The sequence below is a fragment of the Heptranchias perlo genome, chromosome 28 (genome assembly GCF_035084215.1).
Source record: "Heptranchias perlo isolate sHepPer1 chromosome 28, sHepPer1.hap1, whole genome shotgun sequence".
Taxonomy (NCBI): domain Eukaryota; kingdom Metazoa; phylum Chordata; class Chondrichthyes; order Hexanchiformes; family Hexanchidae; genus Heptranchias; species Heptranchias perlo.
Window position 1 is genome coordinate 7,199,071 of NC_090352.1, and position 129,923 is coordinate 7,328,993.

Sequence of the window (129,923 nt, forward strand, 5' to 3'; positions counted from 1 at the left end):
GTGACAACCAGTGTCCCACCATTCAGGGACCACCCATATCCCATCGCTTAGTGACAACCAGTGTCCCACCATTCAGGGACCACCCATATCCCATCGCTTGGTGACAACCAGTGTCCCACCATTCAGGGACCACCCATATCCCATCGCTTGGTGATAACCAGTGTCCCACCATTCAGGGACCACCCATATCCCATCGCTTAGTGACAACCAGTGCCCCACCATTCAGGGACCACCCATATCCCATCGCTTGGTGATAACCAGTGTCCCACCATTCAGGGACCACCCATATCCCATCGCTTGGTGATAACCAGCGCCCCATTATTCAGGGACCACCCATATCCCATCGCTTGGTGATAACCAAGCAACCAGCACAAGTATTTTTCTAAATAATTTTCAGTTGCAGAGTGACAGTAAGAACACATTTATTACTTGTGTGTGTGTCTGTTGAATGATGGGTCCCTAATGGCTTCTCTCTCTTCCTGTTGTTCAGGAGCAGGCTGACTGGAACTATGTGACCATGGTTCTTGAGATTATCTGACCGGCAGCCCCTGGAATATGCACGACCTCGGCCCATCTACACCGAGTGTCCTGCAACGGCATGGTGACAACTTTCAAAATAGCAATCCTCGGAGCACAAGGGGTTGGGAAATCGGCAATTGTGCACCAGTTCCTCTACAACGATTACAGCGACCGCTACCTGCCCACAAAGTCACGTCATGTCTACCTGCCCGCTGTGGTCATGAATGAACATGTGCACGACCTACAGATAATGGACTTTCCGCCCATTCCATCCTTCCCGGTCAACACTCTGCAGGTAATTGTTCTGATCTCTACGCATCATACAGGTCACAAGGGCTGATATCATTCTCTCTTTGGTGAGTGGGAGACTTCTTCTGTAATTCCTGTAGCAGACATTCTGTTTTAATTAATGGCCCATCTTGCTGAATACTGGTAAAATCTAACTAATAACTAAGAACAGCTCGTCTCCCTGTTTCTACATTTTTCATACTTTTGCTCCCTCTTTATTTCTTTCATCTTTGTTTTTCATTAACCTACTTTATCTTTCATTGTTTTTCCTTTGCTTTCTCCATTTCTGCTTTTGCATTTCTATCTGAGTGACCCATTCCTCTTTGACTGGTAACCTAGTTCGATGTTCATTTTATTATCAGCCCTTTTGTCTCTTGTTTCATAATCCAGGATGTCAAGGTCCAATTAAAGTCCAACAAAAACAAGAGAAAGGCCATTCAGCCCATCAATGCTTGTACCTAACTCTCCCATTCTGGTAATCGACTGTATATTGAATGTTCTTCATATCTTTGTCTCTATTATTCTTCCTGGTAGATTATTCCAAACATCAGCATAATGAACTTCTTCCTTTTTAAAAATTCATTCTCGGGATGTGGGCATCACTGGCAAGGCCAGCAAGTATTGTCCATCCCTAGTTGCCCTGAGAAGGTGGTGGTGGGCCTTCTTGAACTGTTGGCGGTTTGATACAACTGAGTGGCTTGCTAGGCCACATTGGTGTTGGACTGGAGTTACATATAGGCCAGACTGAGTAAGGTTTCCTTACCTAAAGTATATTAATGAACCAGTTGAGTTTTTACTGATACCAGCTTTTTATTTCTAAATCTTTTAAACTGAATTCAAATACTCAAACTGCCATAGTGGGATTTGAACTTGCATTCTCAGTCTAAATTTCTGGCTTATTAGTCCAGCAACATAACCACTACTGTGCTTGTGCCCCATTTAGACTAACAATCCAGAGAATGTGAATTCAAATCCTGATTTAAATTGACTTTTCACCAATTTAAATTGATTTCCTCATGTTTTACTGGGCTGATGTACTTTGAAGTAATATTCTGGCTTTGTTTTAGCTAGAGTGCAAATTACAGCTAGCTTCTCCCACTCAGCCTATGTTGTTCCTTTGCAAAATGTGCTACGCGTTATTATCCTCCACAAACTTAATTTATTCAAAGCATTACTCGTCTCCTGACACTTAGACCTGATCTTTCTGATATAAATTGAGCTCCAGAAATCCTTCAAAGTGTGCAGAAACCTAATGTCCAGTAAGAAACAACAGAGCCCCAGCTTTGTGTTTCGTCTTCAACTGAAAGGCGGAAATTGCGAGGGTCTTGCTGTTAGTGAGAGGCCTCATTACACATGAGCACAATTTGGAGACTGGTCTGTGTTTTAATCCACATTGTGCAATCCACAGGTCACAAGCAAGGTCTGTCAATGTCTCCCTTGGACTCAATACCTCCTGTGTAGCAGAACAATGTAATTCCTTTTCTAATTATCTTTCTTGAAAATATATTTATGAAATGACTGTACAGTTTGCCGCATGGTATGACAAGGGAATACATTGGTGTGTTGGCATAGTTGGTATGATGCGCACACATGGGTAACAGCGTGTTGCATGGGACAACAGGACACTTTGACAACATTGCCAGGAGTTTGGCTGAGTCATGGGGCAATAGGAGCCTTGCAAATAATGCTGATGGGCCTGGTAGGATTGGGGCATATTGTCCTTACAATGCGAGCAGCAGGCCCAGTGGGAGAGAAGGAAATATTTGCCCAATTCTGGGAGAGGCAGACCATTAGACCTACACCAGTCTGCAACACTGAGCTGAGGAAGCATTGCTTCATTATTTCCATCTGCAGCTTTAAAGTTGTGCCCTAGAAAGGTTGGTGTGCAAGTCACTGGGGGGGGGGGGATGATTTTGACTTTGTGCGATAGTGTAAAACAGGCAATGTCTGATCAGCTGTCCATTATACACCTCTCCCCATTGTCATTTCCATTGATGAAAATCGAGAGAGATGTAAAATGGGCTGCTGACTCGCTCAAAGTCAGAATAAACTTCCTGGAATAGCGAGTGCAACTTGTTATTTTTACCGCTATATGATTGTGCTGATGTTCAACAGTATTTGTAATATTATAGTGTTACACAGAGCTGATAATATCATGCGTCGTGCGATATAATTTCAGCTCTAGATCACCATTGCTTTATTGCCCTTTTATTAGTATTATGCAACCTCCAGTGTACCGAGCACACACATTTTATAGAAAAGCAAAATGACTTGGAACCCCAATGTTTTGAGAGCTGGGCCACAATTCAGTTGCGTCTTTGACGACTGGATACTTCCCCATTGGAAGGAATGAAAATCTGAGGAGGTGGGTGGGTTGGGGAGAAGAGTGACCCTATGCTGCTCTTGTGCGCCTCCTAGTGCCCAGTTCAGGGTGATATTGGCAGAAGCCTGGGAGCAGTGATCTGTCTCTCAGCTGTAGTCGCTGTGCAGCCTGCTTGAGTCAGCAACTCAGTCTGGCAATTCCACTGAGCTTCATAAACCAATCAAGCTTTAATTGTCCCTTTGCTCACAAGAGTACAGGCAGTTAAAAAAATTAAAAGTGATAATTTTTATGTGGATAATATAAATGTATACGCAGCATTAATCCTCTGTACATGGTAGACACTGGGACAATTTTGTTGCAGGAGCGATATTGTTTTCCCATGAGGCACTGCTGGATCTATCCACTTGTTTTATTAAACAACCTGTCAGCAGCAATTCACTGAATAATAAACCTTGCAACATTCGATAGCTGACTCCTCCATTAACAGCAACTACTTGCATTTATATAGCCCCTTTAACATAGTAAAACATCCCAAGATGCTTCACAGGAGTGATTTTCAAACAAAATTTGACACCGAGCCACACAAGGAGATATTAGGACAGGTGATCAAAAAGCTGGTCAAAGAGGTAGGTTTTAAGGGGAAGAGAGAGGTGGAGAGGTTTAGGGAGGGAATTCTAGAGCTTAAGGTCTAGGCAGCTGAAGGCACGGCCGCCAATGGTGGAACGATTAAAATGGGGGATGTGCCAGAGGCAAGAATTGGAGGAGCGCAGAAATCTCGGAGAGCTGTAGGGCTTGAAGAGGCTACAGAGATAGGGAGGCCATGAAGAGATTTGAAAACAAGCATGAGAATTTTAAAATCGAGGTGTTCCCGGACCGGAAGCCATTGTAGGTCAGTGAGCACAGGGGTGACGGGTGATCCGGACTTGGTGCGAGTTAGGATATGGGCAGCAGAGTTTTGGATGAGCTCAAGTTTACGCAGAGTGGAAGATGGGAGGCCGGCCAGGAGATCATTGGAATAGTCAAGTCTAGAGGTAACAAAGGCATGGATGCAGGGTTCAGCAGCAGATGAGCTGAGGCAATTGTGGAGATGGGCGATGTTATGGAGGTGGAAGTAGACAGCCTTAGTGATGGAGCGGATATGTGGTCAGGAGCTCGTGTCACGGTCAAATAAATACAGGAAATGAATGATCCATAACCAAGATGATGAGCTTGTTCCTCTGGCCCAACTCACCGGTTTATTTTCCCACTGTATATCTTCTTTGCACGGCAAAGGGATTGGTTGTCCAAAGGTGGAGACAATAAAATAACTTGTCATGTGCCACAATGTTACTGTCCCCCAATGTAATCCCATGGCTGATGGTGAGTTCAGAATGGAGGTGACAGTCTGGTGAACGTATGCAGCGGTAGAAAATGGCAGTCCAATTTCATCATCTAAAGTGTAACAATAACCTGCAAGGAATGGATATTGTGTCAAAGATTAAAATAATTGGATAAATTGTTGATGTGAGGGAGAGTAGCTCAAAAGGTTGCTACTCATTGTCTAACCATGTCTCTCCGTCACATGATGTCTTAGCCCAGGTTTACATTTCTAATCGACCCCCAGGAAGTCTGGAGTGAGTCAGCATCCAGTCCAATCCAATTCATCCATCGGCATCTTAGGCTAAAGACTGTTGGAAATTGCTGCTGCAGCTTTGACTTGTGGAGCACGCACTTCTTAGCCGACCACTCCCCTCATGACTGGACTGTTAGGGCTTGAACTGACAATTCCAGTGGTGACAATTCCTTGTTAAATATATAGGCCTAGAAATGCGGACGCTTCCATTTTAGGGTGCACGGGGTGGGGTGGGGGGCATAGGGATCAGTACCTAGGCCTGAATGGTGAGGCCCGAGGCGCCCCCAATATTGGGCCTCAGGCTTCAAATTCCATCGAGTTGGTGAGTTGCAGAGATCCTCAGGTAAGTGAGGAAGGTGGGCAACAGGGTCGATCGGGGTTGGGGGGGGCAAGGGAGGGTAGCAGCCAGCAGCGGCCTGTTATTTTAATGTGGGAATGGGAGGAACACTCCTGCTCCTTCCGACCCCACATTCAGGTAAGGATATTTTTAAAATCTACCTTGTTTGTTGCGGCCTGCAGCAGTCCCTTTAAGGACCTTCTATTAGGCTGCCTGTAGACTTAGTTTCCCTGACTGCAGCCAGCGCAGCAAACCAATCTTGCAGAGGGGGCCTCAAACAGGCGTTAGGCCCCTTATTTGCATATGCAAAGGGCACTGCATGCCAATTTTTTTGCCCTTTACCATTATAGCGGGTGGCACACTTCTGGCTCGTAATGTGTGTGCTTCCTGCTCGCCATATTGGAGGCTTAGGAGGCCGTATCGTGCCCAACAAAACTGGCACTGCACTGCCGAATTTCTGGGCGGTAATATTTTCTACCAATACTATTTTTGGAGCAAAAAAAACATTTATCCACGGGGTTTCCATTGGTTCAAATTAAAGTTGTTGTACATTGTTTTTCAGCCAGCCTGAGCTTCAGGTAAAAGTGTCAAATCTTAAAACTCCTCAGCTTGTCGTTCTCATGTCTGACCTTTGAATATAAGGTCCTTGTCATCTCCTGATATTGAAATAGGAAACAAAAAATTTCAAAGCTAAAAAGTCATCCTTCTTGAGTGGCAAAAGAAGCATGCGACTAGTTGTAAGCATTGTGCTGATGGAACATATTACTGTTTTGATGGACTGTGTCAACGATGGTAGAATGAGAGTTCAGACTTACAATCCCTGACACGGTAAGGTCCTGATTGCAGCCAGCAGGAGGTATCAAATGAAGATGGTTCTTCCACTAGCAGAAGGTAAATTGGAGAGTGAATCAACTAAATCACTTAAAATGTAGTTGAAGAAATGCATTGGCAGAAGACTGGCATCGGCAGAGGCCTTAATGGAGGGAGGGAGGGGATAAACATGCCAGCTAGTTTTAAAAATATTTTTCCCATGCCTTCTTGAAGTACATGAAGTACCCTAGTACTGAAGTACACAATGTTTTGTAGGGTTTGATAGCAGAGATGGTTATCCAGATCCAATTATTTTTGGTTTCTTTTATATTTGTTGAGCTTTCTGCTCTTTGCCATGGTACAGGGTATCAGCTTTTGTCCAGTTTTGGAACCCTGATCAGCTACTCACAGGTCAGACATAGAATGGCCACATACAGAATAAAAAATGTGTCATTGATCCCAACTTCAGAAATGCGTCCCTAATGCATCGAGTGCTATTTTCATTTTCCATACTCATTTCATAAAGGTCCTTTTACAGTCAATAGAGAAGGGACTTACATCTCTTCAGTCTGAGCTAGATTCAAACTTAGATGCCAGAGGTGAAAGGAAAGTTTGCTCATTCATTCCACCATCCAGTCCCGCAATATGGTTTTGAAGATCTGGGCAAAATGTTGGTTGTGCCATTTTTCCATTAAAATTCTTTTTTGATCAAATTATATATCATTCTTATGTTATCTGGAGATTTACCAGAACGGTACCAGGGATGAGGGACTTCATTCATGTGGAGAGATTGGAAAAGCTGAGATTGTTCTCCTTAGAGCAGAGAAGATCAAAGGGAGATTTAATAGAGATGTTTAATAGAGTAGTTGGGGAGAAACGTTTTACACTGGCAGTAGGGTCGGTAACCAGAGGATGCAGATTTAAGATAATTGGCAAAAATCCAGGGGGGGGAAATTAGATTTTTTTTTACGCAGCGAGTTGTTATGATCTGGAATGCACTGCCTAAAAAGGTGGTAGAAGCAGATTCAGTAATAACTTTCAAAAAGGAATTGGATAAATACTTGAAAAGGAGAAATTTGCAGGTCTATGGGGAAAGAGCAGAGGAGTAGGACTAATTGGATAGCTCTTTCAAAAAGCCGGCACAGGCACGATGGGCCGAATAGCCTCCTTCTGTGCTGTATGATTCTATGATTCTTTTCTTTCTTGATCTACTTGTTGCATGTCCATTGCCCACTCGCGGGGGCCTCTTCCAGCTCTCCAATAATGTTGGTGTCAAGGTAATGGCCAGTAGATACCCTGAGAGAGTGGCCAAGGATGACTCCCTCCCTTTCCTTCCCTTAACTATTGTCGAAGAGCTCGAATTCCTGCTGTTGTAGCTTATTTCACCTTGTAAAAAATAGAGAGGACACTTGACTCGCACACTTGTGGCGAAGCAGTGCTACCAAGACACTGGGATGTCTGCACAACACAGAAGAACTGCAGTGCATTTCAAGGTTATTAATCTGTGGTGATTTATTTATAAGGACGATTTGGCTGAGTTTTATACTTCTGTCATCTAATCTAAACACATTACTCACTCTGACACTCATTAGGTTCAGGTGCTGTGACACAATTATTACCATGTACAGCATTCTGAGCTGCCACCTCGTATCAAGCCCAATAAAAATTTACCCGGTTGCTATTGAAATGACTCCCACACTCCCTCAAAGGCACAAAGGCAACCAAAGATGAATAGTACAAACAAAATCCCTCTTACAGTGTGTGTGAAAATGTCTTGTATAAGATATGTTTTTTAATTAGGAGGGGAAGTGACTATAGCTCTTGCCTGGGTGAAGGATGATAACACTTGGGTGTGAAATATTTCCTTTATTTTAACATCAAGCATTGACGTCACGCACTTATATATCATATATACCATGAGAGCATATTTTCTGACGGGTGCTGTCTTAACACCATTTAATGTCCATCATAAAATAAGAACTTTCGCCTCTGAGTCAGAAAGTTGTGGTTTCAAGCCCAACTCTAGAGACTTGAACATAGGTTGACACTTCAGAGCAGTACTGATGAAGTGCTGCACAGTCGGAGGTGCCTTCTTTCAGATGAGACATTAAATCAAGGTCCCGTCTGCTCACTGAGGTGGACATAGAAGATCCCATGGCACTATTTCAAAGAAGAGCAAGGATATTGAATATTTATCTCTCAACAAACATCACTAAAAAAAAATCAGATGATCTGGTCATTATCTTATTGCTGTTTGTGGGACCTTGCTGTGTGCAAATTGGCTGCTGTGTTTCCTACATGACAACTATGCTTCAAAAGTATTTAATTGGCTGTAAATCGTTTTGCGATGTACTGAGGTCATGAAAGGCGCTATAGAAATGCAAGTCTTTCTTTCTTTTATATGCAATGGGGCTAGATGGAGATGCACTCACTACAGGAAATCCCTGAGCACAATGGGGAAAATGCACTACTTAATGTAATACCAAGATGCACAAATTAGGGACGGCACCTCTGACAGTGCAGCGCTCCATCAGTACTGCACTGAAGTGTCAGCCTAGATTATATGTTCAAGTCTCTAGAGTGGGGCTTGAAACCACAACTTTCTGACTCAAAGTTCTTATTAAATCTCAAGTTAAATCTCTGGTCTGTGCAGATATAAATGGGGCCATAGAGTGCTACATTTGGCCTTGGCATCCCAGGCTAGGGAGATTGGAAAAATCAGTCAGGATTCGTACTCCCCTGCGTGCTAACTCGAGACCTTTTGTACGATGCTCTCCGATTTTGAGTAGTCTGCCAATACCCATGGTTAAGGTTCACTCATGAAGAATGACTTCTTGGGGGTTGTCTGTGCCTATAGACCCATTACTACAGCAGATAATCCAGGTTTTCAGGATAAAGAGATAAAACAGGATTTAGTTTACTGTAGGGTAAAGCATTCACAGGGTCTGGTACAAACCTCCCAGCTCAAAGGGCAATTGGGTTATAAAGGGACAACTCCTCAAATTGCTTATTTTTCCACAATCAAGTCACGTCTTGAATCTTGTCTATAGATTGCAACAGCATAATGGCTTTATTCTGTGGGGATTTAGCATAGTGGAGATAAAGACATAAAGTGTGAATGCAGCAAATCGAGAATCAGAACAGATGTTGTTGAAAATGCGCAGCAGTTCGATTGGCATCAGCAAGAAAAGGGAAGTTAATGTTTCCAGTGCTGTCCTCAGTGGAAACCTGCTGTGTGACACAGATTAGTTATACCATGATACAGGTTAGTTATACCGTGATACAGATTAGTTATACCGTGATACAGATTAGTTGTACTGCGATACAGGTTAGTTATACCCTGATACAGATTAGTTATACCCTGATACAGGTTAGTTGTACCGTGATACAGATTAGTTGAAACGTGATACAGGTTAGTTGTACCGTGATATAGGTTAGTTATACCCTGATACAGGTTAGTTATACCCTGATACAGATTAGTTGTACTGCGATACAGGTTAGTTGTACCGTGATATAGATTAGTTATACCCTGATACAGGTTAGTTGTACCGTGATATAGATTAGTTATACCCTGATACAGGTTAGTTGTACCGTGATATAGATTAGTTATACCCTGATACAGATTAGTTGTACTGCGATACAGGTTAGTTGTACCATGACATAGATTAGTTATACCCTGATACAGGTTAGTTATACCGTGATACAGGTTAGTTATACTGTGATACAGGTTAGTTATACCGTGATAAAGATTAGTTGTACCGTGATATAGGTTAGTTTTACCCTGATACAGGTTAGTTATACTGTGATACAGGTTAGTTATACCGTGATATAGATTAGTTATACTGTGATACAGGTTAGTTATACCGTGATACAGATTAGTTATACTGTGATACAGGTTAGTTATACCGTGATATAGATTAGTTATACCGTGATACAGGTTAGTTATACCGTGATACAGATTAGTTATACTGTGATACAGGTTAGTTATACCGTGATACAGGTTAGTTATACCGTGATATAGATTAGTTATACTGTGATACAGGTTAGTTATACCGTGATATAGATTAGTTATACTGTGATACAGGTTAGTTATACTGTGATACAGGTTAGTTATACCGTGATATAGATTAGTTATACTACTTCCACCTCCGTATCATCGCCCATCTCAGCCCTTCTGCTGCTGAAACCCTCATATTTGGTTGTCATCTCCAGATTTGATTACTCCAAGGCATTCATTACCTTCCTCCCATTCTCCACCCTCCATAAACAGCAGCTCATCCAAATCTCTGCTGCCTGTATCTTACCCTGCACCTCAATGGCCTCATTAAAATGTTAATCAGGTTGCTTTTCAGAAGACAGGAGAAGCATTCAATGGGGCACATACAAGACATAGTATCTAGTTCATTTAACATGGGACTTTATTGTCACGGGTTCAAGTCATGCTATCACATTGGGCAGTAAAGGTGAACCCCTGATTGTAAAGGACATGGGATCGGCTTACAGGAGAGACCAGTGGAGTTGACCATAAGAAAATATCTTGGTAAGACCCGAGATTAAGTAACAACGCTCTTAAGGTGAGAGTTCCAACTTTGTACCGAGTGATGAGGAGCTTGTGCATTGGACCCGTGTTCATAAGACTGCCTAAAAGCATAGAATCAGCATCACTGAACGAAACCAATCACATTTTGCCAGCTCTCTGAAAGAGCTATCCACTTGATCACATTTCCATGCCCTTCTCCCATGGCCTTTTAAAGTTTACTTATTCAAATACTTGCCTTTTAAAAGCTATTAGCCATGGCTCAGTGGGTAGCACCCTCGCCTCTGAGTCAGAAGGTGATGGGTTGAAGTCCCACTCTAGGGACTTGAGCGCATAATCCAGGCAACATTACAGTGCAGTGCAAAGGGAGTGCTGCACTGTTGGAGGTGCCGTCTTTCGGATGAGACGTAAAACCGAGCCCCGTCTGCGCTCTCAGGTGGACGTAAAAGATCCCAAAGCACTATTCGAACAGCAGGGGAATTCTTCCTGGTGATCTGGCCAATATTTATCCCTCAACCAACAGCACTAAAAAAAGCAGATTATCTGGCCATTATCTCATTGCTTTATGTGGGACCTTGCTGTGGGCAAATTGGCTGCCTTGTTTCCTATATTACAACAGTGGCTACACTTCTAAGTACTTAATTGGCTGTAAATCGCTTTGGGACGTTCCGAAGACGTGAAAGGTGCTATATAAATGCAAGTTCTTTCTTTCTTGTTGTTACAGATTCTGCTTCCACTACTATTTCTGTTAGGGTGTTCTGTATCTCAACAATCTTTTGCTTTTACAATAAAAGATTCCTAACTTTTCCCTTTGTTCTTTTGAATTTATGTTCTCTAACTGATTTTCAGGAGAGAGAGAGAGAGAAAGAATATGAATAAATGAATATGAATTCAAATCAAAGGTCAGTGTGCTCAGACACCACCACATGCTAACCTCATAAACGTATATTTGATACGATTTGTATTGCAAGCAGTGGTTCTGAGTGCAGTGTAGAGATCATCCTTGGAAGTGCAGTGAGTTATCAAATTATCTCACCTGTCTAATACAATTTATATCAAAGACATTTTCAAGGTGCATTCTATTATTAGGATATGATCATCTTAATTTAAGCTCACAAGATGTAATTTTTGGACATGCGGTTCTGGTGTCTTGCACACTGATGTCATATATCGGGAGATCCCCCGAAGACAGAGCATGCCCAAACATCTGGGATACACAGCTGGTACCTCCTTGATGGAAGTGCAAGTTTGGAGAATTATCCCCCTTTTAAACATACTTGCACATCATTTAGTTCACTTTGCTCTGCCCTCACACACTGATTGCAGACAACTTACGGTTTGAATCGAGTTTAAGATTTGAGGCCTCCATGAAACGAAAAGCAAAATACTGCAGGTACTGGAAATCCGAAATAAAAACAGAAAATGCCAGAAACACTCAGCAGGTCAGGCAGCATCTGTGGAGAGAGAAACAGAGTTAATGATTCAATCTTTATTACCTTTTGTTAGTAGGGTACTTTGGTTGGGTTCTGATGAAGGGTCATCGACCTGGAAGTTAATCCTACCCCCCTCTCTCTTTCTTTATTTCCATCATATTTTAATTTTGCAATTCACTTGGACTATGGAGTAGATGGAGCTGAACAGAATGATGTGATGTTTGCACTGGTGTCAGCTGTGTCTCAGTGGTAGCACTCTTGTCTCGGAGTCAGAGAGGGTTCAAGTCCTACTTCAGCGATTTGAGCACATAATCCAGGCTGACACTCCAGTGTAGTGCTGAGGGAGTGCTGCACTGTCGGAGGTGCTGTCTTTCAGATGAGACATTAAACCGAGGCTCCATCTGCCCTCCCAGGTGGATGTAAAAGATCCCATTGCACTATTTCAAAGAAGAGCAGGGGAGTTCTCCCCGGTGTCCTGATCCAACATTCATCCTTTAACTAACATCACTAAAAACAGATTGGGATGGATTTTGCTGTAAAAATAATGGTGAGGCTATTCTTGGGCTCATAAGTGGCAAGTAACATTCGCGCTAGACAAGTGCCAGGCAATGATCATCTCCAACAAGAGAGAGTCTAACCAACCCCCCTTGACATTCAACGGCATTACCATCGCCGAATCCCCCACCATCAACATCCTGGGGGTCACCATTTACCAGAAACTTAACTGGACCAGCTAAAATACTGTGGCTACAAGAGCAGGTCAGAGGCTGGGTATTCTGCGGCGAGTGACTCACCTCCTGACTCCCCAAAGCCTTTCCACCATCTACAAGGCACAAGTCAGGAGTGTGATGGAATACTCTCCACTTGCCTGGATGAGTGCAGCTCCAACAACACTCAAGAAGCTCGATACAATCCAGGACAAAGCAGCTCGCTTGATTGGCACCCCATCCACCACCCTAAACATTCACTCCCTTCACCACCAGCGCACTGTGGCTGCAGTGTGTACCATCCACAGGATGCACTGCAGCAACTCGCCAAGGTTTCTTCGACAGCACCACCCGAACCCGCGCCCACTACCACCTAGAAGGACAAGAGCAGCAGGTACATGGGAACAACACCACCTGCACGTTCCCCTCCAAGTCACACACCATCCCGGCTTGGAAATATATCGCCGTTCCTTCATCGTCGCTGGGTCAAAATCCTGGAACTCCCTTCCTAACAGCACTGTGGGAGAACCTTCACCACACGGACTGCAGCGGTTCAAGAAGGTGGCTCACCACCACCTTCTCAAGGGCAATTAGGGATGGGCAATAAATGCCGGCCTCGCCAGCGACGCCCACATCCCATGAATGGATTAAAAAAAATGTGCAAATCGGACAGTAACTTCTGGCGACCGCACAAGCGCAGTTAAACGCGGAAATCCGGAAGTTGCTGTCTGAGATGTGATGCTCCAGCAAAAGCTGCACGAAAACGGCATCTCACCGACTGACTCACCGTTCAAATGTATTGAGCAGCATGAGGTTCCTGTACTTACCTGATAGATACGAACTAAACTCGCCAGAAAAAAGTTAAGTCATGTATTTTCAAGTCTAAGTACCATTTAACGCGCGTGGTAAGTCTTAATTACTGCCTAACAGTCTCTCTGGCACTGAAAATTAACTTTTACAAGTGTGGAGTCTCATTCCTTCAGATTTTAATTATTGTTCGGCATTAAAAAAAACTAAAAATTTAAATAATTTTAAAAAACTTTTTCTTTCTGTCCCTTAATTCAATTTTTCTTTCCCTTTTTATTTTGTTCACTGTACCTGATTTAACATTGAATTCATTATTCTAACTTACACTTCCTGGTGGTTTTGACTCTGCGCTGTTATGAATGATGCTTCAATCTGATTGGTTAAGGAGGTACACAGCTGCTCGCCCTGTTCACACAGGTCCCAGATGCCCTGTAGAGGGCACCGTGCTTTATGGCTATCTAATTTTCAGGAACTTGCCGTGCAAAAACTCGTTGAAAGTCACTAGACAAGTGCAAGTCTAATGAATGGCAGGCACTCACAGGAAAATCCGGCCCAATACCTGGTCATTATCACATTGCTGTTGGTGGGATCTTGCTGTGCATAAATTGGTTACTGCGTTTCCTACATTACAACAGTGACGACACTTCAAAAGTATTTCATTGGTTGTAAAGTGCTTTGGGATATCCTGAATTTGTGAAAGGCACTATATAAATGCAAGTCTTTCTTTCTTTGCACTTAGTTAGAATTGTGTGAAGCCTTGCTTTTTTCCTCTACTCCTCTCTTGAAGGTGTTGGCTCATGGTAGGACACAGCTCCATTGGGACAGCCGCCCTCTGGCTAGGAGCATACAGCAGCCAAGTGTGATCTGCAAACTCACACTTTCCCCTCCTTAGCTCAGAGGCATGGAGGCTAACTGTCGCTCTCCGACTGCTGTTCTTAACTGAGATCAGAGATTGAATCATCAACCTTTAGTTCTGTATAGTTCATTCCTACATTGGGCAGCGTCTGAGACTGAAAATAGAGTGATTATGGGTGAAGAATTGACCCAGAGTTTTTCCACTCTGTTTCGCCGAGCATTCCTGCTTGAACTGCCCCATGTCGTAGAAAACGGCAGATCGCAAAGAACGCTCAACGCCAACTTTAATTGGGCAAACCGTTAGTAGCAGAAATGCAGATATTGCTGATTCAACTGCAAACAAATCCCACCTAAAGCACCCGGGAGGACACACCCCACACTATAAAGAAGCTTCGAAGCACTGTGGGTGTATATTCGCACAGAATCACAGCACACAACATTCGAGAATGCTTCTTAGACCCGTCTTTGGCAATGCAGCACCAATTTCAATTGTATTTGCAATTACAAGGAGGTTAAGGAGGGGCTGGATATGAATATTTGACCTACTTATAAGGCAATGTATTCGTGCTAATGTTTCTGTGCGTGTCGATTCATTTAAAACTTATTATTCACTAGCAATAATGGTATATCTGTAGTGTTATGTCAAAGAGTTTGTACGAGGGTAGTCTGAGGCACCCCTGTGGAATTAAAGAAATTCTAATTTTGCATCATGTTTCTGCAATATGCATTTTCTGCATTCTAATCAGTGCCTTCAGAGGTTCGGGCATCTTTAAACTATTATATTTAGCTCAGAGTTTGTATGTGAAAGCAGTGCTGTGAGAGATCTGTAGACTGAAGTCCACCTTGCAGTCAGTACCAGGGTATAACCTGCTCTTGTTACTTCAAAGTTATTTTTGCTCAAAGTAATTCAAATAATCCAGTATTTTAAATTAAGTCATCTAAATAAAACAGTGTTTTTTTCTGAGGGGGGGGGGAGAAAAAAATGGAAATAACGTATCATTCAAATGAAGCAACTTTGAGTTGAAAAGTAGATGTCTGTTCTGAAGTAGGGAGCCTGGAACTGATTGAAGTTCTCAGCCCCCTTCTCACACTCTACTCAGCTCTCTCACACACAAGCCACAATAGAAGGCTGCTCCGCCACCCTTTGGAGCTCAGATCTGGATTTTTAACGCTGGAAATACACATTAGGCAGATCAGTTCAAAGAGAAAGCTAGGTTAATATTTCAGGTATCTCTGCATCTGGGTATGTTGAGCTGTGAGCAGTGTTATATATTCAAAAGTGAAACTAATCCTTTAGTTACTGGATTGGGGTTTATAATATGTGTATGGCCATATATTTTACAGGGACATTATCTATCTACCCATTTATCTATCTATCTATCTATCTATTTATCTATCCATCTATCTATCACACTCCCAACACTTGCATGCTCTCTGTCTATCTATGCATATAAGTGTAGGTTGTGGCTCAGTGGTAGTAATCTTGCCTGAGTCAGATGGCTGTGGGTTCAAGTCTCACTCTACTTGAGCATATAATTTAGGCTGACACACTCAAAATAGCACTGAGGGAGTGCTGCTCTGTTGGAGGTGTCGTCTTTCAGATGAGACGTTAATCGAGGCCCTATCTGCCCTCTCACGTGACAGTAAAAGATCCCACAGCACTATTTTGAGGAAGATCGGGGAGTTCTCCCCGGTGTCCTGGCCAATATTTATCCCTCAATCAACATCACTTAAAACAGATGATCTGGTCATTATCACTGGTCATTACTGTGGGCAAATTGGCTGCGACGTTTATTACGTTACAACAGTGACTACATTGGCTGTAAAGTGCTTTCGGACATCCTGAGGTTGTGAAAGGTGCTCTATAAATGCATGTCTTTCTTTACATCTTCCATTTACCATAGAGTCAATGTACAGCGGATGGAAAACTACCTTAAAACTCCCATTTGGGGGCAGTGAGGAAAATACAAGAGTTCTGATAACAGAGGATTGGCTGTTGATATAAGGTGACATAAAATCACTGGTTTTATCATAAGGCAACAAAGGTAGTTGCCACTCACTGTTAGGTGATGTGGAGGCTCATGTTAAACACAGGCCAGCTGATGTTCTATACCTTATCATTTAAGCAGCAGTTGTGTTCCAGTTGACACTGAATGTTGAGACAAGAACACATCCAAACACTCCTCCTTTATCAGACTATTATTCAATTCCAGCTAAATGTATCTTCATGAAACAATCTGTTTTACACTTAAAAAGGAACCAGGTGTATTTATTGTGTCTGTTAAGATTCCTTTCCCCAACAACGTCACCCAGCACTCTGCTGAAAATCAATTCGGCCTTTTTTTATGCAGAGGCATCTAACATGGAGAACTCCTGTGGGTTTGTAATAACATGATAATTGTCAGTGCTGTTTTTCTAGGTATATTTAATGTGGAACTAATGGAACATTGACAAGGGATTGTGTAGCATTTTTGATTGCACGTTTGATGTTACACATAGAGACAATTCCTCCCCTACCCCTTCCTATCTCCAACAACAACTTGCATTTATATAGCACCTTTAACGTAGTAAAATGCTCCAAGGTGCTTTACAGGAGCGATTATCAAACAACAATTGACACTGATCCAAGGAAGGAGACGTTAGGACAGGTGACAAAACACTTGGTCAAAGAGTTAGGTTTTAAGCAGCGTCTTAAAGGAAGAGAGAGAAGTGGAGAGGCAGAGAGGATTAGGGAGCGAATTCCAATTCTTAGGGCTTAGATGGCTGAATGCACGGCCGCCAAGGGTGGGGTGAAGGAAGGGGTTGGGGGGGTGTTGGTGAAGTACAAGAGGCCAGAATTGGAAGAAAGCAGAGTTCGCGGAGGGTTTTAGGGCTGGAGGCGGTTAATGTTGAGGTATTGCTGGACAGGGAGCCAATGTAGGTCAGCAAGCACAGGGGTGATGTGTGAATGGGACTTGGTATGCGTTAGGATACAGCATTAGGGCAGCAGAGTTTTGGATGAGCTCCAGTTCTTCAAAATCTTAGTGAATGGTTTCTAAAGCAGAGTCGCCTCTCTCCACAATTTTTTTCTTACCAATTTTCTCACTTTGCCTGACAGCATTGCCTTCTTTTTGGGGTACCATTCCATGGGCGCTCCAGTACCGAGCCCAATGTGGTTATGTGTGAGCCTCAACAGTGGGTGTTGGCTGGACATTCAAGCAAGGGGGTATTACAAGCCCAATCCTGACTTCAACAAACCATCTCACATGTGCATTTACAGCAAGGGGTCACTGGCTAGTAAGCAAGACACATCGTCTGGTCCAATCCATGCAGCTGTACTTATGCTAAAGGCAGTGGAAATGATAAAGGCTGCAGTTTTGACCTGGGTATTCTGCATTCTTGAATTCTCATTGAAATTAGGCTGCCCACTTCCTTTGCCATAGAATACGATGATAAGCACTGTTAAATCCATTGCTATTTTCTGCCAATGCTTTTCTCAGAGCTTGGTAATTATTATAAATTAAACCTCCGCTGGTTACAATTAAAGTAATTTCTCCCGAGAAACCGTGGGCCCCCAATCCTGATGGTTATTGCTGGGATCCCGCCCCTGGTGCTCACTGGTGCCGATGCCCCAGGAGTTTGTGAGGTCAACAGAAGGGCATCTCATTTGCATGGGGCACATCTCCAGTGCCCGCCTGCTCTATATGGCCAGAATATTTGCCACCTGCTGCCATCTGGGTTTGGGAGGGGAGAGTTTCCATGTTCCTAAGCTCTTTTCTCACCCCCAAGACCCCAGATATCCCTCCTTGGACCATTCTGGTGGGGCCCACTTACACACATCAGAGCCAGTATGATTCAGCCCTATCTCACCAGCCTCCAGCAATACACCGGATCCTTTCTTAGTCAGGAAAGTGGGAATTCCCAGCACTGGTAGCCCCACGCCTGTTTCCACTCATTGGCATCATTGACCTTTGTAAAAGTGGGGGAAGAGGTTCCACCCATTATAAGGCCAACATGGAACTCCTGGAGTTAATAAGGAGCCACCATATCTGCCTTATACTGGTGGATTCCAGCCCAGCTACAGCAGGAGTCTTGTGGAACCCTCGAGGAAATTTGGTGTGAGCCATGTCTCAGTTGTAGCACTCTCACCTCTGAGTCAGAAGGTCATGGCTTCAAGTCCCTTTCCAGAGACTTGAGCACATAATCCAGGCTGACACTCCATCGCAGTACAAAGGGAGTGCTGCACTCTCAGAAGTGCCGTCTTTCAGATGAGACGTTAAACTAAGGCCCCATCTACCCTCTCAGATAGCCGTAAAAGATCCCATGACGTTATCTGAAGAAAAGCAGGGGAGTCCTCCCAAGTGTCCTGACCAATACTTATCCCTCAACCAACATCACTAAAAACAGATTATCTGGTCTTTATCACATTGCTGTTTGTGGGATCTTACTTACTGTGAGCAAATTGGCTGCCGCATTTCCTACCTTACAACAGTGACTACATTTCAAAAGTGCTTTATTGGCTGTAAAGCGCTTTGGGACGTCATGAAGCTGTGAAAGGCGTTACATAAATACAAGTTTTCTTTCTCATTCTTCAGCCAGCCTGAACTTCAGGTAAAAGTGCCAAATCTCAAAGCTCCTTAGCTTGTCATTCTCAAGTCCACCTTTGAATATAAGGTCCTTGTCATGTTCAATTTGAAATAGGAAGAAAAAAATCAAAGATTGTTGAATGACAAATGAAACTTATGCCTGTTTGTGGCTAAGGAGTAGTAGAATGAGGGTTCATACTTATAATTCCCAACATTGTAAGTGTTACGGTTCAGGCTTTTTCCTAACACTTCTGTGTTCAAGGTAAAATGTTTCCATAAACAGACTGACTCCTATCTATAAATTAAGTAATATGCTACAGGATTAAGAATTATTCCTCAGTGGTGTACAGTTCACCAAAGACTACATGGGATACTTTCCATGGTCTAGTGCCTTATCTGTCAGATGGTAAATACCACATCATCAGACCAAAGCATTCAGGCTAAAAATTAATAGTGGGATTTATTTATAAGTAGAATAATACACAGAAGCAAGTTGCTGAATTACAGTACTTAAGGCAATAAAGATAAAATTAGTTAATAGGATTTAAAGTACCCTTGTAGAACATAATTCATATACTTTCTTGATAGGCAACAGTTGTATCAAGATGAAAATATAAAAATCTACAGATTTCAGACCTCCAGACAGAACTAAAACTCAGTAACCAGGGTGATGATTTTTGTTTAGGAATCCTTCTCGGTTACAGTCATATGTTTGAAGACAGTTGTGAAGTGGGGTTGTTAATGGCCCAGAAATTGCTGGAATGGCGCATCTCGCGGAGCGAGGTGAATTGGACTTTTTAACCTCACCCTTCAGATCGCACTATATTTGTGCTGCAAATTGCTGGAAATGCGAATTGAGAATGGTGTGGTGATGCCAATATCGCATCTGGGACCTCATGAACATCGTGCCCAATGATCTATCTCCTTATCCAATTAAATTTAAAGACAAGAGAAAGAAACAGAGGACAGGACGGAAAAGAAAATAGAGTGAATTAGAATAAAATTAGACACAGAAAGAGAATAAAAGAGAAGGAAAGAAAAAGAGCGGATTAAGAGAGAGAGAGCGAAAATAGACAGAAAGGAACAGTAAGAAACAAATTAAAAGGAACAAGCAGAAGAAGAGGACATTGTAACCCATCTGTGTTTGGGAATTGCTATATTGATTCTTGAGAAGTTAATAATGAGTGAATGGAAGGGTAGGTGCATGAAATGTACAAACATTCTTACTCATACAGTATCCCAAAATTATTCTCTGAAGGAAATCTATCTAATTTGCATTTCTGAGTATCAAAACAGCTTTGCGTCCTGAAAATTATTGCCTACTAACACTAACAGGAGTGTGGATGGCAAGACTGGCTCAAAAATACCGCCAAGACAGATGAAAAAAAAAAGTTTTAAACACCTCTAAGAACAATTCACTACCTGCTGGAGTGAGACTCCACAGCTTCATTTGTTCTCTTTCTGGGTCTTCAAGGTTGAGTTTCATGTCAGGACCATAAATCACATCATTAACAGGTTCTTTACGGCATGAATTACCAGCCCTAAATGACTGGCAAGATTATTTTGCAGTAATGGCATAAATCCAGCAATCTCATGACAATTTGTGGAGAATTGGAACTCATGGCATATCTCTTCTTTGCTGCAAATTGCTCTATTTTTTGCAAACTGATAATGGTGGGCATCGTTAATTCATCATTTTTCCAGCAGTTTCTAGGCCAATGTCTAGGTATATACCATTTTCTTGCAAATATCTTACTTTAATGGTTCAGCAATCGGAGTAATTGAATGTATCTGTTCCACAGTCTGTTAATCATAGAATCAGAAGGAGGCTACTGGGCCCATCGTGCCTGGGACAGCTCTTTGAAAGAGCTATCCAATTAGTCCCATTCCCCTGCTCTTTCCCCATAGCCCTGCAATTCTTTCCTTTTCAAGTATTTATCCAATTACCTTTTGAAAGTTACTGTTGAATCTGCTTCCACCACCCTTTCAGGCAGTGCATTCCAGCTGCATAAAAAATTTTCTCCTCATCTCCCGTCTGGTTCTTTTGCCAATTATCTTAAATCTGTGTCCTCTGGTTACCAACCCTCCTGCCAGGGGAAACAGTTTCTCCTCATTTACTCTATCAAAACCCTTCATAATTTTGAACACGTCTATTAAATCTCCCCTTATCCTTTTCTGCTCTAAAGAGAACAATCCCAGCTTCTCTAGTCTCTCCACATAACTGAAGTCTCTCAATCATGGTATCATTCTAGTAAATCTCCTCTGCATCCTCTCCAAGGCCTTGACATCCTTCCTAAAGTGTGGTGCCCAGAATTGGACACAATACTCCAGCTGAGGCCTTACCAGTGATTTGTTAACCCAGATGTATTATTATATCTAACAGCCAGTACTAGTCATCAAGCAACTTTTGACTTAATTTTGAAACAGAACTATTGACATAACAAATACCCAACCAGGGCAGAAATCCCCCACTGCTGTAATTTCATTGTATAGCCAGTTACATATATTGGTTATCACTGCCACGGAAACAAGATGACTTGTACAGAGATATAGCTGGTTGAATCTAATTTTTGAATCATATTTACCCTGTCCATCTAAAGTCATATAAAATAATACAACAATCCTCCATTTTGTCATAGTAAATTCCTTATTTCAGCCAGGACAGTGGTAGGCAGTGTGATGTTGGAATAATAGTGAGCTGTGCCAAGCAGTAGTAGAATGAGGCTTCATATTTATGAATGGTGAAATGAGAACTGAATGATGTGATGTGGTAGAAACAGGCAATTCACCTCTGGGGCCTGTGTTCAAATTCAGCACACACCCCTGGGATAAAAGTCTTTGTTTTCTGCTGGCTGTAACCATCCAATGTGGATAGTCTCAATACAGTTCCTAGTGGACATTTATAATAAATTGACCATCTCACTCAGATGGGGCATAGGATAGATGGTGTGGGAAATGTAAAATATCAGACTGGTGCAGCTGGACTATTATTTTGTGTTTAGAGATGAGACACATTGCTGGGGCAGAGTAGAGTTAATGCACCCTTCAGCACTAACATCCTGCACCCCTTGACAAGAGTAAAATTACACATGAAAGGCAGGATTTTAAACAGTGACTCCTGGCATGATTTCCTGATGCCCTTTTCTTCCCAGCGGAGAGCAAGATTGCAGCTTGTGTCACCTTTCCAAGGGCTTTCGTGTCTTCAGGCTGCCAGCTCAATTACGGCATTAGTGGATATAAGAGGAAAAATACTGCAAATGCTGGAAATACATAACTGGTCCATCAGCATCTGAAAGGAGGGGTTACTATTTGGGTGTAGACCCTTCATCTTACATACCTGATACACTGACCTATCTTGACAGATCTTGATGGACTTGTGTGTTTCTAGTATGTTCTTTTTACATTTTTTTTTGGCTTTGGTAGAGGCCTAGGAGAAGATTGCCTGTTTGCTCATACTCACATAATACATGCGGGCCTAAAGATAGGTAGAAGTCACTTAAAAATGGTGAAAATGGACAGAAAGTATACCTCCTCATCTTGATGTGCTTGGGATAGGTACTTTAGGAGTCTAATAGAGCATTGACAGAGGTAGGGACCTTGGAGCAGATCATTTGCCCTTTTCACTATGAAATGGTAAATGGTGCACGGAAACCTAATTATGTTTCCCAGTTTGTCTCGGCTCCTTCACAACTTTAAAGTTAGCTCCCCACATGTACACTAGCCTTGGCAAGGATGATGCAATGGCCCATCCTGTAGCTATCTCCATATGTCACCAGTGCTGCTCATTGCTCAAGCCACAAGGAGGTGCATTTAACAAATGTGAAAAAGGACCACCTCAGAGAACCTGACTGAGATGGAAAGCCTGAAATTGGATGTTAGTGAAAATTAGAAGTTGAGCTTTGATTTTGCAGTGGAGAACCTAGTGGAGACCCTAGTGTAGAACCCAGCAGAGAACCCAGCAGACATCCTAGCGGTGAACCTAGTGGAAAACCTAGCGGAGAGCCTAGCGGAGAACCCAATGGAGAACCCAGCGGAGAACCTAGCGGAAAGCCTAGCGGAGAACCTAGTGGAGAACCCAGTGGAGAACCTAGAGGAGACTCTAGCGGAGAACCTAGCAGAGAACCCAGTGGAGAACCTAGAGGAGATCGTAGTGGAGAATCCAGTGGAGAACCTAGAGGAGATCGTAGTGGAGAATCCAGTAGAGAACCTAGAGGAGATCGTAGTGGAGAATCCAGTGGAGAACCTAGAGGAGATCGTAGTGGGGAACCCAGTTGAGAACCTAGAGGAGATTGCAGTGGAGAACCCAGTGGAGAACCTAGAGGAGATCGTAGTGGAGAATCCAGTAGAGAACCTAGAGGAGATCGTAGTGGAGAATCCAGTGGAGAACCTAGAGGAGATCGTAGTGGGGAACCCAGTTGAGAACCTAGAGGAGATTGCAGTGGAGAACCCAGTGGAGAACCTAGAGGAGATTGCAGTGGAGAACCCAGTGGAGAACCTAGAGGAGAACCCAGTGGAGAACCCAGTGGAGAACCTAGAGGAGAACCTAGAGGAGATAGTAGTGGAGAACCCAGTGGAGAACCTAGAGGAGATAGTAGTGGAGAACCCAGTGGAGAACCCAGTGGAGAACCTAGAGGAGATAGTAGTGGAGAACCCAGTGGAGACCCTGGCGGAGAACCCAGCAGAGAGCCCAGCAGAGAACCCAACGGATAACTCAGCAGACAGCCTAATGCTATCACGTTGTAGCTTGAAGCTCCCCGAATAACTTTAGAAACAAATGGAATGGAGAACTAGGTGCTGCAGTAGGTGAGACTATCCTTTCACCTCTGGGATCTGAGTTTGAATCTAGCTTCGACAGGTGAGATGTATGTCTCCTCTCCCTGTGCTGGTTGTAAAGGTATTATGTGTGAAATAAATTTGGATAGTTTCAACTTAGTTCCAATTGAGCATTGGCCCACAACACAAAATGGCTCCTGATCTGACACTAATTGGCACTAGATTGGCAAACTCATCGAGAGGGCACCAGGATGGCTGGTGGTAGAAATGGGAATGCTATACTGATACAGTAGGGGGGCGTTCTTCTGAGGTTGTTTCTATTGAAATAGAGAGGACGGTGCTTTCCTCTGTGTTTATCTGTGCCAGAGTTCAGTAATATGCCTGAAGTACATTGTACAGGAGATAGGTAACTTGTAGCATTAATCAGGGCCAGTGTGGTCTCCTGGATTAGTTTTGATCACCTATGGTGGTGGGGGTGCAGAGAGGAATTTTCCAGTTTCTTTTCCCCTTAATTGGCCTGGGATTTTAATCTGGTTTTTTGACTCTCTCAGGAGATTACATGGTGTGGGGAGTGAATGTATTGTGATGCATGAGGCATAACGGTGTAGGATTGGCTGGATGGATCAGTAGATCTTTTCTTGTCTATTATTTCTCGTATGTTCATATGTAGGAAAAGTGGTAGCAATCCCCAGCGCTCAACTCGATGAGGACAGAAGTCCCCCCCACCACAAAAAACAAAATAAATCAACAAGTGTGAAATAAAAACATTTGGAGTAGTCGGGTGAGTTAGATTTATTTTGTGCACTACAGATGTTTATGTGAATCTATCAACAGGCTCAGTGAGAAAAGAGGGGCAAGTTACTTCAAACTGATTCTGCAAATAGCTGCAATACAAAAATGGTTTCTGAATTGAATATTATAACCCCTGAGGATCTTGTAGCTTTTATTTGCTAAAATTAAAAACACCACAGGTAATATCAAGTTATGGAGGAACAAAAATCCCAACATGTCGACTCAATTTGTGGAGATCGCCTAAATCCAACATTAGCTTTCAATTAAGCCCGTCTTTCATTTAAAATGATAGCGTTTGTGGTCTGAGGACGGAAATCAGGGGCTGAGCCATTTATTTTGAAGTTGATTTCTAAGAATAAATTATATTTTGAAGCCAGTCAGTTCTAGCTACAGCTCTAAAGAGGCTTTGGACTCCAACCAAATACAAAGGTGTCAACTAATTTGTTCTTGTTATTGTACAAAAGCCAGAAGCTTAACAGCTTCTAAATGTTTAGGCCTAGCCCTGGGCTCCTTTGCATTCTACAGCGAGATGGACAGAGACTTGTAGCCTTGTATTCCATCAGTTACAACCAAAGGTATTACGGGATATGGGCCAAAGGCAGGTATATGGAGCTAGATCACAGATCAGCCATGATCTTATCAAATGGCGGAGCAGGCACGAGGGGCTGAATGGCCTACTCCTGTTCCTATGTTCCTAGTGTCTGAATCAGGTATTACCAGTTCCTGACTTTACTTGATAATTTGCCTCCCTGTACCCATGATGACCACCAATCCAAAATGGGAAATGACGGTACCCATCAAAAAGGGAAAGAAAGAACTTGCACTTAATCATATCTTCAGGATGTCCTAAAGTGTTTCACGTCAGGTGAATTACTTTTGAATGTCCCTGTTGTAATGTATTGTGATGCATGAGGCATCAGTAGATCCATCCAGCCTATCCTACACAGTTGTGATGCCTCATGCATAGGCAAACACAGCAGCCAATTTGCACACAGTAAGGTCCCACAAACAGCAAATGAGATAAATGCCGAGTGAATCTCTTTTTGATGGTGGTAGTGTGAATGAGCAATATTGTGTACCTGAACAGGCAGACAGGGCCTCAGCTTAATGTCTCATCTGAAAGTTAGCCACGCATTGCAGATAGGTGGTAATATTTCAATTTTATACACCAATGATACAAGCACAAAGTAACATTCCTGGAGGCAGAATAATTAGTCTTGTAATTCTGTCTGTTTCATGATCATTAAGATTAAGGCCGGCAGTTAAAATTTTCACAAAGGATCAAAATGATCCAAGCTTAGAAAAAATTTTAGAAGCGTATAAATCGTTTTATATTTTCAGATAAACTGCCTGTCTGCTACTTAGTTCCTTCTAGTTATTTAAGCAATGAAGAGGTTTATATTGATGGATTTAAACCCCTCTAATCAGTGGCCGGGGTGGGGTGGTGGGGGTGGTCAGGGGAAGTCATGACCTCCCTCCCCCTCATTATGAGGTCCGTCAACCCGGCTTTGGAGGACCTGCCTCCATCTCACTCCCAGGAACCTCTATCTCCTGTCTTCGGCCTCCAGGTCTTTGCAGTTCCTAGCTCGGCCTTCGGACTGGGTGAGTCGGCATACCCCGGTTCTCAGCTCCGCCCCCTTCCTGCCAAGTCAGCCAAATCTCGAGTTCGACACCCAACAACCCCCCTCCCCCAATTCAGTTGGCCAAACCTAGTTTCACCACTGCTTCCAATGGTAATAATTTACAGCTCAGAGCTTGTGTTTAGTTCTTGCACTGTGAGTTACTAATTTGCCTTCATCCTCCACCCCCCACCATCTGCCTATCTCCATGTGTCAGCCTTGGTTCAGTGGGTAGCATTCCTGCTTCTGAGTCAGAGGTTGTGGGTTCAAGTCCCACTCCAGAGACTTGAGCATTAAATCCAGGCTGACACTCCTGTGCCCAATATCGAGTGAGCCTTGGGCCACCTGGTTGGTTATGAGCCTGAAGTCAGGCCATAACCAATTCCTACTCCTTGGCATTTGTATCGTCAGAAAGTAACAACTCCATAGCGATTATAAGATAGCAGCAGGTTAATAGAGGGATGATTGATCCCATAGTTGCAGCAGCTCATGGGACACTACAATGGAGCCAAAATGATGAACTCTTTAGTTGTGCTGCATGGGTCTCACTAATTCAAAAGAAACAACAGGTGAATGTTATTTCAGACGAAACAAGTGAAAACAAAGGATGAGAATTGATCAGCTGGTCCCCTAGGGTCATGGAGCAAACCATGACCCCTATCCACCCGACCTCCTGGGACAGGCAAAGAAATTACCTTGGGGCAATTTAGGGAAAAAAACAATGACATTTCTCTTTGATCCCCTTCAAAGGCGAACAAACAGGTTTCAGGAGACCATGATGACTGGGAGATACCTTCGCTCAATTACCCACCTACCGTCTATACGAGGTTATATTGGCCACACACATGGAACTGGTGCAGTTCCTTTTTGAATGCATTCCTTTACCTGTCTGCCGACAAATGGCAGCTCAGGAGCCACACGTTGCACAACCTCCATGCACAAGCATAAATTGTCACCCTGCGCACATGTGTGTGGAACTCCGCAGACTGACACGTGTGTGAAACTGCATGAAAAGTCTGGGGCATTCACGTCGCATAAAACCACTGATTTTGAACAGCAAACACTGACAGGGCTGATTGTCAGCGAGACGCACTGACATTTAGCATGTTTGCAGCAGTACTAAGCTGCTGGAATAATAACACTGATCTGACACCGAATCAGTGTTTAGATTGGCTGATGCTGATATGAAAATAGTAGGAAGCTCGGGGCTGAGTTTCATTCCAGTATCTTTGCTCATTGCAGATTAAACTTTCTGCTTCATACAAGTCAAGCTTCATAAAGACGCAAAATGGGAGAATGCTGGTTTAGAGTTGGTGACACTGGCAGATAGGGATGGGATTACAGGGAAGCAAGATGCCAGGAAATAGGAATAGAGCGTATAGGGAAGCATGACTTCAGGAACAGGGACAGGCATACACGGAAGCATCAAACTGGGATAAAGGATGGGTGCACAGGGAAGTGTGGCACTAGGGATAGGGAGGTATAGGGATAGGCTTGTAGGAGGATAGTGATGTGTTAAAAAATGCATGATTCACTGCAAGGACATAGAACTGAATTCTTGAAGTATTCCTATAAAACACATGCTAGAAATACAAAAACTGAAACTGTACAAGAATGTCAAGGTAATGAAAGCACACTGCATAGATTTCCAAATGTGTTGGTTTACGATAAACTATATTAAATATATTTGGGTTATTATATACTTTGTTGAGGGTCTTCTCTCTGCATTGTGAAATGATGGTGCTGACTTTATAAAGGAGCTAAGGGCCCAAAATCTCAAAATGGAGATAATTCTCTGACAACTATTGCCCAGACTTCAAGAATTGCTGATATTTTGAAGAAAAATAATGAGAACCCAAAGATACCAAAAAATATCAAAATACTGAGATTATCTCCATAAAACTGGACCGGCCACATAAATGCCGTGGCTACCAGAGCAGGTCAGAGGCTGGGTATTCTGCAGCGAATGGCTCACCTCCTAACTCCTCAAAACCTCTCCACAAATACTCTCCACTTCCCTGGATGAGTGCAGCTGCAACAACACTCAAGAAGCTCAACACCATCCAGGGCAAAGCAGCCCACTTGATCGGCACCCCATCCACCAGCTTAAACATTCACAGGATGCACTGCAGGAACTCACCAAGGCTTCTTCGGCAGGACCTCCCAAACCCACAAGAGTTTGAGAGTCAACCATTTTGGTGCATGACTGGAGTCACATGTAGGCCAGATTTCCTTCCCTAAAGGACACTAATGAACTAGTTGGGTTTTTAGGACAGCTTCACGGTCACTTTTTACCAGCTTTTTACTTCCAAATTTTTTTTAAAACTGAATTCAAATTGCCATGGTGGGATTATGAACTCATATTCTCTAGATTAGTAGTGTAGGCCTACTGGATTACTAGTCCAGTAACATAACCACTATGCTACCGCACCCCTAAATATTGAAGCTGTTGGCAAGATTAGTGGACAAATGAAATTCCATTGTCTGCTATATTTTCAGAGGCTCTAACACATTTAAAATACACTCGTGTTAAAATAAAAGTAAGACTATCACATGTACGCATTAAATAATTACCCACTAATATCACCAACAGAAATTTTTAGGCTTTAATTCATTTGGACATCCCTGTCCATAATACCCACATCTGTCTAAGGCATAAATACTATGCCATATCCCTCTCTAAAACTCTAGCCTCCAACCTCCCCCCCCTCCCCTACCCCCTCTCCCTCTCTTCTTCTCTCCCTTGTAACCTTTACAGTAAGAAAAACAAACTCTACAGAGGAATAAGTGAGGGGAAACCACAGGAAACAGGAACTTCCAAGAAAATGTACAAACAAAGTCGGAAGGGCAAAGAGGGACATAGAAATGAGCATACTTGTAGGAAGCCAATATAACAGGTTCTAACAAAAAGGGATATCAAAGAAGAATTGAGGTCCCTTAAGGATAAAAATTGGTTTGAATCTGAGGATGAACTAAAAATAGATAAATTACTAAATGATCACAGCCTGTTAGTGTTCATTAGAGGAGGCACTAGCTATCTAGCACCCATCATAGGACGTTCTGCAACTAAATGGAATCACTTCTATCAATGTTCTGAACATTCTAAGTCTAAAGCCATCATCCTGAAGCTGTTCCGTGCTCTGGTCAGGCGGTGCCTTGAATACTGCGTTCAGTTTTTATCTAATTGAAACGTATAAAATTCTGACAGGGCTAGACAGACTAGATGCGGGGAGGATGTTTCCCCTGGCTGGGGGATCCAGAACGAGGGGTCACAGTCTCAGGATACGGGGAAGGACATTTAGGACTGAGATGAGGAGAAATTTCTTCACTCAGAGGGTGGTGAACTTGTGGAATTCTCTACCACAGAAGGCTGTGGAGTCCAAGTCACTGAATATATTTAAGAAGGAGCTGGATAGATTTCTAGACACAAAAGGCATCAAGGGGTATGGGGAGAGAGCGGGAATATGGTATTGAGATAGAGGATCAGCCATGATCATATTAAATGGTGGAGCAGGCTCGAAGGGTCAAATGGCCTAGTCCCGCTCCTATTTTCTATGTTTCTATATTTCTATGGTTTTGGTCCCTAAAGGTACATGGGAGACTTTCAAGCCCTGGAAGCAGCCCAGAGGATGACGAGGAAAGGATCGGAATATTTGGACTTTCCAGTCTTGAAAGGATGTGGATGCGGGGACCTTATGGAGATATATAAGATATGAAGTAGAGTTATAAGTTAAACCAAAGTTAATTCCAAGTCAAACCACAACTGCAAGATAAGGGGATGTAGATACATGTTATGAATTGGATAACCAAGTGGTGAAGGATAGAATACTAGAGATCAGCATGACACACACACCACACCCTAGATAAGCACAAATATAAAATGGATACAAGAGAGTCCCCAATTGACACACACCACCTGAATACAATTAACACTAATTGATATAAATTACATGATACAATTAACAGTACAGACTGGTAAAAGGCAAGTACTGATGTCAAGGAGTACTTCTTCACACTAATTCATAATAATTAATGCCTCGAATGGTCTTTAGGGTTGGGTGCTGGAGGCAGAAATAGGAGTCATTCAAGAGGCAGTTAGATGCTGTGTTAGGGGTCTGTGGGTTTCCATGGAAGGATGAGTTACATGGGCTTCCTCATCTGTACTTTGTTGTTTCCTTATTTTACCAATAATATTAGGTCACTGGTCCTTTAAACTTTCCTGTTTTGTTCCTTCTCAGCTCCAAATCCACCATCCTACTCCCCCTCCCTCCATCCTATATCCTCAATGTGTTGAATTCAAGACTCATCGTGCCATCATAACATAAACTTATTCTTTCTCAGGCTCTCAAATTACAGACTGCCTTACCTCCATCAGCCTGTCATTCAGCCTGCAGTGCAGGGGCTTGCAAAGCCCAAATTCGGTGCCAGTTAATCACGACTACTTGTTTAACATCATCATCGTTCCTAGTCTTCTTACTCTCATTGGCGTCCTATGCTGTAGCACTTGGCCATTCACCTAGGTTTCAAAAGATTTAATTCATTTGATTATAGCGCTGAGTTCCAATACGCTGCCTACATTATGGATGATGCTGGAGTACAGCAGCACACATAGCGGTGTACATCAAAATAATTGTAAATGGTTGGATAGTTTTTTTGAATCATCATTTTTAAAATTCATTCTCAGGATGTGGGCGTCATTGGCAAGACCAGCATTTAATGCCCACCCCTACCTGTCATGGACAGGAAATAATCAAAAAGGCTAGTGGAATATTGGCCTTCATATCTAGAGGACTAGAATACAAAGGGATAGAAGCTTTGCTACAGCCTGCTTAAGCCCTGGTTAGACCAGACTTGGAGTATTGTGTTCCGTTCTGGGCACCGCACCTTAGAAAGGGTATATTGGCCTTGGACGCAGTGCAGCGTCGATGTACTAGAATAATACCTGGACTCCAAGGGTTAAATTACGAGGAGAGATTACACAAACTAGGGTTGTATTCCCTGGAATTTAGAAGATTAAGGGGTGATTTGATCAAAGATCTCAAGATATTGAGGGAAACTGATAGGGTAGATAGAGAGAAGCTATTTCCGCTGGTTGGGAAGTCTAGGACTAGGGGACATAGCCTAAAAATTAGAGCCAGGACTTTCAGGAATGAAACTTTTAGGAAACACTTCTACACGCAAAGGGTGGTAGAAGTTTGGAACTCTCTTCCGTAAACAGCAATTGATGCTAGCTCAATTGTCAATTTTAAATCTGAGATTGATAGATTTTTGTTAACCAAAGGTATTAATCGATATGGGGCTAAGGCGGGAATATGGAGTTAGGTCACAGGTCAGCCATGATCCCATTGAATAGTGGAACAGGCTCGAGGGGCTAAATGGCCTCCTCCTGTTCCTATGTTCCCTTGAGAAGGTGGTGGTGAGCCTTCTTCTTGAACTGCTGCAGTCCTTGTAGTGAGGGTACTCCCACAGTGCTGTTAGATAGGCAGTTCCAGGATTTTGACCCAGTGACGATGAATGAACGACAATATACGTGTGTGACTTGGAGGAAATTTCATTATGCAATGCTGGTTTCATTGCAACGCTAGTCAATCTTCAATCCTGTAACAAAGCTGAGGCTGTAAGTCCTTCACAAGTCTTTCCCCTGCACATTGTCAGCCATTAAGCAGGAATCAGAGAGAGCTGTAAGCTTTTGCATTGTATTCAAATGGAATCCTTTTTCAGAGTTCCAAATCAAATAGCACAAAGATGAATAGGGAAAGCTGAGACTGAATAAACGGGTACATTTGTCACTTGCCAGAGCAAGCTGCCAAGATCATCAACAAACTCTTACACCCAGTTTATTTTACAAAACTGCCTTTGGAAGCCACACTGTAATATAAATGAAATAAGAACAGAAAATGCCGCAAAAACACTCCGCAGGTCAGCCAGCATCTGTGGAGAGAGCAGCAGAGTTAACGGTTCAATACGATGACCTTTCATCAGAACTGGGAGATCTTAGAGATGAACAGGGAGCCAGGGAAAAGGGATGGGGAGAGCAAAGCATTTCTCTCCACAGATGCTGCCTGACTGGCTGAGTGTTTCCTGCATTTTCTGTTTTTATTTCACATTTCCAGCATCCGCAGTATTTTGCTTCTGATCATATAAATGATTTGGCACACATGCCTCTCGAGGCACAGATCGCCACCCCACAAGGGTGCCTCCTTTTTGCCCTGCGAAGGCAGTGCAAAAGATAAACGCACACTGAAAGTGCCACTTGCTTTCGAGGCCACCATTTCATTCTATCCAGGTCCGTGTGCCCACACATGTTGTTCTGTCGTTTCTGGATTGCGCAGAACTTCCTCCGATATAGGGACAGGATCGTGAACAGAGAAGTGAAGTCGGAAACAGTGATCTGTACCGGCTGCACATTCGTAAATATTGTGCGTGCTCCATTTTCTGGTGTTTTTGCAGATCTCTGAATCCAGCCTGCAATATTAGCACAATGGATACACACATACACCACTGACGCATTGTATGTATAATGTGTACCACTGACTGATTGTATATATAATGATGCATCCAGTTTATACTGTACACCACTGATTGAATGTATATATCATGTGCACTACTGTAACATCGTATATATAATGTGTACTGTACACCACTGGCGCATTGTATATATAATGTGTACTGTACACCACTGGCGCATTGTATATATAATGTGTACTGTACACCACTGGCGCATTGTATATATAATGTGTACTGTACACCACTGGTTTATTGTATATATCGTGTGTACTGTGCACCACTGTAACACTGTATATATAATGTGTACTGCACACCACTGGTCTATTGTATATATCATGTGTACTGTGCACCACTGACTGATTGTATATATAATGTATACTGTACACCACTGACTGATTGTATATATAATGTATACTGTACACCACTGACTGTACATTTAATGTGTACTGTGCACCACTGATGCATTGTATATATACTGTGTACTGTACACCACTCACTGATTGTATATATACTGTGTACTGTACACCACTCACTGATTGTATATATAATGTGTACTGCACCACTATAACATTGTATATATAATGTGAACCGTACACCGCTAACGCATTGTATATGTAATGTGTACTGTGCACCACTGACGCATTGTATATATAATACCGACTGTACACCACTGACACAACATAAGCAGATTCACTTACTAAACAACAATTGTGAATAATGCACAGATAAGTTTCATCTTCTGGCGATACCATGTTAGGATTTTCCTGAGTTAGGAATCCTAAATCTGTAATGTGTGATGTCAAACAAACTTCTTGTTGGATTCCGATGGGGAAGTTGTGAGACCTTTCTGAAATATTTTATCTCTGTTCCCTGTCAGAAATCTCCACTAGGAGTCCATGGTTACAGCAGGGATGGGAGGAGGAATCAGACTTGGCACCTCCCTTTAGGAGTGTTTTGTGGGACATTACCTCTTTATTTTGCCTGTAGTCACTTTTTTTGCGAATCATTCTATTTGGCACTAGCTTCAGAAAGGTTTAATTTTAATTTCTTTGGAAAAGTCTGATGGAAAAACAAAAATGTATTAGCATAAAGTAGCGTTCTGCCAATTAATTAAAAATACATACTTCTGCCCTACCCAGATGATTTTCACTCTCCTCTCCCCTCCCCCAGTGCAGTGCTTCTATTCACTATAGTTTATTTCTCCTCCCTGTGTGGAGGTGAAGCTTTCCTGACTGCCTGGCTCAAATCAGGACTCAATATAATCTTACATTTAAAAATTAATTGTGATTGTAATTAAACCTGATAATGGGTACAATAATGTAGTGGTTATGGTACTGGACCAGTGACCCAGAGGTCATGGCTGAGGTTTTCCACTTGTGTGCTCGCCATCCCATGATATCCCCCCTCCTCAAGTTCATCATAATGGACGGGAAAATCATGGGCTGGAGAGGGCAGAACTGGAAATTATAGGGAGGGATTTTAACTCCACTCCACCCGTTGGAAACTGGGAGGAACGGGAGTTAAATTCGAGTGGCTCCTTTCCCATTCCTGTGATGCCCTACAATGATTTTAACGCTGCGTGGTTGAGATATCTGACTGTGTCAGGCAGACACCTCCTTAATATATGCTAATCGGGATCCTATCACTACCCAAGGCAATTTTAACGGCCTACTGACCGGAGCAACTGCCATGGTCAGTCCGACCGGTGAAACCTGCTGCACAACCAGCGGAGGTCCTAAAAGATAAGTAAAAAACTTTTCTTTGCGAGGCCAGGAGGAGCAGGAGTTCTCCTCTGGGTCCCATTCACTATAGTTTATTTCTTCTCCCTGTGTGGAGGTGGAGCTCTCCTGACGGCCCGGCTCAAATCAGGACTCAATATAATCTTACATGTAAAAATTAATTGTGATGTTAATTAAACCTGATGATGGGTACAATAAGGGAAACAAGGAAAGTCTGGGCCCCTGCTGCTCGGGATTTGTCCCCTCCCCCCTTCTCACCAACGGAACCTGCTGAAACCCCCCGCCCCCCCCTCCCCCCCCCGACTTACCTGAGTGCCAGCGGGCAGACCCCGGAGCGCCCAATCTTTGCCTGCTGGCAGTCAGACAGCTGCCTCATCGTGCCCATTTCAAGCAGGCAGCTGGCTGGCGAGACGTTAATGAGGCCGGGCTCTCAAAAATCGGTTGGGGCCTCCCGCAGAAACTCCCGGGCAAGAAGGTTCATGAAGAAGGCCAACCACCATCAACTTCTCTGGGCAACTAGGAATGGGTAATAAATGCTGCCTCACCACATCTTGCGGACAAATCAAAAAGAATTATTTAAATTTTTTTTCTAATTTAGCCAAAAAATTGTGAGCGTCACCTCGCGATTCCCTCACCTTAAGAGTGTGTGAATTTTTTCCCCAGCCAATCTCTCTCCTTCCAGATATTTTTCCGAGGGATAATTCCTGGATTCAGTGCTACCATCAGATTTATTTTGGAATGCCCTGTGTCAAATGTTTCAGGAATGTCGACCTGCACTTGCACACGAAAACTGTTTAATCTGGACGGATAATTGAGGACCTAATGGATTAATCCCGGTTTGCATGTCAATTCCAGGAATGGGCGGACACATGCTGCCGAGGACTGCGGAGCGCTCATGCCTACATACTGGTGTATGACATCTGCTGCTTTGACAGCTTTGAATACATCAAAACAATTCGGCAACAAATATTAGACACAAGGTAAGAGGAGTTTAACGTGAATGAAATATTAATTGGAACTCTAACCCACTGTACTCTCCTTCCTGGAATACTTGTGTGTAGATCGCTGACAGGTGTCAGCCTCGGCTCAGTGGATAGCATTCTCACCCACTGAGGGAGTGCTGCACTGTCAGAGGTGCCATCTTTCAGATGAGGTGTAAACTGAGGCCCCGTCTGCCCTCTCAGGTGGACTCAAAAGATCCCATAGCACTATTCGAAGAAGAGCAGGGGGGTTCTCCCTGGTGTCCTGGCCAATATTTATCCCTCAACCAACATCACGAAAACAGATTATCTGGTCATTATCACGTTGCTCTTTGCGGGACCTTGCTGTGCGTTGATTGGCTGCGACATTTGCTACATTACAACATTGGCTACATGTCAGAAGTACTTAATTGTTTGTAAAGCGCTTTGGGACGTCCTGAGGTTGTGAAAGGCGCTATATAAATGCAAATCTTCCTTACTTCTTTTCTTTTCGATATAATGTATTGTCTCTGTACAGGTCCCAGTGACAATGGCAGGAGCAGGGTGCACCTTTAAAGCAATTAAAACCCTTCCTGCCCTTTCCTTCAAGTCTCCCCCATCACATGAATCTTGGCCCAGATGACAGACAGGCACAGCCTGCTCCTAGGCCTCTGCCAGCATCAATCTGTTCCCACCAGACTAATCAACTCTGGCTCATTTGGAGAGAGACTGACTCAGTTTCATTTCAGAACCTCCAATATTCTCAACGCTCAGCTTTAAAATGTGACGGTACTTTGGCAAGTGCTAGGAAAATCGGATTGTAATGAAGGAAAAGATCAAAACATGCTCTCGAGCAGCAGGTTTGAGAGACAACAATCACTCTTCTCATTCCAAGGGTCCACTTCTTACAGTGGGATAAAAAAGAAAGAAAGACTCACATTTATATAGCGTCTTTCACAACCTCCTAAAGCTCTACACAGCCAATGAAGTAATTTTTGAAGTGTAGTCACTGTTGTAATGTAGGAAACGCAGCAGCCAAATTGCGCACAGCAAGATCCCACAAACACCAATGTGATAATGACCAGATAATCTGTTTTTTTAGTGATGTTGATTGAGGGATAAATATTGGCCAGGGTGAACCCCACTGCTCTTCTTCAAATAGTGCCATGGGATCTTTTACAACCACCTGAGAGTGCAGGCGGGGTCTCAGTTTAACATCTCATCCAAATGACGGCACCTTCGACAATGCAGCACTCCCTCAACCTAGATTTTGTGCTCAAGTCTCTGGAGTGGGACTTAAACCCACAACCTTCTGACTCAGATGCTACCATTGATTTATTGACAATTCACCCATGAATTATCCAATTTTCCAGTTGCCCAGGTGTTACTGACTGATGTTGGGTGTTCTGATGGCAACATGTGCGCAATCAATGATGCCCTCTGCTCACGTGGGAAACCAGTCAGTGCTGCAAATCCCCAAGCTCTCTCCTGTTGACTGTAGAGGTCACTGGGGAAGATGGTGTACTGGTCAGCCTAGCTGCCATTATACTGAAAATATTCAATTTCACTGCAGCCAACTGCTATTCGTACAGAAGAAGCATATACACCCATCATACATGCAGTGTTCCTTAGAGGTACAAACAACAAGGATATCATTATCACATTATTGGATTAATCTTGGTGAAGTACTTGTTGCTGTGCTCCTACATGGGCGTTATACTCTCAGTAAAATTATTAGAACTAGATTCAATAAATTCTTCCCCTTTAGAAGATTAAGGGGTGATTTGATCGAAGTTTTCAAGATATTAAGTGAAACCGATAGGATAGATAGAGAGAAACTATTTCCGCTGGTTGGGGAATCTAGGACTAGGAGACATAGCCTAAAAATTAGAGCCAGGACTTTCAGGAGTGAAGTTAGGAAACGCTTCTACACGCAAAGGGTGGTAGAAGTTTGGAACTCTCTTCCGCAAACGGCAGTTGATGCTAGCTCAATTGTTAATTTTAAATCTGAGATTGATAGATTTTTGTTAATCAAAGGTATTAATGGATATGGGGCTAAGGCAGGTACATGGAGTTAGGTCACAGATCAGCCATGAACTCATTGAATGGCGGAACAGGCTCGAGGGACTAAATGACCTACTCCTGTTCCTATGTTCTGAAGGACCAAGAAAATTGCATCTCAGAAATCACACGGATGTACCAGTGTGCTTGGTCCAAATTAGGCCGGAGGAACAGTCAATACTGATTGATTTTCACTGTTTGTTTCAAACATATGGGAGGCTTTAGAGTGTGAGACCTTGCAAGGAATGGGGAAGGGAGGGCAGGAGAAGTATGTGGCACAATGTCAGAATGCGCTGATTCTGAGGGAGCAGTAAATGCAGCAGCTCTGAGAAAAGCCCTTCCCAAAACCCACAAAATTCAAATCAAACAGACCAATGAGTAAGAAATAATAACACAAATAGAGCTGGGTTACCGGGCCTTCCTGTGCTGGGTTACCGGGACTTCCTGTGCTGGGTTACCGGGCCTTCCTGTGCTGGGTTACCGGGCCTTCCTGTGCTGGGTTACCGGGCCTTCCTGTGCTGGGTTACGGGCCTTCCTGTGCTGGGTTACCGGGCCTTTCTGTGCTGGGTTACGGGCCTTCCTGTGCTGGGTTACCGGGCCTTCCTGTGCTGGGTTACCGAGCCTTCCTGTGCTGGGTTACCGGGCCTTCCTGTGCTGGGTTACCGGGCCTTCCTGTGCTGGGTTACGGGCCTTCCTGTGCTGGGTTATGGGCCTTCCTGTGCTGGGTTACCGGGCCTTCCTGTGCTGGGTTACCGAGCCTTCCTGTGCTGGGTTACCGGGCCTTCCTGTGCTGGGTTACCGGGCCTTCCTGTGCTGGGTTACCGGGCCATCCTGTGCTGGGTTACCGAGCCTTCCTGTGCTCGGTTACCGGGCCTTCCTGTGCTGGGTTACCGGGCCTTCCTGTGCTGGGTTACCGGGCCTTCCTGTGCTGGGTTACCGGGACTTCCTGTGCTGGGTTACCGGGACTTCCTGGGCTGGGTTACCGGGCCTTCCTGTGCTGGGTTACCGGGACTTCCTGGGCTGGGTTACCGGGCCTTCCTGTGCTGGGTTACCGGGCCTTCCTGTGCTGGGTTACCGGGACTTCCTGGGCTGGGTTACCGAGACTTGTGGGCTGGGTTACTAGGGCTACGTGGGCTGGGTTACCGACACTTCATGGCTGGGTTACCAGGGCTACGTGGGCTGGGTTACCGAGACTTCGTGGGCTGGGTTACCAGGACTTTGTGGGCTGGATTACCAGGACTTTGTGGGCTGGGATACCGGGCCTTCCTGGGCTGGGTTACCAGGACTTCGTGGGCTTGGTTACCAGCACTTGCGGGTCACGTTTGGCCCATTGGCTGTAGGTCGGACAGCCCTGGTTTAATCAGATGCTGCCTCCTTTACCGCAGAGGGAGAAGAGTTAGCACAACATTTAGGCATCATTTCAAATGCTGCAATCAAGCAGTGCAATTAATTTTTGGGACACGCTGATGTATTTCAATGCAAAAGTTGTTACCAAACAAATATTGGCAAATTTTTTTTTTGTTCAAAAAAGGTTGTAAAGATAAATCCAGCAACTACAGGCCAGTTAGCTTAACCTCGGTGGTGGGGAAACTTTTGGAAATGATAATCCAGGACAGAATTAACAGTCACTTGGATGAGTGTGGATTGATTAGGGAAAGCCAGCATGGATTTGTTAAAGGCAAATCGTGTTTTACCAACTTGATAGGGTCTTTTGATGAGGTAACAGAGAGGGTAGATGAGGGCAATGTAGTTGATGTGGTGTATATGAATTTTCAAAAAGCTTTGATAAAGTGCCACATGGTAGGCTTGCTATTAAGATTATGACCCATGGACTAAAGGGGGCAGTAGCAACATGGATACAGAATTGGCTAAATGACAGGAAACAGAGAGTAGTGGTGAACGGTTGTTTTTCGGACTGGAGGGAGGTGTACAATGGTGTTCCCCAGGGGTCGGTACTAGGACCACTGCTTTTCTTGATATATATTAATGACTTGGACTTGGGAGTACAGGGCACAATTTCAAAATTTGCGGATGACACAAAACTTGGAAGCGTAGTCTACAGTGAGGAGGATAGCGATGGACTTCAAGAGGATATAGACAGTCTGGTGGCAGATGAAGTTTAACGCGGAAAAATGCGAGGTGATGTATTTCGGTAGGAAAAACGAGGAGAGGCAATATAAACTAGAGGGCACAATTCTAAAAGGGGTGGAGGAGCAGAGAAATCTGGGGGTATATGTGCATAAATCGTTGAAGGTGGCAGGGCAGGTTGAGAAAGCAGTTTAAAAAGCATACGGGATCCTGGGCTTTATAAATAGAGGCATAGAGTACAAAAACAAGGAAGTTATGATGAACCTTTATAAAACACTGTTTGGCCACAACTGGAGTATTGTGTCCAGTTCTGGGCACCGCATTTTCGGAAGGATGTGAAAGCCTTAGAGAAGGTGCAAAGGAGATTTACTAGAATGATTCCAGGGATTTGGGACTTAAATTACATGGATAGACTGGAGAGACTGGGATTGTTCTCCTTGGAATGGGGAAGGTCGAGAGGAGATTTGATAGAGGTGTTCAAAATCATGAAGGGTCTAGACAGAGTAGATAGAGAGAAACTGTTCCCATTGGCGGAAAGGTCAAGAACCAGAGGACATAGATTTAAGGTGATTGGCAAAAGAACCAAAGGTGACAGGAGGAAAAACTTTCTTACACAGCGGGTGGTTAGGATCTGGAATGCACTGCCCAAGGGAGTGGTGGAGGCAGATTCAATCATGGCCTTCCAAAGGGAATTGGATAAGTACTTGAAACGAAAAAATGTGCAGGGCTAGGGGATAGGGCGGGGCAGTGGGACTAGCTGGATTGCTCATGCATAGAGCCGGCACGGACTCGATGGGCTGAATGGCCTCCTTCCATGCTGTAACCTTCTATGATTCTATGATTCTATGAAATCAAGTAGTCTAAGAGCATAATGCCAGGAGCAGGCGCCAACATTTTGACTGTTTCCTGACGACGGATCATTGACAGTATTCAGTCCTTCCAGTTTGCTGTAATCGCCTATCCCATAAGACCATAAGAGATAGGAACAGGAGTAGGCCATTCGGCCCCTCGAGCCTGCTCCGCCATTCAATGAGATCATGGATGATCTGATTTTTACCTTGACTCCACTTTCCCACTTTTTCCCCCTATCCTTTGACTCCCTTGCTGATCAAAAATTTGTCTAACTCAGCCTTGAATGTATTCAATGACTCAGCCTCCACAGCTTTTTGGGGTAAAGAATTCCAAAGATTCACGACCCTTTGGGAGAAGAAATTCCTCCTCATTTCCATCTTAAATGGGTGACCCCTTATTCTGAGACTATGCCCCCTAGTTTTAGATTCCCCCATGAGGGGTAACATCCTCTCAGCATTTACTCTATCGAGTCCCCTCAGAATCTTGTATGTTTCAATAAGATCTCCTCTCATTCTTCTAAACTCCAATGAGTCTAGACCCAACATGTTCAATCTTTTCTCATAAGGCAACCCTTCCATACCCGGAATCAACCTAGTGAACCTTCTCTGAACTGCCTCCAATGCAAGTATGTCCTTCCTTAAATAAAGGCACCAGAACTGTACGCAGTACTCCAGGTGTGGAGTTGTAGCATGACTTCCCTGCTTTTATACTCCATCCCACTAGAAATAAAGTTCCGTTTGCCTTCTGGATTACCTGCTGCACCTGTATGTTGGCTTTTTGTGTTTCATGTACGAGGACACCCAGATCCCTCTGTACCGCAGCATTTTGTAGTATTTTTCCATTCAAATAATATTTTGCTTTTTTATTTTTCCTCCCAAAGTGGATGACTTCACATTTTCCCACATTATATTCCATCTGCCAAATTTTTGGCCATTCGCTTAACTTGTCAATATCCCTTTGCAACTTGCTTTTCAACCTATCTTTGTATCATCAGCAAATTTGGCCACCAGATACTCTGTTCCTTCATCCAAGTCACTGATATATATTGTAAATAGTTGAGGCCCCAGCACTGAGCCCTGCGGCACATCACTAGTTACAGATTGCCATTTTGAAAATGACCCTTTTATCCCGACTCTTTGTTTTCTGTTAGTTAGCCAATCCTCTATCCATGCCAGTATATTACCCCCAACACCGTGAGCTCTTATCTTGTGCAGTAATCTTTTATGTGGCAAACTCTTCCCTCATACTCTGGCATGGTACCCAAGCCCTTGTGCTGTTTCATCGCGTATCACATGATTTTGTGCCGTTGATTCATTGGCCAGGTGGAAATGTTACATGGTTGACTCTTTCATGGGGGAGGAGTTAAGATCGACCATGTTTCTGATCTGAAAAAGATAACATTTGGTGAAAACACTTAAACGGGAGAGGGAAGTGTGTCCCCCATCTCCGAGTGGGAGGGCCGATAATCTGCTCCCGAGCCTCTACTGCTGTCTTTGCCGTATCATAGCAAGGCATTGGAGGCAGCGGAAAAAAAGGCAGCCAAATTGATACATGACTCGAGGCTCCTGAGCTATGGAGGGGTTGAAGAGCCTGGGATTGGTGATCGTGTGGAATGGACTACCCAGGGTGGGGACAGATAGTGTGGACAGATGTAAGGGAGAGTGAGATGGATATCTGAGGGGGTAGGTGATTGAGGAAGATTAGTCTTTGGGACCAGCCGGGTGGGCTGCAGTCTTTTCTCATTCTGGTTCAGATTTGGTGCTGCATGCCTGAACTGAGAGGCCCGAGGATCGATGGAAATTGTTGCTCGGATCTCATCAGCAGACTTGGGGTGAGCTGCTGGCACTAGTCATGGCTCCATGGGTGAAGAGAGTAATGACGGCCACCTGTCTCGCTGGCAACGGCCCTCCGATAAGTCTCAGGAGGGAGGATTGCAGCGGGCTATGGGAGGTGGGGGGGATAGGGGCGATGACTCCTGTGGGGTTGGGGGAGCACTCCTGGTCCTCATGGCTCCACGGAACGGGTTCTCTAAGGAAACATTTTTTTATTAACTTACCTGGGGTTGGCAGCCATAAGGACTGCTGAAGAATCCCGAGTGGGGCAGGCGTCGGGCCTGACACCTGTTTTGGGCATCCAGTGCAGGAGGTCTAAAAAAAGGGCCCCACGAATTTAGCAGTGGGACCAATGCCTGCGCAGATTGGGTGCCGGCCGTCCCACTGCTAAATTCTATTTCACGCCCAAAAACAGGCGCAATGCATATCAATTTCTACCCCACTTTGTTTCTTTCACCCCACCTGAATGAACCCAGAAATGCTCTGTCTGGCTCCAGCCAACTTTTTAGGTTGCAATGAGTCAGTCACACTCCAAGCTACATTACCATCCTTGTCCACGTGTTTAGCAGCACGTCATTTTGCTTCAGTAATTTGCGGTGTTCCAGGTGAGGGATGTTGGTGCGGAGGAGTGGAATGCTTTCCGTATCAAACACCCACCCTGGGAATCACCTCGAAATTTCTCCTGATTGGCCGCCATGACTTCAGCGGAAGTTGTGCAGATGGCATTTCCGCCAATTTCCTGCTAAAGTTATGGTGACCAGAAAGGAGACCTCCAAGGGAATTCACAGCACAGTGTCAGCATCAAGTACTCCCAGACCTGGTACAGCACAGAGTAAAGCTCCCTCCGTACTCTGCCTCAACAACGTGCCTCAGTCCCAACCTCAGAAGAGCATCTCTGACTACACCTGGGTGATGCTGTTTCCATATCCCCTACCAGCCCTCCTATGGGCTCCCTGAGTGAGAATTGGTGCAGTTCTGTGCCCGTGCCCACTCGGAGCTGGATTGGGTCTATCCAAACCCATTTCATATAGAACCCATACAGCCAGCAGATGGGCAAGGCCGTTATCCCATCTGTCTAGGTTGAACCCGGTCCCAGTGCCGAAAGACTAGTGTCTACCCCATTGGGACATCCAGTTCCCAGCAGCAGTTTAATAAAATAATATAACCTTGCATCATTCTGTGAATAAAACATATAAAACAAATGACACAAGTATGAATTTAAGGAGAACTAACAGGCACAAGTATCATTCAGATAATAGTCTGGGACTGAGTCTCTGCAGTATTACATTTGACTAGTGAAAGAGTTAATGTGAAATCCATTCCCAGAGAACATTCCCCCCTAAAATACTTTATGTATTTATGTCCATTTCTTGAATTTCATATCTATAATTTTATATCCCTGACAAATGCTGGATTTTGGTGTATTTCACTGTGATTTCCCACGCCTTGTTCAGAACGATTTCAGTAGAGCTGCAGGAATATCTCTGCAGTGCTTGTTCCAAGATTAATTTTCTGTTTGTCTGCAGTGGGGCTGTTTTTTTTGCTGTTTATTCAGATGGTGCCAGACCATCACTGGAATCTGCAGTAATGGGACTTGACTCAGCTCAGCACTTGGCTTTTCAGAGATGGCACAGGGAAGGTAGAAGGTGGTGATCCCACCACAGCCTTTCTGACAGTCTAGATGCCAATTTTCATCTAATTCACATTCAACCTCAGGTCCTGATGGTCACATGAAGGATGACTCAGGATTACTGTCAGACTCTGATGAAGGGATCTCTGAGGTAGGAACTGTAAATCCAATCAAGACACCACCGGTAACCTTCACAGGGCACTGGCATAGTTATTGCCATTTGTAAGCAGTGCCAAAGGCTAGTACATCAGCAGCCGTACCTTCAAATGGGCTTGCTGACAAGTGGCCTTCCTGTCTCCTTCCATCAATCCCCGAGTCACAGAATGAGGAGAGTGCTCTCAGTCAATCAGGGCATGAGGTGAGATGATAGAGAGGATTGATATAGAACCAAATCTGAAATAAAACCAAGGTGCTACCAACGAAGCCAAGCTAATATAAGTAAATCATGAATATCCCTGTAAAGTAGTAGCACAGGATATATATGGACATGTGTGTAATTTTCTTGGAGGTTCAGACAGATTCCTGCCATTCAAAGAAGAGCGGGGGAGTTCTCCCCGGTGTCTTGGCTGACATTTATCCCTCAATCAACATAATTAAAAAACAGTTTATCTGGTCATTATTTCATTGCTGTTTGTGGGACCTTGCTGTTTGCAAATTGGCTGTCGTGTTTCCTACATTGCAACAGCGACTACACTTCAAAAGTACTTAATTGGCTGTAAAGCACATTAGAAACGCAAGTTCTTTCTTTTATTCGCTTTATAACTCCAGTAGGAGTCGGGTGGAATCTACCAGAAAATAGCGGGGACCCAGTTGTGCCAGCATCCTATTCATCCTGGGATTACAAGGCGAATAACATCAAGGTAACCCCAGGGTTAGCCGGGGTTGTGGGGACTCCCTATACCAGGATAGGGCTCCCCCGCTTCAGTTGGTACCCGGTGTGTTACCAGTCACCAAGTGAGATGAGGTGTTCTGGCCTCCACTTGGGAACAAGCCCAAATTTACTTTGTTGTTGAACTATCTAGACTGGCTCCTTTCCACGGGCAGGGGTCTTGGGGGAGGGGGTGTGGACTTTGGCAGTTCCCCACAACCCCTCCCCAGGTTGGTGGGCAGGTGAGGGACTTTCCAGCCACATGTGGCAGATGGGCGCTCGATGCCCACCCATAGCGGTGTGGGCGGCTACTGGCTCCATACAAACAAGCTACCATCCCGCTGACCTCTCAAATTCCCTTGGGGTCAGCACCGGAGGTCACCGGCCGGCACGATTCTGGCATAACTGTCGGGATCACAGCCTGTGAATTTTTGGGGCCATAGTTTTTAAAGATATATAAGCAAAAAAAATATTGGCAGGTAGAGATAAAATTGATCACAAGAATGTATCAGGTAAGGTCGTAGAAGAATCAAAGAGTCATAGAAACTTACAGAACTGAAGGAGGCCATTTGGCCCATCGTGCCTGTGCTGGCTTTTTCAAAGAGTTGTCCAATTTAGTCCCACACCCATCTTTTTCCCCATTACCCTGCAAATTAGACCTCTTCAAGTACATGTCCAAATACCTTTTCAAAGTTCCTATAGAATCTGCTTCCACCACCCTTTCAGGTAGTCCATTCCAGATCATAACAACCCTCTGTGAAAAAAATTCTCCTCATTTCCCCTCCGGTTCTTTTGCCAATTATTTTAAATCTATAACTTCTGGTTACTGACCCACTTGCCAGAGGAAACAGTTTCTCCTCATTTGCTCTATCAAAACCCCTCGTTATTTTGAATATCTCTATTAAATCTCCCCTTAACCTTCTCTGCTCTAAGGAGAACAATCCCAGCTTCTCCAATCTTTCTTTATAACTGAAGTCCCTCATCCCTGGTATCATCCTGGTAAATCTCCTCTGTACCCTCTCCCAGGCCTGGATATCCTTCCTAAAGTGTGGTGCCCAGAATTGTACACAATACTCCAGCTGAGGCCGAATCAGTGGTTTGTAAAGGTTTAGCATGATTTCCTTGTTTTTGTATTCAGTGCCTCTACTTACAAAGCCAAGTATCCCATACGCTTTCTTAACCACCTTATCAACTTGCCCTGCTACCTTCAAAGGTTTGTGAATATACACCCCCAGGTCCCTCAGCTCTTGCGTCCCCCTCAAAATAGTACCATTTAGATTATAGTGCCTCTCCATGTTGTTCCTCCCAAAGTCCATCACTTCACACTTATCCACATTAAATTGCATCTGCCATGTGTCTGCCCATTTCACCAGTCTGTCTAAATCCTCCTGAAGTCTGCTACTATCCTCCATTATTTACTATGTTACCAAGTTTTGTATCATCCACAAACTTCAAAATTGTACTCCCTATACCCAAGTCCAGGTCATTTATATATAACAAGAAAAGCAATGGTCCTAATATCAATCCCTGGGGACCCCACTGCATACTTCTCTCCAATCAGAAAAACATCTGTTCAATACTACTCGCTGCCCTTTATCCCTTAGCCAATTACATACCCAAGTTACCACAACCCCTTTAATCCCGTGTGCTTCTGTTTTCTGAATAAATCTGTTGCCTGTCACTTTATCAAATGCCTTTTGAAAGTCCATATATACAACATCTACTGCACTACCTTCATCAATCCTCTCTGATACTTCATCAAAGAACTCAATCAGGTTAGTCAGTCACAATTTGCTTTTAAGAAATCCGTGCTGGCTGTCCCTTATTAACCCATGCTTCTCCAACTGAGAATTAATTTTGTTCTTGACAATGGTCTCTAGAAGTTTTCCCACCACTGGTGTTAGACTGACTGGCCTGTAGTTACCAGGTTTATCCCTCTCCCCTTTTTTGAATAGGGGTGTAACAATTGCAATCCTCCAGTCTTCTGGCATCACTTCCATATCCAAGGAGGATTAAAAGATTGTGATCAGAGCTTCTGCTATCTCCACCCTTGCTTCCCTCAGCAACCGAGGATGCATCCCATCTGGACCGGGTGATTTGTTAACTTTGAGTGATGCCAACCTATTTAGCACCTCCTTTCTATCTATTTTTATCCTATCCAATATCTCTATTCCCTCCTCCACTACTTCATCCTCTTCTTTTGTGAAGACAGATATAAAGTGCTCATTCAGTATCTCAGTCATGCCTTCTGCCTCTAAAAGATGATTTCCTTCTTTGTCCCTAATCAGCTGCACCATTCCTTTAACTATTCTTTTACTTTTTATATGTTTATAAAAGATTTTTGGGTGCCCTTTTATGTTACCTGCTACAACATTTGTCATAAGCCTCCTTTTTCTGTTTTATTTTAACTTCTTTTTCCTTTGTCATCCAGGGAGCTCTAGCTTTGGATGTCCTATCTTTCTCCCTTATGGGAATATGCTTGGTTTGTACCCAAACTATCTCTGCCTTGAAGGCCTGCCATTGCTCATTTACTGTTTTCTTGGCCAATTTTTGTTTCCAGCCCACCTGTGCTGGATCCTTTCTCAAATCATTGAAACTGGCTCTCTTCGGCTCTCTTCTAGCTGGGTTTTTTTACCATTGGTTTTTCTTTGTCCTTTTCCATAACTACTTTAAACCTAATTATATTATGATAACTATTACCCAGATGTTCTCCCACTGAAACACACTCCACTTGTCCTACTTCAGTCCCTGGAACTAGATCCAGCACTGCTTCCTTCCTCATTGGGTTAGAAACATACTGATTAAAAAAGTTCTTCTGTACACATTTTAGGAATTCGTCACCCACCTTGCCATTTACATTATTTTTTCCCAGTCTATATTAGGGTAATTGAAGTTCCCAACTATTACTGCTTTATAATTTTTACATTTCTCTGAAAAGAGACGATAACTAGGCTTCACAAATTACATGTTACACACCATGATGAGACAGCGAAGGTGCAGCATGAATGAATTTCTATAGCCACATCAGCATGTCTCAGTTCCAATGTTTAAAGGCTAAACGTCCACATAATTGGAAGTTAGAGCTTGGATTGACTGTCGAGCCATAATGCGAGCCATAATAAGTGAGATATTGTAGGGAAGGAGAACTTGAAAGGAATCGGGTCTGTGGAGATTGTGGGAGAGTGCAGAACTCACGGGGTTTAGAAATTTGTATTGGACAGTATTGCAAATCCAGCTGTGTCGAATCAGCTGCCCGATATACTCCCCGGCCGATATACTCCCCGCCCGATATACTCCCCGGCCGATATACTCCCCGCCCGATATACTCCCCGCCCGATATACTGTCCGGCCGATATACTCCCCGCCCGATATACTCACCGCCCGATATACTCCCCGGCCGATATGCTCCCCGCCCGATATACTGCCCGGCCGATATACTCCCCGCCCGATATACTCACCGCCCGATATACTCCCCGCCCGATATACTCCCCGGCCGATATGCTCCCCGCCCGATATGCTCCCCCCCCCCGATATACTCCCCGCCCGATATACTCCCCGCCCGATATGCTCCCCCCCCCGATATACTCCCCGCCCGATATACTCCCCGCCTGATATACTCCCCGCCCGATATACTCCCCGGCTGATATACTCCCCGCCCGATATGCTCCCCCCGCCGATATACTCCCCGCCCGATATACTCCCCACCCGATATACTCCCCGCCCGATATACTCCCCGCCCGATATAATGCCCCCCCCACCGATATACTCCCCGCCCGATATACTCCCCGCCCGATATACTTCCCCCCCCCCGATATACTCCCCGCCCGATATACTCCCCGGGCTGATATACTCCCCGCCTGAAATGCTCCCCTTCAATAGAACTGAATACCAAGTGGGTATAATGGGCAGTCGATCTGATAAGGCACGATTAGCTCTACTGCCCAAGATTAATTTTTACCCCACAATATGTAACATTTTATTTAGATAATCTAGGCTGACACTCTAGAGCATTACTGTGGGAGTACTGCACTGTCTGAGGTGTCGTCTTTCGGATGAGACATTAAACCAAGGCCCCGCTGCCCTCTCAGGTGGATGTGAAAGATCCCACGGCACTATTCGAAGGAGAGCAGGAGAGTTCTCCCCGGTGTCCTGGCCAATATTTATCCCTCAACCAACATTTAAAACAGATTATCTGATCATTTATCTCATTGCTGTTTGTGGGAACTCGATCTGCAAAAATTGGCTGCCCTGTTTCCCTACATTACAACACTTCAAAAAGCACTGCATTGCCTGTGAAGTGCTTCGGGACTTCCTGAGGTTGTGAAAGGCACTATATAAATGCAAGTTCTTTCTTTCTAAAAGCTCAGTGATAATGCAAGATAAAGATTATAGTGTGATCACACTAGAGGAGCAGCAGAAGAAACAATGGCAAGAACACTTCTATGAAAAGGTCAATCAGGCATCTCCTTAATACCCTAGTTGAGAAGGCCTAGAGTTAGATACCAAAACTGAGGGTGGTTTCAAAGTCATACAACAACTGAGGAAAGGGAAGTGATTGGTGCTGATAAGACAGCAGGAAAAGAAACAAGAATCAGATGGTTGCACAAGATAACATCTCAGTGTGTTGGACTATGAGGAAAGTAAACGTTGGTCCATTAGAGGCTGAGACAGGAGAAATTATAATGGGGAATAAGGATGCGTTAAACAAATATTTAGTATCAGTCTTCACAGTAGAAGACACAAAAAGCATACCAGAAATAGTGGGGAACCAAGGGGCTAATGAGAGTGAGGAACTTAAAGTAATTATTATCAGTAGAGAAAAAGTACTTGAGAAACTAATGGGACTAAAAGCCAATAAATCCTCTGGACATGACGGCCTATATCCAAGGGTTCTAAAGAGGTGGCTGCAGAGATAGCGGATGCATTGGTTATGATCGTCCAAAATTACCTAGATTCTAGAATGGTCCCAGCAGATTGGAAGGTAACAAATGTAACTCCACTATTCAAGAAAGGAGGGAGAGAGAAAACTGGGAACTACAAGCCAGATAGCCTGATATCAGTCGTTGGGAAAATGCTGGAATCCATTATTAAGTAAGTGGTAACAGGGCACTTAGAAAATCATAATATGACTAGGCAGAGTCAATATGATTTTATGAAAGGGAAATCATGTTTGACAAATTTATTAGAGTTTTTTGAGGATGTAATTAGTAGAGTAGATAAAAGAGAACCAGTGGATGTAGTATATTTGGATTTTCAAAAGGCATTCGATAAGGTGCCACATAAAAGGTTGTTACGCAAGATAAGGGCTCATGGGGTTGGGGGTAATTTATTAGGATAGATAGAGGATTGGTTAACGGACAGAAAACAGAGAGTAGGGATAAACGGATCATTTTCAGGTTAGCAGGCTGTAACAAGTGAGGTACCGCAAGGATCGGTGCTTGGGCCTCAGCTGTTTATAATCTATATTAATGACTTGGATGAAGGGACCAAGTGCAATGTATCCAAGTTTGCTGATGATACAAAGCTAGGTGGGAAAGTAAGCTGTGAGGAGGACACAAAGAGTCCGCAAAGGAATATAAACAGGTTAAGCGAGTGGGCAAGAAGGTGGCAGATGGAGTATAACATGGGGAAATGTGAGGTTATTCACTTTGGTAGGAAGAATAGAAAAACAGAATATTTTTTAAATGGTGAGAAACTATTAAATGTTGGTGTCTGGAGAGACTTGGGTGTCCTGGTACAAGAAACACAAAAAGTTAACATGCAGGTACAGCAGGCAATTAGGAAAGTAAATGGCATGTTGACCTTTATTGCAAGGGGTTGGAGTACAAGAGTAAGGAAGTCTTACTACAATTGTACAGGGCTTTGGTGAGACCACACCTGGAGTCCTGCGTACAGTTTTGGTCTCCTTATCTAAGGAAGGATATACTTGCCTTAGAGGCGGTGCAACGGAGGTTCACTAGGTTAATTCCTGGGATGAGAGGGTTGTCCTATGAGGAGAGATTGAGTAGAATGGGCCTATACTCTGGAGTTTAGAAGAATGAGAGGTAATCTCATTGAAACATATAAGATTCTGAGGGGGGGGGCATGACAGGGTAGATGCTGAGAGGTTGTTCCCCCTAGCTGAAGAGTCTAGAACTAGAGGGCATAGTTGCAGGATAAGGGTTCGGCCATTTAAGGTGGGGGGGAATTTCTTCACTCAGAGCGTTGTGAATCTTTGGAATTTTCTACCTCAGAGGGCTGTGGATGCTCAGTTGTTGAGTATATTCAAGGCTGAGATAGATAGATTTTTGGACTCATGGGGAATCAAGGGATATGGGGATCGGGCAGGAAAGTAGAGTTGAGATTGAAGATCAGCCATGATCTTATTGAATGGCGGAGCAGGCTCGAGGGGCCGTATGGCCTACTCCTGCTCCCATTTCTTATGTTCTTATGAATCCCCCAGAGGGAAGTGAGGCAGGAGGGCAGGGTTGACCTCTTCCTGTCACATTGGGGTTGTTAAATTGGGCTAGTGCCTACTTCAAACGTTGGCCCATTTGCACCAAAATGGCAATGTTGTAGGGGCATATACCCACGTAACACGGTCCCCGGGCACAACAAAGAGGAGAATGCCCCCCTCCCTACTCCAGACAATTAAAAACCATTAGGGGTGAAATTTGTCATGGGCAGTAGTGCAAAACGGACATCAGCGCATTGGCCATTTACTTTACACTCTGCCTGATATTCTTTTCCATTGATTCGCTATTGCCCATTGTGTCCAATACAGTCCCCACCATTTATAGCAGGCGCTGATTCTAACACAATTTGCCTGCTATACCACAGAGGGCTGTGGATGCTCAGTCGTTGATTATATTCAAGACTGAGATCGATAGATTTTTGGACTCTAGGAGAATCAAGTGATATGGGGATCGGGCGGGAAAGTGGAGTTGAGGTCAAATATCAGCCACGATCTGATTGAATGGCGGATCAGGCTCGAGGGGATGTATGGCCTATTCCTGCTCCTATTTCTTATGTTCTTATACGCAATGGCTGGTGTAGCAGGGTAGTGCTATTACAGTACTCTACCATATAATAAGAATGGTCTTGATCACCATTGAATAAACTAAGCAAGACTGCGTGCAATGCAACTACTTCACTTAAACCACAAAGTGAAATACATATGTAAAAAAAATGTTAAATACCAAAACAGTCTTTAAAAAATTAAATTAATAATTAAAAATGATAAAATTATGTAACAGTCCTACATGTTTCCACCAAAGAACTCTGGAGTCCAAATTTGAACTCTCCTTCTCTGGCAGTACGGCAGTTGGCAGACTATGTGCAACTTTCTGAGGGCCTCTCAGTCTGGCTTTATATCGAGACGCTGCTCCATATCACGCCGAGATACGAGAACAGCAGAGCAAACATTGGCCAGTGTTGCTACAATCTCTTCACTGTCCAGATCCTGTTCCTGTTCCTGGTCTCCCTCTCCTTCATTTTGGGCTTGCGTTGCACCCACCACCTCTCCGATGTCACCCGTTTCAGTTTCAGACGGAACTCCGTGGTCACCAAGGTGATACAGATGAGAGGATTCTTTCTCTGACATCCCGTCTGGTGCTGTCACAGTCTCCATTGCTGCCAAACTTTCACCAGTGGTTGGCCCACCGTCAGTTGCTTTCCAAACTCATAGATTGACTGAGTCCCAGGCATCTTTTAGCAGACTAACTGCATCCAAGAGAGATTCCTTTTACACACAGGGATGCAGCCAGTTCAGCCATACTGTCCATCTCTTCCAGGATCTCCCCTCTCATTGCCTTGACAGATGTTGCTTCAGATAGTAGATGATGTCCTGGTCCAATGGCTGGATCAGAAAGGTGGCATTATCAGGAAGGGATACAAGTCGGATGTTCCTCAGCCCAGAGACATGAGGGTGTCCAGAAAAGTTGCCTAGAATCAGGACAGCTCTGCGATTCCTCGATCTGCGATCCCACATGTGTAACCATTCAGAAAGAATATCTGACATCATCCAGGCAGTCTTAATCGCACGGTAAACCACAGGCAGCTGGTAAACGCCTCTGAAACAGCGAGGGTTCGCAGATTTTCCAATCACCAGTTGATGGCATGTCTCAGTGCCATCCATATTGCAGCAAATCATAACGGAAGTTCTTCCCTTAGCTTTCTTTCGGCCAAGCAGAGCCTCACCTTTGAAGGCAAGTGTGCCGCATCTAACACACCAATAGAAAACACCAGTCTCATCACAACTAAAGGTGTCCCAGGGTTCGTGCCCTCTGACGAGCCCAGGCAATGCATTTTCCCTCCACAGCTCTGATTTGAGTAGAGCTTTTCCCCGTGCGCATGGCAGGACATTGAGTTGTGGCGAGACTTCCATCTCTGAAGCCGGCCCTCCGAGGGATTTAAATCAGGCTTTCCATGTGCTTCGGCCAACTGTTTGGACCTTTGGGCTAAAGGCGGGGGGAGGGGGGGGTCAATAATAAGCACATCTCACCCACCTCTTTCTGAAACCAGTGGAGAAATGCCTCCTCGACTTCCCCATCCTTACCCTCGTGTTTCCTTTTCCTGTTCGGATTCGATGGGCCGAATGGCCGCCTTCCTTGCTGCAACTTTTCTATGATTGGAATGCAGATGCCATTCGCTGCACAGCTTTTCACGCTGTCTCAGCCAGTGGGAGACTGTAGATTGTGGAGGACCGAAGTGCTGTGCCAGTTCGCGCTGGCTCATCGGTTTTGCTCAGGAGGTCGATTTTGGTTCTGAGAGTCATGACTTTCCACTTTCAAGTCATGGTGGGTGAGTGGATGGGTGAGTGGGTGAGTGGGTGAGTGAGTGAATGAGCGAATGAGTGAGTGGTGGGTGGATGGGTGAGTGAGTGAATGATTGAGTGAGTGAGTGGCGGGTGGATGGGTGAGTGAGTGAATGATTGAGTGAGTGAGTGGCGGGTGGTGGGTGGGTGGGTGAGAGTGAATGAGCGAGTGAGTGAGTGGTGGGTGGTGGGTGGGTGGGTGAGTGAGAGCTGGGTGGTGGGTGGGTGGGTGAGTGAGAGCTGGGTGGTGAGTGGTGGGTGGTGGGTGAGTGAGTGAGAGCTGGGTGGTGGGTGGTGGGTGAGTGAGTAAGAGGTGGGTGAGTGAGTGGTAGATGGGTGGTGGGTGGTGGGTGAGTGAGTGAGTGAGTGAGTGGTGGGTGAGTGAGTGGTAGATGGGTGGATGAGTGCGTGCTTAGTGCAGGCTGTAACCCCACACCACTTAGAGGGGATTAGAAGGGTCTAAGTATACAAATGGTAATTAAACCCTAATGAGGTGCTATTTATTTATGTTTGCTTTTGCATTCAGTCATCTTAGCGAGTTGCGAACTCGTGAGTAAGCACAGCTGTTACTGCCCAAAATACACGGAGCCCTTAAAACACTCTAAGCTGCAACTTTGAAATTGACATTAATGCAAACTGATTAAAACCGATTTAAGCAACTGCCTGATCTAAACGTAGATATTTTAAGTGGCGGGGACTGTACACTCCTTTAGCTCACTACCTCATTCCATGAGAAAATATTACTAATTCCTACCAACTGTATCAATCTGATTGAGAGAAAGCGTTGGATAAAATACGACCTTGAACACACATAACAAAATAAAAATAGAGTTCCAATTGATATGGATGGCAATAGGGAGAGACAGACACTCAGAACAGACAGGTCTACTTATTGATGCTTGAATCATTGTGTTTATCTCATTGCCAGTGTTAAAATTGAATAATGGATGTGCAGGAGAGGGCAGCTGGGTTGATTGAAGGATGAGACAAACGGTCTTGTGTTTTAATCAGATTGCCTTCCCTTAATTACAGCCCACTGCGTCTTCATTATCGCTGGCTGATGATCTTTTTTACAGAAGAATATTGAAATATTTCGTAAAGTTAACGAATAAAGTTCCTTCAGATCTGGTTCTGGCAGTGAGTCAGGTTTAAAATGGTGGCGTTGTCTAGACGACCTGCATTCTCAGCTTTGTGTAGTTTTCTAATGGAGGTAAAGCCTTGAATTTCTGATTGGCTTTATTTTAATGCCAGTGGTTACTGTTAAAATAACATTAATTGGAAAATCTCGACGTCAATAAAGATATCTCACAGAATCACCGTCAATGTTGCAGCATTCCCATCACCAACCCTTCCCTACTGAGCAATGCAAATACCTGCCGCCTCTCACCTCTCCCTCATCCCCCTATCTTTCTCAAAGGTCCCTTAGGCTCCAGCTGGGGTAGAATTCCAGCAGCTTCCCAGTACAAGGCCCAAATGTCCATTCTTCATATGTGACTATTTGACCATGGAAGAAGTTATAGCCAAGCTCACCCAGTACCCACACGCACACACGCCCAAGCGCCCACGGGCACACACCCACACATGCCAACACACACACACATGTCCAAGCGCCCACGGGCACACACCCACACATGCCAACACACGCGCACACGCCCAAGCGCCCACGTGCACACACCCGCACACACGCCCACACACGCACATGCTCACACGCCCACACTCATACGTGCCAACACGCACACACACACAGTGAGGGGGGGGTCACTTGATAGTAATCAGAACTTCAGCCAATTTTTCCCCACTTTGGTTGAGAGGCACAGAAACTAACTGCTGCTGCTAGGGCTGAGATTAGCTAATTCATCACATTGCAGAGATTCAAGCTGGGATCTTGCTGATCCAAATGGCTCAGCATCCCGCTGGTTGGCACATTTAATTAAGGACAACCTTTGTTCTCAATTACAAGGCTCCTTACAGTAACTCATGGGGCCTATCTAATTTCCATAAAACACGAGCTCCATCCAGGATCACTGCTCCATTTCTGGACTCTATATTTTAATCTCCAGGCTCTGTCTCTGCTGTGGACTCGAGGCTCGACTCTGCTCTGACACCTTTGGGCTTTATCTGCTCTTCGCCATCCAGGCCTCTATCCCTCCATATTTCAATGCTGTCAGTTTAGATTACGCACTTGAACTCACAGACTTCTGACTCTGAGGTAGGAGCAGTACCTCAACTCAGCCAAGTGGACAAACTCATTGGCGGCAGATTGAACCTGTATGGCCACTGCGTTGCCCCTTTTTATAGGTCCTTTTCCTTTTATTGGACGAAATTACTGTATAACTGTTATTGATCAACTAGAACTAATGAAATTCAAGGTAATAGACAGCAGGTTCAGTAAATTAGCCCACTGTGCAGAGTCAGCCCTTGTAACTTAATCACATTGTGCTTTGTTTGATCAACAAAGAACTGTGGGCTTATAAATCAACTGCTTGCTGAGCATAAGTGCGATGTTGCAATGTGCGTCTCAAGACTTGGGAATAGATCAACAATCACAAAGCCAAACTTTATGGGATTTAATTTGTGCTCCAAACCACAGCCCTGTGCCAGGGAATGATTGTATTCTAGCTGATGGATACTGCTGAAGTGGAGATATATTTTCCCTTCAACCAAGGTCACCCTTGCCTAGCTGCTGACATCGGAAATTTTTTAAAAATAGGCGTTGCTGGCAAGGCCGGCATTTGTTGCCCATCCCTAGTTGCCCTTGAGAAGGTGGTGTTGGGCCTTCTCATTGAACCGCTGCAGTCTGTGTGGTGAAGGTGCTCCCATAATGCTGTTAGGTAGGAAGTGCCAGGGTTTTGACCCAGTGACGATGAAGGAACGGTGGTATATGTCCAAGCCGGGATGGTGTATGACTTGGAAGGGAACTTGGCGGTGATGTTGTTCCCATACACCCGCTGCCCTTGTCCTTCTAGGTGGTGGAGGTCGCGGGTTTGGATGGTGTGAATCGTGTGGAACTGGCCATTTTTTGTCCATTGGAGCTTCACTGCTTTGCGATAATCCTCTTTAACCACAACAATGTGCATTTACATCGAGTCTGTAATGTAGAAAAATACAGAGGCGAAAGCCAAAATGATCACCGAGCCAAAGAAAGAGATTAGGAGGGGTGACCAAAAGCTTGGTCAAAGAGGTGGGTTTTAAGGGTGGTCTTAAAGGAAAAGAGAGAGGCGGAGAGACGGATGGGGATTAGACATGGACCAACAACAGGTGCAGAGTCGGTGGAGGGACGGGTGGGAGCCGGCCTGAGACCCAAGCCAAATTCGGCTCCGGGCCTTATTTAAGGTGCGGGTACCGAACAGGAGCACTGCTGCACTTTGCCAGCTGGGGAGGGCGTGAAATTGGCCAGATCTCCCGCTGAGCTGGCCGGCAGGTGGGGTCTGGAGTGGGGGAGGGAAGGGGAGGTGATCCAAGTGGGGGGGCCCCCCGAACATTTTTTGAGCCTGTTTATTGAGCAGCCTCCAGTAGTCCCTTTAAGGACCACTGTTTAGGCCGTTCAAAGCCTGGTACAACTGGACGGAGCTTTCACAGCACTCGCTCTGCCTATTTGTACCTGAATTTTGCAATCGAGGTCATCAGGAGTCCTACCACCGGTGTCCTTAAGCAGCCTTACGCCCGTTTCAGGCGGGGGCTGCTCACCAATTTACAGGCCCGCGTGAATATCGCATTAGGCAGGCCTTGGGTGTCAAAGGAGCAGCTGAGGTACCCGAGCCCCTCCCCAATTTTCAACTGCTGGCTGCCCACTTTTCAGGTGCAGAATGGGCTGCCGTGAGTTGAAATTCTCTCCCAGCAACTCTAGGGCGTGGGGCCTAGGCATAGGCTCTTATGGTGGGGCTAAGGGAAGGGTGGATGCATTAGAGGCCGGAATCAGAGATTTGGTGGTGGGGGAGTTGTAGGGCTGGCGGAGGTTACAGAGAGGGGTGAGGCCGTGGAGGGATTTGAAAACAAGGATGCGAATTTTAAATTTGAGGTGTTGGGGAAACTGGGAGCCAATGTAGGTCAATGAGAGCAGGGTAATGAGTGAGAGGGACTTAGGATTCAGGCAGCAGGGTTTTGGATGAGCTGAAATTTATGGAAGGTAGGGGATGGGAGGCCGGCCAGGCGAGCATTGGAATAGTTGAGTCTGGAGACGACAAAGGCAAGTGTGAGGGTTTGAGTTGCAGACGGGCTGAGGTAGGGGCGGAGACGGTCAATGTTATGGAAGTGGAATTGGGTGGTCATTGTGATGGAGAGGATAAGGGGCCAGAAGCTCAGCTTGGGATCAAAGAGGGCGCCGAGTTGTGAAGAGTCTGGTTCAGTCTGAGACGGTGGCCAAGGAGGGGGATGGAATCGGTGGTGAGGGTACGGAGTTTGTGACTTTGGTCTCCCAGTGTTTAGCCGGAGGAAATGACAAAATCTAAAAACTGTAATGTTTCACTTAACCTTTTATTCTTCCTCATTTCAGTCCATCTCCTGTGAAACATACTTGCTCCAGTCTAGAAAGAATTGGACCCCTCTTGAAGCTAAGCCGCTGTCAATGGAAATTCATTCAAATTAGTGTCACTGGAGTCAACGTATGTGAAAGCAGCTCATGTGATTGGGCTGACAGGTGGCTTAAGTAAATTCCTTCTGCTCCCCTCATCTTCCCCACCCCCTCAAGTTCTCCCTGAAGATATCTACCTTTGGCTGAAAAGTATTGTATGGCACCTTTCATGACCTCAGGACGTCCCAAAATCCTTTACAGCCAATTAAGTCACTGTTGTAATGTAGGAAACGAGGCAGCCAATATGAGCACAGCAAGGTCCCACAAAAATGCATTGAGATAATGACCAGATAATCTGTTTTAGTGATGTTCGTTGAGGGATAAATATTGGCCAGGACACCAGGGAGAACTCCCCTGCTCTTCTTCGAAACAGTGCTATGGGATCTTTTACGTCCACCTGAGAGGGCAGACAGGGCCTCAGTTTAACATTTCATCTGAAAGACGGCACCTCCGATAGTGCAGCACTCCCTCGGTACTGCACTGAAGTGTCAGCCTAGATTCTGGTCTCAAATCTCTGGGAGGGTGGGGGGTCTTGAATCCACAGCCTTCGGACTCAGAGGTGAGAGTGCTGCCCACTGAGCCACACCGACACCTGAAAGTACAGGAAACACTTCCTTTATTCTGAGAGTAGGCAGGTCCTCTATGAGGGAAGTTTGGCTCCTGCCCTGGGCGTCCTCAGGCAAAATTCTTACATCTTTACTTCATTGCTGCTTACAGAGCGTACACTCGAGATGAGCGCAGCAGGTTTTTCCCAGAGCTGGAGCAGCAAACACTGCCAGAGGCAGTATAAGATGTAAGTGCACTGACATAAAAGCAGAAAATGCTGGAAAACACTCAGCAGGTCAGGCAGCAGCTGTGAAGAGAGAAACAGAGTTAACGTTTCAGGTCGATGACCTTTCATGGATATTGACTTGAAAGGTAAACCTTCTGTTTTTCTCTCCACAGGTGCTGCCTGACCTGCTGAGTGTTTTCCAGCATTTTCTGTTTTTATTTCCGATTTCCAGCATCTGCAGTATTTTGCTTCTGTAAATACACTGCTGCTCAGAACCTTCCTCTTCCTCTCTCAGACCGTAAATCAGCAATGAACTTACGCACTGCGGCTGCATCTCTCACAGCCGCTTGCAGTGGGTGGTCAGTCCGCTCTTGTGCAGTCCAGCCTTTTCCCAGCTAACTCGCTACAAGAACTTTCATTTATTTGGCACTTTAGCCCTTCCTCAGAGCATCCTGAAGACACTTACCAATGTTTTACTGTCGTTCTGGAGCTAGAGAGGAATGTCAGCCAGGATATCGGGAGAACTCCTCTGCTTTTCTTGGAATTAGTGCTGTGGGATCTCCCACATCCACTTGAGCAGACAGACAGGCCTCAGTTCAACATGTCATTAAAAAGAGACAGCACTTCCTTGGTATTGCACTGAAGAGTCTGCCTCGATGACGTGCCCATGTTTGCAATGGTTCTTGAACTCCCAAACTTCTAACTCAATGGCAAGATCGCTATCGACTTAGAGGTTTAAATTATGAGGACAGGTTGCATTAACTTGGCTTGTATTCCCTTGAGTATAGAAGGTTGAGGGGTGATCTGATCGAGGTGTATAAAATGTTCAAAGGATTCAATAGGGTAGATACAGAGAAACTATTTCCTCTGGTGAGGGAATTAAGAACGAAGGGACAATGTTAAAAATAGAGCCAGGATATTTAGGAGAGAAATCAAGAAGCACTTTTTTCACACAATGGGTAGTAGAAATCTGGAATTCTCTCCCCCAAAATGGTCAATTGGAACTATCAACATTGAGATTGATGGATTTTTGTTAGGTAAATGTACCAAGGGATATGGAGCAAAAGCAGGTAAATGGAGTTGAGGTACAGATCAGTCATAATCTAATTGGATGGCAGAGCAGGCTTGAGGGGCTGAATGGCCTTCTCGTGTTTCTAAGTTCCTGACTGAGCCAAGCTGGACATGTGATGTACAACCCATCAGTATCTGGTATGTCAAACCCTCTCTCCACACAGGAAGCAATCCTCATAATCTTTCTCCATGTTTTGAATTAAAAATCCTGTCAGAGCTTTTCTGACTCATAAGAAATAGGAGCAGGAGTAGGCCAATCGGCCCCTCGAGCCTGCTCCACCATTTAATAAGATCATGGCTGATCTGATCCTAACCTCAAATCTAAATTCATGTCCAATTTCCTGCCCGCTCCCTGTAACCCCTAATTCCCTTTACTTCTAGGAAACTGTCTATTGCTGTTTTAAATTTATTCAATGATGTAGCTTCCACAGCTTCCTGGGGCAGCAAATTCCACAGACCTACCACCCTCTGAGTGAAGAAGTTTCCCCTCATCTCAGTTTTGAAAGAGCAGCCCCTTATTCTAAGATTATGCCCCCTAGTTCTAGTTTGGGAACATCCTTACCGCATCCACCCGATCAAGTCCCTTCACAATCTTATATGTTTCAATAAGATCGCCTCGCATTCTTCTGAACTCCAATGAGTAGAGTCCCAATCTACTCAACCTCTCCTCATATGTCCGTCCCCTCATCCCCGGGATTAACCGAGTGAACCTTCTTTGTACTGCCTCGAGAGCAAGTATGTCTTTTCTTAAGTATGGAGACCAAAACTGTATGCAGTATTCCAGGTGCGGTCTCACCAATACCTTATATAACTGCAACAATACCTCCCTGTTTTTATATTCTATCCCCCTAGCAATAAACGCCAACATTCCGTTGGCCTTCTTGATCACCTGCTGCACCTGCATACTAACTTTTTGATTTTCTTGCACTGGGACCCCCAGATCCCTTTGTACTGAAGTACTTTCCAGTTTCTTGCCATTAAGATAATAACTTGCTCTCCGATTTTTCCTGCCAAAGTGCATAACCTCACATTTTCCAATATTGTATTGCATCTGCCAAATCTCCGCCCACTCACCCAGCCTGTTTATATCCCCTTGTAGGTTTTTTATGTCCTTCTCACTCTCTACTTTCCCACCCATCTTTGTATCATCTGCAAACTTTGATATGTTACACTCGGTCCCCTCCTCCAAATCGTTAATATAGATTGTAAAGAGTTGGGGACCCAGCACCGACCCCTGCGGAACACCACTGGCTACTGGTTGCCAGTCCGAGAATGAACCATTTATCCCAACTCTCTGCTTCCTGTTAGATAACCAATCCTCCACCCATGCCAGAATATTACCCCCAATCCAGTGATTCTTTATCTTGAGCAATAATCTTTTATGTGGCACCTTGTCGAATGCCTTCTGGAAGTCTAAATACACTACGTCCACTGGTTCCCCTTTATCCACCCTGTACGTTATGTCCTCAAAGAACTCAAGCAAATTTGTCAGACATGACTTCCCCTTCATAAAGCCATGCTGACTTTGTCCTATTAAATTATGTTTATCCAAATGTTCCGCTACTGTCTCCTTAATAATAGACTCCAAAATTTTACCCACCACAGATGTTAGGCTAACTGGTCTATAATTTCCAGCCTTCTGCCTACTACCCTTTTTAAATAAGGGTGTTACATTAGCAGTTTTCCAATCTGCTGGGACCTTTGCCGAGTCCAGAGAATTTTGGAAAATTATTACCAAAGCATCCACAATCCCTACTGCCACTTCCCTCAAGACCCTAGGATGTAAGCCATCAGGTCCAGGGGATTTATCCGCCTTGAGTCCCATTATTTTACTGAGTACCAATTCCTTAGTGATTTTAATCGTATTTAGCTCCTCCCCCCCTAGAGCCCCCTGTTTGTCCAGTGTTGGGATATTCTTAGTGTCGTCTACCGTAAAGACTGAAACAAAATATTTGTTCAGCATTTTTGCCATCTCCTTGTTTCCCACCATTAATTTCCCGGTCTCGTCCTCTAAGGGACCTACGTTTGCCTTAGCCACCCTTTTTCTTTTTATATAACTGTAGAATCTCTTGCTATCTGTTTTTATATTTTTTGCTAATTTATTTTCATAATCTATCTTCCCTTTCTTAATCAATCCTTTAGTTACTTTTTGCTGTCTTTTGAAGACTTCCCAATCTTCTATCCTCCCACTAAGTTTGGCTACCTTATATGTCCTTGTTTTTAGTCGGATACTATCCTTGATTTCTTTACTTAGCCACGGATGGCTGTCATTTCTTTTACACCCTTTTTTCCTCAGTGGAATATATTTTTTTTGAAAGTTGTAAAATAATTCCTTAAATTAACACCACTGCTCATGTACCGTCTTACCCTTTAATCTATTTTACCAGTCCACTTCGATCAATTCCGCTCTCATACCATCATAGTCTCCTTTATTCAAGCTCAGTACGCTTGTTTGAGAACCAACCTTCTCACCCTCTAATTGGATATGGAATGTAACCATGTTATGGTCACTCATTCTAAGGGGATCCTTAACTAGGACATTATTAATTAATCCTGGCTCATTACACAGGACCAGGTCCAAGGTTGCTTGCCCCCTTGTAGGATCAGTTACATACTGCTCAAGAAATCCATCCCTAATACACTCAATAAATTCTTCCTCAAGGCTGCCCTGCCCAATTTGATTTGTCTAGTTAATATGATAGTTAATATGATAGACTCGATCCTCTGTGACTCCGAAGTGGGTAGTAGATGATGAATTAATATCTCCCGCGAGGTGACCAGAAATTTGAAAGTCCGAGGCCATTTTCCTTCCACATGTAATCCCTCCTGGACAGTCAATTGTCTTAGCTGTAAGAAAGGGCATTTGCCTGGATCAGATACTTTATATAGGTTCACAGCTCACTACATGCAATCATCTTCCACGTAATGGGATGGACATTGTGGTCAGTGAAGGGTGATTATAAAAAACCATCTTTGAGCAACACTTCAGGTCTTGCAACACAGCCCTCCTACGGTCTTTCAGATCATCAGGGAGCAATTTTAACCCAATCCACCTGTCGAGGAGATAGACAGGATTGGGTGCAACGCTGCCTTTATACCCTACCCGATTTTAGTCTCCATTGAAATGAATGAGGAATAATATTGGGCGGGATGTAAAACCCGTGTTCCACCCGAACCCATTAGTTTCCCGACGGGCAGATTAGGTTAAAATTACCCCCCTGGTGTCTGCTGCATCCTTAACAGCTGAAGAGACCAGAGCATAGAGGAGTTCCAAGAAGAGGCCCAGGGCCAGTGACCCTGAGGATGTCACTGCGGAAACACCTTTGCTGCCCCCAAGAGTAATAAGTAGAAACACAGAAATTCAGCCCTTCTTTCCTGCGCCGAGTTTAGGCCCCTCTTGGAGCCATTTTTTACACAGTCCCATTTCTCCCCATATCCTTTAGATTTCTTCAGTAATTATCCAGTATCTTTTGAATTAGCCTCGTACACCAGGCTCTCATAGAGGAGACATTCATCTAATTATGTGTCACCCATGTAACTAATAGCCATGTGCATAATACAGTAGTCCAATACACCTTCTTCACTACCTCAGCTACCATGGGCTCCCATCCTCGCCACCAGAAATAAACTCTCTAGATCCAGTGTTAATACAGTTAAACTCATTTATTACCCGACAAGTTTTCAGTGATCATGTCTGGTGTATTTTGCTCGAGTGCTTCTCTTTGGTGACAGTGTCTGATGTGTCTTCCACAAACTATTCTAGTGCTTCTTCTCTATACTTCCCCAGTGAGAGGATTTAGAGGGGTGACTGGCTGCTGGTATCAATTGGAGGCTCTTAGGACTTTGGGCTTTTGTACCTGGAGGCTGCCCTTGCTCTCCCGGATTGGAGAATCTGAGGGGAGAAGGCACGGGAGGCCTGAAAAGTTAAGTACTAGCTTTCTCTTTCAGCCTTCCCACGGATCTTTAGAACCAGAGGTAGTCCGGCTGCTGATATTCCATGGCAGTCAGAAGGCTGTGAGACCAGCAGTTGGGCCCTGCCAGTGGGGATGTGGGGCCTGCACCGGGGATGCAATTGCATCATTCAAAAGACCTGACCTACCAAATTACACTCGCATAGGCACAACACGTTTTGGGGGCAATGCTCTGACCTGTTCCTGTGCAAAGGCGGTGGGAGGAAAATTGACCTCGTAGTTACAGGTCAAATACCTATCCTTCATCTGTGTGTGTGAGTTGTATATGTTGTGAATGTGTTGTGTTAAATGTATGTGTTGTGTGTCTGTGTGGTGTGTGTGATGTGTTGTGTGTGTTGTTTGTGTGTGTGTTGTGGGTGTGTTATTTAAGCGTGTATGTGTTGTGTTAAGTGAGGTTGTTGTTTGTCTGTGTGCATTGCGTGTTGTGTGTGTGTTGTGTTGTATGTTGTGTGTGTTTGTGTGTTGAATGTGTGTGTTCAGTGTGTGTGTTGTGTTGTGTGTTGTGTGTGGTTTTGTGTGCTTGCATGTTGTGAGTGTGTTGTGTTGTATGTTGTGTGTGTTTGTGTGTTGAATGTGTGTGTGTTGTGTTGTGTGTTGTGTGTGGTTTTGTGTGTGTTTGTGTGTTGAATGTGTGTGTTCAGTGTGTGTGTTGTGTTGTGTGTTGTGTTGTATGTTGTGTCTGTTTGTGTGTTGAATGTGTGTGTTCAGTGTGTGTGTTGTGTTGTGTGTTGTGTGTGGTTTTGTGTGCTTGCATGTTGTGAGTGTGTTGTGTTAAGTGTGTACTGAGTGTGTGTTGTGTGTGGTCGGTGTTTGTGTGTTGAGTGTGTGTGTGGTATTGTGTGTTGTGTGTGTGTGAACTAGGTTTTGTTGGAAGATATAAGCATGATAAGATTTCCAGTTTTAATTTGTAGATGGAAAGTGTGCCTTGCTGTGATATGGACATGCATGATAAGCAATGAAAGACATATAAGGGTGTCTGAAGGTTCTGGAAATGCTGCTGTCACTGTATAACAGATCATTGTATCATTGTATGCTTTGCCCCCCTACTTAGTGTAGGGAGACGTTGGGTACCCTTATCTTGGCACATGTTTTGTCGCCCAAAAAACACTTACACATCTGCCTCCATGTGCACTGTTGGCCTCCTCTTTCCGGTCTCTCTGTGCTCCTCCTGGACTGTTAAACTGGGCAATCCTTCTTTGGTGCCTCACTAGCTCCAGTTCTGGAACTGCAAACCATGGCTCCCTCTCAGCTCCACTTTCTAAAGTTTCAGCTTGTGACCCCTTTAATTTTATAGCAACTAAACTTACCTGTTGATGCATCGTGAAGTCCTTTAAATTCACCACCCCTCCCCCTCTTCCCCTGTGTGAGCTCACAGTCTTAGGTATAAATCACACTGGGAGCTCACTCTCCATATGTATTAAGCCCTGAGCTGGGAGTTGGGGTTGAATGAGATGGACCCTAACACGGAACTGTTCCCATCTCCTCCGCGGCCATTGCGGAAAGTCCACAGCTAAGTATTAGATGAGATCGTAATTTTCAAGGCTCTTGTGGATTAAAAAAAAGTGAGGACTGTATAAAACAGTTCATATTGTGGAGGATCTTCCATTTTGGTTAGAAGACTAAAGTCTGCCATAGAATATTTATACTCTACCTCTCTCCTCCTTTAAGACACTCCTTAAAACCTACCTCTTTGACCAATATCTCCTAATGTGGCTCAGTGTCAAATTTTATCTATTAACGCTCCTGTGAAGCGCCTTGGGACGTTTTACTACATTAAATGCACTATATAAATACAAGTTGTTATTGTTGTTTCACTCTGAGTTCTGGGTAAGCTGCTGTGGACAATGATGATTCCTTAAAGGAAATCGTTACTCGTTGGGGAGGTACAATCATGCAATGAGAGAATGTTAAAATAAAATGTCCCTGCTGAGGAGACATTCCATTTTCTGAGTCTATGGGCAATCTGGTGGAGATCCCATGTTAGGTGTCCTAATTGGAAAGAACCCATTTGGATGACAGATCTGGGTCTGTCTCCTGCTAGGTGCCACTGAGCTGAGCAAAGGCCAGCATCCTTCCTGCTTCTGGATGCCAAAGAGCTGACACTAAACAGAAATTAAAGGCTCAGGACCAGCTGGAGATCCAGCTTGGGAGGCCTGAAGTCAAAGCAGCTTGTATACAAATGTCGTTTCCTAAAATAAAACAGTTCTTCCATAGCTACACGTGGATTACAGAGATTAATCCCTGTTGACGTGTGTTAGCTGCAAAGAATCTCATTTTGCAAAAGTGTTTTTGCTTTAAATGTGGCTATGCTATTGGGGGAGGTGATTAACTGCCCCTGGAATCAGCCAGGGGATAGACATAAAAAATAAATAAACAACGAAGCAGGGAGGATATATAAACTTAAAAAAACAGGAGAGAATCAGCAAATCTGCAACTCAAGCACACCACAAAATACAGCACTTAGTGGAATGTATCTACCAAAATCATTATATCGCAGCACTAAATCTGACAGGGGCACACCATGGAACAGGACTAGTCTGTCAGCTGCTAAACCTATTCCCGTGTGGCAAAAAAAATGTAAATGCTTCTTTTATTTGAAAACAATTTTACAACACCAAGTTATAGTCCAGCAATTTTATTTTAAATTCACAAGCTTTCGGAGGCTACCTCCTTCCTCAGGTGAACGATGTGGAAGGAGGTAGCCTCCGAAAGCTTGTGAATTTAAAATAAAATTGCTGGACTATAACTTGGTGTTGTAAAATTGTTTACAATTGTCAACCCCAGTCCATCACCGGCATCTCCACATCTTTTATTTGAATCCTTAATGGTAAATTGTGCAGGACTGCTGTCGATTCCCAAGATACTTTCATTACAAAGTCATGTTCCCACCACCTCCGCCCACCAATTCCCCACAGCCCCCTCCACCGCTCCCCCACTCCCACCACCACCCTGACCCCACCCCTCCTCCCTGGGCTGTTAGCACAAAGGATACTCTCTCTCAGATGTAATTGTGTGGCATCTGTCGAAGCTGACTTGTACTTTGAGAAGTGTCAGGAATCAACAGCACTCTCTCCACATTCCCTTTACATTTTTGCATCTTTCAAATACATTGGGAGAGGATCAGTTTTGAGTGTGTGGCTCTCTGGGAGCCAAGTAAACTGCCTGAGCTCTCTCCATTTGTGACCTTTAAAACTCCACCTTATAGTTCTAATTTATTCTCTTGGTGCACAATAACCTCTGACATGAATATGTGGTCTCTATCTATTTCTTGGAAATCTTGGGATTAAAAAAAAACTTGCATTTATGTGGCACTTTTCATGACCTCTGGACATCCCAAAGCGCTTTATAGCCAATTAAGTACTTTTGAAGTGTAGTCACTGTTGCAATGTAGGAATCGCGGCAATTTCCACACAGCAAGATCCCACAAACGGCATTGTGGTAATGACCAAATAATTTGTTTTAGTGATGTTGCTTGAGGGATAAATATTGGCCCCAGGACACTGGGGAGAACTCCCCTGCTCTTCTTCGAATAGCGCCATGGGATCATTTACGTCCACCTGAGAGGGTAGACGGGGCCTCGGTTTAACATCTCATCTGAAAAATGGATTATAGGAATTGTTAATACACCTGCTTTCTCCGAGGAGATACACCATTTTGCATGAGTACACAGGCACACCATGGAGACCTGTCAAGTCTAGACCGGCCTAGACGATATGTCTGAGTCCACCTCCTGCCAGACGTCAGTCATGTGAGCAGAGATCAGCATCCTTCCTGGTGATAGTATTTGAATACGAATCAATGCCTCAGTCCCAGCTAGACACGCAGCTGGACATGTCTGTGTCCAGTTAAACTGATACACAGCAGGATTTCTCAGGGCCAAAGCTGTCTAGAAATTACGGACTTTTTAAAAATAAAAATTCAGACATTATGCTGCCGTGGACTTGAATTTCTTTAATCATTAATGTATGAGGCATACTGTGCATTTAGGCCCCTGGGATAGCATTACTGCAGCTGTATTCCAATTAGTGGCTAGACTAAGATCACGATATCTGATGCAGATATGCAAAAAAGAAATGTGTCAGCCGTGGCTCGGTGGTAGCACGGTCACCTCTGAATCAGAAGGTTGTGGGTTTAAGTCCCACTCCAGAGACTTGAGTGCATAATCCAGGTTGACACTTCAGTGAGGGAGTGCTGCATTGTCGGAGGCGCCATCTCTCAGATGAGATGTTAATCCGAGGTCCCGTTTGCCCTCTCAGATGGATGTAAAAGATTTCGAAGAACAGCAGGGGAGTTCTGGCCAATATTTATCCCTCAACCAACATCACTGAAAAAAACGGATTATCTGGTCACATTGCTGTTTGTGGGATCTTGCTGTGCGCAAATTGGCTGCTGTGTTTCCTACATTACAACAGTGACTACACTTCAAAATTACTTCATTGGCTGTAAAGCACTTTGGGATGTCCTGAGGTCATGAAAGGTGCAATATAAATGCAAGTTATTTTTTTTTAAAGGTGTATATAGGTGGAATGAGTACATTCCCAGAGTAACTCAAAGTGCTCCAACGGTAAAATTGAAATCCCAATAGCAAAGCTATGTGGGGAAAATCTAACCTATTATTTTTTTTAAATATCAGAGGTAAAATTACCCAGTGTGTGGTTATATTTTTACTCTATTAATGTTCCAAGCAAAATTATTTTTTTGATACAAAATGTATTCAGGGACATCATTCCTACTAAATTGTGTCCTGTGAGTGCAGTCATCAACATTACCACCTAAATAGAAAATCAACAAGGAAACCAATAAATACAGGGTGGAACAGGCTAAATTAAGCCCAGCTGCATCACTTTTTGAGCACTGAGGCCAACTTGAGGCAGGGTTTCATTTCACCACCTTGTAAAATAAAAATGCTGAGTCACAAATCTGTTACGTATACTTAGCTGTAGATGCAAGTGGTGTGGTCTGTAGAACTTCTGAAATTCAACAACAACTTGCATTTATATAGGACCTTTAACGTAGTAAAACGTCCCACGATGCTTCACGGGAGCGTTATCAGACAAAAATCGACACCGAGCCACATAAGGAGACATTAGGACAGGTGACTAAAAGCTTGGTCCAAGAGGTAGGTTTTAAGCAGCGTCTTAAAGGAGGAGAGAGAGGTGGCGAGGCCAAGAGGTTTGGGGAGGGAATTTCGGAGCTTAGGGCCTAGACGGCTGAAGGTACGGGCACCAGTGTAAGTTCATCACTGTATTATGAAAAAATTATATAGCCTTTGTTTTGGGATTCAGCAGATTATAATAATTACATTATCCTATTGGATCCCCCATGGTGTTGCTCATGGGTAGTCTGGAGTATAGTGGTGATGTTTAATTGCCTTCCTTACCCATTCCTTTAATGCTACTGATTGGACCATTTCCTCACAGGGAATACCCAAATAGTCCCTGAGCTCAATCAGGTTCATTACTGTTTGGTGAAGGACAGGTGCTTCTGTTATGAATAAACAGCCAGAAATGAATGCCTTTACATGTGATCATTTTAAAGATTAAAAATCGAGTCTAAGCACCTTCTTGCAAACTTGACTGCCAAGACTCTTGGGAGGTTGGGGGATGAGTCAGCATGTGGTGATGCATACAACTTGATGGACAGATGTGGGAAAGACCCTATTTTCAAAAATTTATTAATTTGTTCTAGGGATATGGGCGTCACCAGCAAGGCCAGCATTTATTGCCCACAATGCTTCCTCCAAGTGATGTTCATCAAGGGGGAGGACTGATTCATCGGCTGAGGGGAGGCAGTAGGTGGTAATCAGCAGGAGGTTTCCTTGCCCATGTTTGACCCGAAGCCTTGAGACTTCATGGGGTCTGGAGTCAATGTTAAGGTCTCCCAGGGCCACTCCCACCTGACTGTATACCACTGTGATTTATCTAGAATCTATATAGATAGATAGAACTCTGATAATATGTTCAAGATTTCCTCAAACTCCAGGACCTGGGCCCTGATATTTACTCGGGACCATGAAGAGAGCGAGGGGGGAGATCTCCTAACTGGAAACCCGTAAGTATGGGTTTCCCGGACGTCCTTACAAGACGGAAGGATGTCTTTCAAATTTTGACAGTAGATTTCCTGCTCAATTGGCAGACTGGTTGTCAGTTGGACGGGAGAGCAGATGCCAGCAGGTAAGTCTGACATCGGGGGCTTGGGGCCGGTGATCGGGGTGGGGGTGGGGGGGTCGGAGATCGTGGGGCATTCGGAGATCATGGTGGGGGGGTCGGCTGATCGCGTGTGTGGGATCGCTGCAGGTAGGCTTGTTGAGCCTGGGGGGAAGCACTCCTCCTCCTTCTGGCCCACGAGCAGTGCAATTAAGGCACTTTATCAGAATGCCTGGGAATCCTGGCCCCAGGAGTTAAAAACAAAATGCTGTTAAAAGATTTTACTGACCGACCTGCCTCCTTTAAAACTAGAAGTAGGCGGGTTGGAGGCGGGTTTTACATTTTTACCTTCCCACCCGCCCCCAACCCACCCGTTCTTGGGGGTTAAAATTTACTCCACGGTCTTAGCTTAGAAAAGGGAAGGTGTGCAGAGAGTTTGGATTTAACTGCTTGACTCGGGTGATGAATTTGTGGGATAAATTTCTCAAAGAGACATTGCAGACAAATAGTGAGGAAAAATTGAGGGGATTCAATTTTGGGACCATCCAGATGAACTGCAGAGTATTTGCCAATCCTGTACTTCCCTGCGTCCCTCTGCATTCTTTCCCAATACTGAGCTATTAGGCAAATCCATTTTAAGTATGAAACCCTCTCCAGGGGAATTGTAAATAGGAAGGGGCAATTTCCAGATCTGAACAGCTCATTTCATAAGGTGACCTCACTGCTTGTTTATTTAATTCCAAGAAATGGCTTTAACATGAAAGAAACCCCTCAGTCTAAACCACAACTCTAGTTGCTAAGTGTTAGTGCTGGCAGATTATTCGACTATGGAGGGCATCACAGTTTTGCCCAATTCTGCCTTCACTCGACGTCCGTACATGAGCACTATCCAGAAGAGGGGGCTGGATAATGTGCAGAATTGGGAAACCTGCTTAATTTTTATTCCCTGTCTGACCACAGCCCTCGCACAGCACATACCAGCATCACAGCAGATTCACTCAACTGATCGGTAATGAGCACCCTCTGGAAATCACATGTATCTGCATATTGAGTGGGGATAGTATGGGGCACAGCTGTGATGCCCTCCACGGTCGAGCAGTCTACTGGCATTTGCTGCCTGGATTCACCCCTTAAGAATGCTAATCACTGAAACCTTTGGGGGAGTTTGTGAAGCACAGAATAAGGGATGACTTGGAAGAACTATTAAGGCAATAATTTAGCCAAATGGGTTAGACAGTAACATAAACCATTACAAGGAATGCTTGAGTCATTTACTAACATACTCTGAATTAAACTACTGTATACTGTTATTACTCATTGCCTATCATCTATTGTTTATTATGAACTATACTATCTCAATAAAATTAAAGCCAAGCTAATGCCAAAGAGTCAGTCTTGCTCCATAAGGAGCTCCATATTATATATTTTTATAAGAATTTATTGCTTGCCAATATTGCATCAAATTTTAACAGGTCTTCTGGGTGCGCTGGCTGTGTGTCTATGTGTGGAAGACATAAAGTGGCTTGCAATTCCCAAAAGGAGATGACTCATCCCCATTCAAGTTGATTGTTTTAGGGCCGTCCCCTGTCAAGACAAAAGAGTTTCATTTTTTTTTAAGCAGATAAATATGTATTTTAGGACCAAGCTTATGTTATGGTCTAACAAAGGACACTAGTCACCGAGTCCATTCAGGTGTGAGATGTAATATTAAATACCAGGCTGGTATTCTGTCTGCAATTCTGCCTTCGCATTTGTCCTATTGGGAACCCAGTGGTTAAGTCCGTTATAGTTTTACTTTGCTTGGAAGGTGTGTGGCTTGCTGGGGGGGATCCCTGAGCGACTGCCCTGGTGCCTTTTGAAATCTGTTTTTGATTGATTAACTTTTGATGTTAATTTTGATTAACTGTGATGTTAGCTTTTTATCTTCCTTATGTGTTAGTATGACAGTTAAAAGGGAAGGGAGGCGATAAACTGGCTGGGTGCCTCTTGTTCTTTAATTGCCTTCTTAAAGTACTCCTATATAAGTGAAGGCTGACAATGGACTCCATGGGGTTTATTTCTCATATAAAACCTTTTCTTCAAGGACCAAGTGGTCAAAGTTGCCAGGGAACTGAAAAGAACTGATAACATTTCATTTTTATTGTTTTGGAAGAGACACTATGGTAAGTGAAGTATTGTAATCTAGTTAAATCTGCTACTTTTAATCTTGCTTCTGCTAACCTTGCTTCCTTTGGAACTTATTATGTAGTTTTCAGTCTGTCAGTATAGTATTTCCCATCAGTAAGAGATCAGGGGCCCGATTTTAGCACCCGCTATCGGGTGCGTTTTCGGCAGGGGGGCCTCGAAAATTGCGAAATCCAGGATCCCGACCGGATCCCGCCTCGATTCCGGGTTCCCCGCTGACGCGCCAGCATGCGCGCGCAGCCCCCGCTGGTGGGAATCCCGCAGGCAATTAAAGCCAGCGGGATGCCACTTGAGAGTATTTACTTGGCTATTTCAGGTCATTAACTGACCTGATTAAGGGACTGTGTGTGATTTTGCATCAACATGGGACTGTTTCCCACACTGGGGGAAACACTCCCAGCTCGAATGGACGTGTTGCAGCTGTCAGCCTGTGGCAGCTGCAAAGGTCCATTTGACAGGTCGGGGTGGGGGAGACCCTCACTCATTGCAGGAGGCCACTCTGTCACTTGGGACAAAGTTTGGCCTCCACCACCCTCCTCCTGACGGTCAAAGTCACCAACCTGCACACTTACCCCGGGGTCCGGAGACATGTACCTACCTTGCGGACCCCCTCAGATGTACATCTTGCGGATGGGGGCCGCCGTAGCTGCAGTCATGACCTCCTCGGAGGGCGAACAGCATCACCAGCCTCACCAGCCTCGCCATCCACCTCTGACACGTGGAGCTCCACAACAGAGTGCTGTGACACATCCACCTGTACAGCAGGAGGGAGGGCTACCGCAGAGAGAGATGCGTCGCAGAGGGCACTACCCTCGCCACAGGGTCCACAGACCGAGGCTCAGCCTCCTGGACCTCTCTGAGCAGCAGTGCACACGGAGGCTCAGAGTCACTTGACATGTAGCCGTGGACATCTGCAGCCTCTTTCATGCCAAGCTGCTCCCGGCTGGCCCGTGCACCATCTTCCTACCTGTCGCTGTCAAAGTCACCACTGCCCTCAACAACTTCTCCTCCGCATCCTTCCAGGGTGCAACCGGGGACATCGCCGATGTCTCTCAGTCGTCTGCGCAGAAGAGCCCTGCAAATACACCTACACCCACTCTGCAGTGACACAATGGGTGGCATCAGTGGTGGGTCCTCATAGTGATACCCAGGAGCGGGCATTATTGCACAAACCGGACAGGATTCACGAAGACATGGCAGTAGTGGTGCCAATATAATGTGTGATGTGAGTTGTTCTGAAATTCAATATAAGTAACAACCATGACAAACCCTCAAACACCCTTGTGCATCCCCTTCATGCTCACGACACGTTTGTATTACGCTGCCTACTGCACATATGTGATGCATGCCCTGTGGCTGCAGCACAGGTGGTGGCAAGTTGAGTGAGGCTGGCCGTGAGAGAGGTGCACGAGAGGGTGAGTATGGGATGGAGCAATGAGATTGTATGAGGATTGGGTTGAGTGGTAGTGGTGGGGTGAGTACTGGCGAGGTGAGTAGGTGCAGGTAAGATGAGGATGAGGTTTGAATGGTTATGAGGGGTGATGTGACAGAGTAGTGTTGGCAGTGCTGAAGGAGATGTGGGGTGGGGGCAATGATGTGGCAGACGGAGTGTAGGGGAAAGACGATGTGTACTCACTTTGGCTGACCTACTGAGGTCATTGGACCGCCTCCTGCACTGTGTGCAGGTGGGCGATATGTTGGTGGCGCAGGTGACCCCCTCTGCCACCTCAAGCCAGGCCTTCCAGGTGGCGGAGGCGGGCCGCTTCCTCCCGCCCGCCGGGTGGAAGATCTCTGTCCTCCCCCTCCTCCTCACCCATGTATTAATAACTGGGGTGAGGCATCATTAAACTGGGAGCAGCCTTCCCCCTGGGCTGCTCCATGCAGTCATCTTTGCTATTGGTTGCAGCATCTGTCAGTGGAGGACTGCCCCTTTAAATAGAGCGCCTCCAGCTGACAGATCTTACTGCGCATGTGCAGCCCGCCCGACACGCAGATCAGCAGCGGGGAACCCGGAGGAGCAGGTAAGTGAATCCAATTAGTGGGTTACCTGCTACGATCGCGCGGGAAACCCACTAATTTCATAACGCGCCCGCTTGCCCATCCACCGAGAACCCGCAGCCCTGCTAAAATCGGGCCCCAGGAGTGTATGGTAGTACCTTGTACTATTTCTACTGTGTACCTCATTGGTCAAGGTTTATTGTCCACCCTATGGCCCACTGCCCCAGATTACTTTGTGAATAAAGTTACATTTTGGTTCATGGGGCCTGAGGGCTTGGCTGTGGAAGCAGATTGCTGCACTGGGCAATAGTATGAATTATGCAATGGGTAATTGTGATATCAGCCGTGCCAAGTTATATTGGGCACAATTTTAAAAGGAAAGTGCGATCCAGAGCCATCAGGGTACGCACACCATTATAGGAACATAGGAACAGGAGTAGGCCATTCAGCCCCTCGTGCCTGCTGCGCCATTTGATAAGATCATGACTGATCTGTGATCCAACTCCATATACCTGCCTTTGGCCCATATCCCTTAATACCTTTGGTTGCCAAAAAGCTATCTATCTCAGATTTAAATTTAGCAATTGAGCTAGTATCAATTGCCGTTTGTGGAAGAGAGTTCCAAACTTCTACAATCCTTTGTGTGTAGAAATGTTTTCTAACCTCGCTCCTGAAAGGTTAGGCTCTAATTTTTAGACTGTGCCCCCTACTCCTAAAATCCCCAACCAGCTGAAATAGTTTCTCTCTATCCACCCTATCTGTTCCCCTTAATATCTTATAAACTTCGATCAGATCACCCTTTAACCTTCTAAACTCTAGAGAATACAACCCCAATTTGTGTAATCTCTCCTCGTAACTTAACCCTTGAAGTCCGGGTATCATTCTAGTAAACCTACGCTACACTCCCTCCAAGGCCAATATGTCCTTCCGAAGGTGCGGTGCCCAGAACTGCTCACAGTACTCCGGGTGCGGTCTAACCAGGGTTTTGTATAGCTGCAGCATAACTTCTGCCCCCTTGTACTTTAGTCCTCTAGATATAAAGGCCAGCATTCCATTAGCCTTATTGATTATTTTCTGCACCTGTTCATGACACTTCAATGATCTATGTACCTGAACCCCTAAGTCCCTTTGGACATCCACTGTTTTTAACGTCTTACCATTTAGAAAGTACCCTGTTCCATTCCTGAACCCGGAAGTCCTGCAGGCAATTAAAGCCGGCTGGATGATATTTAAAGCAACAGTTCAACTATTTAAAGTACTTGAAATGTACATAAATCTAATTAAGAATGAAAGCAAGCGATTGCAACGCTGCCTCAGCGTGTTTCCCGTGCTGTGTGAAACACGCCATGTTGAAGGAGTCGTGTTTCAGCCAGCAGCCATTTAGACATTTAAATCCCTGTTTGACAGATGGGGATAGAAGGTGAGTTATTGCAGCAGGGCACTCAGCTCTCTCAGACAAACTTTTGGCTGGAAGATCTTTGTGTTTAGACTGAAAACTCTTGGTTTACGCTCAGAATTGTTCTGTTTAGACTTATTTACCAACTTTTTGGACCCGCTGAAACTGACACCATCAGGATGGGGGGGTGGGGGCGCGATGGCTGCATTCACCAGAACATTCGAGGACCAGGAACATCACCATCCTCACCAGGCACGGCGTGCACATCCACCACTTGTAGCTCCACAACACAGTGCTGCACCACAGGGACCTGCACAAGAGCACAGAGAGGAACAACAGAGAGAGCGACATCACAGGAGGCACTACCCTCGTCAGAGGGTCTACAGACTGTGGCTTAGCTTCCTGGATCGCTCTGAGAATCAGTGCACGCGGAGGCCGAGAATGAGTCGCTAGGTGGTCGCTGACATTTGCAGCCTCCTTCATGCCAAGATGCTCCTGGCTGGGCCTGGCGGCATCTCATTACCCATTGCTGTTAAAGTGCCCTCATTCGCCTCTGGATCATTCCAGGGTGCCACCGGGGTCTCTCAGGCGTCTGCACACAAGTGCATAAGGCAGGTCGCCTTATGCACTTGTGTGCAGACGCCTGAGACATCCCGGCTCTCGGGCGTCGCAGGGCCTCGGTCTATGTCAACTTCCCCATGGACGACCTCAGCCAGACGGAGAGGGCAGTGGGATTCCACTCTATGGCTGGCTTCCCTCGAGTACAGGGTGCAATCGATTGCAAGCGTATGGCAATCCGAGCACCTCCACACGAGCCAGGACTGTTCATCAACAGGAAGGGATATCACTCCATCAGTGTTCAGCTCGTTTGTGAGCACCGCAAGAGATTTCTTCATGTGTGCACCAGATTTCCTGGCAGCTGCCACGATGCATTCATTCTGAGGGAATCCAACATCCCGGGCCTCTTCCACACACCGAACAGCCTTAAGGGCTGGCTCCTCGGGGACAGGGGATACACCCTGCAGACGTGGCTGATGACACCTCTGAAGAACCCCAGTGAGCAACAGTGTCGATACAACGAAAGCTACATCGTCACCAGGTCTGTAATTGAACATGTGATAGGTTTGCTCAAGATACGATTTCGTTGCCTCGATCATTCTGGGGGAGAGCTTGAATATGCACCAGAGAGAGAGGGTCGCATTATAGCAGTGTGTTGTGTCCTGCACAATATGGCCCAACAGAGAGGGGTACTTCAAAGGAAATTACGAAAGTACGAGGTGCGAGTTGGCTATGATAGATTGGGGAACTTTACTAAAAGGGATGGCGGTGGATAGACAATAGCTAATATTTAAAGAACGTGTGCAGGAATTACAACAATTATTCATTCCTGTCTGGCACAAAAATAAAACAGGAAAGGTGGCTCAACCGTGGCTTACAAAAGAAATTAGGGATAGCATTAGATCCAAACAGGAGACATATAAAATTGCCAGAAAAAGCTGCAAGCCTGAGGATTGGAAGCAGTTCAGAATTCAGCAAAGGAGAACAAAGAGATGATTAAGAGGGGAAAATAGAGTATGAGAGTAAACTAGCAGGGAACATAAAAACTGACTGTAAAAGCTTCTATAAATATGTCAAGAGAAAAAGATTAGTGAAGACAAATGTAGGTTCCTTACAGTCAGAAATGGGGGAAATTATAATGGGGAACAAAGAAATGGCAGAACAATTAAACACATACTTTGGTTCCGTCTTCACAAAGGAGGACACAAATAACCTCCTGGAAATTTTAGGGAACCAAGGGTCTAGTGAGAGGGAGGAACTGAAGGAAACCAGTATTAGTAAAAAAAAATTGTGCTAGGGAAATTAATGGGGCTAAAGGCTGACAAATCCCCAGGGCCTGATAATCTACATCCCAGAGTACTAAAGGAAGTGGCCCTGGAAATAGTGGATGCATTGGTGGTCATCTTCCAAAATTCTATAGACTCTGGAACAGTTCCTACAAATTGGAGGGTGGAAAATGTAACCCCACTATTTAAAAAAGGAGGGAGAGAAAAAACAGGGAATTACAGACCAGTTAGCCTAACATCAGTAGTGGGGAAAATGCGAGAGTCTATTATAAAGGATTTGATAACAGAACACTTGGAGGGCATTAATGGGATTGGACAAAGTCAGCATGGGTTTATGAAAGGGAAATCATGCTTAACAAATCTACTGGAATTTTTTGAGAATGTAACTAGTAGAATAGATAGGGGAGAACCAGTGGATGTGGTGTATTTGGATTTTCAGAAGGCTTTTGATAAGGTCCCACACAAGAGGTTAGTGTGCAAAATCAAAGCACATGGGATTGAGGGGAATATACTGGCATGGATTGAGAATTGGTTGACAGACAGGACACAGAGAGTAGGAATAAATGGGTCTTTTTCCGAGTGGCAGGCAGTGACTAGTGGGCTGCAACTATTCACAATATATATCAATGATTTGGATGAGGGAACTAAATGTAACATTTCCAAGTTTGCAGACGACGCAAAGCTAGGGTGGAATGTGAGCTGTGAGGAGGATGCAAAGAGACTCCAATGTGATTTAAACAAGTTGGGTGAGTGGGCAAGAACATGGCAGATGCAGTATAACGTGGATAAATGTGAGGTCATCCACTTTGGTTGTAAAAACAAAAAGGCAGATTATCTGAATGGTGATAGATTGGGGAAAGGGGAGGTGCAATGAGACCTGGTGTCCTTGTACACCAGTCGCTGAAAGCGAGCATTCAGGTGCAGCAAGCAGTTAGGAAAGCGAATGGTATGTTGGCCTTCATTGCAAGAGGATTTGAGTATAGGAGCAGGGATATCCTACTGCAGTTGTACAGGGCCTTGGTGAGACCACATCTTGAGTATTGTCTGCAGTTTTGGTCTCCTTATCTGAGGAAGGATGTCCTTGCCATGGAGGGAGTGCAACGAAGGTTTACCAGACTGATTCCTGGGAGGTGATTGCCTCGAAACATATAAAATTCTAACAGGACTGGACAGACTAGATGCAGGGAGGATGTTCCCGATGGCTGGGGAGTCCAGAACCAGGGGTCACAGTCTCAGGATACGGGGTATGCCATTTAGAACCGAGATGAGGAGAAATTTCTTCACTCAGAGGGTGGTGAACCTGTGGAATTCTCTACCACAGACGGCAGTGGAGGCCAAGTCATTAGATATATTCAAGAAGGAGATAGATACATTTCTTAATGCTAAAGGGATCAAGGGATATGGGGAAAAAGTGGGAACAGGGTACTGAGTTAGACGATCAGCCATGATCATTTTGAATGGCGGAGCAGGCCCAAAGGGCTGAATGGCCTACTCTTGCTCCTATTTTCTATGTTTCTATGTACCGATTAAGGAGGCCCCATCCTCTCATTCACATCTGCCGTCCACATTGAGGAGAAGGATGAGCAGGAAGAGGCGGAGGAGGACGAACAAATGGGCAGAGCAGTGGCTCACCTGGCTGCTCGTGAGGCCAGGGAGTCACTCAGACATGAGAATAGTCCAGTCCTCTCACCACCTGGAAAGAGCAGCGCCAATACCAGTCACCCCACCCCTGCAACTACACATACACTCACTGTAAAGTCACCCACTGGGTGGCATCAAGTCTCACCTTTCATGATGAAGCACGTGAAAGGGCACAATCACAAATGCCAGTCAAGAATGGGCAAGACGTGGCAGTTGTGGTGAGAATGATAACATTTAATGTGACTATCAAAAACCAAATATGAATGAAAAATATGAGAGTCTGTCAGTCACCCTTGTGCATACCCTTCATGATCACAAATCCTTAGCCTTTCTCTTCTGACTACTCCTACGTGGTGCCAATCCTATGGCTGCAGCAGAGGTAGTTGCAGGTTGCTCATGTCCATGGCCGAATTGCTTAGATGCTTTCAGCCTACATCCTCTGGGTTTTGGAGCCCGTGAGGGCCCCACCAAAGACTGCTCTGTGAAGGGGCAGACTCGGCCATGGAGAGGAGGCATCATTGTGGGTTCTGGTTGACAGGGGGACCACGGGTGAGAAGTGGGAACGCTTTGAGTGGCGTTCCCACTTCCATTTCCCCTTTCACCATCATCCCTCTCCTGAACCAGGCCCACATCACTCCTACCACCCTGCTGGAGAGCAGTTTGGAGGACGTGTGTTTTTTTTGATTCGTTCATGGGATGTGGGCGTCGCTAGCAAGGGCAGCATTTATTGCCCATCCCTAATTGCCCTTGAGAAGGTGGTGGTGAGCCGCCTTCTTGAACCGCTGCAGTCAGTGTGATGGAGGTTCTCCCACAGTGCTGTTACGAAGGGAGTTCCAGGATTTTGACCCAGCGACGATGAAGGAACGGCGATATATTTCCAAGTCGGGATGGTGCGTGACTTGGAGGGGAACGTGCAGGTGGTGTTGTTCCCATGTACCTGCTGCTCTTGTCCTTCTAGGTGGTAGAGGTCGCGGGTTTGGGAGGTGCTGTTGAAGAAGCCTTGGCGAGTTGCTGCAGTGCATCCTGTGGATGGTACACATGCAGCCACAGTGCGCCGGTGGTGAAGGGAGTGAATGTTTGGGTGGTGGATGGGGTGCCAATCAAGCGGGCTGCTTTAACTTGGATGATGTCGAGCTTCTTGAGTGTTGTTGAAGCTGTACTCATCCAGGCAAGTGGAGAGTATTCCATCACACTCCTGACTTGTGCCTTGTAGATGGTGGAAAGGCTTTGGGGAGTCAGGAGGTGAGTCACTCGTCGCAGAATACCCAGCCTCTGACCTGCTCTCGTAGCCACAGTATTTATATGGCTGGTCCAGTTAAGTTTCTGGTCAATGGTGACCCCCAGGATGTTGATGATGGGGGATTCACCGATGGTAATGCCATTGAATGTCAATGGGAGGTGGTTAGACTCTCTCTTGTTGGAGATGGTCATTGCCTGGCACTTATCTGGCACGAATGTTACTTGCCACTTATGAGCCCAAGCCTGGATGTTGTCCAGGTCTTACTGCATGCGGGCTCGAACTGCTTCATTATTTGAGGGGTTGTGAATGGAACTGGACACTGTGCAATCATCAGCGAACATCCCCATTTCTGACCTTATGATGGAGGGAAGGTCATTGATGAAGCAGCTGAAGATGGTTGGGCCTAGGACACTGCCCTGAGGAACTCCTGCAGCAATGCCAAGGGGCTGAGATGATTGGCCTCCAACAACCACTACCATCTTCCTTTGTGCTAGGTATGACTCCAGCCACTGGAGAGTTTTCCCCCTGATTCCCATTGACTTCAATTTTACTAGGGCTCCTTGGTGCCACACTCGGTCAAATGCTGCCTTAATGTCAAGGGCAGTCACTCTCACCTCACCTCTGGAATTCAGCTCTTTTGTCCATGTTTGGACCAAGGCTGTAATGATGTCTGGAGCCGAGTGGTCCTGGCGGAACCCAAACTGAGCATCGGTGAGCAGGTTATTGGTGAGTAAGTGCTGCTTGATAGCACTGTTGACGACACCTTCCATCACTTTGCTGATGATTGAGAGTAGACTGATGGGGCGGTAATTGGCCGGATTGGATTTGTCCTGCTTTTTGTGGATAGGACATACCTGGGCAATTTTCCACATTGTCGGGTGGATGCCAGTGTTGTAGCTGTACTGGAACAGCTTGGCTAGAGGGGCAGCTAGATCTGGAGCACAAGTCTTCAGCACTACAGCTGGGATGTTGTCAGGGCCCATAGCCTTTGCTGTATCCAGTGCACTCAGCCGTTTCTTGATATCACGTGGAGTGAATCGAATTGGCTGAAGACTGGCTTCTGTGATGGTGGGAATATCGGGAGGAGGCAGAGATGGATCATCCACTCGGCACTTCTGTCTGAAGATGGTTGCAAACGCTTCAGCCTTGTCTTTTGCACTCACGTGAGGATGGGGATGTTTGCAGAGCCTCTCTCCTCCAGTTAGTTGTTTAATTGTCCACCACCATTCACGACTGGATGTGGCAGGACTGCAGAGCTTTGATCTGATTCCGTTGGTTGTGGAATCACTTAGCTTTGTCTATAGCATGTTGCTTCCGCTGTTTAGCATGCATGTTGTCCTGAGTTGTAGCTTCACCAGGTTGGCACCTCATTTTTAGGTACGCCTGGTGCTGCTCCTGGCATGCTCTTCTACACTCCTCATTGAACCAGGGTTGATCCCCTGGCTTGTTGGTAATGGTAGAGTGAGGAATATGCCAGGCCATGAGGTTACAGATTGTGCTGAAATACAATTCTGCTGCTGCTGATGGCCCACAGTGCCTCATGGATGCCCAGTTTTGAGCTGCTAGATCTGTTCTGAATCTATCCCATTTAGCACGGTGGTAGTGCCACACAACACGTTGGATGGTGTCCTCAGTGCGAAGAGGGGACTTCGTCTCCACGAGGACTGAGCGGTGGTCACTCCTACCAATACTGTCATGGACAGATGCATTTGCGACAGGTAGATTGGTGATCACGAGGTCAAGTCAGTTTTTCCCTCGTGTTAGTTCGCTCACCACCTGTCGCAGGCCCAGTCTGGCAGCTATATCCTTCAGGACTCGGCCAGCAGTGGTGCTACCGAGCCACTCTTGGTGATGGACATTGAAGTCCCCCGCCCAGAGTACATTTTGTGCCCTTGCTACCCTCAGTGCTTCCTCCAAGTGGTGTTCAACATGGAGGAGGACTGATTCATCAGCTGAGGGAGGACGGTAGGTGGTGATCAGCAGGAGGTTTCCTTGCCTATGTTTGACCTGATGCCATGAGATTTCATGGGTTCCAGAGTCAATGTTGAGGACTCCCAGGGCCACTCCCTCCTGACTGTATATCACTGTACCGCCACCTCTAGGTGGGTCTGTCCTGCCGGTGGGACAGGACATACCCAGGGATGGTGATGGTAAGAGTCTGGGACATTGGCTGAAAGGTATGATTCTGTGAGTATGGCTATGTCAGGCTGTTGCTTGACTAGTCTGTGGGACAGCTCTCCCAATTTTGGCACAAGTCCCCAGATGTTAGTAAGGAGGACCTTACAGGTTCAACTGGGCTTGGTGTTTTGCCGTTGTCGTGTCCGATGCCGGGTGGTCCGTCCGTTTTTATTCTTATTATGACTTTTCGTAGCGAGATTTTACAACTGAGTGGCTTACTAGGCCATTTCAGAGGGCAATTAAGAATCAACCACATTGCTGTGGGTCTGGAGTCACATTTCGTCCAGACTGGGTAAGGACGGCAGGTTTCCTTCCCTGAAGGAAGGACATTGGTGAACCAGATGGGTTTTTACGATAATCCGGTAGTTTCATGGCTACCATTACTGATACTAGTATTTTAATTCCAGATTTTTATTTAATTAATTGAATTTAAATTCGCCAGCTGCCGTGGCGGGATTTGAATTCATGACTCTGGATTTTTAGTCTCGGCCTCTGGATTACTAGTCCAGTAACATAACCACTATGCTACCGTACCCACGTGTGATGCCTTGGAAGTCCAGTTATAAAGTTTCTGTTTAAGGCGGCAGAATGCTGTTCACCCTGAGTCTGAACAGCCATTGTCAGGGCCTGAATGGACTCATTTGAGAGACGTGCTTGAAGTTCAACGGAGGATAGCCTTCTCTCCACCGGAGACATTCCCGCACTTACTTGCGACACTAGCTCAGACATTTCCACAGTTACCTGCAACACTATTTCAGACAGTTGCTCACCTGTGACAGTATCTCAGAGATTCCCTCCCGTCCCTGTGCCACCATTCCACTAATGCAGTAGTTGGACTCCTCCTTCCTCTGCGCTATTGTGGAGAGTGTGCATGGCGCCTGTTCCAGTACCTCGCAAATGTGCTGCTGTCCCTCGATCATTCTCCTCTTAAAGGATGGTCTCCAGGGTTTAGCATCTGCGTCCAGCTGAGCAGAGCCTGGAGAGGAGTGCGCCCACCGACGCGGACTCTCCACAGCTGCCCCTGCCACCAGTGTCTGCTTGTGCTCACTTGAGTGTGGTGACTCACCAGGTGCCAACCCAAGTAACTGACTACTAGGACCCACCGAGGTGTGAGTACCTGGGCTGGTGGATGGCTCGCTCAGATGTGACGGTGCGCCCTCAGAGGCTGGGAGCTCCTCTGAGGAATCGCCCTTTGCCGTCACTGGTCATTGAAGGGCCTGTAAGGGAACAGAAGGCAATATTAAGCACCATCACAGATGTGACATGTTGTGATGAGCATACTGAGGTGTTCAACATGCCAAACGTTGTTAACATCAATTCATGTTGTGTGAGATGAATGTTAAAGTTGTGTCACCAGACGTTTGTGGAGTGCCAATCTCGGCATCCCCGACGGACAGGCACTCGAGGGTGCGGCTGATCTCCAGGGCCTCCTCCTCCGCTTCTGTGAGGATCAATATTTGTTGTCGCCCTCTCGCCTGCATTTTGCGCTCTCTTCTCCTAGAAGGGCAAACGTGTGAGTGAGTGATGGTGAAGTGGTCAGCCGATGAATGCATTGCTTTGGGTGAGGCTGACAGTGAAAGCGGTGCATCAGAGGGTGAGTGACATCACATTGGATCAGGATTGGGGTGAGTGGTAATGGTGGGGTCACAAATGAGGAGGTGAGGAAATGCTCAGGAAGTGAAGGTAAGCTTAGGATGATCCTTAAGTGGGCGTGAGGAGTGATGTGATGGAGTAACCTTGGCAGTGAAATATGATGTTGGGGGTGGGGCGCGGTGGGTGTGATGTGCACCAAGGAATGCAGGAGAATCAGTAAGTGTACTCACTTTTGCTGACCTATTTAGGTCATTGAAATGCTTCCTGCACTGGATCCAAGTGCGGGATATGTTGCTGCTGCTGGTGACCTCCAATGCCACCTCGAGCCAGGCCTTCTTGGTGGCAAAGGTAGGGTGCTACCTCCTGTTGGCCGGGTAAAATAGTTCCCTCCTCCTCACCCCGGCCAACAGCACCTCAAGTGGGGCATCGCTGAACCTTGGAACAGCCTTGTCCCTGTGCTGCTCCATAGTGTCTCCTTGCTCTTTGCTCCAGAAAGATCCATTGGAGCAATGGCCCTTTAAATCTAGATGCTCCAGCTGACAGCCTGTCATCCGGGTGTGCAGTCCGCCTGCTGCGTAGGTTTCAGAAGCCAAACCCGGAAACAAGATTAATGGCCACCAGTTAAGTTGTGATCGCGTGGGGAACAGTAAGATTTTATTATTCAGGTTACCCACACACACGTTCAACCCCCCCGCCCCCGCCGCTGCTGCCATCCCACTGGCCTTTTAAAATCGAGCCTGTTGTCTCATCACTCATAAGAGGGTATAAAATATTGTTTGAATTTATATTTTCTTCCAATTTTTAATTGTTCCTTGTACTCCTTTTCCGAAGGCACTGCCTTGTATTAGGTTTCAGTATCTTTATGGCTATTCATGTGTGAATCTAGAAAGGGAGTGTCAGCAAGTTAATTGACCATGAGATTAAGAGGATGATTTTGCAGTTAGCAGAGCTATGAGGGAACGAAACGCTTTCCACTTTGCAGGTGACAGTAAGTTCTGTAGATGGGAGCAATGAGTTACAAAGGGACAAAGACAGATTAAGTGAGTGGGCAAAACTGTGGCAGATGGAGATCAATGTGGGGATTTGTGAGGTCATCAACTTTGGACCAGTTTTGAATATGCTTCTTCTCAGTAGGTGCCCTGGATGCTAAACAAATGTTAAACTGACTATTAGATTCCATGCAAGTTCTGGTCAACACTCAGTATAGATGACTTATCTTTAAACAAAGAGCAAGATAGTCGAATAATGAGATCTGATATAATCTTTTCCATACAGCGAGCATAATAGATACCTGGGGATAAATTCCAAGAAAATTATTTCACTGAGGAGTTGAAATAATGTAATAAGATGCAAGAGTAGAATGTTATCAGGTTTGTAATAGCCAGTTAAATTCTGGAAAGGTCTACCTTGAAATCACTCAATGTATCCATTACCTTTTTACAAAAATTGGTGAGGCCACCTTTATTCTGTGCTTAATCACTATTACTTTGCCAGCCTCAAGTATAAAGGTGGACTTTAATGCTTAGGATGTTCCAGATAGTTCATGCATGATGGGTACAATGTATCTGTGATCTGATATTGGTTGGTTTATGTCTTGGTGAAAAAATAGCTCTTAATCACTGCAAGTTTTAAAAGGTATAACAGTTTAAGGAAAATAATAGCTTAATGTTTAATTTATGGAGATGTTTCATTTCAAACCATTAGACATTATATGATGCAGGAGAGTTTAGAAGTGGAGATGTTCTCAACCTATACATTACTCAATGTTATCATTGCGACTGCCAACTTTTCTTCCATTTCCTTTGTTGGTGTGGGATTGGTTATCATCTCTTTGACCGATGATGACCTACCAGCCAGGAAAGCATGAGCTGCTATGAAGACAATTATTGTAAAAGTTACTACATCTCAAACATTGATGCTTCATTGACATGATACATCGAATCTATGGCATAGAAACAGGCTGTTTGGCCCAATTGGTTTATGCTGGCGTTTATGCTTCATATGAGTCTCCTCCCTCCCTACTTCATCTAACACTATCAAGAAACCCTTCTATTCCTTTCTTCCTCGTGTGCTTATCTAGTTTCTCCTTAAATGCATCTATCCTATTTGCCTCAATTACTCCTTGTGGTCGTGTGTTCCACATTCTTAAGGTAAAGAAGTTTCTCCTGAGCTCCCTATTGGATTTATTAGTGACTATCTTATATTTATAACTTCTAGTTTTGGACCCCACCCCACAAGTTCATACGAACATACGAATTAAGAGCAGGAGTAGCCATTCAGCCCCTCGAGCCTGCTCTGCCATTTGATAAGATCGTGGTTGGTCTGATTGTGACCTCAACCCTACTTTCCCGTCTACCTACTATAACCTTTGACTCCCTTCTTAATCAGGAATCTATCTAACTCAGCCTTAAAAATATTCAATGACCCTGCCTCCACCGCTCTCTGGGGAAGGGAGTTCCACAGACTAACGACCCTCAGAAAAAATTTCTCCTCATCTCCGTCTTAAATGGGAGACCCTTTATTTTTAAACTGTGGCCCCTAGTTCTAGTCTCTCCCACAAGGGGAAACATCCCGTCAGCATCTACTCCTTCTAGTCCCCTCAGGATGTTATAGGTTTCAATAAGATCACCTTTCATTCTTCTAAACTCCAATGTATACTGGCCCAACTTGTCCATCCTTTCCTCATAAGATAACCCCCTCATCCCAGGAATCAGTCCAGTGAACCTTCTCTGAACTGCCTCTAAAGCAATGATGTCCTTTCTTAAATAAGGAGACCAAAACTGCACACAGTATTCTAGATATGGTCTCACCAATGCCCTGTACAACTGTAGTAAAACATCTCTACTTTTATATTTCATTCCCCTTGCAATAAATGACAACATTCCATTTGCCTTCCTAATCACTTGCTGTACCTGCATACTAATTTTTTGTGATTTGTGTACTAGGACACCCAGATCCCTCTGTACCTCAGAGTTCTGCAATCTCTCTCCATTTAAATATACTGCTTCTCTATTCCTCCTGCCAAAGTGGACAAGTTCACATTTTCCCACATTATACTCCATTTGCCAAATTTTTGCCCACTCACTTAATCTATCTATATCCCTTTTCAGACTCCTTATGTCCTCTTCACAACTTACTTTCCTACCTACCTTTGTCGCATCAGCAAATTTAGCAAACATACATTCGGTCCCTTCATCCAAGACATTGATATGACTTGGATGAAGGGACCGAAGTGGAAACATTTTCTCCACATCTACTCTATCAAACTCTTGCATTATCTTAAAGGCCTCTATCAGGACACCCCTCAGCCTCCTCTTTTCTAGAGAAAAGACCCCCAGTCTGTTCAGCCTTTCCTGATAAGTATTCCTCCCAGTTCTGGTATCATCCTTATAAGTCTTTTTTGCACCTTCTCCAATGCCCCTATATCCTTCTTATAATATGGAAACTAGAACTGAGCACAGTACTTCAAGGTTCTATACAAGTTTAACATAACTTCTCTGCTTCAATTTTAATCGCTCCAGAAATGAACGCCAGAGCTTGGTTTGCCTTGTTTACGGCCTTATTATCCTGCATTGCTACTTGGTGATTTGTGTATCTGTACCCCTAGATCCCTTTGCTCCTTTACCCCCAAGCAGTATGTGGCCTCCTTATTCTTCCTACCAAAATGCACCACTTCACACTGATCTATATTGAAATTCATTTGTCATGTTTAAAACGTTTGAGAATACAACTTCACATCATTAATTATTAGCCGAGAGGTATCCCAACTTAAATCACACTCCAGATATATTGTACTGGTTTTTAAACTTTTGAACCAATTCACACTAGCTGGATGAGCATTGTAACCCTCTCGGCTTATCCATCTGGCAAGTGCCAGGTCAAAACATCAAGGTCAACAAGTGACACGCAGTGACCATTTTTGTCAGCTGTAGAATAACATGATTGATGTGGTGTTTGTTTTGACAGTGGTAGCATTACGAAGATCTAGCTGCTCTTTGATGCTCCCTGACACCTAATGAAAAATTAAACCCACATACACCTCATTAAAAACTGGTTCCTTTCTGTAGTCAGTGATCAATTTGGCTTTTGCAGAGATATTACATTGGCAGTTTTACAGATCACAGAAGCCCAGCTGGAAATCACTGAAGTATTAGGAATAGTACAAAACTGACAAACCAAAACAGTCGTCCCCTTCCGTTAGACACCATCTGGTCCATGGGTATCCTGATGTGAAAGTTGGCTACAATTTATGACCCCATAGACAATGTTGGCTGGTGTTTCTTGGTTGCCATGCCAGAAGAGCTACTGGTTAAGTAAAGGGAGGGAATTACTTTGACAGGATACAGAAGGGAAATGAAGATGTTCTATTGGTGCAAGAGGAGGTGCTCCTCAGAGTTGTGGTTGAAGTTGGTCATGTAGAGCAGAGAACGGTTCACTCTTATCTCCTTGGAAAGATACAGCAGGTCACTTTTCAATCTGGTTGCCAATTCATAGCTTGAGAGAGAATAGCCGTATATTTTTCCATCGTGACCTAGAATTAGAATTTCCTAAATTTTCCATATGTTCCTTGTTATAATTAAACTAAGGATTTTGCTGAATCTACTGAGTGTATTCATGCAAGAATTGACTGAATTATAAACTTTTAATTAAATTAAAGCATTAATATGTTAGGGCCTGTTCAAGAGACAAACTTTACATCATTTTTGTGAAGTAAGGATTTGTTAACAGAGCCAATTATGTAGTCGAGAGTGAGTGAGCAGGGTTGAGTCGGCAGCTGCAATTTAAGTTGCCACAACCATAATTCTCAAAGTGGGCATCCCAAGAATTCTATCTCTCTACTTGCTTGTTTTGGAGGAGGATCTGAGAAAGAGAGAGATGAGTTACCACCTTTAGACAACTTTCACAAGTCAAAGCTGACTCACCTACACATGTCTAAGATCTGCCTTCACAAGGAACATGCCATCTGCTCAAGTCAGACTTTCAGACAAGTTCTAGGACAAAGATGACTTTCAGACAAGTTCTAGGACAAAGATGACTTTCAGACAAGTTCTAGGACAAAGATGACTGTCAGTAGCTATCAAGGTAACCACAGTGTTGGACTTCTACACTATTGGGTCCTTCCAAGCAACAGCAGGGGATATATTCCAAATTTCACAAGCAGCCCATTCATAAAGCAGGTGATGTCTTGTTTACCAAGACTAATTCCTTCATTACTTTCCCCATTAAAAGCAGCCTGCAGATGACACCACTGTTTTTTCTGTTTTCTAACCTACCCCAAAGTGATAGCACTAGTCACTAGTCATCACAAGAAATTGTATATAGGAGAGTGACAGGAAAACAGGACAAGATGGCTGAGATAGTGAACTCACTGTGCCAGATCCCCACATCCTATTACTCCATGACTGTGACAATTCTCAGCCCAGCTCAAGGTGAACTAGGAAAGAAAGACTTGCATTTATATAGCGCCTTTACAACCTCAGGATGTCCTAAAATGCATCACAGCCAATGAATTACTTTTGAAGTGTAGTCACTGTTGTAATGTAGGAAACATGGCAGCCAATTTGCACACAGCAAGGTCCCACAAACAGCAATGAGATAAATGACCAATTGCACTGTTTTAGTGATGTAGGTTGAGGGATAAATAATGGCCAGAATACTGGGGAGAACTCCCTGCTTTTCTTTGAATAGTACCATGAGATCGTTTACGTCCACCTGAGAGGACAGGCTGGACCTTGCTTTAACATCTCATCCAAAAGACGGCACCTTCGACAGTGTAGTACTCCCTCAGTACTACACTGAAGTGTCAGCCTGGATTATGTGCTCAAGTTCTGTAACGGGGCTTGAACACATGACCTCCTGATTCAGAGGCGAGAGTTCTACCACTGAGCTAAAGCAGATGCTTAACAGGCAGGGGGGTCATCATTAACCACAAACTTAACTGGACCAGCCACATAAATACTGTGGCTACAAGAGCAGGTCAGAAGTTGGGTATGCTGCAGCGAGTGACTCACCTCCTGACTCCCCAAAGCCTTTCCACGATCAAAGAGGCACAAGTCAGGAGTGTGATGGAATAGTCTCCACTTGCCTGTATGAGTGCAGCTCCAACAACACTCAAGAAGTTCTACACCATCCAGAACAAAGCAGCCCGCTTGATTGGCACCTCATCCATTCACTCCCTCCACCACCGGCGCACTGTGGCTGCAGTGTGTACCATCTACAGTTTGCACTGCAGCAACTCGCCAAGGCTTCTTTGACAGCACTTCCCAAACCCGCGACCTCTACCACCTAGAAGGACAAGGGCAGCAGGCTCATGGGAATACCACCACCTGCACATTCCCCTCCAAGTCTCACAGCATCCCGACTTGGAAATATATCGCCGTACCTTCATCGTCGCTGGGTCAAAATCCTGGAACTCCTTTCCTAACAGCACTGTGGGAGAACCTTCACCAAACGGACTGCAGCGGTTCAAGAAGGCAGCTCACCACCACCTTCTCAAGGGCAATTAGGGATGGACAATAAATGCTGGCCTTGCCAGCGACGCCCACATCCCATGAATGGATTAAAAAACCTGTAACAAATATAGCAAGTGTTCAGACTGGCTTTAAGACTTGATGAAAATCAATTAACCCATCGTCCAGCTTGGTTAGCAGAGAAGGTTTTCCCCATTTGGGATTAGTGTCAGCATTGTGGGATATCAAAACTGTGAAAAAGTCGTAAAAAGAAAGATTCGCATTTATATAGTGCCTTTCATAACCTCTGGCTGCAAAGCACTTTGGAACATCCAATGAAGTGTAGTCATCGTTTATACCAAGGGGCGTACTCCTGATCCGGGGACCGGTGGATGAAACTCCTCTCTAGCCGCAGGCCCTCGGAAAATTCGCTGTTCGATCTTGACTTTGTTGGGTAAAGTTGTTCATTGTCGCTAAGATCCCGCTGTTTGAAATATTTACTGTATTTTGTCTTTCACCACCGACAGTAATAGGGAGCAGCTGTGAAGATAATTGACGGAAAATCAAGTGACCTACGGTCAAGGTCGGCTGCAGGTCCTTCGCTGTTTTAGTCACTTGTGACTCTTTATATTGCTGAACCATTCTCCTGCTTGGAGCTCGTAGTGTTGTGAAATCTAAACCCAGTTACATTGCAGGGTAGATTACAGAGCAAAGGCAGCAACACTAAAACGACTACACACGTGCAAGATTGCGCATGGAAAGCTGTCTAAAAATTGCCAGCTGGCTGCACCAGGTAGGCTAAGCAAGCAGCCTTGTATATTGAAATTTAATTCATTCTCAGGATGTGGGCATCACTAGCATTCATTGGCCACCCCTTGTTGCCCTGAGAAGGTAATGGCGGGCCTTCTTCTTGAACCTCTGCAGTCCATGTGATGAAGCAGCTGCCCTGCTATCCTCTGGGGAGAACTTCCCGGATAGGCAAACACCCTCTCAGACAGCACTAACTCCACTATCAAACAGGGGTTCAGGTGCTGCTTCGCCCCATCACTAGCCCACAGATTTTGTTTCCTGCCTTTGCAGTCACTGGATATTGCCAGGCGTTTTTGTCCCAATTGGCATGTGGAAAGGCTGAAATATCCATTACAAATAATAATTTTTGCCCCCATGTGCAGCCATTTACCCTTTTAAGGTTTTCCATTATTCCTCAGCAGTAATTGTTTAACGGCTGCTGATTCAGATTTCTCCCCCCTCCGGTGAATTTCCATTCCTACAGGTTACATGTGGGCCGGGAATTACATTTATTAAAATAAGGTGGGCTCCTAAAGTCCTGGTCAGCTCACGACTCATCCAAATCGAGTAGCTACTAATCTCACCGTGTCTGCCTCCCTCCCGGGCAATACATGGAGATGGAAATCACATCATGAACTGCTCTTTCAATCCAGGAACTGTTATTCTTCATCATAATGAAGAAAGTGCAGTAAGATGTAAAAGAGAAAGAGTGAGGGAATGATGAAAATGAAATAAAACCAAAAACAGCAACATGAGATCTGTCTGAATTTAAAAATATTTTATCAATTCTACATTTCTCAAATGCTACCTTTATGTGCTGGCCCCAGTGGTCAAATAGCCCATTGATGCTCATGTCCAGGCTCACACGAGGAATAGCCACATTGTGAAGTACTGGTGCGCCGTGACCTCATACGTTATTAAAGCAACCAATACCTCAACCAACATCACTAGAACAGATTATCTGCTCATTATCACATTGCTGTTTGTGGGATCTTGCTGTGCACAAATTGGCTGCCACGTTTCCTACATTACAACAGTGACTACACTTCAAAACGTACTTCATTGGCTGTAAAGCGCTTTGAGGCGTCCTGAGGTCGTGAAAGGTGCTATAACAATGCAAGTCTTTCCTTCTTCTTTACATTACAGCAAGAATAGGCGTCTTCAGGAGAGTAGGTTTTTTTCAATGGGGATGTTTAAAAATATACAGAAAATCATTTTAAGATTCAGGTGTTATATGTAAAAAAGTGAATGTTGACATCAGTGTTTTATAAAAAAAAACCCTCTCAGGGTCAATGGTGAATGGTTTAGAGTCGCTCATGTACAGAAGTAGTTTTTACAAATTAGTGTTCCTGGAGAACTTAAAGAGATTTCAGTCATAGAGGACATGATTCTTTGTCCATTTCTGTCTCTAGATCCATAGCAGACACCTCCCTGTGACAGCAGGGAGACAGTTTTACACACAATGAGGAAGTTCAAGTGGCTGGTAAGTTATAGGAACATAGGAATTGCTAGACGAAAAAAGACCAAGGTTCATCTAGTTCACCTTCTAATAGCGTGGTAGTTGCACGATACAACAATAATGGAGTTGTCGAGTAATCATGGTAATCAATCTCTATCAATGAGTCTACAACAGACCCAGACATGAGGCGATGAAAAGCCCCAGTGTAGGAGAGCTTTGGGAACCATAGGTCCAAAGTCACCTGTTCCTCCCAGGGCAGCTACACTTAGTACATCATATCTCAAATTACTCATATACTGCAACCCAATTTATGAGGGAGATAAGCACATTCTTACTGTTACTGTGAATCAATCACATTACCCTGTGTGTGTTTATGTTCTTGGTTTACAATGTGCCCTGCTCTCAGAATTTCACTGAAAACAACATTAATTCATTTCTCAATAAACTTCAATTAAATCACAATCCTTAATCTTTCAGTTTGATTATAATCACACATCAAGCCCAGTGACAGCTACTGCTAACAGCAAGAAGGGCTTACAAAAAACAGAATGAATCTTAATTCTAAGTTTGTAATCACTGCAACAAATCCATTACTCCAAAGGGTTAAAATTAACAGTCAGAAAACCACAGACTGTATGCCCACAATTTTCAAAGATGCACTTCCCCAAGAATGCTGCACCCCACTGACACTGCTGGGTTACAGCATCACTCCTTGTATATAAACCATCTGAACCCCTCCATTACATTCAAACCTGAATCTCACTCCTAGATAGCAGTTATTCTATACATAAACCAAGTGAACCCCTCGATTAGATTCCAGCATTTAAGTCCCTCTCAGGTATCCATTATTCTATAAACAAACCATCTCAACCCTATGGTTAGATTCCAGTTTGTAACTCACTCCTAGGAAACCATTATTCTATATATAAACCATCTGAACCCTTTGATTAGATTCATATTATTGCAAATATGTAATTTTTAATGTTTTTATTTTGGAAACCTTATTTTTATCCTGTGTTTAATTGGCTGAAGGGAGAAAATATCAATGGAAAAACCTTTCAAATAGTGTTTTGAGTGATTTGCCTTTTCATTTCTTCTATTACTATATTCTCTGGAATGATCCTTCCAGTCTTGTTTCCAAAAATCCTTAGTTTCTGCCTACAAAATAACAGTGACAAACACTGCAAAAGTAATTAATTGGCTGTGACACATTTTAGGACATCGTGTGGGTGTAAAAGACATTATATAATTGCAAGTCTTTTTTCTTACCTCAGTGATAGTTTTCTTGCCACTTGCTCACTTTTGATGTGTATGTCCCTTACCTTCAATCTGGCTACTGATGGTTTACTTTGAGACAATCATCAAAGTGTGATGCTGGAAGTGTGACAGTCACATGACAGGAGGTGCAAGCAGGTATACCAGTTTTAATGTATAGAGATAAGTGTATATAAATGTGTGTATGTATGTATATATATATATATCTCAAGTGCTACTTGTCTCAGGATGGCCAGCACTCATTTCACTGCTTTGTGTTCTCAATACCAATTCAGTTCAATCAACCAGAGAGAGAGAGAGAGAGAGTTCAATGCTCCAGCACACTTTTACTGTTCAATTCATCAAAGTGCACTGACTTCAAATTTACCACAAACCTATATCATTCTATCTTGTCAGTCCACCCCTAATCTAAAACCTTTGCCTTATATAACCCCCTTGCTTGTTTGTTTAATCAGACACACCTGTGACCACTTATTTTGGAGCCCAGATGGTGCCACCATCCACTCCCCTTGGTCCCAGTGCCCTATAAAAGAAAGACATATATTTCTGTAGTGCTTTTCACCACCTCAGGGCATCCCAAAGGGGTGTACAATCAATGAAGTACTTTATGAAGTGTAGTCACTGTTTTAATGTAGGAAATGTGGCAAACAATTTGCAGACAGCAAGGTCCCACAAACAGCAATATGGTAATGATCAGCTAATCTGTTTTAGTGATGTTGGTTAAGGGATAAACATTGGCCAGGACACCAGGGAGAACTCCCCTGCTCTTCTTTGAAATAGCACCATGGGATCTTTTATATCTGAGAAAGCAGACACGGCCTCAGTTTAATGGCTTATCTGAAAGACAGCACCTCCGACAGTGCAGCACTCCCTCAGTACTGCACTGGAGTGTCAGCCTACATTTTGTGCTCAAATCTGTGGAGTGGGATTATGAACTCACAACCTTTTAACGCAGAGGTGAGAATGCTACCAACTGAGCCAAGGCTCACACACCTTTGGGAGTGGATGTACACATATATATAAAAAGTGTGTTTTTATTTCCAATGGTATTGCAGTCTTATTTCTGATGTTTATCACAATCCTACAGCTGAACGTGGCAACAGTTCACCTGTTGCTATTAGACAGCAAGTTGGCTAAAGTAATATATCACATGATTGACTTGAGGTAAAGGTATTACATACCTTACTGATACTAAAAGGTGCAGGCTTCACAGATATAGTATCAAGCTATACTTTACAAAGCTTCATTACGATCCAAGTAACTTTGATCTTCCTTCCCCATAACTTACTATTCCCAGTTATTTATATTATAAAATATTTTGTCTGCTCTACTTATTTGCAGTATTTGCTTAAGCTGCAGTGTCCTTTTATTTATTTGTTTATTCTTCTCTCCTTCTTGATATATTTCCTTCTTTTCTCCGTTATGTACATGATTATCAAAGGTATTTTTACCTTCTTTCCTTTCCATGGTGTAACAGATTACAAAGGGGGCGTTTTCCACAGTTCAGTATCCAATGACTACTAAACAGTTGATGTACGTCATAGTCCAGGCCTGGCTGGCTGACTCTGGCTGCAATGTCCCATTCAGCATCAAATGCCTCAAACATTTCCCTCCAATCCTGCCAGCAAACATCAAGCTCTCTCAACCACATTAAAAACCTAATTCCAAACAACATTGTTAGCTCAGGATTTTTATTTAGTGCCTTAAAGTGAATAAAATACTGACATTTTTGGGGGGATTTTTTTGCAACATTTAGAGCTCACGGTTGTTGTTCCAGGCGGCCTGAGTCTTCAATTTGGGTCGCAACCCAAAAAACAACTATTTTCAAGTCCCACCCGCCCCCAACCCAACCGTTCTCGGGGTTTAAAATCACCCCCCATATGCCTTTTATAGAATCATAGAATCATACAGCACAGAAGGAGGCCATTCAGCCCATTATGTATCATTTTGTATCCACGCTGCCACTGTCCCTTTAATCCCATGGGTATCAATTTTGCTAACAAGTCTATTATGTGGTACCTTATCAAAAGGCTTTTGAAAGTCCGTGTACACAACATAAACCACACTATCCTCATCAACCTTCTCCGTTACTTCATCAAAGAACTCAATCAAGTTTGTCAAACATGATTTGCCTTTAACAAATCCATGCTGGAGAGAATATTACTATTTTTAAAATTTTCTTAATCAGAAATGCAAATGGCCACATCTGGATTCCCAATTAGCCTCACGTGGCTAGTGATTAACGTATTGGACAACACTCTGCACACCCCAGCCCCCTTCCCAAAGCTCCAGATATGCCTTGTTTCATATTTTAATATATTTGTAAAGTGTTGGGGAGAACAGTATAGAATACAGTGCTAACCAACCTAATGTAGTGGAAAACTGAGGGGTAATCTGGAAGATGACATGGCTAGTCCTACATAGATGAACTATTCTTTTCCAGTTTACTTCCAGTTTGGAAATAGTTTACTGGTGTGCTTTTCAGTTTTTGATCAAAGAATTTTACATTGATACATTGGGCTTTGTCAGAGACAGTGATGTATCGGAAGGGAAATTTTGTGAGTGCTCAATTAGCGATAGGAGACATTTTTCAACTAATAGACATAAAAGTAAGTGAGTAATTTATTTGAATGCATTGTAAAGTGATTGAGTTTTCATTTGTATGAATTTTCATATGTGAGGTTCTCTGTAGACTGAATTTTAGGGGAATCAGACACTGCAGCCATGTCTGTATTGAACAGTAAAGACAAAAGTATTAATTGTAGCATTTCATGCAAGCGATTGTAATGTAGTCTGATATTGCCATCGGGGAATTTGATTCAAATTGCCAACTATATGCAAGTTAAAACCCGAAGATTAGAAGTTCTCTCCAAACAATGTCTTGTAAATACCAGACTACAGTTTGTGAATGCCATTCTCTCTTCATTCTATTACATCAAATCTGAAAAATTAATACAAAGTAAACATGACGAAATGAATTGTGCAATGTTCCTTGTCAGTGCTTGTTATGCTTCTAGATTCACAATTTTGATATCAGAACTGAGAGGATATACTTATCAGGAAAGGCTGACCAGGCTGGGGCTCTTTTCTCTAAAAACCTGAAAGCTGAGGGGTAACCTGATAGAGGTCTTTAAGATAATGATAGGGCTTGATAGGATAAACGTAGAGAAAATGTTTCCACTTGTGGGGAAGTCCAAAACTGGAGGTCATAAATATCAAATAGTCGCTAACAAATCCAATAGGGAGAAACTTCTTTCCCAAGAAGCGGTTAGAATGTGGAACTCGTTACCACAAGGAGTAGTTGAGGCAAATAGTATAGATACATTTAAGGGGAAGCTAGATAAGCACAGGAGGGAGAAAGGAATAGAAGAGTATGCTGATAGGGTTAGATGAGGTAGGGAGGGTGGAGGCTCGTGTGGAGCATAAACACCGGCATAGACCAGTTGGGCTGAATGTCCTGTTTCTGTGCTGTAGTTTCAATGTAACTCGAAATATTTTGTCTCTACATATCATAATCCACTCTAGAAATTGTAGATCTACAACTCCTACAATGGATCTCTCATACACTTCCAGAATTTCTCCACAGGGTCTGGAGCTCCATTTTTTTCCTGACTATCATGTATTATGTGTTGTGGCAGTGCACTTTGAATATTGTAGTTTCACAGGAATATGACAGAAGATATAACTCCCATAATGTATCTTTCTTAAACACCGTACTTATCCACAACAGCTAGAAACCTGCAGCACATAGGCCCACATAAAAGTTCCAACTCAAGCCCAAGGCTTCAGACTGAAGGGCAGGTTTAGTTGGCGAAACTTCTTGTAGGCCTTTTTAAAAATTAATAAACCAATTTTATGGGTAAGTTTAATTTTTTTTTCAGAACTTTTTTTCAATATGTTTGGTTTATTATCAATATTATTTCCAGCTGTAAAAATTCACCTGAGGCAAATGATCAGTGAAAACAATATGAATGAAGTATTGATTGGCCAGTTTTGTGATTAGTGAATGCAAGCTTTGAATAATGTCAGGGATTGGGTTCTCAGTTTTCTGCTGGTGACACATTCCTCATTGGGACTTTTTGCTACTTCTTTATTCATTCCCATTTAGTTAATTGGGTAGTTGATTAAAACTTAAGTCTTACTACAGTTGTACAGGGCTTTGGTGGCATCTCACCTGGAGTACTGCGTACAGTTTTCATCTCCTTATCTAAGGAAGGATAAACTTGCCTTAGAGGCAGTGCAACGAAGGTTCGCTGGATTAATTCCTGGGATGAGAGGGTTGTCCCATGAGGAGAACTTGAGTAGAATAGGCCTACGCTCTCTGGAATTTAGAAGAATGAGAGGTGATCTCATTGAAACATATAAGATTCTGAGAGGGCTCGACAGGGTAGAGGCTGAAAGGTTGTTTCCCCTGGCTGAAGAGTTTAGAACTAGGGGGCATAGTCTCAGGATAAGGGGTTGGCCATTTAAGACTGAGATGAGGAGGAATTTCTTCACTCAGAGGGTTGTGGATCTTTGGAATTCTCTACCCAGAGGGCTGTAATGCTGAGTCATTGAGCATATTCAAGGCTGAGATCAGTAGATTTTTGGACTCTATGGGAGTCAAGGGATAGGGAGATCAGGCAGGAAAGTGGAGTTGAGGTTGAAGATCAGCCATGATCTTATTGAATGACGGAGCAGGCCCGAGGGGCCGAATGGCCTACTCCTGCTCCTATTTCTTATGTTCTTAACAGATGAGCGATTATTTGAGCCAGTCATGATTTCTTACCCTACTGGTGTGTAATGGCCATGAATGTGTGGCACATTCAGCGATACTTTTAATTATATAGATAAGCAGATAATCTGAGCAGTTCAATTAGATTCCAGCTTTTATTCATTTTAGAGTATCCATTATTCTATATTTAAACTCTCTGAATCTTTTGATTGGATTCCAGCCCTTATTGACTCTCAAGTAACTGGTCTTCTATGTATTAGTCAATCTCCAATGACATTGGACCCAGTAAGTCTGTTGCTTGTTCCTGCTGCCTTCATGTTGCTGTATTTCGTTCTTTGCTTCCTCGTTCTTGCTTCCAGCTCCCGTGAAAAGGAAGAAAAAGACACCGAGTTCCTTCCTGTAAGTGTTTCCTCAGACTCCAAGTGTTAGAAAACTAATTTTTTTTTGTTTTACCCTTGAACATTAGCTTTTGTTTTGCACGAACCGATTGTGGGTGCAGGCCCTCTCACATCTCCTTCCTTCGTCGCCTCAGCTGAGTGAGATGCCAAGTATCTCCATGGCCTCCTCCTCCTGCTGGGTCAATGGATGAATATCTACTGTTCTTCCTCCTGCATAGCTTGTCATTCCCACAAATTACATGCAATTTCTTCCTCTGTGTGAACAGAATGCTTGTTACTTTCAGTCACTGGTTCATTTGACAGCTATTTGAGAATCTGCATCATTTGTGCATTGCAGGACGCAAAAGTGAAATAACGGAAGTGTTCCATGTGAAGGAGCCTGTACAGTTCCTTAAGTTTTGTTACTGCACTTTTAGGGTTAATTTTTGTATGTAGTCTATTACGTTTAAAATATAGATAAATGGCAGCTTGCTGCTGTCACACTTGCTTCCCTGTCCTTGTGAGGTCATTAAATTTCTTCCTGTACTGGAGAGAGGTCCTGGGGAGTTAGGGAGTTGCTACTCACATGGCCCTGGCTTCTGTATTGGCCCACTCTCACTATCCCCTCCCCTCTGTGCCTACTCTCAGTCAGAAGGGTACTTATGTCCCTCTCCAAGAAGTCTGCTGCTCTTCTTTTACTTATTCCTGTTGAAGCCGTGTCTTCACCTTCCTGCCTGCTGGTTCTGCTTTAAGTGCAGTCCAGCTGTAAATCCTGCAGCTGTGCCCTCAGAACAGCTGCACCGCCCCACCCACCATCCTCATGAATTTTCTGGGTCTCCTGGGGGCACTGCATCAATTTCTGGCAGGACTTGTTCCAGTTTCCTTCCAGCAATAGAAAAATTAGTTGACCCCAAGATTAATGGCAGGGTCAGTGTCGGAGGCTTTGGGTCGGCAAAGGTCACACTCCACTGCACGTCTAATGATGGACCATGGGACTTGCAATTTGAGGGCACAAAAGACAGTTCAATGGATAAATGTAATTATATTATCGTGAAATATGTTTTTAAAAATGTTCTTTTTACCTTTATTTTGGACATTCAAAATTTCAGTCACTGAGGAAGAACATGGCAAGTGGAAAATTTTCCAGAAAGCACTTTTTGTGTTGGAGTTTTCAATGGACACACACTCCATGTACTGAATTTAATATAGATAAACCATCTGAACCCTTTAATGAGATTCCAGCCCGTAACTCACTCTTGATATTTATTATTCTGTATACAAAACATCTGAATCCCTTGATTAGATTCCAGCCTGTAACTCGCTCCTAGATATTTATTATTCTACGTACAAACCATCTGAATTCTTTGATTAGATTCCAGCTTGTAACTCACTCCCAGATACCCGTAATTTTGTATATAAGCCATCTGAATTTTTAAAGCTAGTAGACCAGTACAAAAAGCAATCAAAAGGCTAATGGAATGTTGGCCTTTATCTCAAGGGGGCTGGAATACAAAGGGGAGGAAGTTATGCTTCAGCTGTACAGAGCCTTGGTCAGACCCCATCTGGAGCAGAGCATTTAGATTTGGGCACCTCATGAAGGATATATTGGCCTTGGAGGGGGTGCAGTGCAGATTCATCAGAATGATACCAGGGCTAAAGGGGTTAAATTATGAGGACCTGTTGCATAAACTTGGCTTGTATTCCCTTCACTACAGAAGATTTAGGGGTGATCTGGTCAAGGTGTTTAAAATATTAAAAGGATTCGATAGGGTAGGGAGAAAATATTTCCCCTGATGGGGGAATCAAGAACCTGAGGACATAATCACAAATTAGTGCTAGACCATTTAGAAGGGAAATCAGGAAACAAATGGTAGTGGAAACCTGGAATTCTCTCCACCAAAAGGCTATGGAAGCTAGGACAATTGGAGCATTCAAGATTGAGAGCAGTAGATTTTTGTTAGGGAAGGGTATCAAGGGATGTGGAGCTAAGGCGGATAAATGGAGTTGAGGTGCAGATCAGCCATGATCTAGTTGAATGACAGAGCAGGCTCGAAAGGCTGAATGGCCTCCTCCTGTTCCTATGTTCTTATGAACCCCTCCATTAGGCTAATGCTTTATCCATAGCTAGAATAAAGATGATGATATTATGACTTCAAAGGCTTAATTTCATGCAGATTGAATAATTTACCAGTGTGATTGTCATGAATGAACTAACATTGCAGTGCCAGAAAAATTGTTTATAATAAGACTCATTGAGCCACAAAATACATGCGATATTCAAATTATTATCATTAAGATATGTTTTTAAGAAAGCATTTAGTGCTTCCTTTGGTGTTTTCAATATTGTTCTCATTATATTCATCGATTCTAATGGTACAATTTTTCTTTCATGAAAGTGCCGACTCGAGTTGGGCAATCGTTGCACAGTTGCTGACTGGATAGTGAATGCTCCAAGGCTGTATGATCATGGGGGGAATCAATGACAAGCCCGGACCGGTCCTCAGATCATATCCGCACATGGGGGCTTTCCAGCAGGAATAGTGATCAGGAGCAGGAACCTTGGCTGATTTCCATCTCCCCCGCCCCCCCACCACCGCCCCCCCACCACCGCCATCCCCTCCCCCCAAGCATAACAGCACTGAGACAAATTGTAGCACCCCTTTCTGCTTCCCTGTCTGCAATCAGCAGAGACCTTTTGGTCTATATAGAATCATAGAGCACAGAAGGAGGCCATTCAGCTCATCGTGCCTGTGCTGGCTCTTTGATAGAGCTATCCAATTAGCCCCACTCCCCTGCTCTTTCCCCTTAGCCCTGCAAATTTTTCCTTTTCAAGTATTGAAAGTTATTATTGAATCTGCTTCCACCACCCTTTCGGGCAGTGCATTCCAGATCATAACAACTCGCCGCGTAAAAAAAAATCTCCTCATCTCCCCTCCGGTTCTTTTGCCAATTATCTTAAATCTGTGTCCTCTGTTTACCGACCTTCCTGCCAGTGTAAACAGTTTCCCCTCATTTACTCGATCAAAACCCCTCATAATTCTGAACACCTCTAATAAATCTCCCTTCAACCTTCTCTGCTCCAAGGAGAACCGCCCCAGCTTCTTCAGTCTCTCTATGTAACTGAAGTTTCTCATCCCTGGTACCATTCTAGTAAATCTCCTCTGCACCCACTCTAAGGCCCTGACATCCTTCCTAAAGTGTGGTGCCCAGAATTGAGGTCCACCCAGTGTTTGATTAACGTTTAGCCCTTTAAAATTGTATCATTTCGTTTATATTGTCTCTCCTCATTCTTCCTCCCAAAATGCATATCTTCTCAGCATTAAGTTTCATCCATATATGGGTCAGTTCTGCCCTAGGTATCACAATGCCGACTGTCATTGCGGAGTTCCTCAGTTATATAGAGGGGTGGAGCCGTATAGGGATCTAGGGGTACAGATTCATAAATCATTAAAAGTAGCAATGCAGGTTAACAAGGCCGTAAAAAATGCAAAGAAGGCACTGGGGTTCACTTCCAGAGGAACAGAATTCAGAAGCAGAGAAGTTATGTTAAACTTATATAGAATCTTGGTTAGACCACACTGTGGTCTGTGCTGTGCACAGTTATGGTCTCCATATTACAAAAAGCACTGGAGAAAGCACAAAAAAGATTTACAAGGATGATACCAGAACTGTGAGGGTACAACTATCAGGAAAGGCTGAACAGACTAGTGCTCTTTTCTCTTCAAAAGAGAAGACTGAGAGGTGATCTGATGGAGGTCTTTAAAAATTATGAAGGAGTTTGATAGGGTAAACATAGAGATGATGTTTCCACTTGTAGGGAGACAAAATCTAGGGGCCATAAATATAAGACAGTCACTAATAAATCCAATAAGGAATTCAGGAGAAACTTCTTTACCCAGAGAGTGGTGAGAATGTGGAACTTGCTACCACAAGGAGTAGTTGAGGCGAATGCCATAGATACATTTTAGGTGAAGCTAGATAAATACGTGAGGGAAAAAAGAATGGAAGGATATGGTGATAGGGTGAGATGAAGTAAGATGGGAGGAGGCTCGTGTGGAGCATAAACACCGGCATGGACCAGTTGGGCCGAATGGCCTGTTTCTGTGCTGTAAATTCTTTGTAATATGTTCTCACCACCTGTTTCTTTGACTTTTCTCTTTGCTCCCTCTGTCCAGGATGATTGGAACCACCGAGATCCCCATCATCATCGTTGGCAACAAGCGGGACCTGCAGAGGGGCCGCGTCATTCCCAGGCGGAACGTTTCCAACCTTGTGAAAAAGACGTGGAAGTGCGGCTACATCGAGTGCTCGGCCAAGTACAACTGGCACATCCTCATGCTGTTCAGTGAACTTTTAAAGACCATCGGGTGCGCACGCTGCAGGCACGCGCACGCCGCCATACGTTTTCAGGGAGCCCTGCGGCGAAACCGATGTAGCATGATGTGAACCATTCTTCTGTCGGGACTTCGCAGGGCGTTCCGTTTTTGATTTCTTTGTGAGGGCTCCGACACGTTTGAATATTTATTGGGTGGATTTTTACCGCGCGTGGCGCAGAACTTCAGGACGGGCAAACGTACACCTGGAATTTGGGCGTGGCGGTCAGCCTGCCTGATTTGCAGCCTACATCGTGTTTTTCTGGTCGCGCCTGATATGTGCTTCGGCCGTCCAAAGCTCTGCACCATTTGCGTGGAGTCACAAAGGTTTCCCCTTATCTCCCTTGTAGGGTCATCTTTCATTAGTTTGTAATAGTTTCTTATGAGTTACTTAAGCAATAATTAATCAAAAGGTCTTCAAAATACCAAGTTGTGCAGTGTCTTGAAGCACTACCCAACCAGATGAGTTGTGTCAAGCCTAGTGCCAGCTGTGGCTCAATTGGTAGCTCTCTGACCTCTGAGTCAGAAGGTTGTGGCTTTATAGTCCCACTCCAGAGACTGGAGCACAAATTCCAGACAGACACTCCCAGTGCAGTACTGAGGGAGTGCTGCACTATCGGAGGCGCCATCTTTCGGATGAGACTTTTAACCCTGTCTGGCCTTTCAGGTGGACGTAAAAGATCCCATTGCACTATTTTGAAGAAGAGCAAGGGCGTTCTCCCCGTTGTCCTGGCCAATATTTATCCCTCCATCAACATCACTAAAAACAAATTGGGGGTGAATTTGGGCCATGTAGTGTCCGTTTTGTAGGCGCTACGCAGACACCTAAGCCCCAAAAATGGTGTCCGAGATGCACGTGCACACTTCTGACGTGATGCGCGCAGGACGCCATCTTGGTAAAGGGGTTTGCACGCGCGCACCTAACGACCGCTGGCAGCACATGGAGTATAGGGAGATTATGTCACGAATCGGTGCGCAACGCTGATTTAAAGGGACTGCTGCTATTTTGGAACTCCACACTCCATCCAACGCACTGCCTTAACCTCACACAGCTGAGCATGACTTAAAGGGCATGAAGGACCCCCCCCCCCCACCAGCGCTATTTAAAGGGATCATGCAGGAATTACAGGTTAGTTGCGGGATTATTTCTTCTGGCTGCCGATGCATTGGGACATGTTTTTGGAGGTTTCCTATACTTGGATCGAGTTTTGATACTGTACAGGGAATGGGCTGGCTGGCTGACAGGCAACGGAAAGGACACTGACGGAATGGCTGGGGTGGGAGCAGGAATGCTGTCGTCCTGAGAGAGGACAGCAGGTTCGGGTTCCATGGAGCCACTGCCACTCACTGCCTCCTGTTATGCGCCACCTTCTCCTGCAAGAAAGCAGGAAGTGTGTCAGTGAGTGTCCTGCAGGATGTTTGGGTGATGTGGCTGTCATGGTTGAATAGCTGCCAGTGTGTGTAACCTGTGAGTCGTGGGTGTGTGGCTTGCAACAGTGGTAATGTGTGAGGGTGAGATAAAGCATCTGATTGGAAGAGTTGAGTATTGATTGAAAGAGTTTGTTGTTAGGTGGGTGATGGGGGGTGTAGTGAGTGGAGCAGTGGATGAGGCTAGTGGTGCAGTTGGTGGGAGCTGCCACTTGACAGTTGAACTCACTCAAGTTGAGCACTCGAGTCAAATCATTGAACTTCTTCCTGCACTGCATCCATGTTCTTGGCTCCTGGCATTGACCTCATCCGTTACTTCCTCCCACTGCCTCTTGAGCATATGTCTTACCCTTACGGGCATCTTACCCTCCTGCAGATATAGGATGACCCTCCTTCTCTCCACCTCTTGCACCAAGGTCTCTAGTGCATCATCCGAGAACCTTGGTGCACGCTCTCTCCCAGGCGCAGCCATTCTTCAATATATTACAGCACAGATTCACTTCCCAAATGACTTCCACCACTTCCTGCAGCCACAGTGCACCCCCCCCCCCTCCCCTTTAAGAGGTGCAGGCTGCCTATAAGTAGTGCTAGCCACTCCCGATATCGGGGCCTCCTGCTGATGCGTGGAGCCAATCAACAGTGCAGGTAGCGCTGGCTGCACGCAGCAATTATTTAAATCATCAGGCAGCACGAATTTTACCTGCTGCCTGCATCACATCCAACGGGTTAATTATGCACCGCGATCCCAGTGCCTGTTTTCGGGGGTTATCCAATATAACTCCCATTATCTGGTCATACTGCTTGTGGGACCTCGCTGTGTGCAAATTGTCTGCCGTGTTTCCTACATTACGACAGTGTCTACACTTCAAAAGTACTTCATTGGCTGTAAAGCGCTTTGGGACATCCTGAGGTTGTGAAAGGTGCTATATAAATGCAAGTCTTTCTTTCTGTTTCCTGCTACTAATGAGGACTTTAGGGACCAGCCTGTTTAAAACAAAATATTCTAATGTATGCACACATCTGTGTGCCAGTCAACTATTTGATGTTTATCTTGGTTGTCCCAGCAGCTGTAACTGAGAGGACCGAGAGCCATGGCCAGGGATGATTTCAAAGCTAACCCAGGCTGACGGGGTAGAAGTCTCTCCTCTTTCTCTAAAAGCAGAAGCCACTGGAAGTGCACAACAGGTGAGTCAGCGTCTGAAAGAGAAAGACCTGGCTAATACTTCATGAAAGAGCCTTCACCAGAACTCTGGGCTGCGATGTTACCCTCTTTCTCTTTCCAACACTGGACGCCATGCTGTGCATTTCTAGAATGTTTCACACTAATGCCAAATTTCCAGTATGCACTCCTTTTGTTTAGTAATCTGTAAGGTTGTAAATGAAATGCTTTTGAACAGTTGGAAAGCATGGGTTTGAGAGCGTCTACTCGCTCCCCTCTGAGCAGCGCAGTTATCCCACGTCCTTAGCGTTTAGTAAACTGTTACTGGGCTGGGAGATGGAAGCTGGCGATCAGATCTGTTCCTGATGCCTCAGGTCTGTGGGGATTGAGCTACTTGTGTGGCATTGTTTTCAGTGCAATGTCACGATTGGTTGGTCACAGAATGTATTTTCATTTTGACTTTCATCGCACTGGCACTGATTCTTGCTGCTGTACAGTGTTCCACAATACCTCACCCAAGTGACCATCCTTCATGCTTGAGCTTAGTCAATGAGTGGCAGTAGACTGTTTGATCATGGGGAATATCTTGACCAAATTCAATTATCTCCTCATCAAAGCCCACATACACATATACTTTCCAGCTCAGACCAATGAATAATGATCAAGAGCAGGAACCCTGACGCATTTTCCCGCTCCCCAGTCGTGGCGAGTTGCTGCCAAAAAAATGGCACCTCCAACAATGCAGCACTCCCCCAGTACTGCACTGATGTGTCAGATTATGTGCGGATGCCTGTAGTAGGTTTGAATCCATTACCTTCTAACTCAGAGGCAAGAATGCTACCAACTGAGCTATACTGACTGTAGCTTAAATAGTATTGGCGATTTCTCAACTAGGATTCGGGGTTTATTGGTCAATCAGATATAAGAGTGTTTTTTATGAGGACACCTACCTAAACCAGCCTGACAATGCTTAAAATCTCTTTGAACCAACCAACCAGAGGACTGTACAAACATCTGCAGTGACTTTAATTTAGGAGGATGCACTGGAAAATGGGCAGATCAAGACGGGAGAGGATCTGAATCTTCTTTAATGAAAGTTGATTAAAATTATATTAGTGATAAACTTGGACATCTGTGAAATTTACATGCGAAATGGGAAAGCATATGTGTCAGACCAGAGTATAATTGTATAGACGGTCCAGTCATTATTCAACATCAATATTAAAAGAAAGACTTGCATTTATATAATGCCTTTCGTGACCTCAGGAGGTCCAGAGCACTTTACAGCCAATGAAGAACTTTTGACGTGTGGACACTGTTAAAATTTTAGAACTGATCTAAACCCTGAGGTACAGAGAAGTACAGTCTGTACCAGAAAATCTTTAAGAAAGTCCACATAACAACACTTCAGGCCCTCTATTCTGATTACCAGCTGCAGTGACCAAAAGGACCCCTATAAATATGTAAATTCTCTGATGACAGGATAAGGGCTTTGAATCTCCTCCTTCCTACAATGTTTGGTGGGACTTCAGCCCACCCATTACTGGCCCATTGCTGGGGTCAGGGTCATTTACATATTGGAGGAGGGTGCCCGGGCCATTTTTGGAGCAGCTGGAGCACCTCCTCTGGTGAGGTGGGGAGGGGAATTGCGACAGGATATGACATTGGTTGACCGGCACTGCCAGACGAAGATTTAAAATTTCTTTTTTTTTTAAAGTTCAAGTTTCACCCTATGATCGATTGCACTAGGCAAACCAGCCATTTAAATGTTAACTTCCTCACCTCCACCCCCCCCCCCCCCACCTCCACCCTCACAGTTGCCCATAGCAACCCCAGAGGAAATTCAGGGCCTACCTACTTGATGCTTTAAATCATAATTGCAGTCTGTGATGAAGCCAGGTGCACTTCCAACCCCCACAGCACTAAATCTTTATAAAGAAATAAATAAAATGTTTTCTCCAATTGCAGGGCATGACATTTGAGTGATAACTACTTACTGCCTGACACTGATCAAGGGGTAATCTCACCGTAGGCCCACAAAATGGCTTCTCAATAATGGACCGAGTACTGAACCAACATGGCCGCTGCTTGCACTGTATGGCTGTTCTCAAATATCAAAGGTGTGGTTTCTCATTTGACCCCTGCATCGCTCGGAATCAGGTGGATGATTCCTGAGCTGCAGTGGACTCCTATTACTGATTTTCTGGTCATTATACCATTGCTGTTTGTGGGAGCTTGCTGTGTGCAAATTGGCTGCTGCGTCTCCTACATTACAACAGTAACCTCACTTCAAAAAGTACTTCATTGGCTGGAAAGCGCTTTGGGATGTCCTGAGGTCATGAAAGGCGGAGTATCAATGCAAGTTCTTTCTTTCATTTCTTTCCACTATTTTAATCACCTGAAATCCAGTCAGAGTAAATGCTATATTAGAAGCTTCTTTCCCATTCTTGACACTGGCTAGTTATAACGGACTGCATTTTCTAAATCGGTCCATTTTGTATAATAACATACCTGGTACGTAATCCTCTCAATCAGAAAGGTCTGCGGAAATTAGTTAGCCGATTAGCCAGCATACACTGCATTGATTAAGATACCAAATAGATACCAAAAAGCCAGCGAGTCTTAATGAGTTGAATATTCCATCACAACAAAGGTGAGCGAGGAGGGGAGGGGTGTTTCCGACTGAAGTGATGATGAATGATAAGACATGGATTTTGTCCCAAGTTTTTCCTTCACCTGTGATTGTTTTGGGACAAACCAAAGCCTAAATGCTGACGAAGAGTTTGGTGTGTAGTTAGATACATAAATGTTGTGCACTAGTTGCCTTGTTATTGCCTCCCTCCCTCCCCCTCACTCCCCTTCACTCCTGCCCTACTCTGTTGCTAGGATTATGGATAATTATGTCCAGATCATGCCAAGGTCGGAACTGGAGCCGTTTGAGCCTGGTGCCAATCAATAGTATCTCAGCAACATAAAGACATCGCAGTATGGCCTGATTGAAACAGCAAACCACAGGTTTTTAAACAGCGACTGAGCTTTTGTTTAAATTGTGCTCATTCTGATTATTAATTAATATTGATGGATTTGTCCACTTATTAATTAACAAGGTGTAAGGCAATCTCCTGATACTCCAATTAAAGAACCTACCATTCAAAACACTGAATGAATACCTTCACCCAGAAAATGCTATAATCGAGCGAAATAAATTTTATTTACAATAATCCCACTTGTAATTCTGAGTATTTCTTCAAACATACTTTTAAAAAAAAGCACAGGTACAAAATTTGATAAATTTTACCGCAATAGGAAACTGTAAAATGGACCAGGTCCAACACAACACTGGGAAATCAGGCAAGGAGAGGGGCATCTCAACATTGGGAGCTGGAGCAGGCCAGGGGGCAGCTCAATGTCGAGAGTGGGACCTCTTCAACATCAAGAGGGGGACCACTCATGTGACAAAAAGGAGACAAGGCCAGATTGCCCATGTAGTGGAGCAGTTTGTGGCAGGTCCATATCAGGACTTGAATTCCATGAGATGAAGATCACCTCAGTTCCAAAAGGCTCATATCGAAGCCAGCTTCTGCCACTCAGGTTGCACATAGGAAGCGCACGAGATTAGGGTTTAGAATAACAATGGGGCAACCAGTTTACATGGCAAAATGGCTTTCGTCAGGTGTTCTGAATTGGAGCTGTGTGAGTTGAGGCACACAGGGAAGGGCCTGTAGATAATGGTATATTTGGAAAGGGATGGGGGAACATAGAAAGCTCAGGTGCCAAATTGGAGCGAGATATATCTTTTGGCCTCCAAGTATTTGGAGCTTGGATACTGACAAGTGTCTCACTGATCTAATTGGAACCTTTCGCTCTGATTCTTGCTGATCGGTAGTTATGCAAATCTAATGCCTGGTATTAGTCCCATGGCAGGAATGTCCTCAGATGATTGTGCTTTCAGGTAGTAGAGGTATCTCTCACAACCAGCATGGCTTTTCCTCCACAGCTACTTCCAGATGCTGCTGCTCCACATCCTCTGACTGATCTCCCTGATGCCCTTGGGTTCCTTCCACCTCTGGGACCTCCATGACTGTCATGTTTTCCTACATTACAACAGTGACTACACTTCAAGAGTACTTCATTGGCGATGTGGGACATCCTGAGGTCGTGAAAGGTGCTATTATCATAGTATCATAGTAGGTACAGCACGGGAGGAGGCCGCTCGGCCCATTGTGCCTGTGCTGGCTCTTTGAACGAGCTATCCAATTAGTCCCTTTCCCCTGCTCTTTCCCCATATCCCTGTAAAAACTTCCCTTCAAGTATTTATCCAATTCCCATTTGAAAGTTACTATTGAATCTGCAAATCCAAAATCTTTCTTTCAGAAGGCACAAAAGTTGTCAGCAGAAAAAGATGAGGAAAAACATGACCGAACCTGGCTGAGAAATAAACTTTCTGCAAATCCTTGAAAGGCCCTTTGAATCCATTTCCTAGCAACACTGGGTGACTTTATTACAGGGACGTGATTGATGCTGAATGTAAATGAGATGTTAATGATGGGAATGGGACACATGGGGTCAGGGGGGCTGATTTTCATCTTGCTACTGCCCCGTTTCCACTCAAATACGGGTTGCACCAACTTACATCTGCTTTGACCTATGTTCCGATTTTTGGGCCAACTTCAATCCTGGCGGCCAGAACTTCTGCCTGAAATGGGGTCAAACAGAAACCATTTTTCTCTCTGCTGGCGAGATTAGCGCCAGTCCCAGCTCCTGCCTGCCAATCATGGGCAGTGCAAGTCAGGAGGCAGCTAATCCCGGTGATATCTAAAGCGATCCTCAGTCAGGTAAAGCTAGGTGGAGCTTTTGGTGACATTTTTCTGCCAGTCTCTCGTGGATTTTCCACCATAATGGATTTGAAAGCTGATGCAATTGCTGCTATAGATTCTTTCTTTCTTTCTTCCATATTAACTCATCTGAAAATCGTGCTGTTGGTAGAACAATCCAGTCTATACTGTCTTGACTCACACATGAGACTAGCCACTTGGGCAAGTTATTAGAAACTTTGAACACCCACAGAGCTCTGTTCCAGCAAGAGCCAGCGCCTTCAGGACAGACAAAATTGTAGCTTGAAGTAGTGGAAAACTCAGACGATGCACAATGGGAGCGATTCTATGATCTGGTATCTCCAGCATGGAGTGGAACTCACGGGCAAAATGTGTCAGGAAATTGTAGATGTGCTTCGTGCCTGCGACTTCCCACATTGTACTCCCCGTGAGTGCCGCTCCCTGCTGGGAGTGCCGGACTGCAGAATCACCCCTAGTACCTACAAACTGGCAGCTGTTTCAAAGAGGCTTCTTCAGAATGTCGGCTGCTGGAAGAAGGAGAATATCGCAGTAAGATTTTTGGGCTGGGTTATTCCTGATCCTTCCTATAGACTGTTATGTTATATAGTTGTATTATACAGTAATATCTGCAGGTTGGAAACTGGGTCATTTTGTTTAAATTACTTTGCAGATCATTTGAGTCAATGGGTAGAAACACTTCCCATCAGGTAAATGTCTATTGGTCTTTGACCTCTGGGTGAGCAGTGCATAGGATTCTGGGAAGGGCAAATACCCGCTTCCATCCTGCAGTATTAACCCATGGGTACATGGGTATAAATAATTAAAGAAAATATTGTTTAATCATCAAAATGGTCCTTGTATGGGATCCTCAGCTTGTATAATAATAAATAAAATTTATTATTCTGACAACTTTCTGTTATTGATGTTCCAATCTGACTCTTTCAATGACATCATCGATTAACAATCACAGGAAGTGGATTTTTTTTGTGTGTTAGAACAAACACAAATGCAAATTTTGCATGTTATGTTTTTTTTTTGCCCAAACTCCTGAAATTCTTCCTGGAAATGACTCACAAACCGATGTACACATCTGATGTTAACAATTTTTGTTAAGAGCGTGTTAAAATTTGTATTGCAGGTGCAAATTTGCATATGGTTCATATCCAGCACACATTGCATTAGGTGGAGGTGAGGCAGTGGAGAGAATCAGCAGAGATACAGTCTGGAGAAGAGGGGAAGACATTGAAATGATTGACTCAAGTCTTTCAATCCATTCAGCAGCATGAATGCATCAGGAAGCATCATCTTGCAGAACGAGTTGGGGCAGGAAATGGATGACCGACAGAGTAGAGCTAGGGAGGTCCAAGGCCATAAGAAGAGGCCCTTCAGGGAATGTGAGTACTGCTGGTGACAGAGCTACTTTGATGTGATTGAGGAGCAATGTGAGTGGAGGCTACACCTCACCAAGGAAGGCATTTCTGAATCCTGGAACCAGACCATGCAAGGATCGGTCAGTTTGAAGTCGACTGTTACATTACCAATATCAACAACAGGAGAAGCTTACAAGGTTTTATAAAAGTTGTGGTCTTCCAAGAATGCAACATCATTGGCTGCAGCCATGTAGTCTTTCAAGTACCTGTGCAACATCTCACTGCATTCAACAGAAAAGGGTACCAATTAATAGTGAACAACCACCGCTAAAGAATTGTGCATGTGAATCCACAGTTTCCAGGGAGTACCCGAGATAGAAAGTTACGGTGCAGAAGGAAGCCATTCGGCCCATCGTGTCCATGCCAGCCGATAAAGAGCTATCCAGCTTAATCCCACTTTCCAGCACTTGGTCCGTAGCCCTGTAGGTTACGACACTTCAAGTGCACATCCAAGTACTTTTTAAATGAGTTGAGGGTTTCTGCCTCTATCACTCTTTCAGGCAGTGAGTTCCAGACCCCCACCACCCTCTGGGTGAAAAAATTCCTCCTCAGCTCCCCTCAAATCCTTCTACCAATTACTTTAAATCTATGCCCTCTGGTCACTGACCCCTCTGCCAAGGGAAATAGGTCCTTCCTATCCACTCTATTCCCGTCATAATTTTATATACCTCAATTAAATCTCCCCTCAGCCTCCTTTGTTCCAAAGAAAACAACCCCAGCCTATCCGATCTTTCCTCATAGTTAAAATTCTCCAACCCTGGCAACATCCTCGTAAATCTCTTCTGTACCCTCTCTAGTGCAATCACATCTTTCCTGTAATGTGGTGACCAGAACTGTACGCAGTACTCAAGCTGTGGCCTAACCAATGTTTTATACAGTTCTAACGTAACCTGCTCTTACATTCTATGCCTTGGCTAATAAAGGAAAATATCCCATATGCCTTCTTAACCACCTTATCTACCTGTCCTGCTACCTTCAGGGATCTGTGGACATGTACTCCAAGGTCCCTCACTTCCTCTACACCTCTAAGTATCCTCCCATTTATTGTGTACTCCCTTGCCTCATTTGCGCTCCCCAAATGCATTACCTCACACTTCTCTGGATTGAATTCCATTTGCCATTTTTCTGCCCACCTGACCAGTCCATTGGTATCTTCCTGCAGACTACAGCTTTCCTCCTCATTATCAACCACCTGGCCAATTTTTGTATCATCTGCAAACTTCTTGATCAAGTCCCCCATATTCAAGTCCAAATCATTAACATATACCACAAAAAGCAAGGGACCTAGTACTGAGCCTTGTGGGACCCCATTGGAAACAGCCTTACAGTCGCAAAAACACCCGTCAACCATTACCCTTTGCTTCCTGCCACTGAGCCAATTTTGGATCCAACTAGTCATTTTCCCTCGGATCTCAGGGGCTCTTACTTTTTGACCAGTCTGCCATGTGGGACCTTGTCAAAAGCCTTGCTAAATTCCATGTAGACTACATCAATCGCATTATCCTCATCGACCCTCCTTGTTACCTGCTCAAAAAATTCAATCAAGTTAGTCAGACATGACCTTCCCTTAACAAATCCATGCTGACTGTCTTTGATGAATCCGTGTCTTTCTAAATGACGATTTACGCTGTCCCTCAGAATCAATTCCAATAATTTGCCCACCACCGATGTTAGACTGACTAGCCTATAATTACTCGGTCTATCTCTTTCTTCCTTTTTAAACAACGATACAACATTAGCAGTCGTCCAATCTCCCGGCTCCGCGCCTGTAGCCCTCTCTTTGCTTTCCTAATTCACCCCTGCACTTTCTATACTTCTCTAGGCTTTCTGCAATATTGAGCTCTTGATGTCTGACATAAGTTTCCCTTTTTTGCCTTATCTTACCCTGTATGCTCCTTGTCATCCAGGGAGCTCTAGATTTGGCAGTCCTACCCTTTTTCTTTGTGGGAACATGTTTACTCTGAACCCCTTGAATCTTCCCTTCGAATGCCTCCCACTGCTCTGACACTGATTTACCTTCAAGTAGCTGTTTCCAGTCCACTTTTGCTAAATCACTTCTCAGTTTAGTAAAATTGGCCTTTCCCTAATTTAAAACTTTTACCCCTGTTCTATCTTTGTTCTTTTCCATAACTGTGCTAAATCTAACTGAATTATGATCACTACCACCAAAATGCTCTCCCACTGATACTCCTTCCACCTGCCCAGCTTCATTCCCTAAAACTAAATCCAGAACTGCCCCCTCTCTTGTTGGGCTTGCTACGTACTTCGTAAAAAAGCTCTCTGAATTCAATTTAAGAATTCTGCTCCCCCTATACCTTTTGCACTGATTGTATCCCAGTTAATATTCGGGTTGTTGAAATCCCCGACTATTACTGCCTATCGTTTTTGCACTTCTCAGAAATTTGCCTACATATTTGCTCTTCTATCTCCCTCTGACTATTTGGGGGTCTATAGTGTCACTCTCAGTGTGGCTGCCCCTTTTTTTGTTCTTTAGCTCAAGCCATATGGCCTCATTTTATGATCCTTCTAACATATCATCCCTCCTCACAGCTGTAATCGTTTCTTTAACCAATATTGCCATCCCTCACCTTTTTTTTATCTCCCTCTCTATCTCGTCTGAAAACCCTGTAACCAGGAACATTGAGCTGCCATTCCTGCCCCTGTTTAAGTCATGTTTCTGTAATAACTAAGATATCACACTTCCACGTGTCTATCTGTGACCTTAGCTCATCTGCCTTATTCACTATACTCCTTGCATTGAGGCATATACCATTAAAGCCCTCCCTCCTGCACCGTCTCTCCAGCCACGCATTCACATGCTCTACCCTCCTATTTGGATACTCTCTAGCGCATGGCACCGGGAGTAATCCAGAGACTACTACCATTGAGGTCCTGCTTATTAATCTCTTTCCTAACTCCTTAAAATCTGCCTGCAGGACCTCATCCCTCTTTCTATCTATGTCATTGGTACCAATTTGGACCACAACCGCTGGCTGTTCACCCTTCCCCTCCAGAATGTTCTGCAGCCACTTGGTGACATCCTTGATCCTGGCAGCAGGGAGACAACATACCGTCCTAGAATCTCGTCTGCAGCCGCAGAAACGCCTGTCTGTTCCCTTAACTATAGAATCCCCTGTCACTATTGCTCTCCTGACCTTTCTCTTCCCCCCCAGAACTGAATACTGGTTAGAGAGTGAGATGCCCTCAGGGGACTCCTGCACTACCTGCCTAGTCATCCTTATCTGTCTGGCCGTCATCCAGTCCCTCTCTGCCTGCACTCTCTTAAGCTGAAATGTGCTATCCACGAAACACTCAGCCTCATGGATGCACTGCAGTGACGCCACCTCCTGAAAGGTGCTCCGAAACCCGGAGCTTGAGCTCCTCCGGCTGACGACACTTCCTGCATCTGTGTTTGTCCAGGACATGGCACAAGATGTGCATTCGACGGGTTTGAAGAGCCCTGCCATGCCTCAATTGATTATATTATTAACTAAACTTAACAAAAATAAACTTAAAGACTTAAAAAAAACTTACCAGAAAAAGAACACTCACCAGCTACTCACCAATCAGCTCCTTCCCTTGTGTTGATGTCACCTTAGGTATTTTTTCACCTCTCTCCCCACTCGCGCTCCGCTCTCTCTCTCCTCTCTCACTCCTCCTTTTATCGCTGATCCCATGCTCCGCTCTCTCCTCTCTCTCCTCCTTTTATCGCTGATCCTGCACTCTGCTTTCTCCTCTCTCTCTCCTCCTTTTATCGCTGATCCTGTGCTCCGCTCTCTCTCTCTCTCTCCTCCTTTTATCGCTGATCCCTTGCTCCGCTCTCTCTCTCTCTCTCCTCCTTTTATCGCTGATCCTGTGCTCCGCTCTCTCTCTCTCTCTCCTCCTTTTATCGCTGATCCCTTGCTCCGCTCTCTCTCTCTCTCCTCCTTTTATCGCTGATCCTGTGCTCCGCTCTCTCTCTCTCTCTCCTCCTTTTATCGCTGATCCTGTGCTCCGCTCTCTCTCTCTCTCCTCCTTTTATCGCTGATCCCTTGCTCCGCTCTCTCCTCTCTCTCCTCCTTTTATCACTGATCCCTTGCTCCGCTCTCTCTCTCTCGCTCTCTCCTCCTTTTATCACTGATAGTTTAAGGGAATTATAGGTTTCCCAATAATCCCAGGGTGACAACGGGTTGAGCGATTGTTTTTTTCAGAAATATAAGTTGTCCACTTGAAATGTAGCCCATGATACCACCATCCCAAACCTTTACCTCAGCAGAGAACTTCCAATAAAGTACATTTAAATAGTAGGAACATTGTAGAGCAAGCATTTGGGGACTGAAACCATGTTTATGATATTAAAACCCCACAGGAATGCTCTATAATGTGCCCAGGAGAGACTTAACAGAACAGCAGTGATGTGCCTCCTACTGCACAACATAGCTTTGAAAGAGATATGTAGCTGTTTGTGCGAGAGATGCAGCAATAAGCCAAGGCTCAGGAGAAGGAATCAGGCTGCTCAGGAGGCTATAATTAAGGATTTCTTTCCTTGAGATCCAACTTTATGTATAATTGGACCGTTTTCTTTTTTTAACAACTATGATTACACATCCTGCAAAAGGCCATTGCCCTGTAACATGTGAAAAACAGAGAACCCTAGCCCTCAGATACCTTACACAAGTCGGATTTAGATAAATCATATGGAAAACCATACATTATTGAAACTCTGGAAAGGGTGAGAGGAGGGCCCCAGGATTAATTCCCAGTTTAAAGCATCTTATTAACCCAGAAAGGGTCAAAGAATTGGAGAAGCATAGATTCACAGGTGATTTGATCAAGGTTTATAAGGTAATGAAGGGGGGCTAGATTGTGTTTATGTAAGGCCAGTTGTTGTAACTGAATAGGTTAGGGAGGGTGCTGGGTCACATTTACAAGTTATATAAGGGCAGCATTAGGTTGGGTGTTAGGAGGAGGCTCTTTTCCCAGAGAATAGTGGACCTGTGGAACAGGCTGCCGGCTCCTGCAGTGAACACTGATTCGCTGAATTCCTTCACGTGAGAACCGGACTTGTTTCTGGCTGGGGCAGAAATAGGTCCTGTATAAATCAATCAGGGCCAGGGGGATTTCCTAAACTAATTTCGAGGAATTTTCCAGATTTCCCCTCAGTTGATTGGTTTTTCACCTTCCCCAGGAAATTGCATGACTCTGGGTGGGATGGGGAGTGTCTGTATTGTGATGCCTTGTGTGTGGGATAGGCTGGATGGACCAGGAGGTCTTGTTAGTCATTTTTGTATGTTCGTAAACTAAAGTCTGCAGGCCCACGAATTTCCCAGCCAGCTCCTTGCCTTGAACACCCGATTGGGGAATCAGCCCCCTTGTGTTGGCTGTATGTTTGCTCTTTGTTCCTTACACTTGAGCTCATCCAAACCTCTGCTGCCCGCATCCTAACTTGCACCAAGTCCCGTTCACCCATCACCCCTGTGCTCACTGACCTACATTGGCTCCCAGTCCGACAACACCTTGATTTTAAAATTCTCATCCTTGTTTTCAAATCCCTCCCTATCTCCTGTAACCTCCTCCAGCCCTACAACGTTCCGCGATCTCTGAGCTCCTCCATTTCTTGCGCATCCCTGATTTTGACCGATCTACCATTGGCTTCAGCTGCCTAGGCCCTAAGCTCTGGAATTCCTTCCCTAAACCTCCCCACCTCGTTCTCCTCCTTTAAGACGCTCCTTAAAAGCTACCCCTTTGACTAAGTTTTTGGTCACATGTCCTAATATCTCCTTATGTGGCTTGGTGTCAAATTTTGTTTGATAATCGCTCCTGTGAAGCGCCTTAGGACGTTTTACTACGTTAAAGGTGCTATATAAATGCAAGTTATTGTTGTTAGATTCATAGAATCATAGAATGGTTACAGCACAGAAGGAGGTCATTCACCCCATCGAGCCCATGGCAGCTCTCTACAAGAGCAGTCCAGCTAATCCCACTCCCCCGCCCTTTCACTGTAGCCCTGCAGATTTTTTCCCTTCAAGTACTCAACCAATTCCCTTTTGAAAGCCACAATTGAATCTGTCTCCACCATCCTTTCAGGTAGTGCATTCCAGATCATAGCCACTTGCTGCATAAAAAGGTTTTTCCTCATGTCGCCTTTGGTTCTTTTGCCAATCACCTTAAATTTGTGTCCTCTGGTTCTTGACCCTTCCGCCAATGGGAACAATTTCTCTCTATCTGCTCTGTCTAGACCCTTCATGATTTTGAATACCTCTATCAAATCTCCTCTCGACCTTCTCTGCTCTAAGGAGAACAACCCCAGCTTCTCCAGTCTATCCATGTAACTGAACATCCCCGGAACCATTCTAGTAAATCTTTTCTGCACCCTCCCCAAGGCCTTCACATCCTTCCTAAAGTGCGGTGCCCAGAATTGGACACAATACTCCAGCTGTGGCCGAACCAGTGTTTTATAAAGGTTCATCATAACTTCCTTGCTTTTGTACTCTAAGCCTCTATTTATAAAGCCCAGGATCCCAAATGCTTTTTTAACCACTTTCTCAACCTGCCCTGCCACCTTCAATGGCCTGTGCACATATACTCCCAGATCTTTCTGTTCCTGCACCCACTTTAGAATTGTACCCTTTAGTTTATATTGCCTCTCCTCGTTCTTCCTACTAAAATGTATCACTTCACACTTCTCTGCGTTAAATTTCATCTGCCATGTATCTGCCCATTCCACCAGCCTGTCCTCTTGAAGTCTATCACTATCCTCCTCACTGTTCACTACACTTCCAAGTTTTGTGTCATCTGCAAATTTTGAAATTGTGCCCTGTACACCCAAGTCCAAGTCATTAATATATATCAAGAAAAGCAGTGGTCCTAGTACCGACCCCTGGGGAACACCACTGTGTAACTTCCTTCAGTCCGATAAACAACCGTTCACCACTACACTCTGTTTCCTATCACTTAGCCAATTTTGTATCCATGCTGCCACTGCCCCTTTTATTCCATGGGCTTCAACTTTGCTGACAAGCCTATTATGTGGCACTTTATCAAACGCCGTTTGAAAGTCCATATTGTTGTTGTTGTAACTTTTTGACCAAGCTTTTGGTCGCCTGTCCTAATATCTCCTTAGGTGGTGTGGTATCAAATTTTCTGTGATAACACTCCTGTGAAGCGCCTTAAAGGCGCTATATAAATGCAAGTTGTTGTACACATACCATGGGCTACTGGGAAAGTGTACTGACATGGCAACAATACAGAGTACAGTGATACAACATGGACGTCTGGAAAATACGTGAACAGTTGCCAGTGGGCTGTGCATCCTCCCTCTGCGATGCTCCACCAAACTTACAGTGAAGCTCTTTTAAGATGCTTTGCGAGGAAGCATAAAATTAAGTAGAGAGCTTACCTGCTCCCTGGATCTGGATCATCAGTGAGACAGCATTCCCTTTAGCTGTTGTCTCCATTTACGCTGTTCTCATTGGAGGAGGTCCCTCTGTTTCAAAAAGAACCTACATCTCTCCATCACCTCTTGCAACAGGTACATTCTAGAAGGGTGCTGATCATCATTGTGGACTTGCTGCAGCCATTTCTAGTGTTTCAGTAACAGCACAGCTTTAAGGTGTCCACAGCCCTTTAAGAGCTGCGGGTACCAGGCAATGCAGCCCTTTGTTTCCTGCACTGTGAGCTGAGAGCCCTTTAAATTATGTGAAGGAACTAACCTGCTTATTGTAGCACAGGTGCATGCAGCACCCACAGAGCAACAAAGCCACTGCCCCAAGACTGCACTATCAACCCCAGTGTTTGTACCGTTGGCTTCTAATTCTTGTTTGGTTATGACCATTTCATGCACGTTCAGTTTATCCACCATAAAACACCAAAGACTAGAAATTCGCCCTTCAATATGGCGGGCAGGAAGCGTCGTACATTTCCAGTTGGAAGTGTGCCGTCAGCCATATTGGATAAGGTGGTTGGCGTCAAGAGCGCTCATCGGGAGTGTTCAACGGTGGAAATCATTGATTTAAATTAGGGTTCTTGTGGGACCTGTTTCTGATTTTCAATCAGCCCAGTGCTTCACTCACCGCGTGCTTCACTCACCGCGTGCTGAACTCACCGCGTGCTTCACTCACCGCGTGCTGAACTCACCGCGTGCTTCACTCACCGTGTGCTTCACTCACCGCGTGCTGAACTCGCCGCGTGCTGAACTCGCCGCGTGCTGAACTCACCGCGTGCTTCACTCACCGCGTGCTGAACTCGCCGCGTGCTTCACTCGCCGCGTGCTTCACTCGCCGCGTGCTGAACTCGCCGCGTGCTTCACTCGCCGCGTGCTTCACTCGCCGCGTGCTGAACTCGCCGCGTGCTGAACTCGCCGCGTGCTGAACTCGCCGCGTGCTTCACTCGCCGCGTGCTGAACTCGCCGCGTGCTTCACTCGCCGCGTGCTTCACTCGCCGCGTGCTTCACTCGCCGCGTGCTTCACTCGCCGCGTGCTGAACTCGCCGCGTGCTTCACTCGCCGCGTGCTGAACTCGCCGCGTGCTTCACTCGCCGCGTGCTTCACTCGCCGCGTGCTGAACTCGCCGCGTGCTGAACTCGCCGCGTGCTTCACTCGCCGCGTGCTTCACTCGCCGCGTGCTTCACTCGCCGCGTGCTGAACTCGTCCAGCACAACGTGGCATTAATGGGCAGGAAGGGCCCCATACTTACCTGAATGTTGAACCGGGAGGAGTGGGATTGCCCCTTCAAATCACCACATTAAAAGAACACGGGCCTCTCTCCTCTCACCACCCCTCCCCCACTGCCACCTGCCGATCACCCCCTCACCGGCCAGTGATTGCACCCCCTCCCACCGCACATGTGGTCACCCCCCCCCCCCCCCCCTTCCTCGCTTACCTGAGGGTCAATGTGAACATCACAGACCCTTCGCCAGGGGAGCTGCCTCTTACTCTCCACATCACGCCCACTTCATGGAAACGAGGTCCGAGGCCCAATATTGGGGGTGCCTCAGGCCTCAACGTTCAGGCGCAGGTGCTGTACCCTGCTCCCCCCGTGAGTCCAAAAATGGGCACCCCTGAATTTCTAGGCCTAAGACTTCCTACAGAAGGCCTACGGCCACATATTATACTGAAGAACAAATATCTGGCAGTAAATTTAAGGCAATCATTCAACCTTGTGCTTTTGACTTTCATAACTGATTAAACTTCATTCTTGCAGTGCATGACATCAGCCACTTGATTGAATCCCTTCCATCTTCCATTAGTCATTTATAATCTCCGCTGGGTTATGTCTCAGCTCAAGCATCCTGACATTTACTTTAAATATTCAGGTGGAATCTAACTCATAATTAGTCCTGCATGCACTCTTTATCTTATAAGATTCATCACCAATATTGATCTAAGTTAAATCATTTATCACAACATATTAAAAGAAATGGTAAGTTTGTATACAGGGTACCAGCTACCCTGGATGGTTTAAATATAGAATAACAGATATCCAGGAGTGAGTTTCAGGCTGGAATCTAATCGAGGGGTTCAGATGGTTTATATATAGAATAATGAATATCCAGGAATTAGTTACAGGCTGGAATCTAATCGAGGGGTTCAGATGGTTTATATATAGAATAATGAATATCCAGGAATGAGTTACAGGCTGGAATCTAATCGAGGGGTTCAGATGGTTTATATATAGAATAATGAATATCCAGGAATGAGTTACAGGCTGGAATCTAATCGAGGGGTTCAGATGGTTTATATATAGAATAATGAATATCCAGGAATGAGTTACAGGCTGGAATCTAATCGAGGGGTTCAGATGGTTTATATATAGAATAATGAATATCCAGGAATGAGTTACAGGCTGGAATCTAACCGAGGGGTTCAGATGGTTTATATATAGAATAATAAATAATTGGGATTGAGTTGCAGGCTGGAATCTAATCGAGAGAATGAAGTTCATTTTTTTCAAGTGCCATTTCAGACCTTCAATTAGGTTATAGTCTTGAAATGACTTCCTAGTATTGTTTCTTTTATTGATATATTGGTGTTTTATTCAGTTTCTGGTCTGTCTCCGTGCCAACCAGAGCTGTCAGTGCTGTTGCTCAAACTGCAGGATTATATGGGAAAGGTACTGAGAGTGGGGATCTGGTTAATGTAACATTCTCCCACTGCTGGCTATTCTACACAAAACCAGAAAAATCTTTCTCTGGTAAGACATGTTTATAGTTTAACTTAGTTTCTTTTCCCAAAAAAACCTTCATTTTAAGGCTCCAGACACCACGCGGGGCTACTGCACTGTGAAGTGTACCTAATTTCCCAGGATAGATCAGTACTGTTCAGTCAGCTGTAATGATGGAACAGATTTCACTAGCCTCTAGCAGCTTTTGTTTTTCAAACTTTTTTTTTGAGAAAAGTTAGAGGACAAATTTCAAAAGCTTTCATAGAATTGTTACAGCACAGAAGGAAGCCATTCGGCCCATCGAACCCGTGCCGGATAAATTTTATATTTTATGTTTTCTAAACAGTGAGTCTATGGGGGTAATTTTTAATTTGAGTGATAGTGTAAAACGGGCTGCTGATTCTCTTTAAACTGTCTTACACTAAAGCACACAGCCAAAGTTACACCTATGTCTCTGTTTCTGTGCGTGTTTGTCCGCGCTAGAAAGAGTGAGAAAAAAATGCGTATACTAATGAAATACCTGGTTTATGTTCTATAAATTTCAGTAAGGTATATTAAGCTGACAGAGTGACAGAGGGAGAGACTGAAGACAGAGAGTCAGTGGTGTGTGTGTGGAGAGAGTGAGTATAGGGCGAATTTTCTCTGCAATCACACCTGAAATTGGGTAGGATGGCGAAATGGTGAGGAAATTTGGCAGTGAGGTTTACCACTACTTCACCGCCACAAGTGGGATTTCCCTCCGCCCACCCTTCCTTCCCTGCCTACCACATGCAAACGGTAACAGGGCAGGGCCTGGTCCCGGAAGATTGTGTTACCGTCGCATCCCAGGGCTGCCATGGGGAAAGTGGTGGTGGGCCACAGGAAGAGGAGGTAACTTCCCTGAGGAGCCCCCATGGAGGCAGATGACCTTATATGGGCCTCACCTCCCTCCGTTCTACCTCTCAATGACTTAGCTGTTGAAGGCCCCGGCCTCTACTGAGGCCTGCGGTGGGCCTTGGTTTCAGATCTCTGGGGCACTTCTACTCTTTAAGGTCCCTTGCTGGATCTTCTGGCATCCCCACTGCAGTGCTGCCGAGGTTCACGGCTTTTGCACTGGCAGGTTCCCGCTTGACGACAAGAATCCCGCCGGAAAACCACCATGCTTAATTAATGAACCATGATCCAGGAAAATCGGCCAGGGCTGGGGCGGATATTGGGGGTATGGTGATAGTCCTATGTTTCTGAAACTCTACTCCGAAGAGGAGAATTCCCCTCCCGTCCCTTCAAGCTATTGTTAATCATCTTGTTTTGTTGACGGTTAGAAAAGCTAATAATTGCGAATAGCTTACACCTGTGAGACAAGGATTCTAATTAACATATTTTAAACAGAGAGACAGAGAGTGAAAGGTTGAGAGAGGAGAGGGAGAATCTTTCTTCAGGCTAACGTTAGTTCAATTTTCAAACAAAAATCACCAGTTAAATTTTGAAGCCAAGCACTTATCTCATCTGTGTTTTGTTGACAGAAAAGGTAAATGCTAATTGCTAATACCAAGAAGCAAAGAAACAGAAACAGAGAGATAAAACAGATAGAGACATGAAGAGTGTCTTTCCTCATTCTGAATTGATTTATTTTCTTTAACAAAAAGAAGTAAGCTGAATTTTGAAAGTGAAATAAGGCTCTTTGAGGGAAACAGATAGGAGGGAAGGGTAGGAGTGAGAGCGGAGGAAGGAAGCAGGATGAGGTGAGGGAGCATTTGGTCTCTTGCCTCTGCCCTTGGGAAGAGCAAATGGGAGTGGAGGTGAGTGGATGGAGATTAAGGGTGCAATGAGATAATGGAACAAGGGAAATGGAGGATAAAAGGGTTGAGTGGACAGTTAACAAGGGAAGAGGTAAGGAAAGCGATGGGAATGAAGGGGCAGTAGGATGGAGGAGAGGGTTGGGGATGTGAGGTGAGCAAGGGGGTAGGGGAAGCATGAATTATGAGGGAGGGAATGGAAGAAGAGCAGCTGACAGACACATTCCCCCCCCACCCAAAACTCCGACCCCAAATGCAGCCTGCATCCACTGGCAATCCTTTTCCCCACCAACTCCCACCCAACAGGAAAGAAGATAAGGTTAAAGAGAGGAGAAAAGGAGAGAAAGAGAGACACAGAAGAAAAGTGAGAGAGAGAGGTGCAGTAGAGAACAGAAAAGAGAGAGCGACAGAAGCAGAAGATGAGAGACAGAGAGAGAGAGAAACAGCAACACAAAGACATCAGTGACAGGTAAGAGACAAACCATCGCTGGGAATTTCCTCAGGGCTTCCCCAGCTCTGCCATGTTAACTTTGGCGAAGGTTCAATGGGAAACCCTGTTTACACACTTAAACGATATTTCCACCAAGGTTACGGCAGCAGAGTGTGACAAGCACCCAGGAAGTTCCCAGCACATACTTTCCTACTTGTCATGTGGAACACCACGAGATTGACCAGTGAGATATTAAAATTCTTTTGGTAGGCCTGCATGGGAAACTGCTATGTAAACATTTCATATGAAGATCCCCATGTTAAAATGTCCACATTTTTCTGGTGTGTTTCCCTGTGACGCTAATAGGTGGTGCTGTAATAGGAATTTCTATGTTCATTTCTGGCGTACCTCTCATTTCACATTCAATGCTTAGGAGCCTGCTGATCTGTTGTCGAGGCTTCTAAACACCTGTGTCTCCTTGTTTTCTTTAATATTTTAAAATATTTTAAAATGTTTGGAGTTTAAGTTTTCAATTCCATGGTGTAGATTTGTTTAAGTGTTCTCTATCACTAGTCTTCGGCCACCAGTGCTGATCTAGAGCTTCTAAAATGGCTGCCACTTTTTAAAGGAGAATAATTAGATCTATAACACATTAAAATATATATTTTTTAGCACTTCATTGCTGTGATTTTGCCCGTACCCCAGCCCGATATTTCATGCCCTGATATCTGTGCTCGGCCCCAGCACCCCCCACCACCGCCCCGGCGAGATAGATTTTTTTTATTCGTTCATGGGATGTGGGCATCGCTGGCAAGGCCGGCATTTATTGCCCATCCCTAATTGCCCTTGAGAAGGTGGTGGTGAGCCGCCTTCTTGAACCGCTGCAGTCCGTGTGGTGACGGTTCTCCCACAGTGCTGTTAGGAAGGGAGTTCCAGGATTTTGACCCAGCGACGATGAAGGAACGGCGATATATTTCCAAGTCGGAATAGTGTGTGACTTGGAGGGGAACGTGCAGTTGGTGTTGTTCCCATGTGCCTGCTGCCCTTGTCCTTCTAGGTGGTAGAGGTCGTGTGTCATTCCCACACTGCTGCCTGCAATACCAGGCCACAAATTGGAATTCAAAGGGTTAATGTACCACTGCCTGAGTGGGGCTTGGCCCCATTGATGACGCTCCACCCCCTTGCCCAGCCCCTGGTGCAACCCCTGGTTGAATATCTCTCATCCCCACTGGCAGCATCAACCCATTCCCCAGGATACAAGGTGACAGCAGAGCTGCAGGTTCCAGGCACTGTTGATAGTGCTGTGCAGCATCTAAAGCAGCGGGGAGTAACTTTGAATGAAGAATTTTAATATGTAGATTACCAGTTCATTGAAAATAATTTACAGTCAATTACTATTTAAATGATTTCACTTTATTATTTGCAGTGAAATTGAGAGGACTCTTTATTATGAAATACAGCAAGTAAAATGTGAGATGAAGCATAAAGTAATGAGGGATTAAAGAATATTCCCAGCAAATAAATCACTGGTTAAGCCTAAAATGGAATATTCTGTCCAATTCATGGCTCCACACTTTAGGAAGGATGTCAAGGCCTTGGAGAGGGTGCAGAGGAGGTTTACCAGGATGATACCAGGGATGAGGGACTTCAGTTATGTGGAGAGATTGGAGAAACTGGGATTGTTCTCCTTAGAGCAGAGAAGGTTAAGAGGAAATTTAATAGAGGTGTTCAAAATTATGAGGGGTTTTGATAGAGTATCATAGTATGATAGTAGTTACAGCACAGCCATTTGGCCCATCGTGCTTGTGCTGGCTCTTTGACAGAGCTATCCAATTAATCCCATTCCCCTACTCTTTCCCTATAGCCCTGTAAATTTTTTCCCTTCAAGTATTTATCCAATTCACTTTTGAAAGTTACTATTGAATCTGCTTCCACTGCCCTTTCAGGCAGCACATTCCAGGTCATAACAACTCACAAAAAAATGTTTCCTCATGTCACCTCTGACTCTTTTGCTGTGACTCTGTGTCCTTTGGTTACCAACCCTTCTGCCACTGGAAACAGTTCCTCCTTATTTACTCTGTCAAAATCGTTCATGATTTTGAACACCTCTATCAAACCTCCCCTTAACCTTCCAAGTTCCAAGGAGAACAATCCCAGCTCCTCCAGTCTCTCCACATAACTGAAGCCTCTCATCCCTGGTACCATTCTAGTAAAGTGTGGTGCCCAGAATTGAACACAATACTCCAGGTGAGGCCTAACCAGTGTTTTATAAAGATTTAGCACAGCTTCTTTGCTTTTGTACTCTATACCTCTATTTATAAAGCCAAGGATCCCATATGATTTTTAACAGCCTTCTCAACTTGTCCTGCACCTTCAAAGATTTGTGTATGTGCACCCCCAGATCTCTCCGTTCCTGCTCCCCCTTTAAAATTGTACCATTTAGTTTATATTGCCTCTCCTCATTCTTTCTGCCAAAATGCATCACTTCACACTTCTCTGCATTAAATTTCATCTGCCACCTGTCTGCCCATTTCACCAGTCTGTCCATGTCCTCCTGAAGTCTGTTTCTATCCTCCACATTATTTTGTACATTTCCAAGTTTCGTGTCGTCTGCAAACTTTGAAATTATACCCTCTATACCCAAGTCCAGGTCATTAATATCTATCAAAAAGAGCAGTGGTCCTAATACTGACCCCTGGGAAACACCACTGTATACTTCCCTCCAGCCTGAAAAACAACCATTCACCACTACTCTCTGCTTTCTGTCCCCAAGCCAATTTTGTATCCATGCTGCCACTGTCCCTTTAATCCCATGGGCTTTAATTCTGCTAACATGTCTATGGTGTGGTACTTTATCAAATATCTTTTGAAAGTCCATATACACATCAACCGCACTACCCTCATCAACCCTCTCCGTTACTTCATCAACGAACTCAATCAAGTTAGTCAAACACGATTTTCCTTTAACAAATCTGTGCTGACTTTCATTTATTAGCCCAGACTTTTCCAAATGCCAATTTATTTTGCCTCGGATTATTGTCTCTAAAAGTTTCCCCACCACCATAGTTAGGCTGACTGGCCTGTAGTTGCTGGGTTTATCACTCTCCCTGTTTTTGAACAGGGGTGTAATATTTGAAATCTTCCAGTCTTCCGGCACCATATCTAGGAAGGATTGGAAGATTGTGGCCAGAGCCTCCGCAATTTCCACCCTCACTTCCCTCAGTAACCCAGGATGCATCCCACCTGGACCGGGTGACTTTTCTACTTTTGAGTATTGCTAATCTTTTAAGTACCTCCTCTTTATCTATTTTTATCTTATCAAATATCTCTACTACCTCCTCCTTTTCTGCTACAACGGCAGCATCCTCTTCTCTAGTGAAGACTGATGCGAAGTATTCATTTAGTGCTTCGGCCATGCCCTCTGCCTCCACAAGAAGATCCCCATTTTTGTCCCTAATTGGTCCCACACTTCCTCTGACTTTACTATTTATATGTTTATAAAAGACGTTAAGGTTCCCTTTTATGTTAGCCACTAGTCTATTCTCATACTCTCTTTTTGGCCCTCTTATTTTGTTTTTTAGATCTCCTCTGTACCTTCTGTATTATGAGCCTCATATTTGTCATAAGCCTCCTTTTTCTGTTTCATTTTAATCTCTATATCTTTTGTCATCCAGGGAGCTCTAGCCTTGGATGCCCTTCCTTTCCCCCTCATTGTCTACTCTTTACCCGAACTGACTCTTCCTTGAAGCCTTGTTCAATTACTGTTTTGCCGACCAATTTTTGATTCCAATCTATCAGGGCAAGATCCCTTTTAAACTCACTGAAATTAACCCTCCTCCAGTTAAGTATTTTTATGCTTGTTTGTTCCTTGTCCTTTTCCATGACTACTCTAAACCTGATGATATTATGATCACTGTTCCATGAAATGTTCCCCCACTGAAACATGCTCCACCTGCCCCACTTCATTCCCCAGAACTAGATCCAGCACTGTTTTCTTCTTGGTTGGGCTGGAAACGCACAGTTCCAGAAAGTTCTCTTGAACACATTTCAGGAATTCCTCCCCCTTTTTGCCCTTTACACTGCTCCTGTCCCAGTCTACATTGGGATAATTGAAGTCCCCCATTATCACTACTCTATAGTTTTTGCATCTTTCTGTAATTTGCCTACAAATGTTCTCCTCTATCTCCTTCCCACTATTTGGTGGCCTATAGTATACACCCAGTAGTATAATAGCTCCTCTATTGTTCCTTATTTCCACCCCAAAACTACACCATCCCTTTCGAGTGCCATAATAGTTTCTTGGATCAATACTGCCACCACCCCCCTACTTTTTTTTCCTTCCCTATCTTTCCTGGATACCTCATAGCCTCCCCTTCTTTGAGCCAGGTCTCTGTTATTGCCACTGTATCATCGTTCCATGTGGTGACTTAAGCCTGCAGCTCACCAACCTTATTGACCACACAACGGGCATTTATGCACATGCAGTCCAAACTCATCTTAGACTGCCTCGCATTTGCCCCCTGTCTGATCCGTCCTATTTCTGAATTATTCTTTACTCTAGTGGTACGTGTCCCTCCCGGTCCTCTGTGCACCTTTTTTCTCCTCTCCAATGTTTCATCCTGGTGCCCAGCCCCCTGCCAAATTAGTTTTAACTCCCCCACAGCACTAGTTAACCTCCCTGTGAGAACATTGGTCCCAGCTGTGTTGAGGTACAATGTCCATCTTGAACAGATCCCTTCTACTCCAGAACTACGGGTACGGTAGCATAGAGGTTATGTTACTAGACTAATAATCTAGAGTCATGAGTTCAAATCCCACCACGACAGCTGGGGAATTTAAATTCAATTAATGAAATTCAATTAATTAAATAAAATCTGGAATAAAAAACCAGTTTCAGTAATGATGGCCATGAAACTACCGGATTGTTGTAAAAACCCATCTGGTTCACTAATGCCCTTTAGGGAAGGAAACCTGCCGCCCTTACCCGGTCTGGCCTATATGTGACTCCAGACCCACAGCAACGTGGTTGATTCTTAATTGCCCTCTGAAATGGCTTAGCAAGCCACTCAGTTGTAAAATCTCGCTGAAAAAAGTCATAATAAGAATAAAACCGGACGGACCACAAGGCACCGGACATGACAAGGCCGAACCAAGCCCAGTTGACCCTGCAAAGTCCTCCTCACTAACATCTGGGGACTTGTGCCAAAATTGGGAGAGCTGTCCCACAGACGAGTCAAGCAACAGCCTGACATAGCCATACTTACAGAATTATATCTTTCAGCCAACGTCCCAGACTCTTCCATCACCATCCCTGGGTATGTCCTGTCCCACCGGCAGAACAGACCGACCAGAGGTGGTGGTACAGTGATATACAGTCAGG

General features: G+C 44.6%; 1 protein-coding gene across 1 annotated transcript; it reads left to right on the forward strand.

The window, feature by feature from the left end:
* Positions 1-598: 598 nt before the first annotated feature.
* LOC137299246 (ras-like protein family member 10B) lies at positions 599-103,420 on the forward strand. The gene is made up of 3 exons (XM_067967906.1): positions 599-814; positions 35,079-35,203; positions 103,150-103,420. The coding sequence occupies exons 1-3, from the start codon at positions 599-601 to the stop codon at positions 103,418-103,420; spliced, it is 612 nt and encodes a 203-aa protein (XP_067824007.1).
* The last annotated feature ends 26,503 nt before the right edge of the window (positions 103,421-129,923 follow it).

What these genes read in the sequence shown, in the direction of transcription:
- LOC137299246 (XM_067967906.1), top strand. Translation starts at nt 599, where the DNA reads ATGGTGACAACTTTCAAAATAGCAATCCTCGGAGCACAAGGGGTTGGG. An exon ending in TCCCGGTCAACACTCTGCAG is followed by an intron (nt 815 to 35,078) that starts GTAATTGTTCTG and finishes TGTCAATTCCAG; the next exon opens with GAATGGGCGGACACATGCTG. An exon ending in CAACAAATATTAGACACAAG is followed by an intron (nt 35,204 to 103,149) that starts GTAAGAGGAGTT and finishes CCCTCTGTCCAG; the next exon opens with GATGATTGGAACCACCGAGA.